Source organism: Centroberyx gerrardi, chromosome 2 (genome assembly GCF_048128805.1).
Source record: "Centroberyx gerrardi isolate f3 chromosome 2, fCenGer3.hap1.cur.20231027, whole genome shotgun sequence".
Taxonomy (NCBI): domain Eukaryota; kingdom Metazoa; phylum Chordata; class Actinopteri; order Beryciformes; family Berycidae; genus Centroberyx; species Centroberyx gerrardi.
The window spans coordinates 34,719,264-34,863,442 of NC_135998.1; the positions used below are offsets into that span (position 1 = coordinate 34,719,264).

A 144,179-nucleotide genomic window follows, 5' to 3' on the forward strand; every position below is an offset into this window, starting at 1 on the left:
CAATTGTGACTTTTTTTTCTTGTAATTGTGATTTTATTTCTCAGAATTCTGACTTTTTTACTCACAATTCTGACTTTATATCTCTCTATTTTCTCTTTCGCAAAAAGTCAGACTTCAGAGATATAAAGCAAAGCTACAGTCTGCTGGTGTTTCTCACACAAGCGGATGGGAAAGAAAGGCGTGTGTGTGTGTGTGTGTGTGTGTGTGTGTGTGTGTGCGCGCAGTTAGTTTACCAGCAGCAGCTATGTGAGATTCCTCAAACATTACAAGACCAGGGATCAGGGGCTTGAAAGAGCTTCTGGCTCAGTGAGTTTTGAAAACCTTCAATGATGAAATTCAGGTGATGATTTTTTTTTTTTTTTTTCCCAAAATGGATAGATAACATTTTGCAGGAGAATGCTTCATATCTTTCCAAGACTTCACTGTTATGCCTCCAGTTACCAAAACTTGCCGTGACCCTTCAACCAAAATCGACTTGACATTTTTAAACTGTGCTTCGGCTCTTCATCTGCTCAGCGATCTATTTCCATGCTGCCGATGTGAACTGCACCGTGTTTGTTTGCTCCGGGTCTTCCAGCAGGTTTCACCCCGTATCGGATCGATGCTCCATGCCAACAGCTACTTTACAGAAGACCTCACACCTAGCAGAAGGTCGGTGTGAGTTTGGAGCTGTAACCTGTGTTTCAGCTGGTGAATTACTCCGAATTTATGTTTTCGGTGCCATTTGTTTGTCTGTTTGTCAGCAGGATTACGGAAAAACTACAGGGCCGATTTTCATGAAACTTCGTGGAAGGGTGTAGCATGGACCAAGGAAGGACCCATTAAATTTTGGAGCGGATCCGGATCCGACTCACGAAATTTGCACATCATAGCAGACTGGACTATTGGCCTTGGCGGAGGTCTGCGCCCTTCTAGTGTTCAAAATTTATTGTTTTAACTTAAAGGAAAAATCGCCCTCAGATCCTCTTATACTGTTATATCTCATCAATCTGTGATGTTCAACACATGCCAGGAGTTATTCTGTGATGAAGTGTTGTCGTTTACGTTTTTTGGTGAGCTCACTTTCCCTCAACCTGCCTCTTCTACTTCTACTGCAGTTAGGGATTTCCTACGTTTCCCAGAATCCCTTTCGACAACCCTTAGAGCTGTGGTTTGCCGTGCCTGGTTGTTCAAATTACAAAACGCTACCGATGGCAGAACTGCAAAGATGCAAGCTGAGGCTGCAATGCATTCTGGTCTCTCTCCTGCTCCTGTGGGTGGAGAAACTGGTCTCTCTCCTCTTCTACGATGGATTTCTCCCTGTATGATTGTTGAACGTCTCTCGGTGCAAAATGGCGGCTCTAGAAAGAAGCCCTCGCTCTTTGATTCTGAGGGACTGACACCAAAACCTGACGTTTACCGCTGATGTTTTACATCCTGAAACATTTTCTCATATCAAACTCCACTGTAGCTGCTGGAAACATCTGGAGGTGACGTCACCTCGTCTACGATTGGCCGGTTATCCACTGGAAGAAGAGAAATACACCAAATAATAACACATTGAGACAGGAATACAAGATACATCCCTAATAGCAGTTTGTTAAAGCTGCAATAAGCAATTTTCTGACCACTAGAGGGCGACAGAAACTGCAACACGTTTGTAAATGAAGCACAGCAAAGCCACTGCACTACGGAGGCCCCCAAGGACAAACCTAGCCAAGCACCGTGCATTAAGGCTAACAGCTAAGCTAACCGTACCTACGGAGAAGTGTCAGCAGTTACCAGACTCGCTTTGACAGATGTTTCTCCTGCTGAAGGTCACATGTCCCACAATGACAAGTGAAGAGGCAGGTAGCAAGTTGACTGCCATAAATCCTCTAATAGTGGCCTGTAGTCAATTAAAAGCCGGGTCGGCCGGGGGCGTGGTCGACACCAACAAATAAAGACCGGCCTCAAATACAGGCCGGGGGAAAAAACAAAGGGAACAAGACTAGCCCTCCTTGCGCCGAAACCTCCAACAGCAATATGATATAACTGTATAGATTCTATTCTTAGCTTCAGTTAGCTTCAGTTAGCTTCAGCTTACATGCAAACAACGGTGGATACCGGTAAACCCCTGGTGCCTGTTATACATGTAACTGTAGTTTGTAGTAACGTACAAGTGCCACAAGACGGCTCGGCCGGCAGAACTCTGGAACATGCCGTCGACGATTACCGTAATTATCGTAATGCATTGCAGTAACAAAAAAACGTCTACCTAACGAACCCCAACAGAAGCAGATCAGAAAACAAGGAGGCTTCGTACTAAAATATGAGCAAATATACTTATCAAACAGAGGGAATTAGAAATAAAGGCCTGTCTCTAATATAAGCCTGCTTCCAATAAAGGCCTGGTACCCTCTGCAGTTGAGGTAAATAAAGGCCCGGGCCAGAAAAGCTGCTGAATGGAGCGGGAGGAGCTTCGTTCAGGAGCGGAATTTGACAACAAGCTTTAGAGAAGAGGAGAAAACAGCAACACAGCTGCTGCTGTGTGGATGTTGGTTTATATCATTATGTCTCAGTGAAATCTCCACATAGCAAACGTTAGCTTCAGGATTGGTTAGAAGGTCTGAAATCACTTATTGCAGGTTTGGCAAAGTTAAAGTGTCTTACGGTGTATTTTTCCTTTAAGTTTCATGGTGCAACAGGCTGCTGGTGTCTCAGTTACCATGGTGAGTGATTTGCATCAGATTCCACCCTGACAGCCAGGATCAGTTGAACCACAGTTACATCTGCTGAGCCTGCTGACAAACTCTCTTCATACAGCCTTTATTTGGTGATTAAAGCATTCAGTTTATCCTTTCTTCTCTATTAAGCCAAGAAACAATCATCTGCTGTGTTGATTTGTTGACTTCAGTAAGAAGCCAGACTCTCTCTCTGTACCAAACTGTTGTCTCTGTGGCCTTGCACAGGCAGCTACTTCTGACTGCAGTGTTACCGTGCTTATTGATTACCTCATATTTTCTGATCGGTGCCTCGTCTATTCCCTGCCTCTGTAGTGTCACATAAATTAGTCAGGAGTCGAGAGCTCCTCATCGAACTGACGAACGTTTTCTGTTCATTCTTGCATCTTGCTCTCCAAGGATCCTGGAAATACTGTTCAAATTCATTGTATTTCTTTCTACTCACCTAGTCTGTGTGTGTTTCTCCTTTCATACAATATACACCCTTTATTTTTTATTTTCATCTGAGTTTCATTTGAGCAGTGAGAGCAGACTGACCTCTGGCTATAAATCCAGAACTGCAGAAGCACATTAAAGGGAAAATCCACCTTCAAATATAAAAAAACAGCTATTGGAGAATGTAGATGTATCTTGTATTTCTGGGTCCATTTTTTTATTGTTTGGTGGGTTTTTCTTTCTTCCTGTGGATAACTGGCCAATCATAGACAGCCTGATGTCACCTCCAGATGTTTCCAGCAGCTACAACGGAGTTTGATATGAGAAAATGTTTCAGGATCTAAAACATCAGCGGTAAACGTCAGGTTTTGGTGTCAGTCCCTCAGAATCATCATGATTTTGCAGTTTTTTACAGTTTTTTTTTTACAGTTGTGTCTCGTTCACGTAACCTTTTTTTGCTGGGAACACAAAAAAATGTGGTGTTAACAAGTCGTATTCATTTAATGTATTTGTGTGAGATCAGGTTGACCCACAAGGTCTGGTGTTTTTATACTGATTGACCTAAAGGAGGCGCTATGATTAAAGGTCAAAGTTTCTAATTTTGAAAGGGTGTAACTGGTACATCATCACAAAAACTTGGAGGGAGAGGAAGCATCTTGTTAACAGTTGGCCCAAGGTGTGCTGTGTTTACTGTTGCCTTGTCAGGGTTTGTAAAACAAACATTTTGGACAAAACTTCCCATCCTGGCCTGGTATTGAATCCCGCCAGAACCTTCTCTCCCTCCTTCCCTCTCTCCCATCCTAACGCCTCAATAGAGAAAATAAAAAATCCTAAAAGGAGTGGACTACCCCGCTCTCCTTTCCAGAGAAACGAAGTCGCCCCTTTGGCTGCAAACGTCTTCAGATCTGGTCGTGATCAAACCTCTTCCAGCGGTGGAGAGATGAGATGGAGCTGTTTTGGTGTGAGGATGCTGGCAGCTGCAGGCTGTGTGTAATCCTCTCTTATAAGGGAACGCTTCTCCTCTGCTTGTTAAGATACAGAATCTGAGTTTTCCACGAGGAGACAAAAATAAATATATAAAAAAATAAATAAAAACTACCAGAGGCTGGTTTTTACAAAGCATCTGAGGCTCCAGTCGTTCAATTAATCTCACATCCGTCCTTGAAGAGTCTCAGTCTTTAACTTGTTTCTTGCTTTTCATCCTCTTCAGTGCAGCTAACTCACAGCATTAGAAAGCTGAATGTGTGTGTGAATGTGTGTGTGTGTGTATGTGTGTGTGTGTGTGTGTGTGTGTGTATATGTAGCGGTATGTACAGCCTACAGTTTAATGTATGTGTTGGACTGTTCCTCTGCGTTAAATGTGAGATCCTGTTGTATCTGTACCATACTGTATGTGTGTGTATGTAGCTGTCCATATTTCCCTGCACAAGAATCACTAAATTCATTGTAGTTGGAATATATATATTGATTTTTTTTTTTTAAATGTATGTACAGGTAATAAAGCAAGAATAACAGAGCATAATAACTGTATGAGGCACAATTAAAAGAAAGAAAAAGGAAATAAATTAAAAGCTGAGCTCACATTATCAGCAGAAGAATCTAAATAAAGACAGACACTAAATCTTTCCTTTAAGGTTTTTAATAAAGTTAGAGCCTACAGCATCAAATTCAGACTTTCTGAGTCTTTAACTATTCGTTACCTAGCAGTTCGCTCCTGATTTGTTCCTTACTCGTTCCTTGGTAGCTACTAAGATTTTGTGCTCCATATTGTAAAGTGTTACCAAAAAATCTTCTTACTCTTATCTTATTAGTATTACACCTTTAATGTGATAATTCTCTCTGCCAGTTGTGCAGCTGACTGTGAAGTGAAATAAAGATTCAAACATACTGGGGAAACTGTGGATCTTTGTTTCATCAGACGTCAGGTTCGAGCTGCAGCAGAGAGCGGGTTGGCCTGAGATCTGAGACTTGATGGGTTCGGGCTGCTGGACTCCTGGATCTCGCTCTCCAAGCTCGCAAGTGTTTATTTCCAAAAGTTGCATTTCATTACAGACTGGTTTTTAAATCTTTAGATCTGCAAAGAGCGCTGGATTATGGATTTGTTTCACGTAGCTCGGATGCTTCTTTCCCTGACACCCTCCTCTGTGTGTGTGTGTGTGTGTGTGTGTGTGTGTGTTTGGGGGTTGGAGGAGAGACAGAGTAGAAAAGAAAAATAGATACTGAGAGTCAGAGAGAAAGAAAGAGAGAGACTCCCACATACAGAGTGTACAGTTGTGTGTGTGTGTGTGTGTGTGTGTGTGTGTGTGTGTGTGTGTGTTTTCGGGGCTGTAAGAATCTGGGACAGATAAAGCCTTGGGGTGTATCAGCAGTCATCAGCCGTCACTGAAGACGAGACGTTCAATCCTCTGATAAGAAGTGTGAGAGTCTATGAAACCTGGCAGCACACAGCCTGCCGCAAAAACCACGGGCCTGGTGATCAGAATTTGGAAAAACAGCATCAGGCAGACGGGGGAAAAATATGAAAAACGAGACATGAGCGCTTACAAAATGATTGGCAGTAAACACAAAATCAACAACTTATGGCACTTGAAGAGATGGTAGTTTAAGTCGTTGGTTGATGAAATAACACTTTTATAGCCCGATCCTCCTTCCTTCAGAGTAAGGCTGGGTTGAAATCGATATCACGATAATCGATTTTTTTCGATATCCGATTGCCTAAATGTTTATAATTTTGAGATTAGAGTAGTTAGTCGCATGAGGTCTTTTACCCAACTCATGTCCAGTGTGAGGGGGGGATGTTTGGCCTTATGTGGGCTGCGTGACTTAGGACCTCTGGCCGGAGTATTATAAATTCTTGGTAATTTATGGTCAGTTCGTTTGGGACTGGTGGGCAGAACTCCTAGGGCATGTAGTGCAGTTGATTTTGTTTCATAATCAACAAGGGGGGAACTGCGGAAGAAAATTCAACATATGTATTAACAGCTGAACTGGGGTCACCTCAGGGAATGTAAGGTTTCATGATGTATGGTCACCTCACTGTAACCCTTGTGCCGTAACTTACTATGCCAGAGGTCTTGTTGTCAGAGTGGCTCCTGGATGTCTCCGAGATGTCATGTCTTGCTTATACTCTACTCTGGTGACCTGTTTTAATGTCAGCACATTCTGTACATCCTTGGAAGATACATAAAGGACTGGTTCAATCTCTTTCTCTTTGAAGAAGTGTATGCAGCCTCCTGCTGTGCGCATCTCTTCCTCTTGCAAGACTCTCCTTTCTATAAATATATATTCAAGAAAGACGAACCTCTGACTCCAGAGCATTTCTTCAACAGATATATATCACGATATAGCTCATGTATGCAAAACCACATGCTAAATAATCAAATTAATGTTCATCCCATTGAATCGAATGCTAATGTTAGGGTGTAAATAACATTCCTACCATACCTCATTTTATCAGAGTTTTTAAATAAAAATGTGCTTGTTATCATCAGTTCAGACAGCAGAATTGTGTGTCATGATATCCCAGAATCACCATATCATCTCTACATGATTCCACTGAAAGACGATAATATTGATTTATCACCCAGACATATTTTAGAGATATTGAGTGATGAGCTTCAGGTCATGATTTTCTTTTTCCATAAAGGATTGTTTGGAAATGAACTCTTCCTGTTGTTTCAGAGGTGGGAACCTTAAGCATCACAGTAATCCGTCAAATATTCTGGATTCATGTATCTTTAAACCGATGCATAAAGATGCAGAAGTTTCCAACACAAGGCAGAAAGCAGGAAAAGGGAAGAACCAATAAATGTTAAAACAACAACACTGGTCAAACTCCTGTAATTCATTAATTTTGAGACATATAATTACAATAAACAGAAGCCTGTCAGCCTCTACCAGCCTCTACTCTGCATCCTCCATTGTTTCTAGTGGATCTGGAGGGAAATCTGCTGGAAAGGAAGAGGGAGAAATAACTTCCAACATGTTGATCCTCTTCGGGGAGGGGGACGGGGGGACAGGAAGCAACGGGCCTGATGGGAAATGTAGTCTTAATGTGGAGAAACACTAGAACTAACAATACTACTGGAGTGAGATAGAGGAGAACAATCCATTCCAACATGGACTCACTGGTTTACAGGAATTAGACCAAGAGAGAAACATTAAAGAAGGGAGAGAAAGGCAGTTTGATTTGATGGGAGGGGCGAGGAGGGGCGGGACTGTTCAAAAATCTGACGGTTTTATTGGTTAGAAATGTATATTTGCTCCTCCTGGTGCAGCATGATGTCACCATGAAAGAGACTCTAATGGGAGTTCATTTCATGGGGACTTTAATTTGACAATGGCATGTTGATGTTTAAAAGCGCTACATGCAGCAGATTTAATAAGGCAGAAACACTAAACAAAAATTATCTCAAGCAATCTGCTGCTTCGGAAGTCTGCAGCGGGGCACCCAGGGGTGCAGCACCGCCACTCATTTACAGCAATCAGTGAATGTTTACATGCAAGTTGAAACTGGATTATAAAACCGCTATGAAAGTAGAGAAACTGCTGTAATGGATAATTGTTTATATATATACAGTATAGGCTATTTAAATGAATGAGCAGGTACAGAAGGTGTTCAGAGTGAACTGTGTGGGGATCAAACCTGTGACCTTTCTGTTACAGGACGGACTCTCTAACCACAGACATCCTGCCTCCTGCATACAAACACCACTCTGATGTTTCTTCTGCTGGAGGTGGAGCACAGTGTTGGCCAAGGTGGCTCAGGTTTAATTTCAAGTTCAAGTTTGGAGTTTAAATGTCAAACGTTTTTCTTGTCTGGCAGCTGTTTGTATAAGGTGAGGTTTAAAATAAAAAGTTAAAGTTAAAAGTTAAAAGTTTCATACCGAAACATCACATAAATGCACAAAAACACAAAACAAATGCGATGTCTAATGTGACCTGATGTACATTGTTCAATGAAAATATTAATGTGATGTAATAAAAATTACGTCAGTTAATAAGAGGTGGATAGGCTTGACCAGACCGCTATGAATCACCATGCAAATTCAAAAAGTGCTAAAGACTGAGATTCATGGAGGCTCCAGGCAATAAAATCCAGAAATCAATGGACCCAGTGCCATTAGAGAGATAAATATAGATAAAAAGGTTTGAATTTATTTGATTAAATTGTTAATTTTAGCAAGCGAACAAGTGGTGTGTTTTTCTAACGAGCGAGTAGCGAACAGCTGTAAAGCTAAATGGACACTTCTCACTCTCGTCTTAAACCACAACCTGTGTGTATCTTAAATGGCAAAGTTGAACTTGAACTTTTATTGAACTTGAATAAGTTTGGTCTAGACCGCAAAAACAGAAAATACTTGTCCTGGATCACAGTGGTGTTAGTCCTTAGTAGTTTTTAGATGGTCTTTAACGTTTTTAGGTCGTTTTTAGATGGTCTTTTGTAGATTTTAGGTCGTTTTTAGATTGTCTTTAACGTTTTTAGGTCGTTTTTAGATGGTCTTTGACAGTTTTTAGGTCGTTTTTAGATGGTCTTTAACGTTTTTAGGTCGTTTATAGATGGTCTTTGACAGTTTTTAGGTCGTTTTTAGATGGTCTTTGGTAGATTTTAGATGGTCTTTAACATTTTTAGGTCATTTTTAGATGGTCTTTGGTAGATTTTAGATGGTCTTTAACATTTTTAGGTCGTTTTTAGATCGTCTTTGACAGTTTTTAGGTCGTTTTTAGATCGTCTTTGACAGTTTTTAGGTCGTTTTTAGATCGTCTTTTTCATGTTTTTTCTTGCTGATGCTGAGTATAATGGACGTGATGTGACTGCATGTATGTTTGGGTCTTTATTACTGTGTGTTAAATTATCTGAGTCTGTCTTTATCATTGTCTGTGCACTATTGTTTTATTACTGACTTGTCTTGTTAGTTTTACAAAGCTACATCTCTGTTGCACCTTGAGCCTGGAGAAACCATATTGTGTCACTGTGTCCAGTCTGTGTATATTTGGATGTATATATGTAGATTTACAGCTGAGATGACAATAAAGCAGAACTTGAACTTGTTTTGTTCCAAACTGAGATACCCACCATTTTAAAAAAAATGACACCCACTCTCCCATATTGACTGCTGGCATGAAAGTGAAGCACATTATGGGTTAGTATTGAAGTTAGGAGTCATTTTAAGACATTTCCTTATATGAAATAGTTAAGTTTTTGAGGCCAGTATCATTTATGCTTTTGAAATATTGCCTAATGGTAGAAACTTGTGCAGCCCCAGTGATTGTCAGTCATGTGCCATCGTGATCCAGGAGTTCACAGGTTTTCACTCCAACCAAACACCGCAGCAGCTGATTTCACGGATTAGCTCCGCCCCTCTGACTGCAGGTGTGTTGATCAGTGAAATCACCTGCTGTCGTGTTTGGCTGGAATGAAAACCTGCAGACTGTCGGGTCACGATGGCACATGGAGACCAGTGACTGATGAAGCCCACGTGCCACTGTTCAAGAAAATGCTTATGAATACCTACTACTGTACTACCACAAATTCCATTACCATGACCACCCCTAAAATAACTAAAAACGAAAATAAATGAACTAAAAAAAAAAAAAAAAATTTAATTTGCCATTGTATAATAGCCTATAAATATTAATACTAATAATAATAATAATGAAAAAATCCCCAAATAGTTTAATAGCTAGTTAACAATAATAATAGCCTAATAATAATAATATTAGTAATAATAATAATATGACTAGCAATTTGTCATTTTTATCATTCTTATTATTAGTAGTATTATTGTTGTTATTATTATTATTATTAGTAGTAGTAGTAGTAGTAGTAGTAGTAGCCTAGTTGTAGTAGGCTATTATGTAGTAGGCTAGTATTTTTTATGTATTATTATCATTATTATTAATAACCTATATTCTTATTTATCCCACCAATCCTGTCCTTCCTCTTCTTATCGCAGTATGGGCAGTGAAGGGTTAACAATGTGCATAAGACGTGTTGAAGGAGGAAAAAACCCTCCGCTCTGACGGGCTCGGTGTAGCACCACTACCGGTCACCGAGCCGCTCGTTATCTTTCATTTTGGGACATGGATTTCAGCTCGAGGGCAGAGAACGGGAGCCCGAACGGCCACGGCGTGTAGGACGAGATAAAAAGGCGCGTGGTGTGCGGTGGTCGCCTCTGTTTTGCTGCTCCTTCTCTCTTGTAGCGCGTGCTGTGGGATCGGTGGCGTCGGCAGGAGCGTCTGTTTGGTGTGTGTGAGTGTGTGTGCGCGCGCGCGCGCGTGTGTGTGTGTATGTGTGGTTGCGCGTGAACCGGCAGAATCGAAGACCAGGCCAGCGCGAGCAAGCCAGCCAGCCAGCCAGCCAGTGAGCGAGCGAAGCCAGGCAGGCAGCAGCCCGAGCTCAGCTAACAACCGTCCGTTACGCTGCGAGATGGTCACGTCCGTACCGGGGATCTTTCTCCTACCGATGCTAATATGTCTTCAGCACTGCACTAACGTACACGGTAAGTCCGGTGTGTGTGTGTGTGAGAGAGAGAGAGAGTGTGAGTGTGAGTGTGAGTGTGTGTGTGTGTGTGTGTGTGTGTGGTGGGGCTGTTTGAAACACTACAATCACCGTTCACGGCGCTCGTTAACGTACGGTGAGGCTAGCATACAGCCCGGCTGTAGCCGTACACCTGTCTGTCTGCGCCTTGAAGGAATGGCCGTGCCTGGCTACACCTTGGGCTAGTCAACCTTGCACTCCCTTCAGCAAACACACGTGTATAATAACGGCGTTTTTTTTTGTTTTGATAGCGCGCTTGGTGTTTCGTTTGTGCTGTAGGTTTATTTAAAAGGAGTGTGTGGCTTTTAAACTGCCGTTTGGTTTAGGTGAACTAGCTTAGTGTTTCCCCAGACTGGGATGAAAGGAAAGGGATGGAGAGGCCCGGTTTGTCGGAGAATACAGTACAGCGCTGCTTTCCGCTGCCCATTCACGGCCAATTAGCCTCCAGCCAATTAATATCACCCTGAAATATACTACTAATATAACCCCGGTGTGGTGGGATATGTTGCGTCTATGCATGCCTCGGTTTTTCTGTTTTTGCATTCACTCGCAGTGTAGGATTCTCCTCTCCTGTCCCCAGCGGGTTGGTAATTTATTTATTTATTCTTGAAGTGGAAGCCGACAGAGGGGAGAGAGAGGGAGAAAGGAGGCTTCAGTGGATTGATATAGAGCAATAAAATTGACACACAGGAGCGTAGCAGCACCGCAGTCCCGGTAGGATGCGGGGAGGAGGGGGGGGGGGGCGAGGGGGGTGACCGGGGCCAATTACCGACCGCAGGTGACGCCGATGTAATTATGAGCGGAGTGGCCGCGGTTATTATTACCAATTGGTGATATTGGTCAACTGTGTGCGGATTGCAGGCAGGCTGCATTAGAAAACAGGAGAGAGAGGTTGACAGAGATGCTAACTGCTTCTCTTGCACAGATTTCAGAGGTTACAGTGTCTTGAATTCCCACCGTGGAAAATGGCCTTTGGAAACAGTGTCAAAACCAGTGCTTGTGCCCCCCCCCCTCCTCCTCCACACACAACACACACACACACACACACACACACACACACACACACACACACACACACACACACACATTGTATGAGCCTATTTGCTCGTGTATTGAACAAGACGTCACGCAGATTAGATGGCAGCAGCAACGCTGGCCTAATTAAAATGGATGTATTTCTCCTCCACGGTTACTGTGATACCATACTAGACCCAGATCCTAAGCTTGGAGAGGAAGGGGGGCGGGGGGTACTCACTGGGTGCGCTCGGTTCGTCGTCTTGAAGTGGGCGGGGTGGTGGATGGAGGGGGGCGGGAGGCTTCAGCGACAAGTGCACGGCGACCGTCTCTGTTACTGGGGCAAATTGTATTACCGTGACCTCCAGTGTGACAATTTATATAAAGCGTAATGGTCTGCTATTTTAGGAAGAGACCATTCACTGCAGCAGGCTGCACGTCTTGCTCCACGCCTTTCAATTCATGCTTATAAATCCCATTCTGAATCCTGTTTGATGGCTATTATGGCAATCAATCAGAATATTTCAAGCCCATGGCTTTACCAAAAATGAGAACTGTATCAAGATAATTACCTATTTTACATCATACAGACCTTTGATCAATACATTTGCATGTATTAAAATGAAAATAAGAAGGGGGGGATTGTTGAATTAAATAAATCCAAAGGGGAAAATGCATAAAGGAAAGAAAAAATACATTGGAATGTATCATAAACTGCAGCTTGGATCCACAGTAATGGAACAATTTAGCATTTTGTTCCCATACAAGCTGTAAAGGAAATGTCAGTAATTGGCTCTAGCTTTTTTTAAGTAGTAAGTTACATCAGCTTGTAATTATGCACCCATTTATTAACTATTAAAGTAAATGAAAGTAAATTTTCAATAGGCTAAACTACAGGAATCATTTTAGGAGTTTCATTCCGAAACGCTGTATATCAGTTTTGAGGAAAGAAAAATCACCACCTGATATTCAGTGTTCAATATTTCAGAAACGCAGATGACACTAAATGTATCTAATAGTAGCCCATACTTTTCTTTTTTCAGTTTGTGATGGTAGGCATAGGAATCAGTTTTTCCAACAAAATAAACTGGCGGAAAAGCTGACTGATATCTTCTTCACCCAAGTAGGCGGGTTGCACTTTTATGTTGGTCCTCAAATGCCTCTCTGTGGTTCGCACCAGCAGCGTCAGTGTGATTGTTTTTGATCAACAGAGGACTAAGCAGTTGCTGGGCGCCCGAGGCTTGCTTACTGTATACGTTCCCCCTCTCTCTCTCTCTCTCTCTCTCTCTCTCCAGCTACCACAGCATTAAATGTACATCGACAGCAAGCGGTAGGCCAGGCCGATGTGATGAGTAGGGAGTTTTACTGCCGACGTGAACTCAAGTTTCCCCCATGTAACAACTCATGATGATGGCTGGTATATAGGTCCTTCCTTTTTTAATCTATATGGACTTTGTGCTTTTGCAACACAGCTGTAGTGAAAGTCTGTTTCGGAAACTAAAAGCTAGTAGCAGTAGACCAGGCCGATGTGACTGGCTGGATGTTTTACTTACTGTCAACTCTGCTTGTGATTAATATAGCCTAGCTGTTTTGCTTATGTAATGATCATGGCCTCTTGACTGTTCATCATTTTTTTTTTTTTATTCGGGCTGGATGGATTTGATCTGGTAAATACAGGATGTAGCAAATAATGAGGTAAAAAAAAGTAGGAAAGAGCTGTATCCAAAAAGACTATTGGATCATGGATTAAAAAAATAAATGGTTATTGGTGTTTTTTGTTTTTGTGATATGGTTTTGATTTATTGACTTTGGAATGAACAGTGTTAGATTTTTTTTTATTTAATTTTTGTAAATGTGAAGGACGCAGAACAACAGACTGCACACCGTCTAAATCAGTGCTTTCAAACTTTTCCCCTGCTGATTTTTCTGGCTGTTCTATGAGCTTTTCTGACAAAACATACCCAAAGTTTATGGTTTGTAATTGGTAGCATATAGAGGCATTTTATTCAGCTTTACATTGCAGGTACCTGGGAAGATTTTGTTTGTTTTTTGCATATAGCCAAAGCCTTCTTTTTAGAAAATCTATCTTATAAATCTACTTGTGGGCCAAGCGAGGGGGACCAGTGTGACCTATGACAACATCTTGTCATTTCTTATAGGATCATAATGATTTTTTTTTTATATATATATTTGCCATTTGAAAAAAAGTGATATCCTAATGGTAATTGATAGCACCAAATTAAAACAAGCTATGGTACGTTTTAAAAGTTGGCAAGAAATGTAAGTCCTTGGTTGACAAAATAAGGCGACAACGATTGTAAAAGGCAGTCAAACTAACTCTTCTTGTTGAAATACCATCTTTAAACTGAATCAAGACCGGACACAGCTGGTTATGATGCTGTGACACGTAGACAGAGACAGAAATCATAATTTAAAAACTGAAGACTCGCCCTGAGCAAAACCTCTAGTTCTTGCTGGCATGAATGAAACTGGTAGCACAAAGTGGGGAATCGTTGGTGTAATGAAGGCGGGAAATTAACTTTTTTTTTCTCCTGGCCACATGTGACTGGTTTATGCCATAATGCACCATCCACTTTCACTATTTTACCAACCAACTAGATGTTTAGAAATAGGACAGTACTCCAAATAGCGGTTGGTTACCTGCCAAAATGGCCACTAGAGTAGACAGACCCAGCAGCTACAGCCAAACTTTGCCAGGATTTGCCTGGTGTTCATTTCAACACGACCTGAAATACACCTGTTTTGTTTGTCTTATGTTGTGTAACAGGTTTTATAGGATGAATCATAATGCTATAGGTCTATACACCATGAAATGTAGATCTCTTACAGTAGATCTCTTACAGTAGCTCATTATAGATCTAGTGTGCCGTGGCACAGTTTGATGACCTAAAATTATAAGACGCAACAAATTTTTAATTGGTCTAAACATTGTCTCTTGGAAGTCTAGATGATTGGTGCAGTCATAACAAGCTGCTGGCCAAGGTCCAAGTCGCATTAACGGTGGGGCGCTGTCTGATCAAAAGCTTGCTAAACTGTATTTCAATTAAATTAATGTAACATTTTTGTTTGGCACTGACTTTATTTATTTATTTATTTTAGACATTTGAGCAAAATCTCAGCGCCGCTGAGCTCATTTCACCGCATGGCAATGAGCCTCGCAAAATCAGTTGAGAACCACTTTATTGGATGAGTTTTTATCTTTTTTTTGTTTTGAAGAAGAGATTTTCTGGTATTTGGGGTTCTACCTTTCCTTGTTTTGTTTTTAGGAAAGATTTCGATCAGGGACAGAGTTTGCTTTCAGTTCACGAACCCAAATATCTATCTGTTTGTCAAGTTTAAAGGAGAAGCTTGTAGTCTGAGGAGGATATTTGGGCTTTTACAGGGCAATCTTATCAGGAGAATAAGGTTACATGCCACTTCCAGTGCGTGCGCACACACACATACACACACACACACAGTGGTGTATACAGTGTGTCCCTTATCAGTTGCTTAGCGCCTGTCACCTCTGCTCTCCTCTGAGATGGGTTTAGCATTAGCCACTTTTCCACATTTGCGTCACGTTGAGCATGCCTGGACTAGGGCCAGATCTAAATGTGACCTGCGTCTTGTACAATATGCCTTGTGGGCAAACGAGTTGTTTAATACCTGATTTCCTCAAGTGTGGGACTTAAAATAGGTCATGGCTTGGCTTCTGGTGGGTCCCCACATGGAGAGTGTCGAAATGCTTTCCTACCTGGTTTGAAAGTCTTAAGAACCCTTTGCTTTACTGTTTTTGTTTTTTCAGATTTCAAGGAAACAAAATGATGCATCATACTTCAGTTGGGGAAAAATGAGGAACAAAGGAGGATATGGCTTGTCGAATGTTGCCCAATGCCCACACTAAATGACAAAACCAGATTTTTGTAGACTCTGACTCTTGCTGATGGTTTTTGTGTAATACTACTCATTTGATTAGTGTTTTTATACGTATACTATTGTGGTAGGCATCGATTCAAGTCCCGCTAAACTCTTAGCTGTAGCGCCTCTTTTGTGTCACAGTTGTGAAACCATTATGTAACTATTTCACACATTCAGGCTTAGCAAACTTGAGCCCCTATCTCAAGAAGGATTTAGTGAATAAACAGACCTTAGTGGCCTTTTTTCCTTCAGAGATTACGTGCTACTTCACTTTTTCCTTCAGTGAATTTGTGATGAGCCTTTTGCCAGATATTTTTCTTCAGTGGTTGTGGTTAAGTGGACTCAGACATCCCGTTATTGTTCACTGAGGTTTTGATTCGTAATGTAATATTCAGAATGTCATTTTTACCACTGTGATTGTAAAAATACTGCACTCATTGGATCTGAAAAGTTAGCTTTGCTTTTCCCTTCCTTAGTTGGAGGCAGACACACGTTGATAATGGACTTGAGAGTACTGTCGGTTTATTTGAACCTAAATTGCATTTGTCAATTCTTTATCAAATAGCCTACTTTGTTTTGGGGACAAATGGAGAGACGTGAATTGTGCAAGAAGGCTAGCCCTCTTTGGCTCTGTAGTCTCCTATCTAGCCCTCTTTGGCTCTGTAGTCTCCTATCTAGCCCTCTTTGGCTCTGTAGTCTCCTATCTAGCCCTCTTTGGCTCTGTAGTCTCCTATCTAGCCCTCTTTGGCTCTGTAGTCCCCTAACTAGCCCTCTTTGGTTCTGTAGTCTCCTATCTAGCCCTCTTTGGCTCTGTAGTCCCCTAACTAGCCCTCTTTGGCCCTGTAGTCCCCTAACTGGCCTTGCAGTGCCCAGGCTATCCCTCTTTGGCCCTGTAGTCTCCTAACTATCCCGCTTTGGCTCTATAGTCCCCTAGCTAGCCCTCTTTGGCCCTGTAGTCCCCTAACTATCCCTCTTTGGCCCTGTAGTCCCCTGTAGTCCCCTAACTGGCCATGTAGTGCCCAGGTTAGCCCTCTTTGGCCCTGCTTTGGGGACCAGCCTAATGGCTAAGCCCTGGCTAGCTCTGCTTATTTGTTTAGTGGAAACCAAGCTCTTGTATTGTTACAGCTATTTCCAAACCCTCACACCTGTGTATTGGAAGGGCTGCAGACCAACATTTTTAGTTGGTGGCACCAATGTTTTGGTCTGGAGGATCCTTCACACAAAGTAATTGGGTTAATATGTTGTCTGTTTAAATATGGTGCCTGTTGAAATTAATGTTGCTGGGCCTGGAGTAACAGTGCTGTATCAGCTGGATAAATGGAGAGAATGTGCTACATGGCAGGCAGAATAAACTAGATTTTGGTTTGCCATTAGTCAGTGCTGGACTTTAAAGCAATGTCAAATTGTGAAGTGAATTCTTTAATTATTTATTTTAACCAAAAGGTCAATCAAAATAAATATAAAAAATGCAGAGACATGGCTGGGTGTTTGATAGCACTGCTGTGACAAAAAGGAAGAATTTCAGTGGCACTACTGGGGGGAAATTAGCTGCAAAATGCGATCAGACAGTTGCTTGATTTGTTGTTCCAGTCTGCCAACTCTCCAGTGCCTCCCATACATATAAACACATTGACCAGTCTGTGGCATATATTGGTGTAATTGTGTGTGTACACACAATCAACAACTTGAGAAACCAGTCACCGTATGTTCCAACTAAAGTTTTGGTTGACATGGCCCATCAGCAGCCAATCACATGCCCCTGTTAGCTGCATCTCTCACCTATTGATGCGACAGTATTGGTGCTATCAACTAGCTCTTATTGGACAGGAGACGGTAGTGTGGCGAACAGCCTGAACGCACAGCATGAGCTTTCTTGCTAAGAAAGATGAGTTTTTTTCCAGTGATGTAGATGCACTTGAAGAAATGGGTTTTCTGTGATCCCTTCATTGTGTGTGTGTGTGTGTGTCGTGATAAGAGGTAGGTATGCTGTGATCTCAACATGCTTTGAATGAGGTGTTTGAAATGGTAATGTGGGTCGGTGTACTTGGTATTCTGCAACAACACCGTTCTATAGCACGTCGGTGGTAATTTGGCTAAAGGTTAGGAAGGTTTGCTCTATCCGAAGATAAAGATAGATTTGACAGCTGTAGCTTGTAGGCGAAGGAAGCGGGTTTTCATTTAAACCAAACCCCACACCAGGTGATTTCAAGTTGAAGTCGTGCTTATCAGCTGCTCTAGTGTTTGGTTGCAGACTCTCGGCCCTCCATGGCACATGGTTTGCTCTCCCTGTACTACATTGTCAGTTGACTTTTTTTATTGGAAGTAGCTTTAAAAATGGATATTAAACAAAGGAATATCCAAGCATCTCTCAGCAAAGTTTGAACGAAGTGTTTGCCAAACACTAGTGACACTCAAATGTCTCTTGACATGCAAAAGCTTTCCATCCCCAAATTTTCCCTTTTTATGAGAGTCATTTCAGACTACCATGGTAAAGTGTGAGGCTGATTTTCATTTTATGACATGGTACTTTTCATAAAGAACTGATAGCGGCGTTGAAGGTTAGCCTATGTCCTTTCTTATACGCTCTTTCCTTGGTTATTGTGTGAGACTTCCCTAGGCTTGTGACCAGAAGGTTGAAGGTTTGAGTCCCTGGACCAACTGGGAAAATTTGACTAGGGAAAGTTAATGGGTAAGGCGGCAGCCACACTGATCCGTTGTGTCTGTCCGTCTCTGTTAATTTCAATTTATTTTCAATGATGGCTGCCTGTTGTTGGGACACGACTGATGATGCTCCGTCTGTCAGATTTCCATCCATTTTGACGGACAGGAAGTTCAACCCAGTTGAACCCAGCTACTGTCGAGGCACCCTTGAGCAAGGCACTCACTCACCCAGTTGTTCCAGTGGCATTTCTCTGTGGCTGATGGACTGTGATTGTACTGGGCAGCTCCCAGGTGTGACTGAAGCAGGGCAACGCTGAAAAAGGGCATGCAAGCTCAGCAAAATCCTACCCTGGATAAATAAAGCTTTAAAAAAAGGGCTGCATATATCGTGAGCAAGACATTTGAGATATGTAGGTGCTAATTTGGCTAATAGAGAAGCTGTACACAGGAAGTGGTGGGTGAACTGAAATGATAACAAAAGCTGCAAGTGCCAGCTAAAGCTCCATCCTTACTTAAATACCACAAGGTAATAACGTTACCTACCATTAAAGTTTTTTTTGGGGGGGGTTGCTTCCCCTGATCATGCATTCTTCTCACCTTTTTCACCCCTCACCAGTTTGCATCCCTGGTATTATCCTGTAGTATTCCCATGATGTCACATGCATTTCCTACCAACATGGTGCTTTACCATGTACACAGCTCATTGGCTTTGGCTGTCGTTTGATTATAATCACCTATTAATTTATTACAATCACCAGTTATTTTCCTACCAAGATGGCCATGTGGTGATGTAACATAATACTTTGAATTGGATGTCTCACATTTTGACAAACCCCTCTCAAGAGTTGAGCAGAGGAAACAGCATGTGACCTTTATGGAAAACTTGTTGACCTCTCGGCGGAGTAGCGGTGCAGCTGGGACTCGTCCGACCCGTCCGGGACATCTATCACTGTCCGCTCCGTTTGCCCACCTGGACTGGCACACAGTCCAGACTGGAGCCGGCGTCAAGGTCACCCAGCGTTATTTTAAGACCTCTATAGTCATTACCTCCAGCACAACCGCCTCACATCGCACTGCAAAAAAAACAAAGAATAAAACAAATCTGCCAGTGATTTGGGAATAATTGAACTTGTTTCCAGTGCAGTTTCACTTGTTTCAGGAGTTTGTTGAAATATGGCAGATCACACCACTTGTTTCAGTATAATGTCATTTGCTTCAGTGACATTAGAAATGAGTGAAGTTGTCATTATTAGCAGTTTTTCCATTTTTTGTTTATAAAAAAAAGAAAGAAAACACATTTAAAGCCTCAATACTAGATTACATGACGTCTTAAACTGACATTTTTTGCAGTGTGTAGATCAGTGGCTTCCCTCAGGGGAACCACATTTTCCATTTTTTTTTTTTTTCATCATGACCCAAATACTCTCATGGTGTATTGTGCTGGCTTATCTAACAAAATTTACACTTTTCTTCTGGAACCTAGTATTGAGTCTTAAAAATATATTTTTTCTCAAATGAAGAGACAATCTGCCAATGGGTTTGAGGAAAGATTTACTTGTTTCAGGAATGTTCTTTAACTCCCCAAAGTGATTTTGGTTCAATGTTTATTGTCCTATTTAGTGTCCTTCAGATGATGGTTGAACAGCTGTTGTGTTACCCAATAGACATTTTTAGGACAGTGAGGTTTAGCTCTCCACTGAAATATTGATGTCACTTCAGTTGCAATGCAAACACAGAATGTAAGCTTGGACATCTTCTGTGTGTGTGTGTGTGTGTGTGTGTGTGTCTTAAGTGCTGAAATGGAAAGTCAGCCTAGTCAGTTTCAGTGTGTTTGTCCTCCTTACGCTTTTCTCTTTCTGTCTTCTCTCCACTGAATTGAAGAAGTTTTAGTTGCGGTGTACCGATATGTTTTTTTTTTTTTTTTAAAACGAGTGCGAGTAATTTATTTTGACTAGTCTGGGATGGGAACAAACTCAGCACACTTTAATGTTTGTTTTCCATCTACCCTTTCTGTTTAATATGCAGGGAAATAATTAGGTTTGTGTTGTGTTTGACAAGTCACACAAAGGCTACCAGTAGTTACATGCCGAGAAAAAAGGCCGTGCAAAAGTCATTTGATGTATTTATCTAACAGAGCCAGTTAACATTTTAGATGGCGTATGCTGATTATACATTATACATACATTATGTAGTTAAATGCAGGAAAAGTCCTGATTTGCAGTGTCATGAAATTGGAGGGTTATTGGTTTTGACGTCAAACTCATATCAACTTGCTCCTTGGCTAACAAAGGCGACTACATGTTGGTTACAGAGAAGAAAAGAAGAAAGCCAAAGTATTGGTTTGCAGTCAATAATTTGAAGCATTTATCTTGCTTACTAACAAACAAGTTCATGTTTTAGACAGGGCCTGCTGATATTATAGTGTAGTGCTGAAGCAATTAGTCAATCGGTCAAAAATTAATTGGATATCATTTTGATAATCCATTAATTGTTTGTCATTTATTAAGTAAAAATACCAAACATTTGCTGGTTACAGCTTCACAAAAGCTAAGATTTGCAGTTTTTCTCAATTTCATATCATTATAAAATGATTATAAACTTTTTTTGGTTGCTGGTCAGATCAAGTAAGAAACGGGTAACTTGATGGGCATTTGTCATTATTTTTGACAATTTATAAACTGAATGATTGGTCGGTTAATCAAAAAAATAGTTGATAGATTAATCGATAATGTAAATAATCATTAGTTGCAGCCAGCCCTATTATATTGTTAATGTTTGCTAAAGTTATTACAATGTAATGGGTTAGGTGAAGCTCCCAAAAGTGCTGCTTCTGTTGAGCAGATGCCACTGTTGGACACTGTTTGGCATTGCTTTTCAATTGAAATAAACAAATTTTTGTTTTTTTTGGATGGCATTTTTTTTTTAGTCAAGGTGCTGGTATTCTTCTCTCAAGGCAGCCCGCTTTGACACTATAGCACTGTGGGGAAAACCCTGCTAAGACTAAACAACAAGCAAACACATGTAAACAAAACGGTAAATGATGATCATGCAAACGTATGGGAGCGTAATCACTTTAATTTCTCATCTTCCACTATCTCTCTGTCTTCCTGTCCAGGTACCAAGACAGAATGTGAGGCCAACCAGTTCCAGTGCGGTAACGGTCGCTGCATCCCGTCCGTCTGGCGGTGCGACGGAGATGAGGACTGCTCCGACGGCAGCGACGAGAACTCCTGCGGTACGAGACACGACACACACTCTCAGCAGACTCAACACTCCATATATACAGAGGCTTTTCGGTTGCTTCACACATTTACTAGCAACCACGTCCAATGTAGAAATGGCTGTACACAAAGAAAGTCTAAATCTCTTAACAAGCAGCTAGAAACAGAGAGCAGCTGAGTCAGCTTGTTGTGGTGTGGCTGTAGATCCATTCAGTAACGTTCTCAGTAAAAGTGAATAGTGTGATAAGGTGGATTTGGTTACTGTGACACAGTAAACTGTCTTGTCTTTAGCCCTAGTCTCTACTCCAAAACACTCTGAGTTGTAGCTTGAGAAGAGTCAGCTCAGTTAACCTGAACAAACTGTTAGCTAGCTAACTAGCCAGCAAACGCACTGATGTTAATGTGAACATGCTAACGCTAGCCGCTACTAGATACGTTAGCTAGTGTGCTAATCAGATGTGTTAACAACAAGACAGTGATGGTTAGCTGACCAGATACTATGGTTAGCTAGCTAACAAGCTGACATTATCTAAACACTAAATCAATCAGATGGATCAGTGATGAAATGATCAGTTCAGTCAGAAACAGACAGAAATTAACCGTCTGTTCAATTCTGTTGAGACGGACAAGTTGAACATTTAGAAACACAATCAGCTGTTTACAGCTACAGTTGCCCAAGAGCTGAAGACCTCCAATATGGCCGCCAGAGTGGGTTTTGCATCACCTGAAAGCCATTTATATAGTATGCATAGCTTTCTCTTTCTCTCTCACACACACACACTCACAGAAACATTGAGAATAATGCTGTATGTCAGTATATGCATACACCAATACACACACACACACACACACACACACACACACACACATAATGAAATTATACAATAGTCCGCTACACTCATGTACATTACATGCCTACAGCCTTTCTCATACATAAGAGTACACCCCATACACACCACAGTGTCTCTCTCACTCTTTCTCACCCTCACTCTCCTCCCACACACACACACAGATGTCACGCTACAGTTAGAGCAACTCTTGGCTAGCTTGGCCCCAACGGGAGCCTTCCCAGCATCCCTTGGGGCAGGATGACCTGGTGATGGGGAGGTTGCAGATAGAGCAGAGCTAAATATGGCTGTGATAGAGGTGTGTGTGTGTGTGTGTGTCTTGTCCAATACAATTTAGATCTTCTTTCTCCATTTTCTTTCTTCCTCATCCCCCCTTGTCTATCTGGGTCATGTGAGACTGGGAGGGAGGGAAGGAGCGAGAGAGATAGAGAGAACTGGAGGGAGGGATGAGAAAAGCAGAGGAAACTGATAATATGAGGGAGGGAAAAGGAGAGTTTGAAGGGAATAGGCGGAGAGGGAGAAGGCAGGCAAGGAAGGGAGGAGGACAGAAGAGGAAAAGTGGGTAGTTAAAGTAATAATCTGCGACATTGTCATATAAATAAATGTCAGTTTTTCTACACTATCTGATAACACAGTGATTCAACCTATATCCAGTTCATAAAGCTTCTCCACTGTCTGCTCTAAACAGTCGGTGTGTGGTAGCTCTTTCCTGGGAAAAATCCTCTGCCGCACAGGAAGTGATGCGTTGTACGTTTCCGGTTTGTTTGGAATCAACAGAAGAAGAAGAAGAACAGGGTAGTTAGCATGAGCAGCGATAGCCGCCATGGCTGAACAGACAAAGAGAAGAGAAACTCAAACTGCATCAACAGAAAATCCAAGGAAAAAGACGCCAAATATGCAAAAGCATTCATATGCAGGTTGAATCACTGTTGTTGTTAAATCAATCAGCAATAGAGAAGCAAAACAGATATTTTAGGCTATTTATATGAAAATTACATGGAATATTGCCTCAGTATGCACTAATGTAGAGGCAAGGGAGAAGAACAGTGGGAGGGAAGAAACAAAGCGTTTGCTAATGGTGACAATGAAATGTTGACGGGCTAAAACGGATTACCTGGCCATTTCATTACTAGGTAATCTCTCGCAATCGATTCTCTCTCTCTCTCTCCCTCTCTCCCCATCTCTCTCTGTCTCTCTCTCTGTCTCTCTCTCTCCATCTCTCTCTGTCTCTCTCTCTCTCTCCCTCTCTCCCCATCTCTCTCAGTCTCTCTCTCTCTCCCCATCTCTCTCTGTCTCTCTCTGTCTCTCTCTCTCTCCCCATCTCTCTCTGTCTCTCCCTCTCTCCCCATCTCTCTCTGTATCTCTCTCTGTCTCTCTCTCTCCATCTCTCTCTGTCTCTCTCTCTCTCCCTCTCTCCCCATCTCTCTCTGTCTCTCTCTCCCCATCTCTCTCAGTCTCTCTCTCTCTCTCCATCTCTCTCTGTCTCTCTCTCTCTTTCCCTCTCTCCCCATCTCTCTCTCTCTCTCTCTCCCCGTCTCGCTCTGTCTCTCTCTCTGTCTCTCTCTCTCTCTCCCCATCTCTCTCTGTCTCTCTCTCTCCATCGCTCTCTGTCTCTCTCTCTCCCCCTCTCTCCCCATCTCTCTCTCTCTCTCTCTCTCCCTCTCTCCCCATCTCTCTCTGTCTCTCTCTTTCTCCCCATCTCTCTCTGTCTCTCTCTCTCCATCTCTCTCTGTCTCTCTCTCTCTTTCCCTCTCTCCCCATCTCTCTCTGTCTCTCTCTCCCCGTCTCGCTCTGTCTCTCTCTCTGTCTCTCTCTCCCCATCTCTCTCTCTCCATCTCTCTCTCCCTCTCCAACTCACATGTTGTTGCTGCATCTCTGTCTGCCTGTGTCTCTTATCCAGTCAGTAGGAGAGCAGCAGAGTCATTTTCATTTTCAGCAAGACAGGAAAAAAACACGTGAAAGATAAGAATCCAAAATTAATTCGCATCTAAATGATAAAGGATTCTGAGAGGCTGGTAACGAGTCCCGCAGCATCGGCTCCTGCCGCTGTTGTCACAGTTTGAATTGGAGTTGGCTGTTTCTCTTTCCGCGTGGCATTTGGCATTCTGGTCAGAGAGAGACTGAGGAATGGCAGAGAGGAGATACTTAAACCCTGAGTGGACATGGGGAGACTGAGAATAGAGATGCGTGTGTGAGTGTGAGAGAGAGGGAGAGAGCAAACAAGTTAGTGTGTGAGTCCCCATGCATCAACTTTGATCAAAACAGTGTGTCGAGTTATGCAGTGTTGAAAATCCCTCGCCGCTTTCTTTTTTCGCAGACAGATCATCAGAAGTTGCTCATCCGGTGCTCATGTCCCTGTTGAACCAATTATTTCAACTAAACCAACTCTGTCTCCGTCTCTTTTCTTTCTTTCTTTCTGTTTTTCTGTTAACACTTTCTCTTCTTACTTCCCGCCACACTCCCCTCTCCCTCTTCTTTCCCTCTCTTCACATTTGTGTCTTTTTCTCTTTTAGCCTTATTCACACACAGCACTGTCATCACCTGGGGACGTCCGGTGGTTTGTAATAATTGGAGATCATCAGTGATTTTTATTCCTGTGAGAATCTGCCATGTCTAAAGTAAAAATTCTACAATCTTAATATACAATTCGATATGCGGCATGGGGTTCACAATTCGATACAATCACGATAGGATGTGATAAATAAAAGTTCAGTGACAACAAAATCTGACTTTGGCTAGCTAGAATGCAAACAACAATTTAAAAATGTCATTACAAAGTGTAAATAATATAATTAGGATGGAGAGCATGTGAAATCGTTATGGTCAAGCCGTGTCATTTGTTATTGCCTCAGTAGAATAAAATGGAGCTAATATTGTGACTCATGTTCCTGCCCCACAATACGTATTATCACATGTTTGTCATGTTTACGATATATTGTATTTCGATATATCGTCCCATCAGTATAAATAACCTACGGGTAAAGACGGAGGTCACCTGATGGTACTAATCCGGTGCGAACCAAACTGTAGATAAATTCAGGCATAATTTGTTATTGAAAGATGGTTTCTTTTTCTTCTTCTAGATGCATAATTTCTATCCTCGTCCTGTATTGAAAAATAGAGGCGGTAGGGAAATCAGAGGAAGGTTATGAATGCATTTTCAGCACAAACTTCCAAGTTTTGCTTTGCTAAATCAGAAAGTGACGAATTGTAAAACCTTGACCTTGCACAGCTGTATTCAGGGTACCGGTGATTTTTGTTAATTTATTATCCCGTGCAAATTTGTTTCATGAAGGCTCGGGTTGGGTTAATTCATTTCATGAGGTTCCCACTAGGGCTGAAAGACAAGAAATCAGAAGTCCTGTAGGAGTAGGGCTTTTCTCTCCCTCTCTCCGTTCCTTCCTGTTATTTTTATATGTATATTTCTCCTGTTTTTTTTGGGTTTTTTTTTATGCGAGATGCCTCATTAAAGAGCGTCAGAAGCCTCCCTCTCCCTCTGTATAACGGTCCGTCTCTCTCCCTCTCCCCCTCCAGTTCAGAAGACTTGTGCGGAGGTGGACTTTGTGTGTCGTAACGACCAGTGCATCCCAAAGAGATGGCACTGTGACGGGGAGCCAGACTGCGAGGACGGGTCCGATGAGAGCATGGAAATCTGCCGTGAGTACATCGTCTTCTCTGCTACTAAGAAAACTACAATGAAGCTGTGTGAACCAGAAAATGGCTGGGAATGAAGAATAAATTCAGCTACTCTTGGAGGCCGAAGGATTTTATAAAAGACGTCTCTACTGCTACAGAGAAACTCAACCCACTTCAACAGAGCCTTGAGGAAGGCTGGGGGTTTTCTGTACCAGTAGTAAAGACTTCTTTTTTTTCAGAACATGCATCGGCCTCCAAGAGAAGCTGAATTTGTTATTCCTCTAGAGAACAACAATAATAAATACATCAGAGTGCTGTTGCTGTGAAGAAAACTTCAAGATCTGAAAATAATTGAACAGATCTGAAGCCTTTTAGTGTGCAGTAAAATATTATGAATAATAATTCCTGCTCTAACCGCCACCTGAGAAAACACCACAGTGCATAGGTCATCTACTACTTAAATTATGCATAAAGCTTTTTCAGCAAACGGGTTCATTGCCAAGTGCTTAACAGAGAAACGAAGGACAGAAATGCAGATTAACAAGGCAGAACATAACAGATTTTAAGATAGGAGGCCAGAGCTTGTGCTTGTGTCCCTTCGAAGTCTGGTACTCGTTAAACAAATTGGTCACAAGGTGCTTCACATGACCTTGTGCAAACAGCAGGTGAATGTAGTCCTGTACAGTCTTAACTGCGTAGGTGACTGCAGAGAATAGCACCGTTTATCAGGGAGGGTAAACCCACCTAAAAACTTTACCCACCTCTTTTGGCTCGCATGAATCCTTGTGTCAAAAATCTATAGAATAGATTATAGTGAGTAGTCCCAAATCAATATTGACGTTATGAGAATATGGTCATTTTTTTAAAGACACAAAAGAAAAAGTTAATATTTTTCTGAAAATATAATTGTTTTGTTGGAGAAATGTTCTGGAGTCAGAGGTTCGTCTTACTTGAATATATATTTATTAAAAGGAGTCTCATGAGAGGAAGAGACGCGCACAGCAGGAGGCTACGTACACTTCTTCGAAGAGAAAGAGATTGAACCAGTCCTTTATGTATCTTCCAAGGATGTACAGAATGTGCTGACATTAAAACAGGTCACCAGAGTAGAGTATAAGCAAGACATGTTATGTCTTAAGTTAGATCTTCCATAGACATCCAGGAGCCACTCTGACAACAAGACCTCTGGCATAGTAAGTTATGGCACAAGGGTTACAGTGAGGTGACCATACATCATGAAACCTTACATTCCCTGAGGTGACCCCAGTTCAGCTGTTAATACATATGTTGAATTTTCTTCCACAGTTTTGTTTGTATTGGTGGTGGTTTGCGTTATGGTGGCCACCAGCTGGAGGTCATAGTTCACACACCTTTTTATTCCCACGGTGCAGCCGAGGGCGTCAGGAGCCATATCCAGGTCATCATCAGGGCGTTGTGTTTCCCATTGGGGCTGAATTATATTGACAAAAAATTTTATTGCGATTATTTGACGGAATATTGCAATTGAGATTTAATCTGTGATTCATGTCCATACAAGGCAAAAAACATTACATACACTACCAGTCAAAAGTCTGGGCACACCTGACTGAATGTTTGTGTGTGAATGTTTTTCATTCTCTTAAAGCCATTTTGATCTAAAGGCTTCTGCTTAAATGCTTGAAATGTGTTTCTTAGACAAATATAAATAGTGAAGTTGATCCTAATTAATTTCTTTCCAAAGCCTTTGCCTTTCCATCAAGGCAAAGAATCTAAAATATAAGATAGTTTTGATTTGTTTAACACTTTTTTGGTCACTGCTTAATTCCATTTGTGTTATTTCATAGTTTTGACGTCTTTACTATTATTCTAAAATGTGGAAAATGCCAAAAAATAAATAAATGCATGTGTCCAAACTTTTGACTGGTAGTGTATACAAGAATAAAAAAACAGGTAAATATGAGAAACACTGCTGACTTGCTCCTTGGTTACCGCAAGAGACAGCTTGGTAACCAAAAGCAGCGTTTCATAGAAAGCATCAGCACAGTTGGAACGTGTCATTGACCAATCAGGCTGCAGGGTTTGGAGACAGCAGTTATACAGCAGGAACTTTAATCGGCGTCACAGACCGCTCTAACTATTGAGTCAGGCACTTAAAAGCAGCGAGGGAGTTTTCTGCGAGCTGACCTGTCAAGTGAATAAGTTGTTTAAAAGGAACCAAGGAGCGCTGCAGTGCTTTTAAATGGTGAAACTGTGATGCAGGGTCTCACCAAGGTGCTCATTGCAATCGAAGAGATGAATCATGAAGGGAGTGTATTTATCCTGACCTCGCTTTTTAATGAGAATCTCTTGTCTATCCCGCCTTCACTGTGCCGTCTTCAAGACAAATAGTCTTTGGCATCATCCTCAGGTATGGAGATAAACATCAGAGTGAAGATAAAAGCAATTCATCGCAGACTTTTTTTAAGTTTGATGTTCGCTGCGCTCAAGTCAATAGAAGAAAGATAGAAAGCCTCTTTACTCCATGGTAAATCAGTAATATAAAGCTGATCTTAGGGAGCGTTGTAAGTCCAAGGCAGTAAATTGATCTTAGCACCAGGATGCTCAGAAACCCGAAGCCCTCACAGGTAGAAGACAACAAAGAAATGTCCCAGAGAGTTCTCTCACCTCCTAAATGGTTTTTTTTGTTTTTCTCATGTTGCCCTCGTCTCAACAGGTGACTTCCTGGTTGGGATGAAAAAGGAATTGACCCAATTTTTTAGCTTGACATGAAAGCAGAAAAAGATATTAAGTTGTGGGTACACTGTGCATCACACGCTGTCTGTCAGATCCCATTTCCAGTCCTCAAAACGTTCTGGTTTTCCTCAGGTCCTGAAGCTTTACTGTGTGCCAGTGCAGCAGATGAATATGAAGAGCTTCCTTCCAAAATGACATGACAACCATTTGGAACAAAAAAATGCTTTCTATTTGATGATGGCACAACGTTTAAGCAAATTATTATGGCAGTTTTTCTACTGGATTGGGAATAACTTAAGTCCTTGGTTGACAGTTTGGTTAGTTCACAATCTGGAGCCTGTTTGTTATAGAAATATTGATAAACTTGTAACTCTTCATTTCCAGAAATGGTGGAATAGAACATTTACCAAAATACAGGGTTTAATAACCAATCTATTCTAGGGTTTCTTTGGCCGTTCAGCGTAAATGCAGCAGATTACTTCCCAGGTAGGACAAAATAGGATCGAAAAGAATAAAAAGGAACAGAAAAATGACACGACCAAATCTTAAGCCAGACAGTGAATAAAAAGACAACACTATAGAGTTATAAACACTTCATCACACACTGTTTTTGAAGTGATATTTGCCAGGGCAGTAGAGGGTTTTGTGTGTGTGTGTGTGTGTGTGTGTGTGTGTGTGAGTGAAAGTGTTTGGCTGTGGCTCTGCTTCTCAGTTTTTTATGGAGCAGTCCCCTTCTCTCTGCTGCACCGTGTCAACACAGCAGATTACCTGTAGACCTGCAAACAATACAAAAACAAATTCTTTACCACCGGCAGGAAAGAAAATCGCATTGCATTTTAAAGTTGGGGGGCAAATCCCTCATGCGCTGTTGGATGGGAGCGTGTGGCGCTGTCTGCCAAGATGACAGAGTGGTGTTGAAATCACTCCCCGAACTAAACTGGAGTTATCCAAAGCTGCTGGCTGTGTGATGGCTGCCAAAGCCTTCCCAAGTCCCTGCAATGTTAGGTAGACAAATAAAATACCTTCACCTGCTGTAGTCCGTCAGGTGAATAAAAGCTGGTGTTTGATAAGCCTAGACAATAGCATGGAAAAACTAAACGGCACTCAGTAGAGCGCAGACCTCTGCCAACACTATGCTGTTGGATTTCCACCAAAAGTTTTCTTCCATGCCACATTACAAACTTGTTTCATATTTTCATGCCTGGAGCTGAAATGGGACATGAGATCTGCCCGTTCACACTCTTTTAATCATTTTATCTGATTATCTCAACATCACATGACCAATCAGCGCTCTATCTGTTCAGTTTCCATTAGTGCTGCCCTTCTACCACTGGACCAAGGTTTGGACAGGTCTAAACAGGAATTGAGCTCTCCAGTGCCTCCATATTGTTTGATTGGTCAAATAATGGAGGTTTTGCCCCTATACTTCTGTCTGCTGATTGGCCACAAAGTCTGATGGTGTTACGTGAATCTGTTTGTACGTTACATGCCTTTTTGTGAGAAGCCACGCCCCCTGCCACACCCCCCCTCTGGCCAATTGGTGTGATGACAAGTTAATCAGTTCCTTAATCCATGACTAGTCTTTCCACAAAGTTTTGTGCAAATCCGTTGATGACTTTTTGAGAAATCAAATGGACAGTGGGGTGAAAACAAAACCCCCGTTGGCAGAGGTAAAAATGACTCTAGTTGGGAGAAATTTTTAGCAATTGTGGTTCACAGTATAGTTTGAAAACCATATTGTTCCAGCTTTTACATCTTGACGGCATTTTTACACTCACATTTTAGGCTTTTAGCTGATGTTCTTATCCAGTGAGTACAACAGTAGAAAAACTTCAGTTCCAAGATTTGTCCCCAGATACCAAACATTACAAGCAGCTAGTAGTAAAAAAGGTCAAGGGTCAGGGTCTTTAGAGCTGTGATTAAAATCTCTGTAACATGAATGCTCCTGTAAGAGAGAAGTGCTGGGAAAAGAAAGAGAGAGAGAGATGGAAGGGATATACAGGACTGTGTGTGCGTACATTTATATTTTAAAGCAAATTAGAGCAAGTAGAAGAAGATGTGGGAGATGAAATGATCACAGGACATCACAGATTCCAGACTTTGCTCTCTGGTTTGGCTTTGCGAGGGAGTTGTTTGCTGTTCTCAGTACAGTTTAAAAGTCTTTGCGGTACACGCTGTCTGGTCGGCTTGGCGGAGCCTTTCCTAAAATCCTACATGCATCTCTGTAATCGGTCTTAACGCCTATATTTATTTGTATACTGCCTTTCAAAGCCACTGTTTCCCGGCTGCAGGGTTTTAGATTTTTAATGCAACAGCTGTGCCAATGGAGCGAATGGCAAGGGACCAAGACTGTGTCCAATATAGCAGGTTCACTCAAACACACACACACTCAAACACTCTCTCTCTCTTTCTCTCACACACCGTTCTCTTGATCACGTTACCCAGACTCTGACCAGAACAGAAGGCTTAGAAATCTGTCCTCCTTTAACACTCACACACTCACACACACACACATACACAAGGAATTTCAGTAATTCAGTATTAGTTTCTTGCACGCTGAGAACTTGAACCGAATGTCTGAAAACGGCTTTGAAACCTTCCTGCGCTGCGGGCCGACCCGACGTTCGGCCCCGCTGTGACATTTGATCTTTCCCTCTTTAGATCTTCCTTGACAACTTGCTGACATTAGGGAGTGTTTGTGCATACTACATAGTACCGTGTGTGTGTGTGTGTGTGTGTGTGTGTGTGTTTCCAGTCATACTTTGAATTGTGTAGGTCAACTGAGGGTTTTGGCTAGAGCTGCACAATTTAGCGGAAAAAAAATCAAAACTTACTTGACTACTAAACATTATGATCTGCTGCTGAGCCCAGTTTCTGGCCTATAAATTAAATTGCACTTTGAATACAATGAATGTTTTTTACAACGGCGAATATTAACATCTCTAGTTTTTTATTAAAAATGTTTATTGTTTGCTGAAAAGTCAGCAGTACAGAAAAATTTTATTTGTCAATATCATGCAGCCCTAGTCATGAGACAGTATACCAGTTTGCGCTTCATATTGTCTGTAGTGTGAAAAATGGTATTTATCAATATCATGCAGCCCTAGTCATGAGACAGTGTTCCAGTTTGTGCTTCATATAGTCTGTAGTGTGTGTGTGTGTGTGTGTGTGTGTGTTATGTGTTGGGGGGTGTGTCGGGTGTATACAGCCTATCTGTCACATTGTGTGGTGAAGTAGGATGGGATGTTCCAGCCATGGTTTTAATGGTGTACATGCAAGTCAGCCAGTGACATTAGGGCAGTGGTCTAGTCCAAAGCATAGTGTGTGTGTGTGTGTGTGTGTGTGTGTGTGTGTGTGTTTAAGAGCTTGTGTTAAGTTCCTGTCATAGCTGCAGTGGAGTACGTGCAGGTCAGCCTAGCTGCTGTAGTCTTTATATCACTGTTCTGTTTGACCAGCTGCTACACATGACTTGGCAGCAGGGAATGGAATCTAAAGAGTGTGTGTGTGTGTGTGTGTGTGTGTGTGTGTGTGTGTGTGTGTCCTTCTGTCTGCGGGTGGGTACATGCACATACTGTATTTCCTGACTGCTTGTTTTCGTGAAGGACTGCTCCTATGTTTGCGTCAGTTTTGTGCGTCAGAAAGTGTCGAATTAAGGAAGGAGACTGCAGTCTTCAGTTTCTCTTCACTTAGTCATTGATAACTCACAGGGAGTTTTCAAGGTTAAAGCCGTCCAAATTTTGGTTAAGCAGGCTGAGCAGTTTTAGTTTATCATGTCTTTGCTGTCCAGTAAAAATCTTATCTTCAAAATGTCAACTTTTCAGGGACAAAGAAAAACAGCCTTGTTTTTTCAGCTTGACCACCATGTATTTTTATTTTTTAGTTTATCCAATGGGGTTTTGAAAGGGTTTCATAAGACCAAGGGGGGGTATGATTTTCTCAAGAAGCATGTAATCATTTTAGCTGAAGTCAAAATAGGAAAATCACCAAGATTGGAGTTGCAGAACAATGTGTATATGATCATATTTTATGATGATTTTCACATGGAGAGAGCTACATGGCAAACTCCAATCAAGAATCTGGCAGTTGTAATGTGGCCTGGCTTATCGGTACACACCTGGTAGTACATGATTTAATAGCTTTACGCATCTTCAGGAGCCGTTTTCAATTCGGCATTCATCCGGTCTACCACGCAACTGTTATTTCAATAAAATCTCAGTTTTTATAAGTGGTTCTCTGCTCTTTACCGCCCTCCACAGTGGAAGAAGATTGTTTGAATAACGTACAAACGAATTCAAAAAGTTGCAATTGTTATTGAAATAAGTGCTGCTTGGTGGATTATGTGTATGCCGAATTAAAGAGTATTCACAAAAGATCTTGAGTCATTTTTATGGCATATGCATCTTTTCCCGATAAGCCAGGTACAAAACTGTCACATTTTTTTTTTTTGAATGGAGTTTAATGTGATGTTCTCTTTCATATGGAGAGAACGTCACAAGTGTATCGGGATGAGCTGAGAGAGGGAGAGAGAGAGCTTAGAGAAAGTTGAAAGGAGAGTTTCACGCTCCCAGTTTACATTTATTCACATTGGAAAACTTGAAAAGAACCGCTATACTGTTATGTAAGCACATGATTTTCCATATCCCAGCTGTTTATGTTCCAGCAAATGGGTTTATGCTATTGCTTGCAATACACAAAACCCGCTCTGCTGAAACACACGCTCCCTTGGTCGTAATCTGGGTGAAATGGTGTGAAAATAGTCCCATGGGTCGACAGTACCGGACAAAATTTGTGTCCCCTATCCCCACACCTCGCTTGTGGTGTGTCCTCATTTTGTCCTCAGTGTGTCGTTGTTGTTGTTTAGCCTCTGCACAAAGAAACTGTCGTGGGGGAAATGTGCTTAATAAATGATAAATAGACTAACGTAGAGCCTGACACTTGTGGTTTTAGATAATAAGATCACAAACGAGCCTGATCTCCATTCATTATGAGCCAAATAGGTATGTCACTTTCACTTAACTTTAATTCTTTGTAATCCCCCTCTTTTTTTTAAAACGTTTCACCGTTTTGAAAAGCCAGCGAAAGGAAAACAATCCACAAAAATGAAAATGCTTTTGTTCTTCCCTTGTGTAAAGAGAGAGCTGAAGACGCTGCCAGGGGAAACACACTTTATAGGAGGGAATAAAGAAAAAAAAAAAAAGCTTGGCACAACACCTGGCTAGCCACAGATCTCTCCTACACTGACTCATATTTCTTAAGAGCTTCCTTAAGAGTTTCCTAACTTCCTTAAGAGCTGAGAGGCTGTAAAAACAAACCCCAGCCTTTTTACTGCTGTTGCTGTCTGACTCTTATCTGATTGCTAGGTAGCGATGGCTAAGGTTTGTTAACACTGCTGTCACTAATGTCAACAGTATGTACTGTATGTGGTGATTTTATATGACCTCATGTGAAATGAACATTACTTGTTAACTACTATAAACTAGTAGTCTCACATTGAAGTGCCACAGTGGACAGTAAGGGTGTTGTGGTCGGGTGGAGGATGGGCGGATGAGTTTGAGTAGGAGGTTTTGGGGGTTTTTTTTCTATCGTGAGTGGAGTATTCATTTTTTTAGCTAAAGCTTTTCTTAATTTACCATGACCAAAGCCTTTCCCTAACCTTAACCAAGTTGTTTTATTTGCCTAAACTTAACCGTTAGCCAACCTTTAGCTGAAAATATCATGTCCAATCCTTATTGTCACAGAGTTCAATTCATGTTGGAGGAACCTCATTTTCACGTAATTTGTGTCTGTAGCATGTAAATCTGTTTCAGAGTTTGTGTTCATTTCATGATTTATTTATTTATTTATTTTTATGAGATCATGTTGTTGTGTTACACAGTCAAGTCACGGACACGATGATGCATGAGAGAGTGGGCTTATTGGAGCGAGGTGATGATTTGTGCGGCGCCGGGGGAGAAGTCGCCCCATCGCTCCTCCTGATGTCCTGTGTGTTTTGAAAGGCGAAGCCATCGGGGCCCCTTTTCATTTCATGTCTAAGTAACGGGGGATTCTGCCGTCGATCAATAAGCCTCTCTGGATGGAGCCTGGTAAACTGTTGTCACTGATCTCTGGGACATACACTGTACTCTAATAGCATGGCTGCCATGGAAGTATCACTGAGCCAATCTATACCATACAGAATAGAGATGGAGGAGAGGGAGGGAGGGGGGGGGGGGGGGAGGGAGAAAGGAAAAAGAGGAAGGAGAGGGAGAGATGGGCTGAAGGAGGACAATACGACAATCAATTTCCCCGATTAATATTCAAATTTCAATCAAATTTGACTAGGACTTGATTGAAATGACTCACATTCGACTGAAATTTGAATATTAATGATCAAATTTACATATTATTGACACATGAAAACAGGATAATGCGTTCTAAATGGATACAGATTCTACCTGCAGTTGATTCACAGTGTGCGTTTTCTCAGTTTATTCAGTTTCTTGCAAGATTTGCGTTTGGAGGAGCAGGACTCTGCTGGTCAGGCTGGGTGTTTTCTGCCATGATGCTGCAAGCGAGCGTGTGTGTGTGTGTGTGTGTGTGTGTGTGTGTGTGTGTGTGTGTGTGTGTGTGTGTGTGTGTGTGTGTGTGTGTGTGTGTGTGTGTGTGTGCCGAAAAACAAATTATCAGGCCGGTAGAAGACATCGAGAGAATGAGAGTCTGTGGAGCCGAAGCATGGGGAGACAGGGATGCGTTCAGTTCAGCTGGCTGTGGGAAATAAAAAAAAAGAGGAAGAAAAGGGCAGTTTTTGATGTGCAGGTTGGGGTTCGAATATGTTTGACTGAACTTTAAATATTGAAATTCGTTGTGACAGCCTTAGAGGACGAGGAACAGCAAAAGGGAGAAGGTTGAGCGATGTTATGTCAAACCCTTTCTGCCTTTTTCTCCTCAGCTCTGCTTTCTTTACTTAGTACTTCTGACATCCATGACTATTCTAGTGACACACATTATATATTTACATACATAATATATTTGTTGCATCTGTTGTGGCTCTTGACTGTTTCAGTCCTCAGTGTTGGTCGTGTGTGATGTTGGTAATCTAGGAATTTAAGCTCGCTCTACTGTTGCACTCACTGTCAGATAAATGCCTTTAATTCAGTGTTTACTGCACACCAACAGACTGGATGTGGAGATGGGAGGAGAGGGAAAGAAATGGAGGGAGGAAGAAAGGAGGGAGAGGTGGGATGGAAGGAGGGAATGAGTGGAAAAGGGAGGAGATGGGGAAAAGAGAGGGGTGGGAAAGGGAGTAAGGGTAGAAAGGAAAACGGATAGAGAGAGAAGTGGCTAAAATGGAGAGAAACATGAAAAAGAGGAAGGGGGAGAGAAAGAAAGGAGGACAAAGCATGAGGTGGAGTGAAAGTGAATCTCTAAAGACGCTGAAATGAAGAGGGATGGAAGGAGGGAGGATGGAAGATGGAGGAGGGAGCGAGGATGGAACAGGGAGGATGAAAGAGGAAAGAAAGATGGGAGGATAGAAGATGGGAGGGAGGATGGAAGAGGGTAGAAGAAGGTGGGAGGGAAGATGGAGGGAGGACAGAAGAGGAGGAGGGAGGGACAATGGAAGGAGGAAGAAGGATGGAGGGAGGAGGGGAGGAGGGAGGACAGAGGAGGGAGGACGGAAGAGGGGAGGAGTGGAGGGAGGACGGAAGAGGGGAGGAGTGGAGGGAGGATGGAAGAGGAGAAGGATGGAGGGAGGACAGAAGAGGGGAGGAGGGAGGGAGAATGGAAGAGGGGAGAAGGATGGAGGGAGGATGGAAGAGGGGAGGAGGGAGGGAGGGAGGATGGAAGAGGGGAGAAGGATGGAGGGAGGATGGAAACGGGGAGGAGGGAGGATGGAAGAGGGGAGGAGGGAGGGAGGATGGAAGAGGGGAGAAGGATGGAGGGAGGACAGAAGAGGGGAGGAGGGAGGGAGGATGGAAGAGGGGAGAAGGATGGAGGGAGGACAGAAGAGGGGAGGAGGGAGGGAGGATGGAAGAGGGGAGAAGGATGGAGGGAGGACAGAAGAGGGGAGGAGGCAGGGAGGATAGAGGGGAGAAGGATGGAGGGAGGACAGAAGAGGGGAGGAGGGAGGGAGGATGGAAGAGGGAAGAAGGAGGGAGGACAGAAGAGGGGAGAAGGATGGAGGGAGGATAGAGGGGAGAAGGATGGAGGGAGGACAGAAGAGGGGAGGAGGGAGGGAGGACGGAAGAGGGAAGAAGGAGGGAGGACAGAAGAGGGAAGAAGGAGGGAGGATGGAAGAGGGGAGAAGGAGGGAGGATGGAAGAGGGAAGAAGGAGGGAGGATAGAAGAGGGAAGAAGGAAGCCTGCATAAAGGAGAGTAATGAGAGGGGAGGAGCCCACACTTCAGATGTGTTTGGACCTGCCTGGCTCACCGGGCTGCAGCCTGAAACGAGCCCATCGATCCTCTAATGCACCGCATCAGTTTAATCTGGGAGGTTTTCTACTGAGCGCTCGGCTCAATAGATCTGCCCTCCATTAGCCGCTCCTGTAAGATCTTTAATCGGTGTCTGATTGAGTGCCCTTTACTCGATCCTGCAAACTGACGGTTTGGACTGTAGGTAATATTTCTTGTGCGTAAAGACTGGGAAGCTGTCATAATTTTTCAGGACTTTTTAAGATTGTTTAAAGAAAAGTGGTTTTGTTAATAAAAGCAGATGTCAGTGTGCAGGATTTACTGAGTTTGAGTCTGATGAAAAGTTTTGATTCATGGACCAAAGATCACCTGCAGCTCTGAAACACCTTGTTGAGATGCAACTCTCTCTTAATCAATTAATTGCAGCATCTGTGATTTGGAAATTGCAGAAGTTGATATTGCGATTTAGATTTTTTTTTTCTTGTTTCGATTAATTGTTCAGCTCTACAGCTTATCACAGGTTTTTACTTTTTTTGTTAAAATCAACATGCAGATGAACTGTGCGTCATGTAGTCACATGATCAAAAAAAAAAACGGACACTCAAGATTCACTTTGTTTTCTTGAAGGAGAATACAGGTGTCATTTAGAGTTGTAGCCCATATTTAATACTGTCTACATCTCAGTTTAGATTTCCCTAATCATTTTGTAATGACTCATTTACTCATTTCTCATCATGTTTAAAGTACAAACTCGACAGTGTCAAACCTAGCTTTAAATTAACTGTCATCCCAGTTCGCAAAGACGCCCTAAATAAAAGACACGGATGTGACAAAGTTTGTTGTTCCTCCTGTGGTGTCAGCTGACTGACGGGAGGCAGAGCGGAGCGTCACGCAGCGCTGAGATGAAAACACTCGACTCCAGAACAGAAAAATGAGGAGGAAACAGAAAGTTTGACAAAATCAAATTAAGGCGTCATGTTTACCGTGATGGATTCTCTCTCTCTCGCTCTGTGGAAGTTGTTTTTCATACTGGAGAAGAACGAATGGCAGCAAATGGTTTCTTCTGAAGGGAGGAAAACGAGTCCTGAGAAGTTAGAGCACAAACTAAAAAAAAAACATCCTTTTAAATCGGTGGTGTTCATAATCTTTTGTGTGCTGAGAAAGTTTTGTGGCTCTAGCACACTTGAAACCCATTTGAAATCCATTTTACACTTTGAAAGTTGTGTGGCGGTAAATCTGAAAATAAAGCCTTGTGTGTTTATTAATTAATTTATTAGCTCATTAAAGATGTCGTTACCCAAAGCACAGGCAGCAGGTTCGTTTTCCTGGGATCCAGATAAAACATAAATTACAAAACTAGCCAAATGGTTAAACAACAAAAATAAATTGATGTAGAAAGGCAAAATGGCAGTTAAACAATAAGGAACACAATGATGACTGACTGTGTGTGTGTGTGTGTGTGTGTGTGTGTGTGTGTGTCCATACAGACATGAGGACGTGTCGTGTAAATGAGTTCAGCTGCGGAGCCGGCTCCACCCAGTGTATCCCCGTCTTCTGGAAATGTGACGGAGAGAGGGACTGTGACAACGGAGAGGACGAGCTCAATTGTGGTATGTGGAAACACACACACACACACACACACACATCAACTACGGTAAGTAGATGTATACATACACATGAATCCCTTCATTCACAAACGAAGGTAGAAGTCCTTCAACCAAAAGGTGGATTCGAACCCCCGTGAGCGTGCCTCCAGCCTGCCAAAGTGTCCTTGAGCAAGACACTGAATCCCTACCAGCTGCAGGGGGCTGCTCTGTAGCTGACCTTTGACCTCTGACCTTTGAGGAGGAGGAAACGCCTTCAGGAATCAAAGTATCACAAAATACACTACCAGTCAAAAGTTTGGACCCACCTGACTGAATGTTCTGTGTTTTTCATTCTCTTAAAGCCATTTTGATCTAAAGGCTTCTGCTTAAATGCTTGAAATTAGTTCCTAAGACAAATATAAATAGTGAAGTTGATCCTATGTATGAATTTCTTTCCAAAGCCTTTGCCTTTCCATCAAGGCAAAGGGCAGCTACTTTAAAGAATCTAAAATATAAGATAGTTTTGATTTTTTTGGTCACTGCATAATTCCATTTGTGTTATTTCATAGATTTGATGTCTTTACTATTATTCTAAAATGTGGAAAATAGTAAAAATAAAGAAAAATGCGTGTGTCCAAACTTTTGACTGGTAGTGTAATTGAATATAGAAATGAATAATTGAAATTTGCAAAGAGAATAAAATTTCTTTGCAGGTTTTACAGACATTACAGGTTTTTTGTGTAGCTGTGGTCAGGGAGGAGCCTCCATGTTAGAGGTGGACGACACCGACTGGCCGATATTTAATAAAAGGCCAATATCGGCAAACCTGCATCATTCTGACCCAACTGATCAGTGAAATCAGCGGCTGTACTGATCGGTTTTAATGGAAACCTGCAGAGCTTTGGGCGCTGGGCCGAGGTTTTCCTTCCAGCCGAGCGCTGCAGCGGCCGATTTCACTGATTTAGTTCCCTCCTGTCTGGGTGAAGATGCTAATCAGAGAAACCAGCTGCAGTGTGTGTGGAGTGGAGGAGACGTCTTCTGCTAATTGTCTTGCTCCCCTGGCACTAAGGCCCAGTCCACACTAATCCGGATACATTTGAAAACGCATCTTTATTCCTCTGTTTTAGCCCGGTTTTGTGCTGTTGTGTGGACGGGGAAAACGGGGCTTTTTCGAAAAACACGGATGTCATGTGATCCATCCAGGCTGTATCGGCTTTTTCAACGCCTCAAGGAATGCTGGTTGTGGCAGGAGAGCCGCCCCAAACTTAGAGAAGAACAACCCTACCGTGACACTTTTTCACTTTTTTTCGGAAACTTAACGGACTTTGTTCTTAACGATCGCTCTGTAAACGACAACCTTTTAAAAATGCTGGCGGAAATGGCGAAAAAGCAGCTGGCCCAAGTGTCCTGCGCATGCCCATGGAAGAAATGATGCGTTTTTGGCGGTTCACTGTGGACAGGAGACTTTTTTTGAAAATACTAGTGTAGGCCGAAAACTTTAGACGGGAGAACGCCGCTTTTTAATTCATCTGGATTAGTGTGGACTAGATCTAAATCTGACGTCCTGTTGTCCTTGTCCTGTGTGTGCCAGTTAGAGCTGCAACGATTAATCAATTAGTTGTCAACTATTAAGTTAATCGCCAACTATTTTGATAATCGATTAATCGGTTTGAGTAATTTTTTAAGAAAAATAAGTCAAAATTCTCTGATTCCATGTTCTGGTTTCTTTACTCCTCTATGACAGTAAACTGAATATCTTTGGGTTGTGGACAAAACAAGACATTTGAGGACGTCATCTTGGGCTTTGGGAAACACTGATCGACATTTTTCACCATATTCTGACATTTTATAGACCAAACAACTAATCGATTAATCGAGAAAATAATCGACAGATTAATCGACAATGAAAATAATCGTTAGTTGCAGCCCTAGTGCCAGTACGCCCCGACCCTCAACCCTCCATGTGACATTTTAGTGCTGGGGGGGTCACAAGATAGTCGCGAGATGATTTGTGGGATAGGAAAAAAAAACTTCTTTCTGTCATACAAATTCATGATCATGTCTATTTTTTCTGTTTTTTCTCTAATTCATGCTTTTTTTCTTGTGAAATGCTGAATAGTTTTCAGCCTCTCTGCCTTCTCTGATATCAAATGAAACGACCTGAAAAGGGAAAATCATTCTCTGGTTGGACTGTGTTTGACGGGGTTAGTAGGGGTCACAAACCCAAAAGGTTGAGAACCACTAGTGCAGCGTACTGCAAATGTTCAAGCAATTATCTTAAGCTTTTTTTGCCTGTTAGTATGAGCTGTGTATCGGCCCACACATCAAATCCTTTATCCAATCACTCTGTCTGATCTGTTCTCTCACCTTCCACTCTTTCATTCAGTTATATTTGTTTCTAGGAACCATTTTTATTATTATTGTTTTTTTCTCCTGACATCCCATCAACATCGGTGTTGTGATTTATAAGGTGAAGTGGTGCTGGGAGGTGTCACTCACGACCTTGGTCTCAGTGACCTTGGGCAGACATCTTTTCATTTCAATCTAGCACCAAGGCTGCGTTCACACTGCAGCTGAATGTGACCGGATTCTGAATTTTGTTTTTGTTTTTTCCCCTTATCTTATTTGTTTTCTTATTTCATTTTCTAATCGGTGTGAACAGCAAAAAGCGGGGTGGAGTCACATTTATTTTTTTTTCCAATTCTGAATTTGGATATGTGTTGCACCCTAGAACAGATATGAACAGTGATCCAAAAAAAATAAGAAGAGCAGTAATTCAGAATTGAGCATGAAGGCCTGTGGTGTGAACGAAGCCTAAATGTCACAATCCTCATGAATATGTAGAGTTTCGTTCCAAGATGAGGTATCTACCATTTGGAAAGTGACACCAACTCTTAAAAAATATTTTTTTTATTTTTTTAAAGATGATTTTTGGGCATTTTTGCCTTTATTTGACAGTTCAAAGTAGAGAGAGACAGGAAAGACTGGGAGAGAGAGAGAGGGGGATGACATGTGACGGTCCTGGGTCGGATTCAAACACAGAATTAGTAACTAAAAAATGAAAGGCGGATACCTTAATGTTTTGGAAATATACTCTTCATACTGTCAGAATGTCTTGCATGTCTTGTCAAATTTGAAAAAAGCAAAATGAAATAGAAAATAACAACGTAGCACAATTTGAAGCCATATGCTATGGAATAATGAGTAGCAGTAGCTACTGGGCTCTCATAGTAATAATTGCTTAGGAGGTTGCTGTTGTGCAGAGGTTTGCTGTTTAAGGGATGAGAATAATGGAAGAAATAAAGAGCTATAATTAGGTGGATATCATAAAAGAGGTGATAATCCTGAATTTCCCCAAGGGGATCAATAAAGTGCTATCTTATCTTATAGATATTGTGTTAACTTATATGCGAAAGAGGCTGTGTGGAAAGGTACTGTATGGGACGGCTGGGGTGTTAAAATGAATAGGTGGTATGAGCTGTGTAGGCTAATCAAGTATGTTGATTTGTATGTTGAGTTGTATGTTCTAGTTCTAGTATGTTTTAGTAATGTTGGTGTTTTGCTTGTATGTTCTGTTGGCAGGCGAGTAAATATCAACTTCTCTCTTTAGTTATTTTGTTTGTCTTTGTCGTTTTTAATTTATGTTTGGTTGTTTGTGATAAATGTATAAGATGTTGTGGTTTGTGTCTATATTGAAAACTAAAAAGCAAAATGAGATGAGACTCTTCATACAGTCAGATGATAATGAAAAGCCTGATCTTGTGGAGCAACTTGTGTGACCTTGTGAATGTGAATCATAAATCCTGCTTTTTTACATTCTGAGCCGTTGACTCTCACCCCCTCTCTCTCTCTCTCTCTCTCTCTCTCTCTCTCTCTCTCCCCCCCTCTCCTCCCGCCCGTCAAGGCAACATCACCTGCGCGCCAAACGAGTTCACGTGCGCCAGCGGCCGTTGCATCTCTCGTAACTTTGTGTGCAACGGCGAGGACGACTGCGGCGACGGGTCGGACGAGCAGGAGTGCGCTCCCTCCTCCTGCGGCCCCAGCGAGTTCCAGTGCGGAAACTCTTCCTGCATCCCGGCAAGCTGGGTGTGTGACGACGATGTTGACTGCCAGGTAACACGCTGACACACACCCACACACACACCATCACAGTCACAGAACAAATATTTATTAGTAAAACCTGTAAAACCTTCGTCAGGGTTTCGTCAGACGGCCGTGAGCCAAAACACGTTGGTTTTATTAATAAAACACACAGAAGCAGAAGTGACAACATGAAGTCGGGGTGTGTGTGTGTGTGTGTGTGTGTGTGTGTGTGTGCGAGCAACAATAGAGGCGAAAGGAACAATGACACAACTTCATAGCCAAGCTGCCAGTTCAGCCTGATTCGTTAATTAAAATAGAATAGTCAACCTCAGCCACTAAATAATTTGGGGAGACAATGAGAAAATAGGATGATTGTTGCCATGTATTGGTATCATGCGTTAAAATATTGTGTGACGCAACATTTGGTAACTTGATGCAATAGGCAAGTGAAAATGTGCAGTCAAGTCCAAAAGAAACAAAAAAATGTCTGAGGTGTGTAAAATCAAAAACTCAGTATAGAAGATCAAAAGGAATTTGCACGCTATAAAGGTAAAAAACCAAAAACAGGCCAGCTGATGTGAAAAAGTAGAGTGTTACTTTTGCACCGGAGCTCCCCTGACCACACACACACACACACACACACACACACCAGTCCTGCAGGTTCCAACTACTGCAACAACTGGCGGTTATTGCCCTACCTCACACACACACACACACTTTCACACTCTTAATTCACTCACACACAGCAGAACAAGTTCCACTGAGTCAGCGTTTCCTTCATACCTGTTAATTGGTGGTGTGGTCATGGCGGCTGCCTTGTAACAGACGTTGCCCCGCCCAACACCCGCTTTAAACAGTTTAAACTATGTGTTCTTTAGAAATCTCTCTCTCTCTCTCTCTCTCTCTCTCTCTCTCTCTCTCTCTCTCTCTCTCTCTCTCTCTCTCTCTCTCTGTGTGTCTGTCTCTTTCTCTCTCTCTCTGTCTTTCTCTCTGTCTCTCTCTCTCTCTCTCTCTGTGTGTGTCTGTCTTTCTCTCTGTCTCTCTCTGTCTCTCTCTCTCTTTCTCTCTCTCTCTCTGTGTGTCTGTCTCTCTCTCTCTCTCTCTCTCTCTCTCTCTCTCTCTCTCTCTCTCTCTCTCTCTCTCTCTGTACTGACAGTCAACTTTATGAATTATCGCCCTGCCCTGTACAGACAGATTATCACACTCTATTAATCCTCTCCCATACACAGTAATGACTTTCTGAGATGATGAAAGCATGAGAAATTCTTCATGCTGTTCCTCTTGATCCCATTCTCTCCGATTTGTATAGTTTTTATTCTGATTAAAGTGGTAATCTGCGAGATTTGTCTCTTTTGTTGCTCTGCCTCACTGTGGTGTTTCTGCACTGCACTTCCCACAGATCACCTGTCAATCAAACAGTGTGGGCGGAGCTTGGATTTTCTGTTGATGCAGTTTGAGCAGTTTGTCATTATCTCATGAGTTTAAAATCATAAACAGCAACAGGTTGGAGAGCAATGAAATGAAACGCATGAAAAACCCGTCTCTCTCCTCCCCACGCAGGACCAATCAGATGAGTCTCCGTCTCGGTGCGGCCGTCCTCCCACGCCGCCGGCCAAGTGCTCGTCCAGCGAGATGCAGTGCCGGTCGGGAGAGTGTATTCACAAGAAGTGGAGGTGCGACGGAGACCCGGACTGCAAGGATGGCAGCGACGAAGCCAACTGTCGTACGTACATTACCTCTGTCCCATGCAATCCATACCTTTTTTATAAAGGGCTACATGTAGCATTTCAACATCGATAAATCATGACCACATTAATCTTGAGACATTAGTTCAGCCTCTATCAGCCTCTACTCTCATCCTCCATTGTTTTTCCACCTGGTGGATCTGGAGGGAAATCTGCTGGATCGCTTTACGGCACAAAACAGGAAGAGGTTCTTCTTCTGTTCTTCCAGAGCAAACGGAGCTAAAGCTGAAAGAGTTTCTGGCAGCAGATGGTGGAAGGAGGGAAAGGAAGATGGAGAAATCACTTCCAACATGTTGATCGTCTTGTTGATTTATATCGCCCTTTATCACAAGCAAGTCTCAAAGGGCTTTACATACCATCATATACATGTCATATACCATACTATACATCATATACTACGTCCTATACATACATCATATAAAGATCATACTAAACAGAAACACACTCACGCCTATGGGCAATTTAGAGTCTTCACTTCACCTGACCTGCATGTGTTTTGGACATTGGAAGCAACGGCGCTTATGGGAAATGTGGTCTTGATTTAACACTATCGTTAACAATGCCACTGGTATACCAATGTATCATAAATAATTTGACAATGATATGTTGATGTTTGAAACTGCTACACATGACACCTTTTAGTACCCTCCACAGTGAGTCCATATGTCAGACTGGGTGTTTTTAGCTAGCAGCGCTAAGCGGATGCCTTGAGGAAGCTCTGGTCAGGTTCAGAAAAGTAAAGCTTGACCCAGCGAGCGTTGCAGACCTGCTGAGCTCTCAGCATCTGAGCGGTGCGTCCTTCCCTTTTTAAATGTCAGGAAGCAGAAGCCAGCGCTGTATGGGAGGATGAGGACCGGCTGAAGCCCGGCTGCTGACACAAACTGTGTCCGGTGTCACACTTCTGTCGTTTACCATGATGGGTTAATTTTAACATTGCTTATGTGGACAGATTTAAGGGTACTTTCATGATGTTCAGTGAAGAAAAACGGCTGTCTGAAACTCACTAGAGCTAATTGAGATCTGCCGAGAGTCACCGGTTATTAGAGCCCTGCATTCTGGCCAATTTTCACATCACTAGCTCGGGCTCGGGTTTCTTTTTTTAAATTTATTTATTTATTTTTTTTATTTGGAGGACATATAGCGCTTTGTTTTTACATTATTTTGATTTTACACCAATTCTTTTTACACAATTTTGAGATGAGGTACATTTTGACATGATCTAGAGATGAGGTACATTTTAACATGATCTATAGATACACATATACATCTGCACATGCACAATTACACATAATCCCATATACATATATATCTATATGCACATATACATACACATATTGCAAAAAAATAAATAAAATAAATACATCACCACACATATCCAACTATCTACATACATAGCATAATGGTCCTCTTAATCACCAGCCCAACTCCCAGTCAAATGTATTTAGGGCCTGTTTCTGTTTTGGGGGGGCTTGGGACTTGAAATCAATAGGCATACCAATCAAAGAAACTACTAATTTAAGAAAATAACTAAAATTTGATTATAAAACAAAGTTAACATAGAAAAACTTTTTAGCCTATCAAATACAGACTTCCTGGTGCAAAACAACACGCCCTCCTGTCGCTTCCAAGCAAGCACCGGCCTCATGGACTAACGTTACTGTTCTGTTCTCGAGAAAATGGACTCTATCCGCCCTGCGCTCTGCCCGTTCTGTTGCGCGTATCTATTATTTTACCTATGGGTAAGTCAACACAGTTATCCGGTTTTGCTTATTGTTCTATAAACAACTCACAGGAACATTAATATACCATAGAAGAGTACTTATGTCCCTTTTTTATGAGTGTAGATGTACTGTTGCCAAATAGAAGCTTCTCAGCGGCTCTCCGTGGATAACTTCATCTCCAACATATATTTAAGCGACATTGATTCATGTATCCTCTATTTTCTTAACTGACATGGTGATAAATGACTACAATAAGCAAACTATTATTTATATACATTTATATGGCTAAAATACGGAACAGACGGACGCGTAGTAGTCCGTCAGAAGTCATGCGTATCTCCAGAGTTGTGGCTCCGATCCTGTTAAAAAAGCTTAACCTTTTTCCGATAAACGTCTGAACTGACACATTTAATACTGGTAATGCTTTGGAAGTGTTTTGTATGGTGTTGATTTAATAAGCTATTCGAAATTGATCAAACACATTAGGTTTTTATGGGTCGGACTGTGTGTGTGTGTGTGTGTGTGTGTGCCACCAAGGTCATGAGCTCCAGCTGCTCCTTGAAGTGGACACTTTTAAGACCATTTTTTTAACTTAATTAGGAAAAGAACAATTTTAGAGGTTGAATTGAAGGGTTACATTGTGAAAGTATAGATATATATCACTTTTGGGTAAAAGTTGTTTTTATTAGTTAGTATTTCAAAAACCCAGATGATTCTGCCCTGAAACACCAAACTATTCTATAAGCAAAAGTCTTGACTAGTGAAGAAAGTCTAGACCCACAGCTGCAACTAAAGATTATTTTCATTATCAATTTATTTTTCAATTAATTATTTAGTCTATAAAATGTCAAAAATAATGATAAATGCCCATCACAAGTTCCCAGAGCCCAAAGTGATTCTTCAAATGTCTTCCTCAGTCTGACCGGCAGCCAAAAAACCCCAAAGTATTGATTTTATAATGATATGAAACAGAGAAACACAGCAAATCTTTGCATTGGTGAAGCTGCAACCAGCAAATGTTTGGTATGTTTACTTGATAAATTACTAAAACGATTAATCGATTATCAAAAGTGTAATAGATAAGTTTTCTGTCGATCGAGTAATCGATGAGCCTCAGTTTAACTTCAGAGTGATTTTAGATGCTGCCTCTCATTTCTGAATGAAACTCCCTAATTGGTTATAGTTTAAGTTGATTCTTGTCGTGTGAGGGCTACAGCTAAAATAAATTCTCTCTCTGTCTCATACGCGCTCCCTAGTTGATATTTTCCATGCGCTGCTGTCCTACCTGACGGCTCTTGGGTGTCAGGAGTATCATCAGGAGTCTTGACCTCCTTCCTGTCGGGTGTACTGTTGTTAATCTGGGAACTGAAGCTTATTCTGCTGTTCAGCCTATTGCACTTCACTCTGGATCATAGAGTGAGCTAAGTGCCTGTAAAGATAAAATGAGGCTAGTCTAATTAGTGGCTAGGGAATGAATGTAAGCCAATGGAATTTCCTCATATGTGTAACACTGTGTGTGTGTGTGTGTGTGTGTGTGTGTGTGTCCTCACCAGCTGTGCGTACCTGTGGACCGGATCATTTCAAGTGTGACGATGGAAACTGTATCCCTGGCAGCAGGCAGTGCAACGGCCTCAGAGACTGCACCGACGGCTCGGACGAAGTCAACTGCAGAAACAGTAAGCGGTTTGTTTGTGTGTGTGTGTGTGTGTGTGCATGGTTTGTACGTGTGTATCTGTGCGTTGTTCTACAAATGACAGTTGCTTTAAATTCACCTCAGGGCATGCTCACAAACAAAAGCGTAATGTTTATCTTTTGTGTGTGAGATGGTGCGCCGTCTGTGTATTTTTGAGTGTTATTACAAAAAAACACATGTTTTTACATTCCACCTCAGGATGTCCTGAGGTACAGAAGTGTTTTCCCTTGTGTGTGTGTGAGTGATATGTGTGTGTGTGTGTGTTTTGACGTGAGTGTAGATGATGTGTTCATGTAGTTGGTCTCCAAGTATATTCCTGAGTGCATTTACAAATAAAATGTCTTCACAATCCACCTCAGGGTGTCCTGAGGTACAAAAACCTAGTGTTCATTTATCGTGTGTGTGTGTGTGTGGATGATGTGTGTTTAGATGATGCATGCATGTAGATGGTCTCCAAGTTTATTCCTGAGTGTTACAAACAAATGCTTTCACAGTCCACCTCAGGGAGTACAGAAGCGTTGTGTTATTTACTGTGTGTGTGTGTGTGTGCGTACGCCTTGAAGATATCTGTAAGAAGATATCCGCCCCATTATCTTGTTTCCTTGAGTGCAATTGTTTTTGCTCCAGTAACAGAGAAAACATTTGGCTGTGAAAACCGACTTCAAAGAAATGACGAGTTTGGGCTGTGATGCAGTTTCTCACATCGCCTCTGTTGGGCAGAAACCTCAGAACTAGAATTCGGGGGTGTAGCGGCTCTCGTTCAGTATTTCAAAATGTGCAACTACTGAGGTGAAGTCAATGCAAATAGCAACGAGTCTGACACAAATAAATCTCCAGAGACCAGTAACTCCATTTAGAACATTTAGTCAAAAACAAACAGTTACAGACTAACAAGGTTCATCAGTTGGCAATAATTCTTCTTGGTCAGAAAACTGTGTTGGTCCAAGGACTTTCTCCAATTGAGTCTAATGACAGTGACATCAAGGGTAAATGTAAAGGAGCATTTCAACTACTTGGAATGTATTATACATAAGAAACTATAGGAAAATGTAATGTTCTATAATAATCAACACATATGACTATAGCACAAATTAACTATTCAATAACACTAGTATTTCAATTAACACTATTTTCATTATTTCAAATATACAAATCACAAAATATATCTCAAAATATATTTTCCTTTAGACTGGCTCTTACTGGGGGGGTTTTCATGTTTTAACTTTAATTGAAGGATTACATGCTCCTTGATGGCTTTAGACAATTCTACTGGGTTTATGAAACCTTTTCAAAACCAATTAGATAAGGTCAGAAATGCATGTTGTCAAGCTAAAAACAAGGCTGCTTTCTTAGTTCCTGAAAAGTTGACATTTTGAAGATACGAGGTTTTCACTCGACAACGGCGATATGCACACTTTCTCTCTCTTGCGCTCACACGCACAACCACATACATTGTTAATTCCTCTCTCTAGCTTAAGTTCTTGTGGAGTAGAGTAGAAGTTGGTGTGTTAGTGGGGAATCTGTCAACATTAAACTCACTCAGACACACAAGCTGACATACAAATACTACACACACACACACACACACACACACTCTGAATGAGTCATTTTTTCCCTCTACAGTGGATCTTTGTATCGTCCTTGCTATGTTCACGAATCATTGGGTAATCTATGAACATGAAAATGTGAAGGATATGATCATTTCTGTCTCCACTGCCTAATGTAATGAGAACAGCCTGATAGATTAAAGTGTTGCAGTGGAGAGAGTACTGAGAAACACACTCTCACACACACACACTCGCAATTAAACTCACTCACACACTCAGCTGCACACAAAAACACAATATTCTTTATATTTTTCTTTGTTTAGATGAGACTTTAATGACAGAGCGGAGAAAAACATTTAGATAAGAATCAGGCAAACAGTGAGTACTGAAGATAATATAAGCAAAGTAATTACAACAAAAATAAGAACTAAACATTGAAAAACAAAACAGCAAATAAAGGGATAAAATACATCTTCATTAACAGATTTACAGGTTCAAACGGCTATGCAAATGTGCATCGTTCCCATTATTAGAGGGCAAACAGGAGAACAAATATACAAAAATGTGTCCCGACATTGTAAATATATCCAGTGTAATGCAATTCACATTATCAGATTTACAGATGGAGGTAGCATGTGTGCAGAAATGCGTGCACATGTGCAGCGGCAGCTGTCAGCGTCTAAAACTCCTGACTGTCTCCCTGCAGTGACTCAGTGTAACGGGCCGGACAAGTTCAAGTGTCGCAGCGGGGAGTGCATTGAGATGAGCAAGGTGTGCAACAAGGCCAGAGACTGTCCCGACTGGAGCGACGAGCCCATCAAGGAATGCAGTGAGTACAACAACCACCTTTTTAAAATCGATTTCTGCTTGTCCAGCGAAAGATTTCACTGGGTAGAATAGACAACTGATTGGTTTTTTTTGATTGATTTTATTTATGTGTCATACACCTCATGGTGCCCAGCCCATATGAGCTTGCAAAACACAAAAAAGACATCATGTTCAACAACCAAAAAGAACCAGAAACAAATGACAGTCAAAACATACAAATAGAAGTCATACATGTTGCTATAAACAGAACAGTTCATACTGCTAATCAACTTTAACATTGCGATAAACATAAACACTTTGCCTTCAAACATACAGCTTATCACTTCTCAATTTACACTCTTTCCAAATGAAATTCGCTACACTAAATCCTTCCTCTCTGAATAACTATTTCATCTTTACCTCATCTCCCAACCAGAACAACTCAGGCTTCTTGTTTTTCTCAAATAAAGACAGTCTTAGTTTATCGCACAATGTGCAGTAAAACAAAAAGTGAAATTCATCTTCAACAACACCCAGTTCACATACACTACATAATCACTCTGCCAACTTCTGCTTTGAGTTTAAAGCTGCACTAGGCATCTTTTCGCATGCTGGCGGCTCGAAACGGCAGCGAGAGGCAACTGTTTGAAATTTAAGAACTTCATTACCCAGAATTCCTGCACAGTGAGGTCAGCGAACGTCACACAGCAGCTCATGTTCACCAAGCGGCCGGTCTGTGATGCTTTATACCAAAGAAACCAAAGAGACGAGAGAGGAGAAGATCTAACGCTGGTGAGTCCAGCTTTCTCTGGACGGAGCGCTGCTCACTGCTGTTTAGGAGACAGTTTGTACTTTGCTCTTAGGTTTCCATTTGTCACTTAACCCGACACTTGACCCGACAACAGAACTTAATTTGGGCAAATTTGGGGGATGGGACGCTCTTCTCTGTTGCACACTGATTTGGACTGATAAGATGTGTATTTTCACATTAATCTTGCCTAGTGCAGCTTTAATGTGCTGCAGTACAGTGTGAGAAAAGGAATGGTGAATCTAAATAATTCTCTTTCATGTTTTGAAGAACTTCACCAAAAATGTTTGTGCTTTTATTAAAGTAGAATATTAGAGTAGAATATTAAAGGACACAGTGAGTAGAATACTAAACTTCTGAGTATGAATTGTATTGCAGCACCAACAGAAAAGGACTTGCATATCTAATTGAGTACCGAGCTTCTGCCTTTTGAGTGTGAAGTTTACTGCTGTACAGTCAGAGGAGATCTAAATGATCCTGTTTCATGTGTTGGTGCACTAACTGCTTCTTTGTAATGAGGGGAGGAAAGTTGTTTGCTTTTTTTATTGCGTTTATAATTCTACTCGCTGCAGAATCTTTTATAAACACCTGCCTCAAGTTTGAAGTGTGCAATACAGATAGAGAAATGGTTTCTCTTTCTAAAGGAACCAATTAATCCTAAAAGAACTTCCCCGCTATGTTGTGAAACATAAACCGTTTGTGCTTTTTTCTATTAAAGGACACAGTGAGGAGAATACCAAATTTCTGCTTTGAGTTTAAACCGCTGCACAGTTGGAGAAAATAAATGGCATATCTATCTAACCATATTTCTTGTATTGGAGAAGTCACTGCTACCTATGAGCTGTCCTCCGAGTACGAATTCGAACTTACACACAGTACACACACAATGTAATTATAGACTAAATTGCAATTAAATTTAATTAACAGAATAAACTTCTCCAGTCTCCAGCTGGTTTATCCCGCCATCCATCCATTATTTATTTTTAACACCACTGTTATTTCTTTTTGAAGTTTGCCGATGTCTCAATAAATTGGACAAGACACAAGAGTCTTTACCTGGCCGCCTGAATGTTTTTTTGTTTTTTTTTGTTTGTTTTTCTCAGCTTGGTGGATCGGTTTCAGGTCGACCCGCGCATCACTGCTCTGTACTTAATGTTGTTTTGCCGCAGCACTGCACACTTTGAGGATAATAACGGATTTAGTTGATGTTTGAGCCTAAAACTGATTAACTATCCGCCAACCTTAGGGAATCCCGTTTTATTGATTGAATTGCTCTTCAAATGCATTTGCCCTTGCCTATCAAAGAGACGTCCATCAAGCGGTTATCTGCTGCTGTGAGTTGGAACGCTGCTACTGCTATCGATTTACAAAATTCAGTCAAGAGAAGCAGGCCTTGAATACAGAAAGGTCTGGATTTCATTTTAACGGGGGCTCACGTTGTTTTCTGCTGCATTTGTCCCAGCAGTAACTCTGCTGTGATCGCTCCATCAGCCGGGTCAGGTTTGATCCTCGGGGTTCGGATGAACAACATGTTGTCCTCCATAGAAATCCTTTCATTTACTGATCCGTGCATTATTGACTGAGGTAAACATGAAAAACTGTCAATAGTCATTATCATAAACGGTACTAAATCGGTACAGGTACTGAAGATGTCTCTGTACTGAAGAGTTCTGCCAAGGCCATCTGATCGATCAATCTGATTGATCAGAGGCTTTCCAACGCTGATAATTCTCATACCCAAAGCATTATGCCAAGCTGTGCTTTATGAAAAATGTAACCAGGTTATTCCTTTCTAACTAGTGTTGTAACCAGGGGGCTAGTCGGACATCTTTCTCCTTATTTATTTATTTTTTTTATTTTATTTTTTTGCTATCTGTATGCAGGATATATAGACCTTGCACAGTACAGGAGTTGTTAAATGATGTTTTAAAGTCTTATTACTCACCAAGACATTCTTAAAGCTACAATCTGCAACTTTTTTCCTTGTGTGAGGGAAGTATATTATTAGCCCCGCCCTCCTCCCCCTCAGTTGGTCAAGTTCCCGCCCCAACACCTGTCACTCATCCTGATGATGTCATCTAGCCTGAGGTAACTGGCAGCGTAAAGCCTCCACAGTTTGAAGAAGCAGACAGAGAACGCAAACGCTGATGTTCACCTATCACCTAGCAACCACCTAGTAACACACTAGTAACTGTTAGTAATCACCTAGCAACCACCTAGTAACACACTAGTAACCATTAGTAATCACCTAGCAACCACCTAGTAACATTTTAACAACCCCTAGTAATATCCTAGCGACCACCTAGTAATCACCTAGCAACTGTAGACATAAAACATGATTTTCATTTCATTGTATTTGCAAGTGTCAGCTTTCATTCCATTTAATTGAGTACTAGAAAGTTATAAAGTTCTAAACATTTAAACTCTTTCTAATGAATTTAACCTTTCAAACTGAAGGTGCCGCATAACTGTGACATCCTGAGTTTGAATCTGGACTGGGACCCCCCCCCCCCCCCCCCCCCCCCCTTCTTTCCTGTCCATCTCTACTGCTGGCTAAAGGCAAAAACGGGCCAAAAAATTGCATGTTGTAGCTTTTAACTGTGATCATGGGTGTGATGGTGATGGTGCGTGGAGCTTGCACCGTAAACATGATCCTCTTGGGTATTGTTGCTTTAATGAAGGCCTCCTTCCTCCCCCGTGTCTCAGATCTGAACGAATGCCTGCTGAACAACGGCGGCTGCTCGCACATCTGCAGGGACATGGTGATCGGCTTCGAGTGTGACTGCACACCCGGACTGCAGCTCATAGACCACAAGACCTGCGGAGGTAGGTCACATTTATAGTCGGTGTCCTACTGCCATTTAATATGTGTTCACACTGCGAGCAACTTGGTTGATGGGTTGCTCTATTCTGACTGATTGTGGGCGGGGCCAGAGGCTTCGATTGCATCTATGTAGCGGTCTACAGCTACAAATTTTGATCAAGCAAATCGGGTATCTTTTCACTCTTTTGGGTTTTTAACGTTGCATCGTTTTGAATTGACATTAACCAGCTAGCAAGTGCTTATTAGGCTAAAATAGAAAAGAAAATAAACACTTAACAATCAACATTAATTTAGCGCTTACCATCGAACCCAATGATGGATGTAAATGTTCTCAGAGTATCATTTTTTAGACATTTTTTATTCCTGTAGTCTTGTCTAATAAAAGTTGTAGAAATCTGGGGAACTCTTATTAATGGCTGGAATCAACTTCTTGCCCATTTTGCATTTGCCAGGCCGATCTGCTGTTTATGAAACTAAAACAGTCAGTAGGGAAGCAAGGAAGCACAGGAATCTGATTGGCTGCTGACGGCTGATGATTATGAAAAGAGGCTCAGGTTTCATTGTATGTAACAGGCGACTCCTCTCCTTTTTTTTTTAATGATCAGATTTATTGCAGTGTTTTTATCCTTTTGCATAAACAGTCCGGGTCAGACTTGGTACTTGTAGTGTGAAGAAAGCAGTAGATATTTAATGTAGGGCTGGTATGTATTTTTTATTATGCACTTCTGGCCTGAAGAGGGAATTCAGTGTGTAATGTGATTGGTCACGTTCTAATCTTTTCCTCAAAGCTGAAATCCTCTTGGTTATGGTTAGGGAGGCGCTGATCCGACAGTGTATCGGTATGAAGCCAATCATGGCCTCAAACACTGGATTGGATATTGGAAAATATGTATCACCCAGTCTGGAATGACCCCTATTGGCTGTATTTAGGTATTTGGGATACATAGAATGAAAATCTGAGGCTTTACGTTAAGTTTTATTGCTGACTACAGGAAACTCTTCAGCTACAGCCTGCTCCCACTTGAATTAAATGTTGAATCTACTGATGTTTTCAACAGTTTAATGGTGGATTTACATCTGGGAGTAGACAAACTCACGTCAGCTTACAGTATATTTCTCAAGTAATGGCAATTATGGAAATGTAAAGCGTAAACACACTGTTTTCATCCAGTCTCTGCCTAGTACACAGCTGCGAGAAAGTGTGGCGGTAATAATTATTTTATGATCGCAAAGCATTTGAGGCTGCCGCAGGTGGAACACCTGCTTTCGCATCACTGATGGAGCTGCGGCCAGAAGGGCAACGCGGTTGAAAGTTTCAGCCCAGATGCAGAGCAAAGCTTGTAATATTAATATTTACAGCTCAAGGACATGATTTAGTGCTGAATAACTCTTTGTTGTTCCGTGTTAAACTTGTTATCAAGACGTGTTTTTGCCAATTTTTGTATCTTTAACTAAGCTGTTTGAAAACACTTGATTAACTCTGGAAGTGTTTGACTCGATTAATCACATATGACTGATGCCACCTGTCTCTCTTCATTCTTCATTGCAGCTTGATCTTCATTCTCTTTATTCTCTTTTTATGCATTTTAATGTATTCTCTCTTCTTTTACACCTTTATCTCTTTTTATTTGCCTTTTTATTTATCTTATCCTGTATTATCTAATGTCTAATATACCTTGTGTAAAGCACTTTGAATTGCCTCTGTGTACGAAATGTGCTGTATGAATAAACTTTGCCTTCATCTCTCTCTGCACAGACATCAATGAGTGTCTGAACCCCGGCATCTGCAGTCAGATCTGCATCAACCTGAAGGGAGGCTACAAGTGTGAATGTCACAACGGCTACCAGATGGATCCCACCACTGCAGTCTGCAAGGCTGTTGGTGAGTGAACAGCTGCTCCAGCACCAAATTATTACTTTTATTTTCCCCTTTCTAGCTATTTCACGTGATTTGATTATTGGAATAAGCATAGAGGCTTCAAACGTTAATTGTTGCCCGAGAAAAAACACAAATTAAAAATATAATTGACTTGTGTAGTAGGTTTCTTTAATCGTCTTGTTGACCTCCAGGGTTTAACTGCAGTAAAATACACTACACCACTCTATTGTCGGGCTATTTGACTCCTTGATTATTGGAATAAGCGTAGAGGCTTCAAAACAACTTTTTATCACAAAAATTAAAACATAATATGCGTAATATTCTTCCTCCCGATCCCCCAGGCAGGGAACCACTGCAGTAAAATTCACTAAACCACACTGTTGTCACTTTTAGAGTTTGCAAGGATGTGGCTGAACTGGACTTGTATACTTTTCCTGCATTTTACCAGACTGTGTCAGGTGCAGGATCAATCAACAAACAGTAGAAAGAGGTGCAGTCTGCACACTGAAACACACCCTCCACCACCATGAAGACAGCAGTAGCCTAAAGCATTTAACCAGAGGGTCGCTGGTTCGAATCCCAAGACCAGCTGGGGAAATGTGGACGGGGGGGAAAGTCAATGAATAATCCTCAAAAACTTCAGTTGAGGTGCTCTTGAGTAAGATACTCCATGCTGGGAGAACTGCTGGGTAAATGAAAGTTAAATCTGCCTTCAAACATCTTGGTAGTCTTGTCCAGTGGTTCTCAATGTGGGGTCCGGTGACCACCAGGGGTCCTTTAGGGGGTTCCAGAGGGTCCCCAGCAAACTGATGAATTATTAAACTTCACCATTATTTAATTTACAAGAAGTTAACACAATTAGAGAATGTAGAAGAATGACTGTTTTGGTTCATAGTTTCTCTGTTTTCTCTCTACCTACAATACAGACAGTCATGGGATTCTGGACTAAATCAATTCTAATCAGATGGTGCTTTTTAAATGAAAAAGCTTTTTTACCGGTTTCTTTAGAAACTAAAGGAAGATTCTAGTAACTGTTTTAAATAACATGGATAATTAAAATAAACATTTAAATATGAATAAGAGCAAAAGATGAAAGTGTCTTCTGCATTGTGGAGAAAGTCAGTTAAGTTCCTTGTACATGTCACAGTGATGGGCTTGGAAAGGAAATCTTCATACAAATCTACAAAGGCTGTTTATTGAAATGATTTTGGACCGTTGACCTGCAGCTTCCTTGGCTGTGCGTTCTCAGCCTTTTAACTATTTTAATAAATGTTAAACGGGTACCAGAGGAGTCTGCTGTTATAGAAATAACCCTCAGAAAGGCTGCTGTCTGTGCTGCAGCTGGGGGATGTGAGTGCCGTCCTCTGGTCTGGTGATCACATGTTGTTCCAGAGTAGATGCAGTAAAAAAAGGCTTTATTGTTTCGGGCGATGACAATGCCCATCACTGTCCCCTCAGCCTGTCCTCCCTTCTTCCAATTCATTTGTTAAAGGATCCTCTTAAATTCAACCATTATCTAAACTCGTGTGGGATGTGCCACCCATGTCGATTAATTTCACCTATTCATAAATAAAATGGCATTGAAAACTAAGGGCCAGGCGCTCAGGGGGCGAAAATGCAATTTAAGAAAAGAAGGGAGCTGCTGATGATGCAAAAATACATTTATTTGGATTCATGGACACACCAGAAAACAACACATTAGTGCTTTTTGAAATAAAAACTTGCTGTGTAATAAATGTATGTTGGCATTATCAGTGTCTCCCTTCTCCTTGTTTGATTACCTATTCAAATTCTTCATCCGCTAGAACAAATTGTGGATACTCGTCTTCACACTGTGAGTAACTCAGTTGATGTGTCGCTCTATTGTGGGCGGGGCCAGAGGCTCCGATTGCTTGTTTGTTTTATTATTAGCACATATTAAAATCAACAGTGTAAATAAATACACAGTAAAGCAGGAATTGTGCAGGAGAGGTTGAAGAAACCAAGATGGGCTTGTGAGAGTAAAGAGACAATATTAAAAACATCATAATACATTTAAACTATCTAAAATACAATTCAATACAGACTATATGAAAAAGTGAATAGTAGGACTAGTAATGATAACAACAGTAAATAGGGAAAAGTGCATAGGGTATTTAAAGAAGATATTGCATGATTAGATGAGCTTTCATCTTACTTTTAAACTAATATTCAGATGAACTATGTTTTTTATGCGGTTTGGCAGACTATTCCATAGAAAATTGACCCTGGTTCATTCTGAAGAAAGCAGAGTGGAGATTGTCAGATGATCTAGTAGCATGGCTGTGTATATGATATGAATGCACAGTAAATGAGTAAGAGTTCACAGCCAGAGGGAAGATGGGAACACAAGTGGGTGCAAGGACAACACAACATGTTGCAGCACAAAAGCACATCAGCACCATCAGCACCAGCGCCGCCTTTCTGTTCCCATTCAACAGGAAGTGTAGCACCCATCTCTGCTGCTGAGAGAGGTGGAGAAAATCTGAGAGTTGTGGAACGGCTTTACTTGGGCTGCATAAAATATTTACATGTTAAGAGGCATATGCATGTACTCCCTGATGAGCTGTGCACAATGTGTGTACGCACCTTTAACGTAAATATTGTATATAACTCGGTTAAAGCTGTTCTGCATTGCAGTTGCTTCTTCCTTCTCCTTTCATTTGAAGAAAACTGTGTAGCCAGAGCAGAAGACCGACTTTCAAAATCAGGTTTTATGTTTTTACCTGCGCCAAGGAGGCTGTTTTTGTTCGTTTGTCTTTCTGTCAGCAGGATATGTAAAAAACGTAAGAACGAATTTCTATGAAAGTTCGTGGGCAGATCGGCGTTGGGCCAAGGAACAATTGATTAGATTTTGGTTGGGATCTGGCATTTCTGCCACTATGATTAGCATTTGTTAGCCTTTACTATGAAACTAACAGAGATAGCGTTGATTCTAATTCTAAGTGGATGTTTGCAGGGTCAAGAAATCAATTTAACTAAAAATTTAAGTGACAGGAATTATGTTTTTTGGTGGAACAGCAAGTTTTTGCAAGGAAAGGTCTTTGGCTGACATTAAGTACTGTTTTTTGTATTATCACAGGATAAACACATGAAGGTTGACAGAGGGATCACAAAACGTATCTTCCCCCTTTAAAATCCAATGCACAGTTTACATTTTTATCAGCTTTTCTATTCTACTTCAGTTAACATCTTACATTGATTTTAATTTACATCTTGAATTTAGCTTATGCTCGTATCCGTTAGAGAGACTTGCAATGAGTGCAACAGTAGAATAAGCTTAAATTCCTACTTCAAATCACCAATAGTGAGGAGATCAACAATAGACGTAACAAGTATTCCTGTGTCCCTATAAGGATCATGATTTAAAAAGAGAGAAAAAAACACTTTTGGAGAAGGAAAAACAAGCTAAGGAGAAAAGGTAGAAATTATTTTTTTCCCTTCCAGAACGGAAGAGAGTAAGAATTGAGCATTAAGGCTTTGTCCACACTCATCGTCCAAAAACGCATAATTTCTTCCACTTGGGCTGACCGTTTTTACCCCATTCCTTGAGGCGTTGAAACAGCCGATACAGCCTGCATGGATCACATGACAATGATACGCCTGAGATCACATGACAATTGCACATCAGCGCTTGCCCCCGTCCACACTACAACACGAAACTGGTGTTTTTCAAAGGTATCCACTTGGGAGAGCGTTTTCAGAAAGATTGTGGTGGTCGAAAACGGCGGCTTAGTGTGGATGGAAGGCCAAAACAGAGAAACAAAGATGTGTTTTCAAATTAGTGTGGACTAGAGCAAGATATGGGAGAGGGCGACCTGAGGATCTTGTTGGAGAGATGAGTTGTCAGATTGGCCTCCAGTTTCTCTGTCTTGATTGAACAAAGCCTCCTCCCCTCCCTCCCTCCACCAGGTAAGGAGCCCTGCCTGATCTTCACTAACCGCCGTGACATCCGCCGCCTGGGTCTGGAGAGGAAGGAGTACACCCAGATCGTGGAGCAGCAGAGGAACACCGTGGCTCTGGACGCCGACTTCAACCAGCAGATGATCTTCTGGGCCGACCTGGGGCAGAAGGCCATCTACAGGTGGGGTTACACACACACACACACACACACACACACACACACACAGGAACGTATACACATCCACACACATAAGCACTGAACCACACCGTTATAGTTTGCTCAAACTCCGTACGATATAGTAGACTATTATTTATTTCATAAGATATTTAATGCTGTTGCAAAGTATTGTCTCTAGAAAAAGTTCCTTTATTTTACATGAGATAAAAAGTTAAAGGATTTAGAGGTTAGAGGATTTTTCCCAGGAAAGAGCTACCAGACACCGGCTGTTTAGAACAGACAATGGAGAAGATTTATGAACTGGATATAGGCTGAATCTCTGTTGTGTTATATCTATTAGTTCTAGAGAGCAGCAATTATTTATATGAAATGTTGTGCATAATTACTTGAACACTGTTCTCTCTCCTCCTCTCGTCCCTCGCAGCACGGTGCTGGACAAGCGGGGCGACGTCGGCAGCCACACCAAAGTGATCGACAACGTCCAGACGCCCGTGGGCGTCGCCGTGGACTGGATCTACAAGAACCTCTACTGGTCCGACCTCGGCACCAAAACCATCGCCGTGGCAAACTTCAACGGCACCAAGCAGAAGGTCCTGTTCAGCAGTGGCCTCAAGGAGCCGGCGTCCATCGCTGTGGATCCGCTGTCTGGGTGAGTGGAAGTGAAGCGTGTGTGTTTTCCTGTTTTGTATTTGTAGTCACGTGAAAACCTTGTATCTCCAAAATGTAAACGAGCTTTGATTTGACCTTAATGGGCGATGCAGACCAAATTAATATCACGATGATCATAATAAATGATTTGGATATTGATATAAAACTATATATGCTAACATACAAAATCACATGTTTAATTATCATCATTGCATTGAACTGCATGGTAATGTGTAAAATCAAACTCTTCAAATAAGATTCCCTAATTTATTTTAGATCCCATTTTATGATTATAATAACTCAATATCATTATTTCATCACGATATGATTCTGTTGAAAGATGATTAACGATAATATTGAGTTATTGCCCAGCCCTAACTCCACGCATTTTTGTTTTTTCTCAAATGGGGTTTGAAAGGGTTTCATACGCCAGAGGGCCGCAGAGTTTGTCTCAACCAATAGAGAAACATGGGAGTTAAAATGGTTTTACATGACAGAAGTGACTTGTGTTGATTAATTGGATAAAACTGAACATTGCTTGATTCCCCAGTAAAGAGCAGTCAAGGGAGTTTTTAAATTTTTTTTAAAATCTTTTTTCCATCCATAAAGTGTCGTGTTTTGATGTGCTGTCAGAAGTGTTTTATTTGAAGAGGTCTTACAGTGTGTGTGTGTGTGTGTGTGTGTTGGTTCTTCTTCTCCTGTAGGTTCCTTTACTGGTCGGACTGGGGCGAGCCGGCAAAGATTGAGAAGTCTGGTATGAACGGAGTTGACAGACAGGTTCTGGTGGAGACGGACATCCAGTGGCCCAATGGAATCACCCTGGGTAGGAACACACACACACACACACACACACACACACATCCCCACATGCACACACACACACTCTCACACTTATTGAGGACCTTCATTGACTACATTTATTCCCTATCCCCTAACCTTAACCCTCACCTAAGCTGTGCCGATATGAAAATTTCATAGTACAATTATCTATCTCGATATATGGTATAAGGTTATCTCGATAATTATTAAAAAGACCAAAACTGTAATATATATATAATACTGTAATATACTTCAATTACTTAAAAACTAATTTATCCTATTAATCAAAGATAACAAGATATTGGCTTTTTTCTTAAAACAAAATTATAAAATGCTGGTTTAGTTTGTAGAAACTGTAAGGATAGTTTTATTAAACCACACAAATAAAAATCCAAATAAATGATCTAAAATTAAGTCACTCAGTCAGCAACATCAATATAACAGTTTATTAGAGGGGAAAGAAAAACATCAGTGATGACAGATGAGAGCGGCGGTTATAGCGGTGGTCACGATAATAAAAATTTGTGGCGGTGTCATAACTGTTATTGTTTTTGACTGCGATATACAGTATAGTTATATGAATTCCCCTACAAATGTCCTTTGATGATTTTATAACGCACTCTGGATGGAGTACAAGTGTACACACACATGCACACACACACACACACACTTTGGCACCAATTATTCATCATCTATGTCCACATCAATACGGGAAATAAAAGTGACACAATTACAGTCACACTACAGGTGGTTAATTTGCAGTCGGCATGTACAAAACAAGCAGGACTCGGGACAAACAGATCCTCCTCCAGAGAGACCGGGTGCCAATTACAGCTGCTGCTGTGGAGCGTCTGCCAGCTGCATGGACAGATGGACGGATGGACGGATGGATGGATGGATGGATGGATGGACAGATGGATGGATGGATGGATGAGCTTGCAGCCTGTAATAACTGATACTTAAGAGCAGCTGCCTTGCTTCACTGCAGATCCATCATGTTAAAGGAAAAATCCACCCTGAAACACTTAAACACTGTTTAAAAAAAAACAGCTATTGGTGATGGAGCTTGTATTTTGAAGCCAATTTTGTTTGGTGGTTTCCTGACCGACCACTTTGCACAACGTTCAACAATCAATGACTGGAAATAAAAGCCTTTTATTTTCTGAGGGAAAGCAAATGAAACCAAAGTGCAAACCATAAACAGGGTGACCAGAGGTTTCTGCAAGTTAAATTTAAAACTTTTAAGACCTTTTTTTTTAATGACAGAAAAAATTTAAGACAATCTCATTCCCAAATAAGCCTGAAGAGTAAAATAAAAAAAAATAGGGCAAAGAGAAAGAGTTTATAAGACGTCTGAAACCACGTTTGACTCAAACACGTTTAACCCCATTTCCAATAGACGAAAATTTCTACCTGGCACTCAAAATTTTTACGTGCCGTTTCTGAAACCCTCATCAAAACCCAACCAGTCGCGCCATTCCCCTTTTCTGAAACTTCTGACCAATATGGCGGCTATCATCGCCTGTGTTTTCAGTTTACTGGACACCAGTAACACCAGTAACCAGAGATATCAGTTTATCCATAAGATCTTAATAAACCGCCACAGATAGCGGTGTCATATTCTCTTTTTTTCCACCACACAAACGCGACCACAACATCTAGTTCACCCCAAGACCGCCGAACTGGGAGGAACAACTGCAGTGTGGAGGAAACATGATGGATAGAAAATGTGAGAATGTCTCTCAACACTTAACCTCCGTCTCTTTCAAATGAACACTGGCTTCGTCCACACTGCAACTAAATACGGTTTGACTCCACAATGGAGCTTAATCCTGTTAAATTCACACAGATCGGTTATTAAAGGCCTACTTCACTGCTGTGAATATGATGATTTATTAAAACTAGGTCACCCATGTAGTAGAAATGTGCAATTATTTTTTAAATTGGAGCCCTATGACCAGAGAAAACTGAGAAAACAGCTGTAGATTCCCCATATCGCTCTTAAGGGGGAATCCTACAACAACCAGAATGCATTGCTTCGCGCGTCACTGACTCTGACGGTGTGTTCACGGCCACGCTTCCTCTTCCAGACTCTGTTGTGTCTGATTCAACAGCGCGATATTCGGCCTCGTATCATGAAACTAGTTTTCTTCCAAATATATACTGATATTTTAAAGTATTTAGTAGTATGATATTTTAGTGTCTGCTTTTCCCTATCGCTAGCGTAGCATGGGACGGGAGTGTTTTGGGAGACCCACATTTTAGCGTCCTTGAAGGCACCACTACAGAAAATGCGGAAACGTAGTTTGTAGTCTAAGGCCGATCTCCAAAGACTTTTGCTGGCAAATGAGCGTCGAGCTCTGGGTGCAGGCAACATGGAGGGAAGTTAAACATTGTTCATTTGCATATACTACCCATATTGTAATGATACAATGCTGGTTGAAAATCGGCGAAGTTGCCCTTTAAGGAGAAAACCACATTGTACAACCGAACTCACTACCTGAAAATTCAGGTATTGATACTGAATTTGAAAGCGGATTCGGTTAGTCCGAGTAGTGCGAACCAGAACCGGACTGGACAAACGTGACGTAAGGCGCAACACTCATTACGTAACATTATCATCGCTATTTTGAAAGAGACGGAGGTAAGTGTTGTGAGACGTTCTCACATTTTCTATCCAGTCTGTTTCCTCAACATTGTGGTTGTTCCTGTTCTGCCATCTTTGGCCCAAATGTTGCGGTTAAAAGTATCAAGTTCCTACGGTGGAAAAAGAGAATATGACTCCGCTGTCAGTGGCGGTTTATTAAGATGTTATGGTTAAATTGACGCCTCTGGTTTCTGGTGTTTCTGGTGTCCAGTAAACTGAAAATACAGGTGATGGTAGCCGCCATATTGGTCTGAAGTAAACGTTACTATGGTTACAGACATTATTTACAAGCAGTGGAGTGACTCCTGTTACCCGTACAGACAGTCTGGTCATTTTACTCCGGTGGTGAAGCTATCAATTTGTCCTGGATGATGAAATGTTGTATTGATTTATTTTTCTCTCCTCTTTTATCTCCGCTCTCCTTACCTTCTCTCTTCTTCTTCCTCCGTTTCACCCTCCCATTCTCTCTTCAACTCCCCGGGTCTCATTTCCTCTGTCCAACTCCTTTTTATTTAATGTTCTTCTTCTCCTCCTCCTCCCCATTTCACTCCTTCCCTTCCCTTTCCTTTCTCACCTCTTGTGTTATTACTCTCTCCTCCTCCTTTTTTCCTCCTTTTCTTTCTCTGCTTTTGCTCGGTCTTCTTCCCACTCCCTTCTTTCCTCTGTTCCTCCTCCATCTTTATTCTTCTGTCCTCACTTCCTCTTCTTTCCTTTCTCACCTCTTGTGTCATTGCTCTCTTCTTCTTTCTCTTTTTTCCCTCCTTTCTTTCTCTGCTTTTGCTTTCCACTCTCTTCTTTCTTCCATTCTTTCTCCCTTCATCTTTCTTCCTCTTTCTCCTTTCCTTTCTCATCTCTTGTGTCATTACTCTCTTCTCCTTTCCCCTTTTCCATTCCTTTCTTCTGTTTTCATTTCTTCTCACTCTTTCTTCCATTCATCTTTCTTCCTTTCCTTTCTCACCCCATTCTCATCCCTTCCTCTTCTTCTCACCCTCTTTTTTTTCTTTCCACTCTTCCTCTTCCATTCTTTCTCCCTGTATCTTTCTCCCTCTTCTTTCCTTTCCCACCTCTTGTGTCATTACTCTCTTCTCCTTTCCCCTTTTCCATTCCTTTCTTCTCTGTTTTCACTTCTTTCCACCTCTTTCTTCCATTCATCTTTCTCACCCCATTCTCATCCCTCTCTCTTCTCCTCCTCCTCCTCCTCCTCCTCCTCTCCTATTTTCTCCATCTCCCTCTCAGATCTGATAAAGGGCAGGTTGTACTGGGTTGACTCTAAGCTGCACATGCTCTGTAGCGTCGACCTGAACGGAGACAACAGGAGGAAAGTGTTGCAGTCTCCGGACTACCTGGCTCACCCCTTCGCTCTCACTGTGTTTGAGGTACAGATACCATATACTCTCTCTGTCACACACACACACACACACACACACACACATGCATTTTCTTTCTTGACACTCAGCAGGTAAGTTAACTGGTGCGGCCCATTTATCAGTTTAATTTTCTAATTCGAATATGAGAAAAATGTTGCCCCTTGGAGAAATGCAAAAGATGATGGGCCCGGCGAGGGACGGATCACACTGACCAATATCCAAAAAACAATAGAAACAATAGAAACGGTGGAACATTTCTGGTGAAACGTCTTCAACTCTTCATGTTATGTCCAGTGGATTTTGTTTCTATTGTGTTTTTTGGATGACTGAAATGAATCTATACAGACCCAAAGCAACAAGTACAGCTCTCGATTTGGTCTCCCCCATGTCAGTCAGCCCGTGAATTTGAAATGAAAAATACACGTCTGAGACCAATTTTTCTTTTTCCTTTTTTGTTTTTTTTTAATGAGAAAAATTAGAAGTCTGGAAAAAAGGGTCTAAAGTCACTGAATTTTGCATTTATATCTGTGGGGCAAAATTTGACATTTTAGAAAATTGCACTCCAATTGTATGTTTTTGTATTTTTCATTTTGAATTAAACTAGCATGCAAACCATGATAAGCTGGGATAATTGACTCTGCCGGGATTTGAACTCTGGTCTATGCTGTGACAAACCTAGCGTACGCTTTACCAACCGAGCTAAACTGAAAGTGATGTGAATTTTTGGCAACAAACCGTCCAACTGACAGAAATTTCAATCTTACAAGCATTACAGACCCTTCATTTTCACTGTCTGATAACCACATTATCTTTCTCACTCTCTCTCTCTCACTCACACACACACACACACTTCAGTCTAGCTGTGTTCAAGGCACTTTGTGTATCTGAAAACTATGTACATGCACAGTCCCTACATGAAGCACTAACTCTGCCGTATGCTGTTCAAACTGCACTCTGTACGGTGTAGATGGAACCTGATGGTATATGGCAGGTGAGAAATGTTGAGATATTACATTTTGTAATCTTTCTAAAGCCCAGAAACCCGACATGTGGCTGTCGCATAATATTTCTCTCACTCACGCCCACTCATACAACTGCCGACTCGCTCTCTCTTTCACTCAGCCAGACGACGGGTTTGAAAATATTCACTCTCAAGTTTGCCACCTTGAACTTTATTATGTCTGAACACTGTCAAGTACTATCCAACCATACAATATACTAATAAACTATGCTCTGTACTGTGTAGTTAAAGTAATAATCCATGACATTTTGATCCAACCTATATCCAGTTAAAGCTTTTCCATTGTTTTTAATTTCCAGTTTGTTTGGAATCAACAGAAGAAGAAGAACTGGGTAGTCAGCATGAGCAGTGATAGCCACCATGGCTGAACAGATAGAGAAAAGAGAAACTCAAACTGCATCAACAGAAAATCCAAGCTCCGCCCACACTGTTTGATTGACAGGTGATCTGTGGGAAGAGCAGAGCAGAAACACCACAGTGAGGCTGAGGGACAAAGATGGAGACTAAATTAACACAAACAAGGATCTTGCAAATTACTATCATGCGTGTCCAACATTGTCATTGTTGAATTTGTGTTGTCAAATATTCGCATTTCATAGAAAGCATTTTCAGTTTTATACCCAGAAGAAGAAAACAGTTACTCGGTGGAAAAAGTTGCCTGTTAAATCATTTTAAAATCAGTGTACAGGCGGCAGGTTTGCATAGCAGTTAAAGAAACTAACCATAATCCGAACATCATGGGTTAGAGCCAATGTTTTCATCCATATGTTTTCTAATGAATTGTCCCTGAGCAAGATGCTAAAAAGCCCCACCTGCTCACTTATTGTTGGTCGCTGTGGGTTTAGAGCATCAGCTAAATGCCTAAGATGTAAACTCATATTGACGGTACAGAGTAGTGCAGTTGAGTCTACAAACACACATCCTGTCACTCACAGTTTGACTCACTCACTTTACTCTTTCTCCAGAACTCAATCACTCCCTCTCGGTCTCAGACTCCAGTCATTTGCAATCTCTCTCTCTCTCACTCTAAACACTAATTCACAGCGCTGTCTCTCACTCCCAGTCTCTCTCTGGCTAAGTTTACACGCTCTGAGATTTGCGTTACTAACCCTGGTTTTAGGTCGACACATGTAAACATCATAATTCACCATCATCATTTCTTGCCCTGATGAAGACCTTATGGTCCAAACACGTTGGCTCCAAGTCATGACAACAGCTTTTTAAATTTCAAGCGTTTTGTGTATACGGCTCAAGAGTTTACTTTCTTCTCACTGGAGGTTTTCAATCTTAGAGCGAGTATCTCAGTTTTCTATTAATCATAATTCACTTTTTGTGAATGTCCGACAAACTTTGAACTACCGTAGATGCTACTATCAGCCCAGCGGTTCTTCAGCAACATATTTTTACTGTCATACGTCTTTATCAAGACTCAGACCGTTGCAACAAAAGCCAAACTCCAATCCTCTTGAGTGTGTGTTGGATTCTCTGTCGGAGCAAAAATGTCGGAGGAAGTAGACGGACGCTAAGCATGGATTGGTGGATCGCTATGTCGTTATTTCGCAATACTGACATAGTCAAGTCAAGGCTTTATTGTCCCATCAGAGGAAATTTGGTTGCAGTCAGGACCAGACAACAACACAACCAACACATTAGAAAAACAATAAAAACACAATAAAGAAAGAACAAACAGTAAGAGACGATGAAAAGTAAGACAGACAGCGGGGCAAAAGCTAAACCTGAGATCACTAAAAATGCAAATAATAACCCGACAAAGTGAAATACACTCTATTATTTATCTTTCATGGTGACCTCATGCTGCACTAGGAGGCGTAAATAAAAACTCCAACCAATAAAACCATCACAAATCTTTTTTTAACAGTCCCGCCCCTCCCCCCCCCCATCAAATCAAACTGCCCTTCTCTCCCTAACTGATCTCCCATTGGTTTACACTTTTGATTGATCCCTCACTGTGTTATGTCCCGCCCCAGCATCCTGTTTCAACAGGAAATACATCAAATCAAGGAAGTAAAGATGCTGTTTCACATGGTCTTCAAGCTCGTACTCTGATTATGAGAAACCTGGTTAAAGGATCAATCCACTTATTTTCAACCTGGGCCTTATTTTCCTAATATTTTTGCCGTTGTGACGATTGATTGTGTTGGAAAATGTCATCATTTACTTCACTGTAGACATTCATACCTCCAGATTTCCAGGAGTGCTGCGGTCCCACACACACACACACACACACACACACACAGGAAACACACAGTCACACAACAGTTGGAATGCAAAAAGTGATTAAAACATGTCCTTTCAAAATAACACTCACACTGCAACATGTCTTTTAAATGGCTGATTGAACAATTATCACAACATTTCAGTTGTGTACATTTGACTTCAACAGCAACATGGTGGCAAGCAGTACTTAGTAGTACTATTACTGTACTATCATCATTTCTTTCCCCTGTATTAGAAGTAATCTGTGGCTCAGTTGGGGTTTGATGGCAGCTGCACTTTTTCATACTTTTTTTTTTTTCTGGCTGGCCGTTCTATTTGTAGACAGGAATATTCTGTTCACTGGTTTATTCATGACAACATGGAGACTCAATCTCGGGCATGAAAGGTTAATGTAAACAGCTTAACCTGAATAAAACCCTAACTGGAGAAGTCTAGGTTACTCGTTGCGTGTGGTCGTCGACACCGACTCATTCGCTTCGACGCTGCTACACTCTCACACTCTTGTACAGTGTGGCAGACACAGCTGCATGAATTTTACATTCACCTTTTTTGAAGAATTTCATTCTAGAAATAGAGCCAAGATTTTGGGGGAAAAATGACACGTACATGTACAGAAGGAGAGGAAAAAAGAAAAGATCATGGACGAAAGGAAAAGATTGATGACATGAAAGTAAAGCACATCATGGCTTGCTCTTCTAAATCATCTGAAGACCTTTGCACCCAAAATGGATGTTTTTCTCTAACAGTATCATCTGTGTTTTTGAAATACTGACTGATTTTCAGGTAGCAAAAGTTTCCCAAACTGCATGTTCAGATGTAGTACAAGTCTTTCTTGTTACTGCATGTTTGCTGCACTATTGCTGCACTTGTACCTCATACCCTTGAGGAATTGTTTGGAAAAAATCATGTTTTATTCTCTTTTCGGCTATAAAAAGTTGCAAGGAATGGTGTGGTAACTAGTTGGTGGAAAGATGTCAGAGTTTTGTATAACGATACTGATTCAGTTTTACTGTCTGACATTAAAGAAAGAATTGTGTGCAATATTAAGGCAGGATAGATGCAGTACAAATACATGGAGGACTTCTACAATGACTACCAGTATATACAGTACTAATGCAGTGTAAATACATGGAGTACTTCTACAATGACTACCACTGTATAGCATTTTGAAATAAAGCACTTTAATTTTGACTTCTGCTGTTTTTATTGCTCCCTTTTCCAGGACCGAGTCTTCTGGACGGATGGAGAAAACGAGGCGATCTACGGCGCGAACAAGTTCACCGGCTCGGACGTGGTGACGCTGGCGAGCAACCTGAACGACCCGCAGGACATCATCGTGTACCACGAGCTCATCCAGCTGTCCGGTAAGAAGGTGGCAAGTGATGGAGGGAGGGGAACGGGGAGAGAGGCACGAGGGATGGAGGAACATTAAGGCCTATTGAGCTGGAAAATCTCCCTATTTATCAGACTCCTGCAGGCTCAGTGAAATCACGGCCATCTCCCCAAGGTTGAAGTACCGGTCTATTATGTGAGTCTGTGAATAAAGACTAGAGTGAAACTGAAGTCAGTGAATAAAGACTAGAGTGAAACTGAAGTCTGTGAATAAAGACTAGAGTGAAACTGAAAAGAGGCTTTTGTTGATATTGGGGACTTTGTGCCTCTGCAGCTGTGAGAAGTTAATGGAGTGATAATTGTAATTATTTATGTGATTAAGGCAGGTAACCGGTTAGTGTCTGGGTTTTTTTTCCACTCCATAAATGAAAAATGTGTGCTGTGTTCAGACAGGCAGCTCAAAAAAAATTTTTTTTTTTTGCATATCTCATACAAATCTGACATTTTTTCTAAAGTCTGAACAGCAAGAAAAGCCAGTGGATTGTAGGTGGTTTGAAAAGTGATTCAAATCACATTTCTGAAAATTCAAGTTGGTCTGACAGCTCAGAGCAGATTTCAAATGGCTTATTTTTTTTTTCCTGTCATTCCCCACGCAACACGCATTTGACATCAAGAGCAGAGAACAGCAAACATGGAGGAGAGCCAGCGAGGAAAATAGCAGTGTCTGGACAAATTTAAGAGGCTTCCTGCCTCCTCAACAACATGGCAGAAACCAGCCTGCTGGTATCTGAAGTTGTGTCAAGACGAAACCGCTTTCTGCACTGCAACTAGAAAATGCTGCCTTAAAAACAGTCAGAATACGTAACGGCACCGCAGCAGAGTCACAGTTATTAATTTGCCTCAAGTTTGTATAATCTATAACTGACTCCAGCCAAAAACATTGAAGTTTAGGGCTTTCATGTGCCGTCACTGAGGCACCAGGAAGGCTTAGCAGTCAGAGAAACTGTCCTGTAATGAAAAGTTTGCAGGCTCGATCCTCACAAGTGTCATGTCAATCCTACACATAAGAAAATAGGCAGCGCAGCTTTTTTTAACTATGCTCCAAAATTATGGAACACTATACCTAAAGCCATAAGAGATTCGAGCTCAGTGAACCTTTTTAAACAACAGCTAAAAACCTATTTATTTAACTTGGCTTTTAATTAAGTCATTCCATTTTCTACTTTTTATTATTTCTTACATATTATATTGTTCTTACCAGTTTCTGTTTTTACTGTCCCTTTTACCATCTACTGATTTATTTATTGCTAATCCTTTCCATTTGCCCTTGTTTTCATTTGTCTCTTCAATTTGTCTGCCATATTTCTTTTAATACTAAGCATTTCAGTTTTTTTATTGTAAAGCACTGCATCATTTGTATGAAAGATGCTCTATAAATAAAGTTTATTATTATTTATTATGTCAAAGTGTCTCTTTGCAAGATACTGAACCTCTACCTGCTCATCCTTGGCTTTGTTGAGCGATCTGCATGAGTTGCTCTGATAAAAGCCTCAGCTAAATGATTTGTTGTTGCCAGATGAATCTAAACTAAAAAAGAAAAAAAAAAAAAAAAAGGGCATTTGTGTATTCTGCACCCTCGGCATGAAATACATTGCAGAATGACTTGAAACTCAATGAATTTATCTCATTACATGCTTTTAAATCCAAAATGAAAGAATTAGAGGCAGATTCCTTAAGATGTCAATGTTTTTAATTTACCTGGTTAGTTTTAATTTTGTCTACTTTTGTGTTTTCTGGCTGTAATTATGTGTTTTTATTTATGCTGTTGCCTGTCTTGGCCAGGTCTCCCTTGAAAAAGAGATTCTTAATCTCAATGAGACTTTCCTGGTTAAATAAAGGTTAAATAAAAATTAAAAAAAAACTGTTGCCTCCCCCTGTCCAGGTCCCAACTGGTGCAGTGAGAAAGGTGAAAACGGCGGCTGCAGCTACATGTGTCTTCCTGCCCCTCAGATCAACAAACACTCCCCCAAGTACACCTGTGTGTGTCCGGAGGGACAGGAGCTCGCTGCCGACGGCCTGCGCTGCCGACCTGGTGAGTGACAGAACCACAGAAGAAGAGCTTCCTTTTGTTCTGGTTTTGTGTTTGGGTTGTTTAGGTTCACACTGTCCAGATAAAAGTGAACCAGGGCTTGTAAACAAAAGTCACATGACTCACAAGTAGAATGTTTATTGGACAGTTTTGGTGACCTGTCATCCTGCAGGTTAGAGATTTAAAAGAAATATGACTCCAGTTCCTGTAACTTTGTCTCAGCATGATGGACTTGTCTGTCTCTTCTTCTGTGGTGTTCCTACCAGTTAAGAACACATGAAGAAATATCTGAATATGAGCATCAGTCCAGACTTCAATTTGTTCTGCTAGGCTGCATCCGTCTCCTTCTACCCATAATCCCTTGTTGTTTCGGGGTGGTTTCCTGTTGTCGGTTGGATTAACGAACCGCACCTCAGTTCTCTAGTTAGAGGACTGAGACTCTCGGTGACGTTATCTCGTGACACCAGAGTTCAAAGGTCATCATTCTCACCTGGACAAATAAACTGAACTAAAGGAGGAAACACTGAAGAGTTTGAGTAAAACCTGCCTGGTGTGAATGAGCGCTAACACACCACAGGGAAGTAGTATCTAGCAGAGAAATGGTTCCATATTTGACTGCTGTTACCTTGTCAGCCGGTTTAGTTGGACTGGGATCCAGCTGAAGACGTGTTTGACTGTTTGACGGCGTTGTCATGTTTTCAGCTGTTTGACTCTGACTGCTGCAGTCTGCTGTCAAAACCCAGACTGACGCTCTGTCTGCTCAAATCCTCCTGCTTTAACTATTACAGTTGAACTTCATGAACTTCTATATTGAATTCAGTCTTTTTCAGTGGTGTCAAAGTAGTTGATACCTTGTTGTAGTTGAGTACATTTCGGTTATCGTGATAAAACTAGTTAGACAGCAGACTAGGCATTACCTTACATATATATTCAGCATTCAATCACTATGCACGTTGATGCAGCGTGGCAGGCAGTAAGGGTGAAGGTGTCAGTGGATGGTTTGTGTCCCGCAGTGCGTTGGAGATAGTTTTACTTTGTAGGATGGAAAGCCTTCAATAATTGGTGATTATTGGGGAGCATGGACATAAAAGTGGCGTAGTGCGTGAAGTCAGTAGCAGTCCCAAAAGCTTTGGGACCATTTGACGATTTTCCACATCCATTCTATAATTCCTACAAAAGCATAGATTTATGGCTTATAGATGGAAACCTCTTGATCACATCATCTTGTTATTTGAGAAACAAATGCTTGACTATTAAAGTCCATGTGCAACTCTCCTTCCCTCCGCCTCGCATCACTCAACTGCTTCTCCATGTGGCGATAATGTAGTTAAAGTTCTTTCTGAAAACACAAAAGAGGATTGCGAGAGTTTGGTGAAAATTTGCAGCCGAGGTGTGATTCATGCCCGAAGTTAACTTTTTAAGATAAGATGAAACTTTAATTATCCCCGTGGAGGAATTGGGTAACAGGATTCATGCACAGGTCTGCAACTGTGTGGAAAAATCCAGATCTTGATTAACTTTGGAAATTGCACCAAAAAGTTAGGAAGCATATGGAAAAATATTGTTTTACTGTCCAGATTATACATGCGACTACATATTTTCTGTAGTTTTAACTCCTGTCATCGCACATATTCTAACATTTGTAGATATGAAGAATAATCTTCATCCATAGAGTGATATGCCAGAGTTAGAAGACTATCAGTGTAAATCATACTGAACACCAAAATCCTCAAAGCAAAGAATTAAAGGTCCCATATGGTGTAAAGCAGGACTCCCCTTGCCTCTGTGATGATAAAGGAGTTGGATGGTCTATCTAAACATGGTGAAAGTATCAAAACGCACGGTCGCCAACTAAATCCACACAATCCATATTAGAAAAGCGAGCCTCTAAACGAGCCGTTTGGACTTCCGTAACTTCCTCATTATCATTTTTGTAAGAAATAATAGACTAACAAAGTGTTTTTTTTCAAAGCGGTCGAGCGGTTGTCATTGTTTATTACCGGAGAGTTTTCCCTACCTGTAGCCGCCGGGCCACGGCGTCTCACGTTTCACTCTTGAAACGGTTAGCCAATCGGAACAGAGGGGTCGTTAATATTAATGAGCCTTAAACACACGGCGACAGAAACAGCCTGTTCTTGGTAAGGCTCAGAGAGATGCTGGAAAATGAACGTGGAGAAATGGATTGAGAGTGTTTTTGGTTCATGACACCACACACACAGCTTTGAATGGACCTCAAGACACAAAATAAAACTCTGGAAAGTGGAGAATATGAACCTTTTTAAGTTATGGAAGAAGTATGGAATTAAATTGAAATTCTAGGAACAACTTTACTTCCATTTGTTAGCGTCTCAACCAGACTGACTGAGCTGAATTTGCTCTCGTTGCCCACAGGGCCGGGGTGATGGCATCATGGGGGAAAAAGTGTGTAATTGCATGTTTAGTAGAGCACAAACACACCATGGTGAAATGGGCAGGGAGTGCTCAAACCACCAAACTCAGGGTGTCGTCGCTGCTCGGTCTGCTAACACTTAAATCAAATACAGTACACACAACTGCGTTTGTCTGAAGCCGATGTTTTGCATTCCTCTCTCCTTGCTCTTGAGTCGTCTTTGCTGCTTGTCTTGATTGTGTCTGTTTTTAAAGAATTCATTAAGAAAAAAAAAGAAAAAAACTAAAGGAAGCCGGATTTCTCACTGGGACCCCCCAAAAACACAGAATCAATTGTATGACGCAGAATTAATTCAGTCTAATTCTATGGGTTAAACTGGCTTTGATGCTGAAAAAAGTTTCATTATTCCCTCATTTTCACTCTGCTTCTCAGCCGCTCAGGCATATTTCCTTGGTGTGTGTGTGTGTGTACCCTCTGTGTGTGTGTCTGTGCTTTTATCTGTATCCACGCCAGCCACAAAACCGCCTGTCTGTTTGTGTTAGTAGTTTGACAGTTGAATAGTAGCTGAGTCAGTCTGTGTATGATCCTGTTTTCAGGCTCTCTTGCCAACGCCACAGCTCCGTCCTGCGCTACATCTCAACTGCACCGCTCTCTGTGTTTGGAAGTGTCTTTGTCGTCTCGTCTCGACAGCTGAATCGTGGCCGTCCCGAGGATGATCCTTCTTCCAGCCTTTCTTGGCGTCGGTTCAACGCTTTGCTCAGTCCTGCTCTGAGTCGTCTGCCTCAGTCAGCTCTCTGTACTCATGAGTGTGATGTGTCTGCGTTCAGCCAGGACATCTGAATCTTACCTCCCCTGTATGGGACTGCAACCTACGTTTAGTACATTCAATTGGAAAACACTACAGTTTACATTCGATAATGTTTGTGATTTGCTGTTAACTTAAACCTGCAATAAGTGATTTCAGACCTTCTAACCAATCCTGAAGCTAATGTGTGCTATGTGGATATTTCATAGAGACATAATGATATAAACCAACATCCAACACGTTTTCTCCTCATTTCTAAAGCTTGTTGTCAAATTCCGCTCCTGAACGAAGCTCCTCCCGCTCCATTCAGCAGCTTTTCATTTTTTTAAAACTAGCTTGTCTCCTCCCTCGCTGTTTTAAAAGCGGCGCTCTCTCCTCCCATTCCTGAAAGAACTTCTCGTAGTGGCGGAATCGATGAAGCGAGCGAGTAAAATTGTCAAACTAGTAAACTTGTTAAACTAGTAAACTTGTTAAACTAGTAAACTTGCTACCTGCCTCTTCACTTGTCATTGTGGGACATGTGACCTTCAACGGGAGAAAGATCTGTCAAAGTGAGACTGGTAACCAGCGCCACTTCTCTGTAGGTACGGTTAGCTTAGCTGTTAGCCTTTATGCACGGTGCTTTGCTAGCTTTGTCCTTAGTAGGCCTCCGTAGTGCAGTGGAGGGAGGGGAGGGAGGGTTAGTGGCTTTGCTGTGAGCTTGGACAGAACTGAAAAACAACCAGTGTAGTTAAACCGGATCGCTTTAGATCACTTTCTATATACTGACCAACTTCTGATTTTGTGGCGGCAATTTAATGATTTTTCATAAAATTTTATCACACTGAAATGTTAAAGGAAAAGGTTGCATTCTCTTGATTATACATTATTCGAACATTTGATGAAAGATTCAATAGATTATTCTAGTGCTGAAATGATTAGTTGATTAATCGATTCGTCGATCGACAGAAAATTAATCGATTATAATTTTGATAATCGACTAATGGTTTTAGTCATTTATCAAGTAAAAATACCAAACATTTGCTGGTTACAGCATCACAAATTCAAAGATTTGCTGTTTTTCTCAGTTTCATATCATTACGAGATGAATACTTTGAGGTTTTTTTGGCTGCTGGTCAGACTAAGTGAGACATTTGAAGAATCACTTTGGACTCTGGGAACTTGCAATGGGCATTTTGCTGTTGTTTTTGACATTTTATACACTAAACGATAATGAAAGTAATTGTTACTTTCAGCGCTAGATTATTCAGAAATGAAAGTAACTGATATTTCCAGCCCTTCCTCAGTAAGAAACCGTTTTCACCTTTCACTGCCCTCTCCTTCGTCTCCGCAGCTTTACTCTGCTGGTAGCTAAGTGGAGCTTTTTGTCTCGAACCATTCAGCTCCTCTCCGCTCTGCCACAGTCTTCCCTTTTCATGCTGCGGCAGTGTCAGACCGTAACCCGACAGCTGAATTGTCTTTCCCCACATATTCTCCCTAATTGGACTCAGCTGTAGAAGCAGACTGCGCTGTAAATGAAGCACTGGAACATCTCCCTGACAACTCTCTGCACCGCTGTCCTCTCACCCTCTTCAATGAAAGTTTGCCGTTCTGCTTCTTTAAGTGTTGTTTTAGTCTGCTCTATATGCAAGAGAGAGCTGTGAGTCTGTTTCCAGCCTTTCTTGATGTTTTTATACGCTGTCCTCCTTTGCAATATCTTTTCTCTGCTGTGCCGCTCTCTCTGTTTTGTTCAGCTATTCCTCTCATGTCTGTTTCTCTGTATCCCGTCCTGTATCGGTGCAACAGCTGAATTTGTGTGTCTGTTTAACAACTGAATTCAGGCATTTTCATTACATCCATGTGTCCAGTTTGGGATAACGCATATTTGTTACCTTTCGACGTATTACGAATAACTTGAATCTTCTCATAGCTGATATTTTGGGCCGATATTCAATCTTCAAATTTGACCATTTTCATGCCAAAAACAAAATGTGCAAGTATTCAGTTTCCCCCCCCCCAAAATGTAATTCTTGTCAGGATGGAAAAGCCTCTGAAACATTTAGAGCATCATGGGACGCGAAAACTCTCCGTTGAAACCGTCCAGAGAAAGCTGGACTCGTCTCGTCTGGTTTCTTTGGTATAAAGCATCACAGACCGGCTGCTTGGTGAACATGAGCTGCTGTGTGACGTTCACTGACCTCACACTGCAGGATTTCAGGGTTTTTAGGTCCACAAATTTCAAACCGTTGCCTCTCGCTGCCGTTTGGAGCCGCCAACGTGTGAAGTTGCCTATTGCAGCTCTAAAATAAATACTACTCAAAAAAAAAAAAATCCTCACTGTCAAATGTGACCTCATTTTTATTTGTCCCAAACAAAACTCATGGATGTGTCGTAAATCTGTTGAGAGTGCATCTTTCTTCTTCTCTTCTACAGTCTGCTCTCCATGTAGTTGTCCTTCTGGGAAATTGTCTTTTCTCCTGTTGGCTGCTCACAGTTGAGTCTGAATCTTTTATGATCCTGTATTTTTTATTATTTTAACTTTCTGTGCTGCATCTCTTCTATAACAACTTGGTTGTATTTTTCTCAGCCAAGGACTTTGTGGTGTGTGTGAGACTGTGAGTGTGTCTGTTTTTTGGTAATTCGTGACGATGTCTGACCCATGTAATGCAAATTCTTCTCTTTTCTGTTTTACACTCTAGTCCTGCATGAAGGCCCTGATAAGCAGGTAGCGTTTTGCGTAAATTAGAATGGCAAAATCAGTGTGGATACTGTGAATAATCAAAGCAAATACTGCGTGAAAACTGGAGTGATGTATGAGGAACAACTGGAAGGCACTTAGAGAAATCTTCAGTGCTGACGGAGGTTTGCGCTCTTTAACTTGTTGCACCCAAAGACATCATTCCTTTCACTTAAATTTTAAGTTAAATTGATTTCTTGACCCGGCAACCACACCCTTGGAATCAAATCTGTGTCTCCATTAGTCCAATTAGTCTAATCTAAATCTAATTCCAGATCCGGATCACCACCAAAATCTGATCAGCTGTTCCTTGGCCCAAGGCCGATCCGTCCACCAAATTTCACGGAGATTCATACGTTTTTTTTAGGTATCCTGGTGACAGACAAACAAACTAACAAACTAACGGGTGAAAACACAGGTTAAAAAAAACGGGGGAGTGCTGTTCCTAATAATTGCTGGCAAAGTTTCCCATCTGCCGTGCATCAAAGTGTATCAAGGTTTTGATATTTCTCTGCTCCATTTTATTGTAGACTGCTGCTCCATCCACTTCAGGTCATACTACATCAGCTACATGTTAAGGAAAGGTAGATGGGCAATTTGCCAGAAACTGCGCAAAAGTTTTCCATCCCTAGAATATTTTTTCATCATTACTTCTGCCAGCAGAGTTGGACGGGGGTTTTGTTTCCGCCCTGTTCCCTCTGTCTTTGTGTGTCTGTTAGCAGGATTTCTCATGAAGTCATCAACGGATTTGCGCAAAACGTTGTGGAAAGATTGGTCATGGATCAGGGAAGAACTGATTAATTTGTCACACCAATTGACCAAAAAGGGGCGTGGCTTCTCACAAAAAGGCATATAACTTCAGAACAGATTCACATAACACCATCAGACTTTGTGGCCAATCAACAGACAGAAGAAGAAGAGGCATTTGGACCAATCAAACAACAAGCATTTCCTGTTTAGACAGAACCAACCTGCTAATTTTTTCCAAAACTTGAAAAGAATGGCAGCACTAATGGAAACCGAACAGATATGGAGCTGATTGGTCATGTGGTGTTGAAGGTTGTTTTAAAGGTGCGTAGATTGTGAACAGGCAGATCTCAGGTCCAGGTGTTGGCGGAGGAATGCGCTCTACTGAGTGCCATCTAGTTTAACTCTACTCTCCATCGTACTTTTCGGCCCTCGCAGCAGTAGATACACACATACGAGAGGCACACTGTGTACCGGTAAAGGACTGCCAGCTCTGCAGAGTTTTACAGCTAACACACTCTACAAAAATGTAATAGTCTTCACTGTTTATGTCTCACGGCCTTCAGGCTGTCTCTGCTGCCTGACTCACCTCACTAGTTGTTTTGAGGAATCTGGGGATGTCACCGGGCTTTTACAGCCACCGTGATGACTGAATGTGCCACCCAGAATGCCAAGCTCTCTGTGTGTGTGTGTGTGTGTGTGTGAGTGTGTGAGTGTCCTTTCTTGAGTGGCTTCTGTGTGTTTGTGTGCCTGCTTTATGTGGCTTGTGAGTGTCTTTATCTCTGTGCTGTATGTGTGTGTGTGTGTGTGTGTGTGTGTGTGTGTGTGTGTGTGTGAGTGCCTGTGTGCAAACTTGGGGTGTGTGTGAGCGTGTGAATCCATGCAAGCCTGTGTGTTTATCCAAGGTTGGGTGTTTTGTGTGTGTATGTGTGTGTGTGCTTTGAAAGAGAGAGACAGAAACAGAGAGAGAGAGAGAGATACAGAGACAGAAACGGAGAGAGAGGGACACAGAGAGAGAGAGAGACAGAAACGGAGAGATGGAGACGAGGAGAAAGAGAGACAGTAACCAAGAGAGAGAGAGATGGAGAGAGAGAGAGAGAGAGACGGAAACAGAGAGAGACCGAAACAGAGAGGGAGACAGAGAGAGAGGGAGAGGAAGAGAGACAGAAACGGAGAGAGAGGGAGACAGAGAGAGAGACAGAAACAGAGAGAGAGGGAGACAGAGGGAGAGAGAGAGAGAGAGAGAGACAGAAACGAAGAGAGAGAGAGACCGAAACAGAGAGGTTGTGTGTGTTTATTTCTCAGACTTTGGTTGTCTTGTGTGTGTGTTTGTGCTTGGTGGCTTGTGAGTGTGTCATTATCTTTGTGTGTGTGTGTGTGTGTGTTTCTACAGCTGTGTATTTACATGCTTTCTGTGTGTGTCTGGTTCTATTGAGCAGCGAGGCGTTGCGGGGGGGCTGAAAGAGGGACGCCTGTCACTTTCTGAATGCCTCCCCACCTTCCTCCGCCCCGGCGCTCCCCGACTAAACCCCCTCGCTAACAGATATTATCCCATTTTACAGCCGTCACAACCGGACCGAGCGGGAACCGTAGCGCATTGTGCGGCCGCGGCTTTTACCAGCGCGGGAGAAAGGCTCATCGCGGGCTAATCTTGTTAGTGAGAGAGGGAGTAATAAACGACGCTCTCACGCTGAGGTTACTTCACTCTGAACCCAAAACTACCACCGAGGGTTTCATTCTGCTGCCTGTAACAGGCGGCTGGGGAGGGTTTTGCTTTGCAGGCTAAAATAAAAGATGTTTTTGGGGGATTTTCTTTTTCCCTTTCGTCGGGACTCCACTTAGTTGCATGATTTATGTTTTGTGAGACGTCGTTCATCTTGTGCCTGACCGGTCTATAAAACACAGACTACTTTAAATCAAGAGTTTTACACATAGACAGTGTTTTCTCCCAGAAATGTTCTTGGCTGGTTAAAAGTACTACTACTGATAGTGATACTTCTACTACTGCTACTGCTATTAATACTACTACTGCTGTTACCACTGCTATTGCTGCTGCTATTACTAGTACTGCTTGTAGTATTACTATTAGGCGTTTCTCAGAGACGCTCTGCCTGCCTCTTGCAGGACTTCCCAGAGGTTTGTGGTGCTGGCACCAAAGACACTTTGATGAACATGAAGCTGAGTGTTGAATAAATATATCCGAAGTATTAGGAAATAGCTATTTTATATTAACAAAAGCATTGGAGGCATTTTTTCCTTACTACTTCATTGAAAAATAACAGACAAAATCAAATAGTACTTTGAAAATTTAGAAAAGGTAAGGTGTCCCCAAGCTTTTGACAGGCTGTGTATATTATTGATTGTTTTAACTTGGTCTTTGCAGTCACTGGGCCAACTCAAGTTGAATATCACACTCTTGATCTGAATTTTACACTGTTATAATGTCTGTTTTACTGACCGTAAATGTATCACCTTTGTAGTATTACTACTACTGCTATTGCTGCCACTACTACGGTTGCTACAACTATTAATACTACTATTACTTCTACTATGATGCTGCTACTAAATTATACTGATACAACTGCTGTTGCTACTACTGTCTCTTCTGCTGCTAATACTACTAGTAGTTAGTAGTACCACTACTAACAGTACTACTGCAACTACTCCTGCTACTAGTGCTACTACTACTCCTACTACTAACAGTACTACTGCTACTACTCCTGCTACTAGTGCTACTACTGTTACTACTACTCCTACTACTACTAACAGTACTACTGCTACTACTACTGCTACTAACAGTACTACTGCTACTACTACTGCTGGTATTACTCTTACTACTAACAGTACAACTACTACTCCTACTACTAACAGTACTACTGCTACTACTCCTACTACTACTGGTACTCCTACTACTCCTACTATTCCTACTACTACTTCTTCTACTACTAAGAGTACTCCTGCTAGTGCCGCTGCTACTCCTGATACTGACAGTACAATAGAATAAAAATAGAAGTTTTATTGGACAGTGTGGCAGCTGCTTTAGACAGGGTGACCCACACAGCCAATTGAAAAGAGACTTTATTGATGAATACCATTAGGCGACTCGCTGTGTCGAACCAGAGGTCATCATTCATCTGTCGGCTCCTCTGTCTGCACAGTCTGCTGTACAGAGACAAAGACCGCTTTTATCTTTCACACCAAACTGTCGGCCTTTTCTCACTTAATGTTAGAATACCATCCAAAATAAGCAATTACATAACTCAGCACGGAGATAGAGATGTAGATGCTGCATTATATTATTGGTTTGTGTCTCAGCTTAACAGATTAATTCACGCCAACGCTATTTTGGGACAACACAACGTAGAGTTATTGGTGTCAGTGTGCTGCTGTAAAATGTCTGTGTAGATTCATTTCAGTCATCAAGGTAGTAAGATGTCCAAAAAAAATAGAAACACATCCACTGGACTTAAAATGAAGAGTTGAAGACATTTCACCACTCATCCGAAGAAGAAGAACTGAAGAAGCCTCTCGGATGAGCGGTGAAACGCCTTCAACTCTTCATTTTAAAACCCAGTGGATTTGTTTCTATTTTCTTTTTTGGACGCTGCGAGATAATGTTTTTTAAAGTAGCGCAAATGTGTTGAATTAAACACAGATGTAAACACAAGCAGGGTCTGAAATTGCCTCCTGTCAAGCGCCAAATGCCGGTAAAATTAGTCTGGATGGATAAATCAATCATCAGTCACACGCCTCACTGGCCGGTAACAGCATTTGAATGCCTTGGTTATATCCTGTTTTTGGTCTTTACCTGCTCTTGGCAGGTAATGTTTTTTTTTTAAGTTTACCAGCTCTTGGCAGCTGAGCCAGAAAGTTAATTTCAGACCAGACATGTACTGGAGCTGCAGAAGTCACTTTGCCTTTGAGGAAGTCCAAATACAAACGACTGTAGGTGTGTCGGCAAAAATAGGTGAGAGAGTGAAACGGTGAAAAGCTCGCACACTGCTTGCAGATTATTGCGACATCACGCTTTAATAAAAAGGTGCAAAGTGCAGATGTTTCTGTCTCAATTGAACTCGGTGAACTTACATCGAACTTCGAAATCGAAACATCGAAATTGAACTTGTTTTGTGTTGCATTAACAGCTGAAACTGGTCCTAAAACACAGCATAGCAGTCTGTATGAGTGGAGGTGTTGAGAAATGGATTTGAGATTTGGATTGTTGTAGGTTGACTGTGCTGACTGCTTGTTATGTAGTGAGCAGGATGTTCAGTTGCAGCCTCCACAGTGTCCACGCAGCAGACTGCACGCTCTGCTAATTTACAGTTAAACAAGACCAATAGGAGATGATCTTGCTGCCTCTGCATAGCTGGTCGAGGATCTATTGATCGGACTTAAAGGGATTTATCGCTGGCTGGCCGCCCTATAGTGGTCCTATAGATGCTGATAGGAACATCCTGCTAAATAACAACTTCCTTGTAGTGTTGTAGGTTTGAATCTGGCTCAGGACTTTTACGCTTGATTGTTTTCTGTCTTAAGTAAAATACCATAAACATGGTAAGAAGTCAAGACGCCCGTGCACAGCCACTTATAATCAGGTGCTGGTTGGAATACAAAACAGTCCATGTAAAGAAATTATCCAACCGCACGCTGTTAGACTTTGTTGACAATATACTCGCATCTTTATTTTTCTAACAGCATTTACAAAAATAGGCTTATAAAAAGGAGCGACCTCTGACAAACCGCCTACAATTTCAGAATGGCATAAGGTGATATTTGACCTTTTACCTATGGAATATTTAACATACTGGTCTAGAGGTAAAATTGACATCTTTTATCAAATATGGACTCCTTTCCTCGACTATATAGGGCCTAGAATATCGGATTTATTTAGACACTGTTAGACTTTGTTGACAATATACTCACAACTTTATTTTTCTTATAGCATTTACAAAAATAGGCTTACACTGCAAAAACTGACAAGCTGTCCAGTGATTTCATCTTGTCTCCAGACCTATCAGCTTATTTCATGACATTTTCAGTCAAATTCTCTCGCTGCACTGGCAGATAATCTGCTGGTTTCAATAAATTTCACTTGATTCATGCCAATATGACTTCTTTCAAGAAATCATCATAAAACAGTGAAGAAAATCTGGAAACAAGAAACTTTCTTTCCAAGACAGTTTCACTTTTCCCAAGAAAATGTCCTGAAACAAGTTACATTCTCCTGGGGAAAAAAGTCTAATTTGTTGAAACCGGTAAAATTATCTAACAGTGCAGAGAGATGATTTCACACAAAAAAAAAATCCTAAAATAAGCTCGATAAGTCTGGAGAGAAGAGAAAATAACTTTACAAGTCTGTCAGTTTTTGCAGTGAATAGAAGGAGCGAACAATGCGTTTTGCTTGTTGCTTCCTCAGGTTCGCTCCTTTTTATTTATTTTTTTTAAACATCTCTTTATTATCAATTATACATTCAATACATAACAAACATATATACACACTTTTTTCTTTTTTTCCCCTCCCACAGCACAGACTCTTGACAGGTTACTATAACAGTATACTATAACAGCCACAGTCCACAAATAGGGTAGGAATTCAGCACTAAAATACTAACACTCTACCTCCTTTCACTAATAATAAAATAATAAAATAAAAAATTAATTAATTAAAAATAGAAACTCAGACAAGATTTCCATACAAAATTCAAGCAACATTCCTTGGTCTAGGTAGTACCCTCCAAAATATATCCGATATTCTAGGTCCTATATAGTCGAGGAAAGGAGTCCATATTTGATAAAAGATGTCAATTTTACCTCTAGACCAGTATGTTAAATATTCCATAGGTAAAAGGTCAAATATCACCTTATGCCATTCTGAAATTGTAGGCGGTTTGTCAGAGATCGCTCCTTTTTATAAGCCTATTTTTGTAAATGCTGTAAGAAAAATAAAGATGTGAGTATATTGTCAACAAAGTCTAACAGTGTGCGGTTGGATAATTTCTTTATATGGACTATCATAAACACAGATACAGTGCTGTTGTCTCACTGTAGATGAGCTGCTGTAACCGACTCTGTTGCTTTGGCTTTTTGTTTTCAAATGTTAAAGAAAATGGATCCCTCTTTCATCTATCGAGTCTTTATTTACTCGTTTAGTCTCTTGAGATCTAGTCTAATTTCAAAGAAAGACCTACTTGCATGTGTGCCGTTAAAATAGGGCAACTTCTGTAGCTTTATTTTATGTATTTTTTTGCTTTGTGTTTTTGTTTTGTTTTTTGTCTCTGTTGTCAAAAGCATGACTCTCGCTCTTTCACGACAGAGCCGTCTACCACTCCCTCAAAGGATGATGGGAAATCTCTAATACAGCGGCCTCCAGGTAAAACCGTCAGCCGCCGCTCCTCTGTCTGTCTGGATGGGGACTAGCTTGCCGGCATGCTGGGCTTTCTGGGAAATTACAGAGCGCCGTGGATCCAGGAAGTGCTTCCTGTTGCTTTTAATTTACAGATTTGAATTTTTTTATTATTTATTTTTTTTTCTAAATTCTGATTTTTTTTTCTTTCTTTGTTGCTTTCTTTCTTTCTTTATTTGTCTGTCTGTCTTTCTTTTTGTCTTTGTTTCTTTGTCTTTATTTGTCTTTTTGTCTTTCTTTGTCTTTATTTCTTTCTGTCTTTTTTGTCTATCTTTCTTTCTTTCTCTCTTTATTTCTCTGTGCTTTCTTTCTCTTTATCTTTCTTTCTGTCTGTCTCTTTCTTTCTGTCTTGTCTTTCTTCCTGTCTTCCTGTCTTTCTTTATTTGTCTTTCTGTCCTGTCTTTCTGTCTTTCTTTCTGTCTTTCTTTGTCTTCCTGTCTTTCTTTCTTTGTCTTTCTGTCCTGTCTTTCTGTCTTTCTTTCTTTGTCTTTCTTTCTTTCTTCCTGTCTTTCTTTCTTTGTCTTCCTGTCCTGTCTTTCTTTCTGTCTTTCTTTGTCTTTCTTTCTTTCTTTCTTCCTGTCTTTCTTTCTTTGTCTTCCTGTCTTTCTTTCTTTGTCTTCCTGTCCTGTCTTTCTTTCTGTCTTTCTTTCTTTCTTTCTGTCTTTCTGTCTTTCTTTCTTTTTTCTTTCTTTCTTCCTGTCTTTCTTTCTTTGTCTTTCTTTCTTTGTCTTTCTGTCTTTCTTTCTTTCTTTCTTTCTTTCTTTCTTTGTCTTTCTTCCTTTTCTTCCTTCCCCCTTCCTTCCTTCCTTCCTTCCCTCCCTCCTTCCTTCCTGGGTCCACTGGACATTTTAATAAAACTTGATTTATTTTTGCTGAAGTGAAAGTGTGGAACCACTTGGATCTTCGATCTTTTTGTTAATCTCCATGCTGAGAATAAATGATGACATCACTTCCTGTAGCCATGGTGGGTTAACTGTCTCTAACCAACCAGCTGGTCTTCTGTCTGACCAGCATGCTTCCAGTTTCTGTGATGGGGCTTCTGTCTGTGTGACTGCTAATCTGTCCAACATGCTTCTTGCTGGATTCTTGATGCATTCCTGATGATTAATTTAAAACAGTTTATGCTTAATTTTGTCATATTTAGCCAATTTGCCCCAGGAATCACAGGTGTAATTTCATCCTAGACCTAAAAGACTGAAGGTTTAGTAGATTTCCAGAGAAAATCTTGATGTTGTTTGATTTATTTTGCCAGTGAAGTTCACTTTTTTGATGCTGGCTAATTGTCTGCCAAGTCAAAGTGTATCAATCAAGAATTAGAAATCATACGGTCAGCTGTATTTCCCCGAGGCTGGTTTGGTTTTGGTGATCAGGTTGCTTGCATGCGGTTTTGGTTGTGAAGTAGTTTCTATGCTTGGACAGCCTGTGCCTGTTAAAAACCTTGCTGCACTAATTTGTCATTCAGATTTATCTAACCTAGTTGTATCTCTACTTGCATTCTGATTTGTGTTTCTTTGTTTTGTTTGTTATTGAGGTGAGATGTTTTTAAAAGCCTGCACAAATTTAGAGTTTGTTTTCCTTGCTGCTTTCTGTTTTTATCATTTGATTTAATCAGTGTGTTTTTTTTTAATCACTTTTTAATCCCTTTGCAAATAAACTAAAAGTGAACTGTGTGCTGTGCAGCTCTGAACAAATTGGTTTGGTTTTCATATTCACATTCAAACACGTAGTTTTCCTCCATCAGGGCTTTGCAGTCAGTACAGTTTGGGTCTCTCTTACGCTCGTTATGGATCCTGCTGTGCTGCAGGTTCGAGTCTGTTGTTATCATGCTTGTTTTGTTGTTTTATTTATAATACTGGGTATAGTTGAGGTAGTTTACGCTTGTTAAAACTCCTGCTGTGCCGGTACTTGGTGTGTTAGAGATGTCGGTCTGAACAGAGAGTGCAGGCTATGATTCGTCACTTGATTTTACCGTTCAGGTTTATTGATCTGGTTTAGTTTAGGCAGCTGGTACTGGTGTGACTGTCTGTGGTGACGGTACTGTGTGCTGTGACTGAAGGAGGCTTTAGCTGCTTTGCTAACATGCTGTACATGGATTTGGCCAAACCTGTCGGCCTTTTAAACATTACACACACTCGAGGTTTAACATGCGACTGTCAAGCCGGCGGTGCGATGAAGTGTTTGCTCGGTGACTTTGTCTTGATCCTGCGCTGAGCGGCTGTTTACATGAGTCGCACGAAGAAACCAGGAGCGCAAACCAAGCTGCGTAACGAGCGTGAAGTCAGAAGAGAAGCTGCTGTTTGTAACGTCTCTCTCGTTTTCATGGATTTTGCTTCATGATTTTATTTGTTTCTGAGCCACAGCGTTGCCAAATACTGTCCTGTCACCTCTCCCTGCTGCTGTTGGAGGCGGAAGTTTTAGGCTCCATCTGCACAGGATGTTTTATTTGTTCTGTTCCTGTGGTATTTACTTTATTTATTTATATAGTTTATTTGATCAGGACAAGTTAACATAGAGCCACTTCAACTGGTTTCAAACAAGTTGATGCAGCTGATGTTCTGCAGACAGAGATTAGAGCTATTTCTAGTTTCCAACTCCTGTCCCTAGTTAGGCTTTTCTTAAGAAGAAAATATCAAGGTTGCATACAATTATAGAGCATTATTTAAAGAAGGAAAAAAAAAACTAATAATAATCAAGTCGTTTTTGATGAGATAATTAAATCTTGCTGATAAACGCAGGATTTCAATATTAAACTACAATGCAGTATTAAGTTTTGCACTCTGCATGGCACTGGGGCAGCACCTGCTGGTGGAAACAAGCAAGTGTCCCAAAACAACATCACACACACACACACACACTCAGAATATGTGCAAGTGCCAGTCACAGTTGAGTTATTGGAGAATAAAGCGGTGATCATCGTACAGCAGGGAAAACGACTTCCATCCTTCAGACGTCTTTGGGAAGCGGAGTTGTGCTGCAGCAGCAGGGGAGAAGGCTCACCGACTCACTTTCTACTTTTACCATATTATTTTCAAATACTGTGATCTGAGCTGTCTGGGGAAATACACTGCTGCTTTTTTTTTTTTTCCAGTACCCCAGTTATGAGGCACACATGCCTAGATTGTTTGAGAAATAGGACTTGCAGACAGAAAGTGTGCTTTTCTGGTTTTTTTTCTCTGCTGACAGCAACTCAGACAGGGGTTAGTTCAGGATCTGCAAACGTAGGAAAAGCATTTTACAGCTTCAGAATACATGAAAACCTCAAGATTTAAGCTGCCAGGTCCAGTCTGGTCAAGAGCTGTAATAGAGGATTTGAGAGAGTGCTTTTTTTTTTTAACTGGGCTGAAGTTTTGTCTAGTTTTGTTTTTAGGATCGGAGTTTTCTGGTATTTTCTTTCTGTTTGGCCTTTACTGAACTCAGAGCTCAAACTCTTATTCCCAATCACAGAAAGGCTTAACTGGTGTGCAGTTTGAATTGATTTTACGATTCTAATAATTTTTTTTTTACCGTTGACATTATTGGAGTTTAGTGAGCTCCTTGTCCTTGGGGTTTTCATTATGTGGCTGAGAGGATTGGCAAGGCGACCGGCGTCACCAAGTCAGCTGGCAGCCGCAGACCGACTGGCAGGAGAAACCCCGCTTAACAAAACCCTGTGATTTGTCTCTTTGTCCTGAACTCTCTCTCCCTCCTTTCACTCTCGCTGTTTGCCAGTCAGGTCACTCGCTCCGGCGCCGGACACCACTGACACCACTGACACCACTGACACCGGTGTCACTATCGGCCACCAAGGCTCACAGGCCGGGTCTCTGACTAATAATAATTCATAAAATTAGAAAATAATCACCTTTATTTATATCACCTTTATTGGTAACACTTTACAATAAGGGTACATTAATAATTAAATAATTAACATAATAACATAATTAACAGTTAACTAATGTGTCTGGTAATCATTTACTAATGGTGTTCATGTTAACTAAGGTATTCATTTATACATTATTTAATAGTCATCTTTGTAAACTATTAAATAATGTATAAATTAATACCTTAGTTAACATGAACACCATTAGTAAATTACACATTAGTTAACCCTTATTAAGCATTAACTAACCCTTAACTTAGTGTACTCTTATTGTAAAGTGTTACCCCTTTATTTATATAGCACTAATCAAAACTTGGTCACAAATCGCTCTACAAACAAAAAACATGCAAAAAGCAATAAAAAAACAAGTAAGGAATACAAAAGCAAGGCGAGAGTCATGAAAGGAAAGTCAAAACGATGATTAAAGGTCCATTACGTAAAACCAAAGTGTATAAAAGAGGTTTTGGCTCCTCAGGCGGGTCGGTCCAGAGTCTGGGAGTCTTGATGCTGAAGTGTTGTCGTCGTGTTGAAGATCACATTTTATCTTCAGAGAGTTTCAGTTCTTAAATGAGATGAAATTCACAGCTTCAGTAACACAGCAGGTGTCCTTACAGAATGATTGACAGCACAGAATGACAACAGATTACTGCACATGTTGACGGATATTCAGTAACTTCAGTTCTTGGTTCAATAAATAACCAGATTAGGGTTTGAGTGATATTTTTGGACAGTATATTACACAGTATTAAAAAAAAAAAAAGCCACTCTAGCTGCTGTTTATATAACATCCTGTGAAAACCTGAGACAGGAGAACTGACCTAACTACTAATACTTTCTACTCTGCTTTGTGTGTGATTGAATAATTGCAATTTTCTATTGTTCAGTTATTTTTTTGTTGTTATTGCTACTTTTTCTTGAGTATCACTGTTGAGATGCTGTAGTATTTAATGCCAATAAAGCTCATGGTGGGGAACACTGACTGGCCGATATCTGAGTTTTGAAGGCCTGTTATCGGTCTGATGTATCCGTCTAACTCTTGACTACAGATGTGTTTAAAATGTCATTATTTTTAACGGTGTGTTTCAGATTTCTGTTGCTGACTCGTGGTTTTTGTTTGGTCTTCCAGAAGCGAATGTGAGCACGTCCATCCAGGTGAACTCTACAGCCAGAGGGTCGGCTGCTGCCTGGGCCATACTGCCTGTCTGTGAGTATATCACACACACACACACACACACACACACACACACACACACACACACACACACACACACACACTTCTGTCTTTATATACTTGTGAGGACCGTCCATTGACTACATTTATTCCCCCTCAACTGTAACACTGAAACTCTTAATATGCAACTTTTAGCCTTGTATCAACCAAGTGTATTGTTAGCCCCGCCCTCCTCCCCCCTCAGTCGGTCAAGTTCCCGCCCCCCGACACCTGTCACTCATCCTGATGATTTAACATTGATTTCACCACAGTCTAATTTCTGACCGGTGTCATATTTTACCCAAACTCCACCAAATCCAGACCTTGAAAGTTGTTGAAAAGTCCTTGAATTTTAATGCTGAACATTTAAGTCTTATCCTTGAAGTGAGGATGAGCTGACACATTATTCTGAAGGTCTAAAACTAAATAAAATAATATAATAAATAAATAATAATAACTAAAATGGTTCTCACAAGGATAGAAGTATAAGAGCACAAGCAATCTTTGTGTCTCTCTCTTTCTCTCTCTCTCACAGCCTCATTCACGTTCTCACTCATTAACACACTCATACATACTGCACATTGATATAAACACATGCTCTGACTCTGTGTGTGTGTGTGTGTGTGTGTGTGTGTGTGTGTGTGTGTGTTCCTCCGTCCCCCCAGTGCTGTTGGCGATGGCGGCGGCGGGCGGCTACCTGATGTGGAGGAACTGGCAGCTGAAGAACCAGAAGAGCATGAACTTTGACAACCCGGTGTACCTGAAGACCACAGAAGAAGACCTGAACATCGACATCACCCGGCACAGCTCCAGCGTGGGACACACCTATCCTGCGGTGAGTCGACAAGTAAACAACCACACACACACACACTCGGGACGACTGTAAACAAGTAAACAACCACACACACACACACTCGGGACGACTGCAGGTTTTCCAGCTCAGTTTCTTATTGAATTTATACTGTAGAGTCTGTTTCTTTCCATTTCTTCTTGTTTCTATCAAGCAGCTCCGTTATGAGCAAAGCTTCCTGTTCTTCTGCAAAAACTGACAAGCTGTCCAGTGATTTTATCTTATCTCCAGACCTATCAGCTTATTTCATGACATTTTTAGTCAAATTCTCTCACTGCACTGGCAGATAATCTTGCTGTTTTCAGTAAATTTCACTTGATTCATGACAATATGACTTCTTCTTTCAAGAAATCATCGTAAAACAATGAAGAAAATCTGGAAACAAGAAACTTTCTCCAAGACAATTTCACTTTTACCAAGAAAATGTCCTGAAACAAGTTACATTCTCCTGGGGGAAAAAAAGTGAAATTAGTTGAAAGCGGTAAAATTATCTGCCAGTGCAGTGAGATGATTTCACTAAAAAAAAAATATTAAAATAAGATTGATAAGTCTGGAGACAAGAGAAAACAACTTAACAAGTCTGTCAGTTTTTGCAGTGTTCTTCTGCCTCTCCTCCATGTTGATGTTCAAAACAAACCAACACACACAAATCTATCCGTCAATAATCTGTTTCCTGATGGATCAAACTGATTTAACCCCCGGCACCACTTCCTCCGACCGAAGTCCGGCTTCCTGATCCGTAAACTCAGCCTGACCCTGTGACCTGCAGTAATCCTCGCTGCGTTGTTGCCCGTCCGCTGAGCGCGTCTCTCTACACACAGATTAAACAGATTAACCTAAGTGCAAAAGTTTAAAAAAAAAAAAAGCCCCGAGATGGACACGACCCTGCAGTCGTCACGGCAACGGACCGCCTCACCGTACGCCTGGCGAGGCGTCAGGTGGCGGCACCTAGAGCGAAGACGTGTCCATCTCGCTCCGTTCACCTCCTTCCATCTATCAACTCTAGATTTTTTCCCTGTTCTGAGTGCAGAGTGAGACGCAGAGTGAGACGCAGAGTGAGACGCAGAGTGAGACGCAGAGTGAGACGCAGAGTGAGACGCAGGTTCACAGATCCAAATGACAGAGAGAGGCAACAGTTTGAAAAAAAATCTGAACTTCACTACCCAGAATTCCTGCCGGTCTGTGATGAAACGAAAAATGACTTTTTACCTTGTAATATACACCTATTTAACTAATATGTGCAACAACAAAAAAAAAAAATTTGTATTTCCTTGTATTTTTATTTCAAAATCCCATTGCATTTACTTCCTGGAAAACAGTGTCCCTTTAACGGTGACCTCATCATGTACCAAATTTCTGAACAGTCCCGCCCCTCCGCCCCTCCCATCAAATCAAACTGCCTTTCTCTCCCTGACTCATATTCCATTGGTTTAGACTTTTGAATGATCCCTCCTCTCCCCATTATGTCCCGCCCCAACATCCTGTTTCAACAGGAAATACATCACATTAAGGAAGCAAGATGCTCTCAACATCCTGTTTCAACAGGAAATACATCACATTAAGGAAGCAAGATGCTCTCAACATCCTGTTTCACTGTGACGTTCCTCTAAAACTTTATTCACCTCACTTTGGCACAAATAACTCTGCTACAAATCAAATACTAATGGATCTCTCTCTCTCTCTCTCTCTCTCTCTCTCTCTCTCTCTCTCTCTCTCTCTCTCTCTCTCTCTCTCTGTCCCTCTCTCTCTCTCTCTCTGTCTCTCTCTCTCTGTCTCTCTCTCTCTCTCTCTCTCTGTCTCTCTCTCTCTCTCTGTGTCTCTCTTTCTCTCTCTCCCTCTCTTTCTCTCTCTATCTCCCTCTCTCTGTCTATCTCTCTCTCTTTCTTTCTCTCTCTATCTCTCTATCTCCCTCTCTCTCTCTTTCTCTCTCCCTCTCTCTCTCTCTCTCTCTCTCTCTCTCTCTCTCAGATATCGGTGGTGAGCACAGACGACGATTTATCATGATCGTCTCTTCTTTTGTTTTTTTTACGGCGACCCCCAGCGTTGCATGGCGCCTCCTCGTTTCCATGCCGATGGTCGTCCGTAGCAGCAAGCCCTTACAGTACGACCACATGCCTTCTGAAGTGCATTATGTTATTATCTACGGTGAGGGTGAAGGGAGGAAATGTTATGTTATTTATTATGTGAATATTACAACGAAATTATTGTGTCAAAACTATTTTCACACAGTGCGTCCAAAGTGTTAAGGGACGTTTGGAGGGTTTTTTTTTGGGAGGTTGTGGCCTCGAGCAGCCGTCCGCCATTCTAGCCCCGCCCTCCACGAAGCGTCGAACGCCGTCTTTACACAACCGACGGATAAAAGCGAGGGAACGCGGGGATCCAGACGGACAGGAAAGCGATCGATTTTGCTCAATTTCATCACCTCTTGCGCGCCGTTTTTGTCAAACAGTATTTCTCACGCCAAAAACATCATCGCGGGGGATTTTAACCCTCGTTTTAACCGGATCAACGTTGTTTTTCGAAACCGGATCGGCCGTCGAAACTGTGTAAAGACGGCTCGAGACTCCTTTTTGACCATATTCCAGGGCGGGGCGGGGGGGGGGGAAGGGGGTCAAAGGTCGTTTCCCCCCCCCCCCCCCCGGCCCGAACTTTCTCTCTCTCTCTCGTCTCTTTCGTCCCCGACGGACACTCGATCTGTGAATATTTATGTAAGATCACGTTTTTGGGCGGTGACGTCTTAATTAAAAGATGTAAGTTTTATTTTCTTTTTCTTTTTAAATTTTGGTTATTTTTATTGTTTTTCCTGCGAACGTTACCTCCTGAAGCGCATTCTTACGAAGCTGTTTTGTTTTTTTGTTTTCTGTTTCTCACTCCATGTTGATTATGCATTATTATTGTTATTATTATAGAAGCTCTGTAAGGATCACCATGGTTACAACATTTGTAAACATTGTATATATTTACCCATCAACCCTCAGAGACACGACCGCCAATCAGGACTCTCTCGATGCACTTTGATCAAATGTTCCTTCTGTAAATAAGATTGTATACATTTGACTTGAAATCAATTTTTTGCTATGGCTGGGCATAGTACCAGGGTTAGAGTTAAGATGTATTTAACAGGAAAAAAAAAAAAAAAAAACATGAAATAAACACAACTGAATTTGTTAAACTATTTTGTATGTTTGTGTGCTGTTGCTGTGAACTTTTTCTAGCCTTGTACAGTGAGGGGGAAAACTATTAAAAACAAAAAGAAAAGCTCTGTATCTGTGAAGAAACTGATTTGCAAATCACTTCAAAATAAAACCTGACCCACAAAGTTGTTCAAAACATGGCTGCCTGTCTCTTCTCTGTGTGTGTGTGTGTGTGTGTGTGTGTGTTTTGCTGTTCTTGTGAGAACCAGTTTGAGTTTTTAAGAGTTTTGTTTTTTTCTTCAATAGACAATTTTGAGTTTAGAATTGGGTTTAGGTCAGAGTATGGCTTAAAGGCAAAAATCCATCCTAAACACTTTAACACTTAAAAGTTTAATTAATGACCTCATTATCATAACTGCTTATGTTTAATAGATCATGGTGATTATGGCCGGACATCAAGCCGCTCAGGTGCCTTTTTTGTTTATCTTTGTTTCAGTATGTCTGCCTTGTTCAGATGGTGTAGAGTGTAGAGGAGAGAGAGCAGCACACGCGTGTCAAAGGTCATGGGAAGGATTCAAACCCGCAATGTTGCAAACCTCAATCTACTGAACCAGCTCGCCGTAAAAAGAAAAGGTGCATTTTTCAAGTATTGGAACTAGGCCACGACAAAGAAGTTAATTTCTGAAAAGCTTGAGGGGGGGAAAGGGGGAATGAGACGGCACAAAGGTCGCAGGGCGGGAATCAAACCCGTGACGTTTCTAACACACGTCCCTCTGAGTCTCTGCAGAGAATCTGATCCGACTCGTCTCTCCGGTCCGGAGCGGAAAACGCCGGAGGGAAGAGCGAGCGAGGCACGCTTCTCAAGTTATGGAACTGGGTCGCGACGGCGGGAAAGCTGCAAGTCTTTCTATTTGGAACGTGTCCGTCCGTCCGTTATCCCCCTTCAACCACAACAAGGATTAATCTGCAGCTAGTTGACCTCTGAGTCTCTCTCACACACACACACACACACACACACACACACACACACACAGCTTGGATTAACCCTTGTGTTTTATCAACGCCACGGTCCCACTTTAAAATCCTTTAGCAGAGGAGGGGACTCGAGTCACAGTTTTAATTGCTTGAGACTTGACTTGATGCATGAAGAGAAGACTTGAGACTTGACTTGACTTGGGTTCTGGTGACTTGGGACTTGACTCTGACTTGTACTTTGATGACTTGAAAAGGTTTCTAAAGTCTTGACTTGAGATCTTGTGTTTGTGTAAATGACTTAGATTGAAAGTGATGAGATTTGTTCCAGCGGACGACTGAATTTAAATTCTGTTTTCTGAATTTGTATGGAATGATTGAATTTATTGAAGTTGAAACTGATTATAGAAATCAAACTCATGATGCTCTTACCAAGTTTTTATCCTATTAAAACCATATTGCATTGAAAAGTCCTAGATATTTAGTTTTCTTTAAGATATTAAATTGATACTGGACTCTTGATTTGTTCTGACTTGGCTGTTCTACATTTAGACTTGAGACTTGACATTAATGACTTGGACTTGACTTGGTAATCTACATTTAGACTTGGGACTCGAGCAAAGTTGACTTAGTCACACCTCTGCCCTTTTAAAACTCTTTATTAGCAGCCATAAAACATCAGATTCCCTCATGCTGTTGCACTTTTAACAAACTTCATTCCTCATCGCACTTCTTTTCATAATTTACAATCTCTAGCTCGCGTTTAACTGAAATGATTCTGCTCGTTTTTTAAGAAAACCACAACTAATGTAATATTGTGAATATAGTGAAGACTAGAGGAAATTGTGTTGATTTATTATTACAACCTGTGATGTGTCAAAGTTTAGCCAGGGACTAATTTTGAAACTCTGTCATTTGATGTTTGGCTCCACATTCATTTTCTATGGCCGCCCAGATTTGACCAGACTCAACACAGATCTTCAGTTTGAATAAAACACCTTTAACTAAAAGTTGTGAACATGATTTGTGCTCTGACATCTTGTGTGGAGGAAGTCATGAAGCCTTATGGCAATCTGATAAAAGAAACCATATTAACAACAGCAGAAAGTGGTAAATGGGGTCAGATTTGGCCGTAACACAACAGGAGGGATAAGTAAGGAAAGGTGGTGAGAGTTTAAAATGATATGAAGGAAAGGTCTGGAGGCCGAGTAGCAGCAGACACAAAACGACTGACATCTTTTAAGAGTAAACACAAGAAAGATGGAAAATCAGTCTAATAATAAAGTGCAGAATCAAAGTAAAGTCAGATTCCTCTTCTGTTGCTGACGGAGACACAAAATCTGTTCTGTAATGGATGTGATTTAAAATGGAGTACTTAAGCAAAAATGTACTTAAAAGTAAAATTACTGACTTTGAAAAATACTCAAAAAGGTACAATTAAAAAGCTACTCAATTACAGTAAAGTGAGTAAATGTAATTAGTTACTTCCACTCTCTTTGATATTTCTTATACTTGTTTTATATTTCTTATACTTGTTTTATGCTTTTTATATTTAGGATTGTTCTTTACTACTTTCAGTTTATTTTATACTTGTACTTGTTTTATGCTTTTTATATCTAGGACTTTATTCTTTATTATTTTTAATTTATTTTATTATTATCTTATTCTTTGATATACTTGTTTTAGATTTCTTATACTTGTTTTATGCTTTTTATATCTTAGGATTGTTGTCTTAATGCCTGTGTTATTGATTTTTATTGTTTCTCTTGTAAAGCACTTTGAGCTGCATTTTATGATATGAAAGGTGCTATATAAATAAAGTTTATTATTATTATTATTATTATAATGTTGGAAAAAGGGCGACAAGAGGAAGCGCATCTGCTGAACATTTCAGATCTATGTTGTCTACTTCTGTAACTGTGATGGACAATTTACAGATTTATAAAATTTCTGTTCACCAAAGAAAGAGTGTGACAGTGCAAGCCAGAAATATACATTTAAAACAGAAATATAGATGTACTGTATCTATAGACAGAGGGAGAGGAGAGTGGGAGGAGAGAGAGAGAGAGAGAGAGAGATGGAGGGATAGAGGGAGGGAGGGAGGGAGGGATGGAAGAGGATAATAGTATTTAAATCTTTAAGCACCCAGATCATCTGTCAGCAGCATCAGACGCCAGGAGCCGCTTCCCACCTCGCCGCTGTGTGTGTGTGTGTGTGTGTGTGTGTGTGTGTGAGAGTCACTGAATTCCTCTTGTGGTTGTAGTCTGTGTGTGTGTGTGTGTGAGAGTCACTGAATTCCTCTTGTGGTTGTAGTGTGTGTGTGTGAGTCTCTCTCTGTGTGTGTGTGTGTGAGTCTCTCTCTCTCTCTGTGTGTGTGTGTGTGGCATTTGTCTGTTTAGAGCTGAATTTGGGTGCAGCCATTCCTCCGTTTCAGTCATTTGTGGATGAGAGGTACATTTGTGTTTCCGTTTTTTTGCATTCAGCAATCTTAATACATATTTGTGGATTGTAGTATTGATTTATCTTTTTCCATTTATATTTATATTGATTTTATTGCATGTATTTGTGATTATTGATGCAGAAATCCCTCCATAGTTTAGAGCTGAATTGGGTGCAGCCACTTCCACTCCAGTCTCCTTATTTATCTCTTGCTGTTTGAATCTTCTTAGCATGCTTATATGACTAGTTTGTGCCATTTTGCATCCCCTTGTGTGTGTGTGTGTGTGTGTGTGTGTGACCATCTAGTGTGTATCTGTGTGTTTTGTGCACATGTATGAGATGCCAACATGTGTGTGTGTGTGTGACTGATCTGTGAGAGTCAGAGGGCATTAGAGCTCCCAGGATGGTTCTGCATGCTGGTTAACTGGTTTTAGGTTTACACACACACACACACACACACACACACACACACACACACACACACACACACACACACACACACACCCCCGGGGACGACTCACAGAGGCTGAAGCCCCGGAGCTCCATGCAGGTACAGCCGCTCGTTTTATTCATCTGTCATTCATTTGTTTCTTTCTGTTTTTGTTTCAGTCTTTCTTAACGGTTCCTTATCATTCAGTTTTTATTATTTTGTTTTCTAGTGTACAGCGGCTCCTTTTAAGAATAATATTCTTTATGATGTTTAGTTGAATGAATTTGAAGACTGAATCCTCACAGGCAGAACCGTCACAATACCAGACAATACTGGGGAGGTTATTGATTATTAATGAGGGTGTTAATCAGTTGTTTATTGATGGGTGCCGATCAAAACCAGGTCCAGCTGTGATACGTTGATTCGTCCAAAACCGCCTGTAAAGGAAGATTTTTCAAAATGCAATAACTTAAAATTGAACTGCTCAAACAAAATCTAATTTTAACAAAGTCTAAATTAAACACCTTTGATCATGTATAAATCTAGGAAAATTATTTAAATTCATATAATAGAACCTTTGATTTTGTTTTGTCTCTCTTATTTTCAATATTTTCTTATATTCATTCTATTTCATTCCCCCTCTTTGCATTTGTTTTTAAATGTATTTAGCCTTTAATTTTGTTTCGTTGTTCATTTTTGCTTTTTCTTTCTTTCTTTCTTTCTTTCTTTCTTTCTCTCTTTCATTCTCTTTCTCTTTCTTTCTTTCTCTCTTATTTTCAATATTTTCTTATATTCATTCTATTTCATTCTTCCCTCTTTGCATTTGTTTTCAAATCTATTTCCTACTATTTTGATGCTTTTTATTCTGCCTCTTTTTTTTTAAATTCTTGATACTGTTTTCATTTCAAGTTGAGCAGCAACTTTAAAAGCCTTTTGACAAAATGCTGACTCTGTTTTGTTTGTGAAGGATTTGGGGAAAGACGTCTATGATCTTTATGTGGAGGAAGAGGAGGAAGAGGAGGAGGAGGAGGATGAAGAGGAGGAGGAGCGGCTGCTGCTCTCTCCCTCCAAACACTTCACTCTCAACCTCAATGTGGGGGGAAAGGTAAACCTCATGAACATCTACTATAGCACTTATTAGAGTTGGACCGACCTTTTTATTAAATATCAGATATCATCCATTTCTGATATGATGGAGGTTCCTGCCTGACCACAGATACAGAAAAATGAAAACTTTTTTTTTTCTTTGCACATTTTAGATTTTTATTTAATCATTCAATCATGTCTTTGTAATTAATTCTTCATGTAAAGGCAGTAAAGTCTCCCAGAGTTCCTCCAGCAGTGAACAGGTGTGTGGTGTCTCTCTGACACTAACAGAATCTCATCAGTCTGGTTTCAGTGGAGAGTTTTAGTGTCCCATGATGCTCTGAATGCTGCTTCAGAGGCTTTTACAGTCTGATGAGAAGAAAACTCTGGAGGAAACACTGAATACTTAAAAATTTTTTTACATTAAAATAGTCACTGAAAGTTGGTACAAAATATTGACTCTCGGCAACTTCAGTCTAAAAATATCAATATCAGCATTCAAAACTCATATCGGTCAAATCCTGTTGCTTATGTATTAATATAGAATACAATATAATAAAACTGTATGAAGAGGTAACTAATGATGTTACTGAGTCTAAATAATATTAATGGAGACTACTGAGGCTTCAAGACAGATCTGTTTTTTCCTACTAAATACATTTCAAATGATTTCCTAATGACATCTTTTTTAATTTTATAGTTAGTTTGTATGTTGAAGGAAGGGAAACTTCCTTGTGGTCGCACTCTTCACCTATAACAGTATTGTTATTAGGCCACTGTGTGAAACATTTATTTGAGATCTAAGAGAATAAAGTCAGAGAATAAAGTCCCTAATTCTCTTCCCTAACATAATCATCAATGTATATTTATTATTCTCAAAATGGTTCTAATTCTCCTCTCTTCCATGCCATTCATCTCTGCTCTCTCCTCTCCTCTCCTCTCCTCTTCTCCCCCTCCCTGTCCCGTCCCTGTCCCGTCCCGTCCCGTCCCGTCCCGTCCCGTCCCGTCCTCCAGGTGTACCTGCTGCCCTCCAGGTTAGCGGTCAGGTACCCCAGGTCCCGTCTGGGCCGGCTGGCCTCGTGTCCGGACCACAGCGGGAAGCTGGATCTGTGTGACGACTACATCGTCCAGAGCAACCAGTTCTTCTTCGACCGAGACCCCCAAGTCTTCCACAGCATCTTCAACTTCTACAGGTCCAACGTAAACGTGACGTGACATCATGACACGGCCATTTTTATACGAACTGCTTCACTATAGCATGAGTTAGGGCGGGAGATAATTCAATATTATTGTTTATCGTCTTTCCGTCTTCGTCTTTCATATGGTGACGACATGGTGATTTTGGGAAATCATGACACACAATTCTGCTGTCTGAACTGATGAGAACAAGCAAATTTTATTTAAAAAAACATTTTAAGTTTAATTTTAAGTTTCAGTTTTGTTTGACATCACACCTAAAATTACCATTCATTTCAATGGGATGAACATTAATTTGATTATTTAACGTGATTTTGCATACGTGAGATATATATCAATATAAAAATAAATCCTTATGATTATATATTGATATCAACCTTATCACCCAGCTCTAACATATACAAACACTTTTAGAAAGCAGGGAGGCCAGAGGGAGCTGACCTGACCCGGAGGGGTTTGTTGCTCTAGAGAATTGTAACATGATGGTAGTGATGATGTAACATATTACTACATGTTATTGATTGGTACACCATGTAAACAACAAGTATCATTGCCTGTGTGGATTCATTTCAGTCATGCAGGTAGTAAGATGTCCAAAAAATAACTTCTTCTTCTTCAACTCTTCAATTTTAACTCCAGTGGATTTTGTTTTATCTTTTATTTTTGATAACAAGTAGCCTGTTGTATGTTTTTATTTTGACTCATTAACTTTTGTTGTCATGCATAGGCTATTTGTGTCTCCTCTCTGGACGGTAACGCTGTCCCGTCTGTCCTCTCCTGTTAACGCTGTCCGTCTCTGTCCGTCTCTGTCCTCTCCTGTTAATGCTGTCCCATCTCTGTCCTCTCCTGTTAACGCTGTCCCATCTCTGTCCTCTCCTGTTAACGCTGTCCCGTCTCTGTCCGTCTCTGTCCTCTCTGTTAATGCTGTCCCGTCTCTGTCCTCTCCTGTTAACTCTGTCCGTCTCTGTCCTCTCCTGTTAACGCTGTCCCGTCTCTGTCCTCTCCTGTTAACTCTGTCCCGTCTGTCCTCTCCTGTTAACGCTGTCCCGTCTCTGTCCGTCTCTGTCCTCTCTGTTAATGCTGTCCCGTCTCTGTCCTCTCCTGTTAACTCTGTCCGTCTCTGTCCTCTCCTGTTAACGCTGTCTCTGTCCTCTCCTGTTAACGCTGTCCCGTCTCTGTCCTCTCCTGTTAACTCTGTCCCGTCTGTCCTCTCCTGTTAACGCTGTCCCGTCTCTGTCCTCTCCTGTTAACGCTGTCCCGTCTCTGTCCTCTCCTGTTAACGCTGTCCCGTCTCTGTCCTCTCCTGTTAACGCTGTCCCGTCTCTGTCCTCTCCTGTTAACACTGTCCCGTCTGTCCTCTCCGTTAACGTTGTCCCGTCTCTGTCCTCTCCTGTTAACGCTGTCTGTCTCTGTCCTCTCTGTTAACGCTGTCCCGTCTCTGTCCTCTCCTGTTAACGCTGTCCCGTCTCTGTCCTCTCCTGTTAACGCTGTCCCGTCTCTGTCCTCTCCTGTTAACACTGTCCCGTCTGTCCTCTCCGTTAACGTTGTCCCGTCTCTGTCCTCTCCTGTTAACGCTGTCTGTCTCTGTCCTCTCTGTTAACGCTGTCCCGTCTCTGTCCTCTCCTGTTAACTCTGTCCCATCTCTGTCCTCTCTGTTAACGCTGTCCCGTCTCTGTCCTCTCTGTTAACGCTGTCCCATCTCTGTCCTCTCTGTTAACGCTGTCCCGTCTCTGTCCTCTCCTGTTAACGCTGTCCCGTCTCTGTCCTCTCTGCAGGACCGGAGTGTTGTGGATTAGAGACGAGTTGTGTCCCAGGAGCTTCCTGGAGGAGATAAGCTACTGGGGCGTCCGGGTCAGCAGCAGCCACCGCTGCTGCCGCATCTCCTTTGAGGAGAGACAGGACGAGCTGAACGAGCAGCTGAAGATCCAGAGGCAGCTGATAGCAGAGGTGTGTGCCTGCTCTGGAGAAATAATCTCATTTATTATAATGATAATAATAATTTGTCTTTATTTTTACTGTTCTGTGCCCCCTTGTGTCTCCCTCCGTATCCCCCTGTGTCCCCCTGTGTCCCCCCCGTATCCCCCCGTGCCCCCCTGTGTCTCCCTCCGTATCCCCCTGTGTCCCCCCGTGTCCCCCCGTATCCCCCCTGTCTCCCCCCGTGTCCCCCCTGTGTCCCCCTGTGTCCCTCCGTGTCCCCCCGTGTCCCCCTGTGTCCCCCCCGTGTCCCTCCGTGTCCCCCCGTGTCCCTCCGTGTCCCCCCCGTGTCCCCCCGTGTCCCTCTGTGTCCCCCTGTGTCCCCCCGTGTCCCTCTGTGGCCCCCTGTGTCCCCCCGTGTCCCCCCGTGTCCCTCTGTGTCCCTCTGTGTCCCCCCGTGTGTCCCCCTCCCTCCCCCCTGTGTCCCCCCGTGTCCCCCCGTGTCCCTCTGTGTCCCCCTGCATCCCCCCTGTGTCCCCCTGCATCCCCCCGTGTGTCCCCCTGCCTCCCCCCTGCGTCCCCCCGTGTCCCCCCTGTGTCTATGTGAAATCCTGCCAGCCCCCTGGCTGCTAGTAAACCAGCATCTCGGTTAGCTTCTGCTTCAGCTTCCTGTTTTATTGGAGAAAATAAACTCAGAAGACAAACGATTAATAAACAAACCGGTGCAGAGGCTGCAGCTTCCTGTTTATAAGATGCTGTGACAACAACAGCAGGATAATCATCATCATAAATATAATAACTGCACTCCTGAAGTTTCAGAGCGCTGCGTTTCCACAGATGTTTCCTTCACTGAAGTCCCACTCAGTTCATCCTCCTGTGTTTTGTTGTCATTTAGTTTTCTGTTGTCTAATTCATTTGTGGCTTTGTTTGTGATCTTGACTTGTTTTTGTTGTTTTGTTTGTTTGTTTTGTTCTCATTTCAAGGTGAGATGTCTTTACAAGCCTCAGGGTTTATTTTTTTCTCCCTTGCACACTTTTGAAGGTTTCTACTGTTTTTGTGTTTTTATGTCAGTTTTTTACTTTGCTCTTCTATTGTTTAACGCTCTAAACAAATAAACTGAACTAAACTGTTTACACATCAGGATCTGCAATACTAATACAGGAGTAACTTACATTGATTATCAATCAATCAATCAAACTTTACTTTAAGATTGCAATACAAAGTGCTTAAGATAAATTATAGATGCACCACAATAATGAAAATCAGAATAATACTGTATACTAATAATAATAATAATAATAATAGTAATGAAAATAAATAAATAATATAATATATATAAAAATATAATAAATAATAAAAAACATAAAATAAATAAATAAAAGAAAACCGAGACCAATTCAGCACAGTAAAATATCTGGTTCATCCTCTTCTATTCTATTCTATTCTATTCTATTCTATTCTATTCTATTCTTTGCCTTAAACTGAGATCAGTTGGAGGGTCGGAGACACAGAAGGCATCCTGCAGTCTAACCAAGACAAATATAGATTTATCAGTGAATTTCTCATTCTGTCACTCTACTGTGTCTCTACTGTGTCTCTACTGTGTCTCTACTGTGTCTCTGTGTCTCTACTGTGTCTCTACTGTGTCTCTACTGTGTCTCTGTGTCTCTACTGTGTCTCTACTGTGTCTCTACTGTGTCTCTGTGTCTCTACTGTGTCTCTACTGTGTCTCTACTGTGTCTCTACTGTGTGTCTACTGTGTCTCTGTGTCTCTACTGTGTCTCTACTGTGTGTCTACTGTGTGTCTACTGTGTCTCTGTGTCTCTACTGTGTCTCTACTGTGTCTCTACTGCGTCTCTACTGTGTGTCTACTGTGTGTCTACTGTGTCTCTACTGTGTGTCTACTGTGTCTCTACTGTGTGTCTACTGTGTCTCTACTGTGTGTCTACTGTGTCTCTACTGTGTGTCTACTGTGTGTCTACTGTGTCTCTGTGTCTCTACTGTGTCTCTACTGTGTCTCTACTGCGTCTCTACTGTGTGTCTACTGTGTCTCTACTGTGTGTCTACTGTGTCTCTGTGTCTCTACTGTGTCTCTACTGTGTCTCTACTCCCTGCAGGTGCAGACGGAGGAGAGCGAGGAGTTGTTCCGCGGCTTGGCGTTCGGCCGGGTCAGGAGGAACATCTGGAACCTGATGGAGAAACCCTTCTCCTCCGTCACCGCCAAGCTGGTGGCCGTCGCCTCCTCCTTCTTCGTCCTGGTGTCCCTGGTCGCCATGACGCTCAACACCGTGGAGGAGATGCAGTACAAGGTGTGTGTGTGTGAGAGAGAGAGAGAGAGAGAGAGAGAGAGAAGAAGAGTGAGAGATAGAGAGAGAGAGTCTACGTGTGTCTCAGGCTGCTTTCACAACAAGCGTGTTTACAGCATTTCATTTGAACTCTTTCCTGCTTTAGTTCAGTTCATTTGTCCAGGTGAGAACAATGACCTTTGAACTCTGGTGGCACCAAATAACACACGGTTCATTAATCCAACTGACTACAGGAAACCACCCCGAAACGCAAGGGATTATGGGTAGAAGGAGACGGACGCGGTGCCTCATGCTTGGAAAGCCTAGCAGAACAAAATGAAGTCTGGACTGATGCTCATATTCAGCTGTTTTTTCATGTGTTCTTAACTGGTGTGAACACCACAGAAGAAGAAACAGACAAGTCCATCATGCTGAGCTGAAGTTACAAAATCTGACAGTAAAACAGTAAAATGATCAGTCTAACTTTCTGTGAGTTTGTGTCTGAGAAATGAAAGGCATCCTGTTCTCTCCTCTCTCAGACTCTCCTGTCCTTTCCCCTCCTCTTTTCTCTCTCTCTCTCTCTCTCTCTCTCCTTTTTCTCACCAGCTCTCTCCTCCTCCTCCTCTTCCTCCTCCCTTCTCTCCAGCCGGACCTCCTGAAACTTCACGAAATACACTTACGTCTTAAAATGCAAATACAAAATTAAAAATGTTATGTTTGCCAGCAGCTAGTTATCAGTAACTTTGCAAGGAAGTGTTGCTCTCTGAGAAGACAACAGGCCTAAAACTAGATTTCTCCAAACAGTTCCTCTTGGGGGCGGAGCCAAAGTGCAGCAGCAGTTCAGCAGCAGTTCAGCAGCAGAACGTGAGACTCGTGTGTATTTGTTGTTATTTTCCAGCTGAGCGGCCGGTTCTACGGGGAACACGTCGAGACGTTCTGCATCGCCTTCTTCACGGCGGAGTACCTGCTCCGCTTGGCCTCGACCCCCGACCTGAGGCGCTTCGGGCGCAGCATGCTGAACGCCGTCGACCTGATCGCCATCCTGCCGCTCTACCTGCAGATGATCCTGGAGCGCTTCGAGGACGACGACTCGCTCCGACACGCCGGAGACATCGAGACCGTGGCCCGCGTCGGGAAGGTCAAAGTTCATTTATACTGCGCTTTAATAAACGAGACAAGTTTGTACCAAAGTGCCTTACAGAAACTGGTTATAAAAGACAAGAATAAAAATGCAAGAGGAATAAAAGTGCAAGAAGAAGAGGGTGATGATGGGGAACTGCAGGGCTGTCAGAATATGATTTTATTTTTACAGAAAACCCAAATAAGAGTGAGACTGATATATTGATTTGCAGATATTGGCCTTTTATTAAATATTGGATATGGGCCTTTTTGTCTTGTCTTTTGTCTACATGTCTCTATGTGACAAAAAAACACATGAATTTCACATGTGGAAAAATCCCATGTGAAACACATCACATCACATGGGCAATATGTGGGACACAGGAAATGTGTGGTTTTGGAACATTTTCAGTTATCACATGTTAAAACGTGATAACATGATTACATGTTTTTCCAGATGTGTACACATGTGTACACATCTGGAAAAACATGTAATCATATGGGAAATTCATGTGGTTTTTACATATGTGCTTTGTATGTGCTAGTGCTAAGTTAAACTTCACTTTTTTAAAAACTTTTATTGTATTCAAACACAGCAAAACCAACAACATCTCAGTTTATTTTTTTCTTGTAACACCTCCATCGCGGCAAGTTCTGTCATCCTGCTGTCCTAATATTTTCTTTTCTTTGTCCACTTCTCTCATGTGGGAGAACAAGATGAACAGAAACTAGAAACTGGTCAAATTTTCTATCAACTGATCTCTTCCTCCTCCTCCTCCTCCTCCTCCTCCTCCTCCTCCTCCTCCTCCTCCTCCTCCCTCCTCTCTTTCTTCTGTGCTGCAGCTGGGTCAGGTTCTGAGGATCATGCGTCTGATGCGTATCTTCAGGATCCTGAAGCTGGCTCGTCACTCGACGGGCCTGCGGGCCTTCGGCTTCACACTGAGGCAGTGCTACCAACAGGTGAGACCCAACCTGTTGTCGAGAGGGGAGTCTGGAGGCAGCGGTGGAGTTCAGTGCTTCTGTAACACATAAAAACATCATGGAGCACCGGCAAAAACAGGGAGAAAAACAACATGAAGTTTACAAATGCATCATAAACACACAAGGAGAGTAAATCCACTGCCTGCAGCACCTGCACTGCAACAGAATGACGCATTAAAGGTCCAAGAATACATTTCTACGTTTCTACTACATTTCCTATGAGGGCGGAAGTAACAAAAATGATTTACTTGGGGCGGAAGTAACAAAAATTAGGCTACTCCGGTAAATGATAAAAGGGAGGAAGTAACAAAAATTACTCAGGTAAACGATAAATCACTGAGCTATTTAATCTCCTCTGAATTTATCAAGTCAGTTGACAATTTATCGCTGTCTTTTTTGGTTCACATGCAATTTCATCACATTATTTTTCAATTCACATTCATTTTTATCACCTCTAAATTTATCAGTTAATTTTTGTTACTTCCACCCTTCTGAGGCTCGCCTTAAATGTTGAATGATAGAAAGTGGTGATAAATGATGACAATGGCTCTGTTTTTATCAAATCACCACCGTTTTAATCAAATCACTTGCCAGTTTATCACTCAGTTTTTCAATTCACATGCATTTTCATCACATTGATTTTTATCATTTGATTTTTGTTACTTCGACCCCTCATACATTTCTACACACACCTTAAGTGTGATCTCAGCCGCAGATCGAGTCCCAGCAGAGCTTCCTCTCCTGTGTGTTGTAAACACATCTGGTTAACACACTGGTTACCAGACTGTATCTATAGCAGGCAGCATTAGGCCGTGACCTCACAGGCTGGTTTGAACCCGCCTGTGCCTTTTTTCAGTTGTGTTAAATGGTTTATAGAGAGCCTAAGTCCCTCCCCTTCCGCTGTCCCCCATGGGACCTTATTTTGGAAAAAATATGTACGGTAGTCAACGGTAAGAGACAAATAATTGTTTGATCCCATTTGAATTGTGCCATGAATTACACATATGTTTTGTCAATTTAAAAGATAATTTTGCAAGTCAAGAAAGTCGCAGTTTTTTTCTAAAATAAGGTCCCATGGGGGACAACGGAAGGGGAGGGACTTAGGCTCTCCATTTGTATCAGGTGTGTGTCTCCTCCAAACTACGCCCCAACTTAAAGGAGAAGTCCGCCGATTCTAGCAGCAGCTAGCGTTAGCATGTTCACATTAACATCAGTGTGTTTGCCGGCTAGTTAGCTAGCTAACAGTTTGTTCAGGTTAACTGAGCTGACTCTTCTCAAGCTACAACTCAGAGTGTTTTGGAGTAGAGACTAGGGCTAAAGACAAGACAGTTTACTGTGTCACAGTAACCAAATCCACCTTATCACACTATTCACTTTTACTGAGAACGTTACTGAATGGATCTACAGCCACACCACAACAAGCTGACTCAGTCTGTTGATGCCACCAGATTTGGAGAATGTACTCGAATGTACAAAAATAAAAATAAAACCTACATACACACTTCAGACCAGTAAGCCTGAAGCTGTGTTTCTGTGCAGGTCGGCTGTCTGCTGCTGTTCATCGCCATGGGGATCTTCATGTCTTCAGCCATGGTTTACACTGTGGAGCACGACGTCTACAACACTAACTTCACATCCATCCCACACGCATGGTGGTGGGCTGCTGTGAGTCTGCACACACACACACACACACACACACACACACACACACACACAACCCTCTCTGTCTCATTCTCTCTCTTTCTCCTTCTCAGAATGTAAACTAAATGCCTAAAACGTAAATATAAACTAAGACTTGAACACATTATATATGAAGGGTTTCATTCTATAAATCACACTGTATATCCATTTTGGGGGAAAAAATGTGCTACCTGAAATTGATCAGGCAACATATATAAAGAATGAACTATTTTATAAGCAAATGTCTTCAGATGACTTCTAACTTTTATTTGATATTGTTTTTTGGTGTGAAGCATCTTTGTGTACCTTGAAAAACGCTATACAAATAAAATGTATTATTATTATAACATCAATACATTATAATAATATAATGTGGCTACTTTCATGCCAGCAGTCAATATGGGAGAGTGGGTGTCATTTTTTAAAATGGTGGATATTTGGTACCACTAAATATCTCTTATCTATCTATCTATCTATCTATCTATCCAAGTGTCTGTCTATCTATCTATCTATCTATCTATCTATCTATCTATCTATCTATCCAAGTGTCTGTCTATCTATCTATCTATCTATCTATCTATCTATCTATCTATCTATCCATCCATCCATCCACATGTATTTTAATGTAGGATTCTTGGAAGAGTTGCCCGACAAAACAGATCCTAATAAGTCAAATCAAATTCTTCTTCTCCTTCTTCTTCTTCTTCTGCGTCTCTTCCGTCCCTCCAGGTGAGTATTTCCACGGTGGGTTACGGCGACATGTCCCCGGAGACCAACCTGGGCCGCGTCTTCGCCTTCGCCTGCATCTCGTTCGGCATCATCCTGAACGGCATGCCCATCTCCGTCCTCTACAACAAGTTCTCCGACTACTACGCCCAGCTCAAGTCCCACGAGTACACCGCCGTCCTCAAGGCCCGCGGCGAGCTGCGCCTCGCCCGCAGGGTCGCCAGGAGGCTCGCCGCGTGCTGCGAGGAGGTCGCTCACCTGAGGCCGCCCCGCCTCAGGTGACCCGCCCGCCCGTCTGCTGGTTTCTAAAGCTCCAGTCTCACCTGGAAAGTAAATCGTGGCACGTGTGTGTGACAGAGGTGGGGGCACGAGTCACATGACCTGAACTCGAGTCACAGTTTTAATCGCTTGAGACTTGACTTGATGCATGAAGAGAAGACTTGAGACTCGACTTGACTTGGGTTCTGGTGACTTGGGACTCGACTCTGACTTGTACTTTGATGACTTGAAAAGGTTTCTAAAGTCTTGACTTGAGATCTTGTGTTTGTGTAAATGACTCAGATTGAAAGTGATGAGATTTGTTCCAGCAGACGACTGAATTTAAATTCTGTTTTCTGAATTTGTATGGAATGATTGAATTTATTGAAGTTGAAACTGATTATAGAAATCAAACTCATGATGCTCTTACCAAGTTTTTATCCTATTAAAACCATATTGCATTGAAAAGTCCTAGATATTTAGTTTTCTTTAAGATATTAAATTGATACTGGACTCTTGATTTCTTCTGACTTGACTTGCTGTTCTACATTTAGACTTGAGCCTTGACTTGAGACTTGTGCCTCAAGACTTGAGACTGATTTGGGATGGCAATCCTGAGAAAATCATATTTGTGAATCAAAAACACAGAAGCACATCATCATAGACGTCAAACAGCAGGATCAGCCTGCAGCGTTCTGGAGGACGGAGGGTTTATAGTGTTCGGTTCATGTTCACTCAGCAGAGACTGAATGCAGAGGGAATCGACTCTGTGACCTTCTGTGGGACGGTCCCTCTACCCACCAGACCGCTGTACCACTTTGACAGGAACGGAGACTTACTGCAGTGGTAATGGATCCTGTGAGCCTGTGACCTTCTGTGGGACGGTCCCTCTACCCACCAGACCGCTGTACCACTTTGACAGGAACGGAGACTTACTGCAGTGGTAATGGATCCTGTGAGCCTGTGGCCCGTGGGACGGTCCCCTGCCCACACTGTGAGAGGGATGGAGACTGGCAGCAGCAGGTTGGATGGAGAGTTGGAAAATGGACGTCTGTCATGGTGGTTGAACCTGCAGAGTAATTTAGTTCACAAATCTGGAGCATTGTATCTGGGCTATTCAATATGTATTACTATATTATGTGGGGAACCACTGAAACATATAGAGGGCAGACCAAATGGCGGCCATGTTGGAGGTCTGCAGCTCTGGGGCAACAGAGGCTGTGAACAGCTAAATACAACTTGTCCGTCTCTGGGAACTGATCATTTCATCACTGATCCATCTGATTGATTTAGTGTTTAGATAATGTCAGCTTGTTAGCTAGCTAACCATAGTATCTGGTCAGCTAACATCACTGTCTTGTTGTTAACACATCTGATTAGCACACTAGCTAACGTATCTAGTAGCAGCTAGCGTTAGCGTGTTCACATTAACATCAGCGTGTTTGCTGGCTAGTTAGCTAGCTAACAGTTTGTTCAGGTTAACTGAGCTGACTCTTCTCACAGATCTGTTTGGGATCCTAACTCATATTTTAACAGATAATTTGTTAAGATTCAATCAATCAGCCTCCACTGCCAAATATCCGACTGAAAAGTATTGCCACTGGTAAATGTATAATTGACAGGACTGTACATAGATTATGATTCAGTTGTTTATATGGTAACATTTAATTTATCTATTCTTGATCATTGTGATTGAACTCCTAATTACCTTTACTATGATTATTAAATGTCTTATTATCACATTTGAGTGTTGGTCCACTAACTGAAAATATGAGCCTGAAATCGATATTACACTGCAAAAAATCTCCTTAGCAAGTGATTTAATCTGATTTGAGTGAGAGAATCTGATTTTTCTTGAAGTCAAAAATCAGCCAGTTGGGTCAGACGACTTCACCTGTTTTAATACAATTTAGCTTGTTTCAAGAATTTTCTAGAAACATTATCCATGAGCTAACATATGAGTCAGATCACCCCATCTGCAGTATTGTCACTTGTTTTGAGAAAGAATTTGAATGAAAACAGTGAAATGATCCCATCACACTGACGGACTGTTTCTTCACTTGTTTTAGGAAAAATAACAAGAGATAGAGAATGGAGATGTTTTCCAGTTTTGAAAAAAAACCCAAAAACTACTAGAACTCACCAATCAATAGGCTGATTCTAACCTAATTTAACTATTTTGCTCACAAAGGCCTCAAGATGACACATAACCTATAATGTGCTTTATTTTCATGCCAAAAATAATTTAGTCAAGGTAGATGTATGTTTTTTTCAAAAGGTGCGATGACGCTCTCCCCCTCCGACCATTTCAACCCTTTGTTGACTATATTCATCTTTCATATTTTCCCCTGTAGCTCCTTTTGAAACACAGTGAAGCAAAGGTCATGTGTTCATAACAGAGCTGTGGACACTTTACACTGATTTTTCACTCTGTTTAATCCACACATATATATTTATACCAAAGCTGTCTGCACCATCATTATCATTATCATCATCCTTACTTTAAAGGATGATGAATAAGCAACACAGATCCATGCCTCACCCATTAGTCTCTCTCTCTCTCTCTCTCTCTCTCTCTCTCTCTCTCTCTAAACCTCTAAGATGTAATCCAGGATCCACAGGACTGAAATAAATAATAAGTAGAAGACTCAACATCTGGATGATGGATATGGGACCAATTTATCAGCTGACCCCTCCCCCATCTTCCTCTCTCTCTCTCTCTCTCTCTCTCAGTAATAAACCTCTGTCTCTTTATCTGAGTATCATAAAGCCCTATATCTCTTTATTGAACATAACCCCCCCCCTCTCTCTCTCTCTCTCTCTCTCTGTCTGTCTCTACCTCTCTCTCTCTCTCTCTCTCTCTCTCTGGTTGTGATGGAACATGCGGGAGGTAAGATTGAATCTTGCAAAGCCGATTTGTAAATATGGAAGCAGCTTGCTTGGCCTGAGTGTCTCTTCTGCATGTCACACACTAGGTCACTTCTTTGGGTTTTATGGAACATATAGTGCTACCTTGTGTGTGTGTGTGTGTGTGTGTGTGTGTGTGTGTGTGTGTGTGTGTGTGTGTGTGTGTGTGTGTGTGTGTGTGTGTGTGTGTGTGTGTTAGTAATGTAATACTATACTAGCGGCTCCACAATTTGTTAATTTACGACTGTCCAGTTTCTGTTGCTGATGGAGAGACAAACTTTGTACTCTGTAATGAACGTGATTTAAAATGTAGCTAAGTAGGCTACAATTCTTCAGTAAAAACATACTTAAGTAAAATTAAAATTACTGACTTTGAAAAATACTCAAAAAAGTATATGTATATATATATATATATATATATATATATATATATATACGCAGTGGTGGAAGAAGTACTGAGGTCTTTTACTTAAGTAAAAGTAGCAATACAACAATGTAAAGATACTCCATTACAAGTAAAAGTCCTGCATTCAAAATCTTACTTAAGTAAAAGTACATAAGTATTGGCAGCAAAATGTACTTAGAGTATCAAAGTAAACGTACTCATTATGCAAACTGTCCCCATTTAGAGTTATATTTTTCATAAATTATTGGAATATTAATACTGATTTATTGACATGCATGTACATGTAAGCAGCATTTTAAAGTTGTCAACGTGAAGCTAATCTTAACAATTAAGCTATACCTTTGGGTAGTCTAATCTATAACAATGCTATTTTATAGTTATTTTATAAAGATGATCAAATGTTTTAAATATAAAATATTGATCTGAAAGGTAACTAGTAACTATAGCTGTGAAATAAATGTAATGGAGTAAAAAGTACAATATTTCCCTCTAAAATGTAGTGGAGTATAAGTACATAGTAGCATAAAATGGAAATACTCAAGTAAAGTACAAGTACCTCAAAATTGTACTTAAGTACAGTACTTGAGTAAATGTTACTTTCCACCACTGTATATACGTATACACATAAACTTTTCTACACATTTTGTTCAATTCACAAACTTTCCAAGACCTGTAAAGCACCAAATTAATTCCTCAAGACTTGACTGCTCTGTATAGGAATCCTGCTGATTTTGGTTTATGCAGCTATACATTTCCACACTATTCAAAATCTAATCTTGATAATATCCAACTGTCCACTGACTCCCATTTGATAAAAATCACAAACGGTGGATAGTGTTTATCACAGTGCATGTGAGAGTTGAAGGTCTTTCCTACAGTGTCACTGTGAGCAGCGTGTTGTGTTGTTCTGCTGATCCTGAGCAGATATCAGACAGGACAAATTATACATAAAGGGTTTCATTTTCAACAATTAGCAATCCACTTCACATTTCATATGTAAAAGTTACTATCAGTCTTTCATAAATGACAAATCTTAGTGTTTCCATTCAAAAATAAGATCCACGAATTCCACAAACTGAAAACAGTGACACCTACTGACATGAGTCTGCATGCAGGTAAAACTCACTGCTGAATACTGTGAAAGTTATCAGTCGTCCTGAGTACTTTAATAGAAACATTTTAGAGGATGTGATCATCTGTCTTTCAAAACACTCAAAACATTTTTCTCCTAAATGGATATAAACCATTTTACAAAGAAACCCTTTAATTCTTCCTACATCTGGTTAAAAAAAAAACAACAGATGCCATTTTGTAGCCACAATAATCTTTATTTTGTAAATACATTTTTATTCCAGCTGCACAAACGGCAATTTGCACAGCTTATATAATTATGACTCACAAGTTACAAAATCTTACAAAACAATCGGAAACAGAGGGACGTATACGTTGTTTTAATCCCTTAAAAAAACAAACAAAAAACCACCAAACTGACATTTTTCTGGCTTCTGTTTTGTCAGCAGAGGGCTGCGGCCTGCTGAGGATGTGACGGTTTAACCAAATAACCAAATACCTAATATCAGAGAAGAGTACAGGACGGCAAATAACTGTGCTGTTCTTTATATTAGGTCTCCCTACTTCTGTGTTCACAATCACTCATTAAAGATCCTCTGTGTGTGTGTGTGTGTGTGTGTGTGTGTGTGTGTGTGTGTGTGTGTATTTGTTTATAATAAAGTTGGCAAGTATATGTTTGCCTGCAACAAGTAGAAAGCATTTTAGCCTCTTTGCAGTAAATAAATGGCACCCATCTTGTACTTAAAACAAACACTTTTAAAGAATTATTCACAAATACTATTTAAAGTGATAATCCACAACATTTTCATATAAATAAATGTCAATTTTGCTACTTTCTATCACAGATTGGTACAGTGATCCAACCTATATCCAGTTGATGAAGCTTCTCCACTGTCTGGTGGCTCCTTCCGGTTTGTTTGTAATAAACAGAAGAAGAAGAAGAACTGGGTAGTTAGCATGAGCAGAGAGCAGAGAAACTCAAACTGCATCAACAGGGAATCCAAGCTCCGCCCACACTGTTTGATTGACAGGTGATCTGTGGGAAGAGCAGTGCAGAAACACCACAGTGATGAAGCTGAGTCACAAAGATGGAGACTAATTTAAAGAACCTTGTGGATTATCACTTTAAACCTGCTGACAGACAGACCGGCCCGTAATGAACACATCACAGGTTCGATCCCTGCCAGACACTGAACCCCGACCCGCTCACTCATGGTAAGTCGCCCTGGATAAGAGTGTCGGCTGATAAAAAATAAAATGTAAATCTGTGTGTGTGTGTGTGTGTGTGTGTGTGTGTGTGTGGTGGATGAGAGTCTCTACTTGGTCAGTTTCTCCAACAGGATTTCAGCTCCTTTGTTGTTGCTGATGCTGCTGAGTTGAGGTGCGATGGACGTCAGCGCCGCCTTCACCTCCGCCGCCACGGCCTTATCGTCACTGTTCAGGAGGCTGCGCACACACACACACACACACACACACACACACACACACACACACACACACACACACAGAGAGAAACTGGTTAGCTTGTGACCAGATAACCAAATGTTCTCTTTCTTTAACTAAAAAAGTTATTCGTACACAGCAGTTCCTCTTACAAGAAAAAGAAAAAATGCAGCAGTTTTTTGTAAATAAGTTGACCTAAATGCAGCTGAGTTGTTGATTTGGTTGTTGGATCAATATATAAGTACTGTATAACGATATCATCCTATTTTAACCCCCCCTCTGGCGGCCATATTGGAGGTCTTCAGCTCTGTGAACAGCTGATTGTGTTTCTGTCGTCTCAACAGAATTGAACAGACGGTTAATTTCTGTCTGTTTCTGACTGAACTGATCATTTCATCACTGATCCATCTGATTGATTTAGTGTTTAGATAATGTCAGCTTGTTAGCTAGCTAACCATAGTATCTGGTCAGCTAACATCACTGTCTTGTTGTTAACATATCTGATTAGCACACTAGCTAACGTATCTAGTAGCAGCTAGCGTTAGCATGTTCACATTAACATCAGCGTGTTTGCCGGCTAGTTAGCTAGCTAACAGTTTGTTCAGGTTAACTGAGCTGACTCTTCTCAAGCTACAACTCAGAGTGTTTTGGAGTAGAGACTAGGGCTAAAGACAAGACAGTTTACTGTGTCACAGTAACCAAATCCACCTTATCACACTATTCACTTTTACTGAGAACGTTACTGAATGGATCTACAGCCACACCACAACAAGCTGACTCAGCTGCTCTCTGCTTCTAGCTGCTTGCTACAGATTTACACTTTATTAACTAACACACAGTTCTACATGTTCCTCCATCATGGAGCCAACATGGCTGCCAGGAGAATTGTGACGCAGCTACAAAGCATTGATTGTGTGTGTGTGTGTGTGTGTGTGTGCTGACCTGCACAGCACCATCGCCCCTCTGTTGACCTTGACCCAGCTCTGCAGTTTGTCCGTCCCGACTGTGTCCACCAGTATTCTGCCAAACCGCTCTGAGGGCGAACGAGGAGAGAGAGACAGGAGAGAGAGAGAGAGAGGAGGAGAAAGAGAAGGGGCAGAGTGTGTTGTTCCTGTTTTGTTATCTTTTTTTTTTTTAAATCATTTTTCTGTTGAATGTATTTCCCATATTTATCTCCTTTCCTATTCTTTGTTTTTATGGCATTTTGTGAAGCACTCTGCTTTAAGATCGGCGCTGCATTATTATTTTACTGTCACCTGACACCGATCATCACTTCAAACTGATGACACGGTCGTCCTGCACTCTCTAAAGGACTTCTCTGTTTGGCCCAATATTAACCCAACATGTGTTAAGCACTAAAAGTGAGAACTGGTAGCAGCTCTAAGCTCTACAAACCAGTAATCCCTTAAAATACCCTCACATTTACATTAATTCACCCCTTGATTCATACAAAATCCCCTCAAAATGAGTTAAGGGAGTTATTAATGGAGGAGACCCCATCAAAACCTCCTTAAACTCCCCTTAATCTTGACTCCTTACTTTCTAATTTAATGTAAAATTCAGGGAGACAGGAACTTTGCATTAATAACTCATTAATAACCTGTAAACCTGCACACAAGACATGAAAAATCCCTTAATTTCTAGTGTCTCTGTGAACCAACCCATGAATAAATCCCTTACAAACCCATGATACTAACCTTACTTTTTTAAAGCTATGATATTTGTAATGGATAATTAATGTTTGTGTAATGAGGAATGAAGGACATTTCAGGGATAACATTAAGGTGTTTGGTTTCATAGTGAAGGCTGATGGTTAGTAATTTTCATGACACATGACTAAACCTGCCAGGCTGGTTTAGTGGACCGGTAAATAGACAGAAAATTAAAGTAAAAGATTTCAGTGGCAGCAGATCTCTGTTCCTGAGAGACTCTGAGTTTAACTTGTTGTGTTCACACAGTGAGCGAAGTCAGCCGACAGCTGAAGTTCTGCTCTGCTGATTCTTCAAGGTCCCATATTCTACACTTCATATGCTTGTGTGTGTGTGTGAGTGTGTGTTATGTGTGTGTGTGTGTGTGTGTGTGTGTGTGTGTGTGTGTGTGTGTGTGTGTGTGTGTGTACCTTCCTTGCCAGCCTCAGCCAGCATGTAGTCCTGCTCTATGAGCCACTTGAGCACCAGGTGTCCTGCTGGGTGTTCTGCCATGTGCAGCTGCAGAGGAGAAACCAGACACAGTTCAGCTCAGTTCCTAACAGCAGGGCGACTGACAGACCGACAGACCTGTCAGTCCACCGACCTGTCAGTCCACAGACCTGTCAGTCCACAGACCTGTCAGTCCACAGACCTGTCAGTCCACCGCTCTGAAACTCACTTACTGACTTTAGATCTCTGTCTCTGTTGAATGAGAGCGTAAACTGTTTTCTGTGGAACAGTTCTACCTCCTTCCTGCTTTTCTGAATACAGTCAGACCGCACTCAGCTCTTTTCTTCACTACAAATTCCCATAAACAAGAAAACTTGGAACAGGAAACAGGAAAACTTCAGTTCTCATTTCAGGAATTTTCAATTTTGATACTTTGATACTGGTAAATATTTATCTGTCCGATAAGACAAGCAAATTGTGAGTGATGTGACTTTTGTCTACAAGCCCTGGTTCTCTTGTAATTAGTAAGAATTTATACATATTTATATAAATCTCAGAATTCTGAGTTTAAAATTAGACTTTATTCCCAGAATTCTGAGATTAATGTCAGAAATTTTTTTTCACATGCGGCCCTAACCCTCTTCCACATAATTTAGCAGTTTAAACCTACAAATTAAATACAAAAAACAAAACAAAGTAAAATGTTCCACTGTGGTTCAGACCAAAGAAAACAAACTGAGTTGTGATCGAACCCCAAGACAAAATTCAACTGTTCACTAGAGCTGCCCAGGAAAAACATTTCATTTCCATGATGCATAAATATTAATAAAATGAGCAACAAACATATTTTATATTCATGGAAGTCACCGGGTGCAGAAAAAGTCATTTTCCGTCATCGGGTTGGAACTTGTTGGATGTTTTTGGCATAAAAAGTAAAAGAAATGTCAGTTACATTTATTTTTGTGTGTTTCTATTTTTACGCTAGCTGGTGAGTTACGCGGATTAATTTTGCATTAATCAGCGGTGAAATTAGTAAAATAAATTAGTCAAAAATGTCACACACACAGACAATCTCATTATTGATTCTCTCTCTCACACAGTCACACACACACTCGCTCTATCACACACACATTCCCTCTCTCTCACACACACTCACTCTCTCTGTGTCACACTCGCACACACTCTTCTTACACACACTCTGTCAGTCACATACTTTCAAACACACATTCTCACACACTCTCACTCTGTTACACACACACACACACGCTCTCTCACACTCACTCTGACACACTTTCACACACACAAACACTGTCACACTACCACACACACGCTCATATTTTCTCTCTCTCACACTTTCTCACTTAGACACACTACAGTCTGTCACACACACACACACACACACACACACACATACCTGTCCATCAATCCCGCCCGGTACTAGCTCCTGATTGGCCAGCTGAGCCACGGCGGTCATGGCGGGCCGCAGGTCCCCGCAGGCCGACGCCAGGATGTCGCTGACGGTGACGCTGGTCGCCTTGTCCATCACCATGGCGGCGGCGTTGTCACGGAGATACCCTAGCAACGGGGGAGAGACGACTTCCAGCAGCTCCTTTCGCCGAAGAGCTGTATCCTTTTTACTGAAGGGGGTGAAACAGAAATGAATTTTACTGGGTTTTTAAAAAAAAAGTAAAAAAGTTATGGTTGTGATGTCACTCGTTCGCTTATCCCACTACTATAATTGGAGAACGGTTTGTGTGTTTGTGTGTCCCACCATTCCAGGGGAGAGGAGAGGAGAGGAGGAGAGGAGACAAGGAGAGGAGAGGAGACAAGGAGAGGAGAGGAGAGGAGACAAGGAGAGGACAGGAGAGGAGAGTAGAGGAGGAGAGGAGACAAGGAGAGGACAGGAGAGTAGAGGAGAGGAGGAGACAAGGAGAGGACAGGAGAGGAGAGTAGAGGAGAGGAGAGGAGAGGAAGAGAGGAGACAAGGAGAGGACAGGAGAGGAGAGGAGAGGAGAGGAGAGGAGACAAGGAGAGGACAGGAGAGGAGAGTAGAGGAGAGGAGAGGAGAGGAGAGGAGGAGAGGAGACAAGGAGAGGACAGGAGAGGAGAGGAGAGGAGAGGAGGAGAGGAGACAAGGAGAGGACAGGAGAGGAGAGTAGAGGAGAGGAGAGGAGAGGAGAGGAAGAGAGGAGACAAGGAGAGGACAGGAGAGGAGAGTAGAGGAGAGGAGAGGAGACAAGGAGAGGAGAGTAGAGTAGAGGAGAGGAGAGGAGAGGAAGAGAGGAGACAAGGAGAGGACAGGAGAGGAGAGTAGAGGAGAGGAGAGGAAGAGAGGAGACAAGGAGAGGAGAGTAGAGGAGAGGAGAGGAGACAAGGAGAGGACAGGAGAGGAGAGTAGAGGAGAGGAGAGGAGAGGAGGAGAGGAGAGGAGAGGAGGAGACAAGGAGAGGAGGAGAGTTGAGAAGAGGAGAGGAGAGGAGAGGAGACAAGGAGAGGACAGGAGAGTAGAGGAGAGGAGAGGAGGAGAGGAGAGGAGGAGAGGAGACAAGGAGAGAAGAGGAGGAGACAAGGAGAGGAGAGGAGAGGAGAGTAGAGGAGAGGAGAGGAGAGGAGGAGACAAGGAGAGGAGAGGAGACAAGGAGAGGAGAGGAGAGGAGACAAGGAGAGGACAGGAGAGGAGAGTAGAGGAGAGGAGAGGAGAGGAGGAGAGGAGACAAGGAGAGGACAGGAGAGTAGAGGAGAGGAGGAGACAAGGAGAGGACAGGAGAGGAGAGTAGAGTAGAGGAGAGGAGAGGAGAGGAAGAGAGGAGACAAGGAGAGGACAGGAGAGGAGAGGAGAGGAGAGGAGAGGAGGAGAGGAGACAAGGAGAGGACAGGAGAGGAGAGTAGAGGAGAGGAGAGGAGAGGAGAGGAAGAGAGGAGACAAGGAGAGGACAGGAGAGGAGAGTAGAGGAGAGGAGAGGAGAGGAAGAGAGGAGACAAGGAGAGGAGAGGAGACAAGGAGAGGACAGGAGAGGAGAGTAGAGGAGAGGAGAGGAGAGGAGGAGAGGAGAGGAGAGGAGGAGACAAGGAGAGGAGGAGAGTTGAGAAGAGGAGAGGAGGAGAGGAGAGGAGACAAGGAGAGGACAGGAGAGTAGAGGAGAGGAGAGGAGGAGAGGAGAGGAGGAGAGGAGACAAGGAGAGAAGAGGAGGAGACAAGGAGAGGAGAGAAGAGGAGAGTAGAGGAGAGGAGAGGAGAGGAGGAGACAAGGAGAGGAGAGGAGAGGAGAGTAGAGGAGAGGAGAGGAGAGGAGAGGAGAGGAGAGTAGAGGAGAGGAGAGGAGGAGACAAGGAGAGGAGAGGAGAGGAGAGGAGAGGAGAGGAGGAGACAAGGAGAGGAGAGGAGAGGAGACAAGGAGAGGAGAGGAGAGGAGAGGAGGAGGTTATAAATTCTAGTTATTATTATGAGTTATTACCTGTGGGGGTTGCTGTCTCCTTGCTCCAGCACCTTGATGATCTCAGGCAGGAGGTGCGCCGGGTCTCTGGGGCTCAGCAGGTACAACAAAACCTTCTTCCCGTATTTATTACTGATGACCTCATCAAGAGACGACAGGATCTCCTGCACAGACACAGTGAGGCAGGGTGAGAGGAGGAGAAGAAGGATTTTTTTCATAGTCAAAGAGTCATTAAAAAACCCATTCTCTCTCTCCTATATATGAGGGTCCTGTAGCGCTGACCTTTGACCTCATTACTATTCGGCGTTTATAACGTTGGTGATCTGAAGCTTATTCTACAGAAACACTCCGTTGTAGGGCTGCATGATTAATCACAGATATATATTGTATATTGCGATTTTATGTTTCCACGATTAATGATGGCTTAATTCTGCGATATTGAAGTGATATTGAAGATCACTCACTGACCAATCACAGCCTCTGAATGCTCAAAGTGCATCATGTGACCAAAACTACAGTTCAGGTGGAGAAGCAGCAGAGAAACCTGACAGAGAGAATCTGACGTTAAAGAGGAAAACCCTGAAACATGAAGGTGGATCTTCGTCTTATCTGGAGACTTTGGTCTGAAACCAGATGAACAAAAACAAGTCCAGATTTCGGGGAGTTTATCTTCAGGTTGTAGCTGAACGCCAACGTAATGAAGTAGGAATTATTTATTATTTGAATTTTGTAAATAAGGACACAATAAGAGTTAGACAGACTTTCTAGTTGGGCTGCACAAAAACAAAAAACAAAAGACAATCGCAATATGAACTACTTCGATTTCCAAATGAAGCTGCAGAGTGTTGGCTTCTCAGAATGGATCCTAAACATGGTATTCTGCTGCTGAGCCCAATTTCTGGCCTATAAATTAAACTGCACATGTAAAAAAAAAAACCTTTCATTGTATTCAAACAGAGCAAATCTTAATCAACCACATCTCTGATTTTTATTAAAAACTGAGAAAAATCTAAAATGTGGAAAAATCTGTCTGTATACTGTATTGCAATTTATATCGCAATTGCAATATTCAGCAAAATAATCACAATATGATTATTTGTCAATATCGTGCAGCTCTACTTTCTATCTGCTGCTACTTCGCGAAATATTGCACTGAACGTGAAAAAGTGAAAAAACATGTTGAGGTGCAAAAGTGCAATTGAATAATTTTGTTTTCCTGAAATCGAAACAAATAATCATGATTCATAATCGCGATCGCAATATTTAGCGAAATAAACGGGACTGTCCTGCAGTTGTACCCGGTCGTCATGACAACAGATGCCACAACACCAAACTTACTGATAACACAGCCTGCTTGACAAGCTTGGTGTCGTCCACACAGTCAAATATGGCGAGCAGCACCAGGTGGCCGAACTCCCCCTGTGAGGAAACACAACCAGCCAGTCAGTGAGGGAGTCAGTTACACAGCTGGAAAATTAATAAAATCATCAATTAATTCATTCATCAAACAGAATTATGTGGACTTAGAGATTATCCGATCCTCATATCATTAAGAGTCCCGTTCTATTCTTAACAAAAAAAACAGCTGGCTGGTAATATTATTTGGATTTTTCATTATTTTTATTTTTATATAGTTTTCGATTTTTTATTTCAATTTGTTTTTTGTTTTTTTCACTTTTATTTTTATTGTCTTTTACATAGTTATACAATACTTACAATAAAGAACGACTTTGTTTGGGAATTAAAACTCCAATAGTCCGTCTAACACTAACGAATTTATAAACTACCATTCAGTAAAAATAGCCAAAATTCATTCTTTTTTTTACCCTGCACATAAGCAAAAAGACAAAAACTAAAAACATTTCACCTATATTTATTTTAGTTAGTTTTACAAGTAGATAATATAGTTTTAGTACAGTTTTAGTTTTGTCATAAAGTAAATTATATTTTTTCATATTCTGTATTGTAAATTGTGTTTTTTACTTCTACTTTCTTATTTTTCTCCATGTTTATTGTATGCACCTACATACCAAGGCAAATTCCTTGTATTGTGAACTTTACTTGGCAATAAACCTGATTCTGATTCTGAAGTCTCGTTTTTATTTTTATTTCAGTTTACGGCTGTTTTTTAACCTCGTTTCCTGCTCTGCTCACAATCGATGAGCGAGTCGATCGATCAGTCAGGGACTAACTGAAACCATCAATGACTGAATGAATCAATCAGACTGAAGCGGGAACTTACCGTGGCAAACTTCACCATGTACGTCTTCATGGTTTTGATGATGACTTTTCTGTCCTGAAACACGGGAAAAAAACAACAAATATGTTTACTGAGGATAAAAATGTGCACCGTGATGTGCCCATCTGTGTGTGTGTGTGTGTGTGTGTGTGTGTGTGTGTGTGTACCTTGGGTGTCCCGTTCCAGAGACAGTGCATGGCCACCCGCGCTCCGTCGTGCGTGTGCGCCATGTAGACCACCGACTCTCTGATGGACTCGATCATCTCCTGCTCCGTTCACAGCAGCAGCACAAATCAATAGATGAGAAACAAATGTGCACAAGGACACACACATATGTATGAATGCACACACACACACACACATGTAGAAGTGCTCACCGTTTTCTGTTTGTCAGGTGCGAACAGAAAGTAGTCCAGGAAGACTTTGTGGACCAGAGAGTGTTTGATCACCTGTTCTCTGAGAGCAGAAACAACAGCAGCAGCGGTGTTAGGGTTCAGTGTGTTGCAGTGTGTGTGTGTGAGTGTGTGTGAGTGTGTGTGAGTGTGTGAGTGTGTGTGAGTGTGTGTTGTACGGTCAAAACTTGTAGTTTTAGGACACAGAATATTTAGTTATCTTCTGTTGTTTTGCCTCACATTCGTCTTGTACTGTGAAATTCAAATGACACTGCAGAGGAGTCAACATCTAACTCTGTTCTACTGGGTTCTACTGGGTTCTCCTGGGTTCTACTGGATTCTACTGAGTTCTACTGAGTTCTACTGGGTTCTCCTGAGTTCTACTGGGTTCTACTGGGTTCTACTGGGTTCTAATGGGTTCTACTGGGTTCCCACATTCTTCACACACTGGACATCAAATTCAAGCACCTTTCAATGACTTTTAAGGTCTTTTTTTGGGTTAAATTGAAGGACAAAAACTTGGCATGTTCTGGGTAAGACAAGACACTGATCAGAATTAGACTTCAAAGGCCTCATTTTTTTTTTACTCCTAATCTTGTCAAGGCAAGAAATTCTGCTTAAAATCCATTTTTGGAGGGTTTTCCTCAGGATGTAGAAATGTCCTATTCATAACAATATGAAGTGTTGATGTTTGAATGGAGAGCTGAGGCATACTGATGAATTTGTGTTTATATTTCAATAATTAAACAACAACAATTAAGTACTTTAAAGGTCATCCATTCATTTTCCAAACTTTCAAGGCGTAATCTTATGTTTTTTTTTTCTCAAATTCACAAATGTTCAAGGGTTTTCAAGGCCCGAGGTGGGAACTCTGGTACCAGTAATCACGTTATTAATGTTTTCAATTATAAGGTGTGTCGTTTTTATTTATTACCAAGACACCTTCTGTACAAATCACTTCCTCTCATTGTGACATTCTGCACATACTGCTAATATTTTCATACTGGCTTCACCGTTTCATTTTTATTTACTGTACACATACTGATCTTTATATTATATTATGTTTATATATATTTATATTTATATATAGCAAATGTTTATATATTTTGTATCCATATTTAAGTAAGAAATCATGACAATAGGAAATGGTAACATCTGTGAGAAACTAACTTAATTATATCATATGTAAATAATCCAAAATCTTTCCCCATATTTCCCACCATTACATTCTACTTAACGTGCTTAAATTAAATTTGTAACCGCACAATATATTCTATTTTATTACTCTCTTGCTGTGTTTGTTTTTCTTTCTTGTTTTATTGCTTATTTATATTCTATTTCTGTGTTTATATTCTATTTTCTTTTCCCCTGCTGTCTCCTAGTACTTCTCTGCAACTAACTAATTTCCCTACAGGGATCAATAAAGTTTCATCTCATCTGTTCTTGTTTTCTGTGTGTGTGTGTGTATGTGTGTTCACTTGCTTGTCCGTGTGTGTGTGTGTGTGTGTGTGTGTGTGTGTGTGTGTTCTTGTGCACAAGCCTTACTTCTGTGCCATGGGAGTGAGTATCTGCTTCATCTCGTCGATGATGTTGTTCAGTTTTCCTGGGTTCGCCTCCACAACTTTCTCTATGGTGGGACACACCGGAGACTGCAGACAAGAGGTCAGAGGTCAGTGAACAGCAGCAGGTATTACATCAGTAAACCTGCCGTCCTCCACCAATGATGAAGCCCCGTCTGAGCCAATCAGTGTCCCCGTCTGAGCCCCCGTCTGAGCCAATCAGCGACAAACGTCTCCTTGTTTTCAGCTGTAACTGTAGTTCCCCGTTGGGCCGATAATATGAAAGCCGAATGCAACGGTGAGATGCATCATTTCCCCAGGGTTGGTCAAAATCAGATGAGTGGCGAGATGATGATGTAATGATAATGAGTTTTTAGAGCAAATGTCTGCACCTGTTTTACCTGAATTTATCTGCACTTTAAATTGTCTATGTCCTCCGCATGTGTGCATCTGTATGTTTTTATATATGATGACTTGTATGTTTGTATTTTATCTTATTATACATGTATTGCTCTTGGCCTTGTGAAGCACATTGTGTTGCTTTCTGTCTGAAATGTGCTATACAAATAAATTTGACTTTGACTAATTGTAATTTTGAAAATGTGACGACGCAGCGGTGAGATGCATCATTCCCAGAGGTTCAGTCAAAATCCAATCAGTGGGGTCCGAGATATTGTGCGTGACAAACGGCCCGGGGACGATCTATAATCCTTCCCCCTAATTTCAATGTGGAGGACAATCATGTATTTGCGGGTGTATTTTTTGTGGCTTGACAGCATTTGATCGTCATATTTCCAACCTTTACTAAAACATTTTTCGCTCAAAGTTTGCCTTCAGTTTGGTCCACGTCAGCTGGCTTTCTGATATTATCTGACTTGAACATGAAGAACTGCCAAACAGCTGCAGCAGCATCTTTTTCATTTCCCTCAGTTAGTTAACACCTGTGATAATTATCCCTCCAGACTGAACTACTAGAGGCACTGTAATACAAAAAACATCATAAATGGCAAGAATTATGTGGCATTTCAACAGCAAATATAGCACAAATGGTATAATGGTATTGATTATTGTTGCAGTTGTGTGAAAACCTTGTAACTCCAATTTTGGTGATTTCCATGTTTCAACTTTAATTGACGTATTATATGATTCCTCTATGGATTGAGGAAGTTCTACCACTTGTTGGGTTTATGAAACCCTTTCAAAACCAATTGGATAAACCCAAAAATGCAAAAAACAAGGCTGCTTTCCTTACTTCCTTCCAAAATTTTGTTTTTTTGTAGCAAGGTTTCCCCCCCGACAACTGGGATGCTATTGAACCCTAAAGCATGTAAGTGTGCATGAAAACATATATGTGTGTGTGTGTGTGTGTGTGTGTGTGTGTGTGTACCTTGCAGACGATGAATGTATTCCCGTACAGCTCCTCGGTCAGCATGAGCCTCTGGGCCAGCACAGCTTTGTCGTTGTAGGCGTATTCGATCAGAAATGAGGCGGCGGCGTGACGAAGCATCTGACGCACCTGACCTTTGAAGGTTTGCATCACAGCCGCCACCAGCTCCTTGTTACTGTGAAGGAGAACACACATCGGACCAACGTGAGGACACGCGCATAAACATATCATATGTGGCAAAAGCAACATGTGGTTCAGGATTCAATACAACCAGGACATGATGTGATCAATAAAAGTTCAGTGACGACAAAGTCTGACTCTGCAGAATTGTGTTTATTTCTGAGTCACAAATCTTTCTAGCGATGCCATTGGCTGCTAGAATGTAAACAACAATTTAAAAACGTCATTACAAAGTGACAATAATATAATTTGGATGGAGAGCTTGTGAAACTGTGATGGTCAAGCGTCTCATTAGTGATTACTACAGCAGAATAACATGGAGCTGATATCACCATTCATTTTTCTGCCTCATGATACGCATTGACATATTTTTGTATTGCGATATGTTGAATTTCGATATATCACACACACCTATCTCCCCCATCCGCTTGTGTGAGAAACACCAGCAGCTTTGCACTCAGTCCCACAGAGTCTCCCGTTGTGAAAAGTAAAACTTAAATTTCCACAATTCACTCCAAACTCCCCTGTGTTTGTAATAGTGTGTGTAAAAAGTAACTTGGCACTTTTTAGTTACTGGAGATGTGTCAAACTGTTCAGCACTCAGATAGAGAATTAACATGAGTGCAGAGCAAAGACTGGCACTCTGCCCCTGTTCACCACTGGATTCTACTCTGTCACTGCAGGTAAGGACAAGATATATTGCAAATAAGTCGTTGCCGTCGCTGTTCCTCCTTTTCCACACACACCAGAATGTTAGATCCCATACTGTTCAGTGGAAGCAGTGGGTCAGACATTGCCAGACACTCAGAGTTTATCATGTGTAATCAGTCTTGACGGTGGAAACGTGGCCCTGGTGCACTCACCCGTACATCAGGAGCTTCTTCACCACATGTCTGCCGTACTGAGACTTACACAGACCCACCATGTCCTCTGTGGGAAACAACAAACCACAGACTGTTAGTACAGCAGACTTCAAACTAGGGATGGGCATTTCAAGCAAAAATACTATTCGATATTCACTGGGAACTATTCAACTATTCTTTGAAGATCACCCCAGATACATAGAGCTAGCTAGCTAAACGAGAGAAGGACCGGTTCGGGGCTAATCAAGCCATAGCTATTTACTACTAGCAAGCTATATAGGCGGGCGTTAGCATAGAGCTAGCTAGCTAAGCCAGCTACCTAGTCCCATTAGCCCCAATAGAGGCGCCGGTAAAAACAAGGGAAAATATACTTTTTAAGACAAGACGATAGTTGCATAAACTATTCGATTTTTTATAATTTAATGACTATTCGAAAATTAGAAAATAATGACCCATCCCTACTTCAAACACGCCTGTTTTCTGTAACGTATGCCCGAGTCTGGCTGGTCATGTGACAGCGACCCACTGACATGATGTTATTGCCTTTTCGATTTATTCGTTCTATTGATAATACGTACATTTTATTGTTTTGATTTTCTTAGTAATTGAGTGTGCATTTTATTGTATTTGTTTCTACTCAACAGTCTACATGACCACTGCTTTTACCTTGTTGTTCTGTGAAGTCCTTTGAGGCATGCCATGTGATATTGGGCTATAAATAAATAAATAAAACTTGACTTGACTGTTACCGTTTTCCCATACGCAGCGCTACTCATGAGTCACAAATGTTTTATCATTAGATGTTGTGTGACACTACTACTGGGGCTGGGCGATACGGTTACAACCGATATCATGATTTTATTATATTTTTTCATATTCTGTATTGTAAATATCTCTATTTTTGTTTTTTATATTTATGTTCTTGACTTTTTGACTTGCAGTACTTGTTGTGTTTTTTACTTCTACTTTCTTATTTTTCTCCATGTTTATTGTATGCACCTACATACCACGGCAAATTCCTTGTATTGTGAAAACTTCCTTGGCAATAAACCTGATTCTGATTCTGATAATCAATGGATCAGGGACCCGTGGGTGGGACGGGAGCGGAGGAAAACCCGATCCCTCACCTTTGAGTTCCTGGAACACTTCCAGTCTCTGCTCGTTGTTGCCGAACTGGATGAAACACTGCAGCACCCGCACCGTGTCGTGGGCGAACGCCATCTGGAGCGGGAGAGCCAACCGGGTTAGAGGCGTTAAGAGACACTTCATCTGTCAGCACAGACGCCACAACATGAGGTCATGACTCGTCAACTGTCAGTTTTGGTCACTCTGGGGACTTGCAGTTGGTTTTTTTTTGGAAAAAGTCCCATTAAAAAAAATCTTAACTAGGGCTATGGGAATTAATTTAGCCTTTTTGTGAGGAAAAGCCTGAATACTGCTGGTGACACAGACAAAAATGAAGTAGAGAATTCAAACAAACAACAAAACAACAAATCAATAACTGGATAAATCAAAGTAGAAAGCAGAGTGAGACTCACTGGTTTGATCTTGCCTCGGACCAGATCATGAAGGTCCTTCATCAGTTTGCTTTTCTTCTCTTTGTCACAGTCTTTCCTGTTGAACAACATCATCACCGTTAAGTTTGACCCAACTTGACTCACTAGAGGTAAACGCTTGTTTTCTTCTCCTCCTCACAGTCTGTCTGTTATTCTCTGACACACCATCATACTGGCTTTGTGGGTAAAAAGGACTAAATCTACAACAACATCATACCAGACTAGCAGTAAACTAGTAGTAAATGTCTGTTTTCTACTCTTGGTCATAGTATTTCCTAAAGGCCAACAAACAGCCACACTGAATGTGACATGCTGCATATAAAGAGGCAGGAAACTGAATAAAAAAATCCAGCTGCTGCTTTCCCCTTTTGATAATAATAGTAATAATTGTTTTGTTTTTTTACACAGAAGTTATCAGAAACCAGAGTTTACAAAGTGTTTTACAAGAGGGCATAAAAATAAGAATAGTAAAATATGTAGGAAGGAGATGAAAATGGGGCAATGAAACGATACGTGGTTAATAAAATAAAATAAAGACTAAAAAGTGGAGAAAAACAAAAACAGGTCTATGAAAGTGCAGTTGAAGTAACTGAAAAAGATGAAATTAAATTAACAGATTTTTCCTCCCACCCAACTAGATTTTTAGAAGGAAAAGAAGATTAAAAACTTGAAGATTAGGTGACGAACCAAAGCGGCTAGCAGACGTCTCATGGCACTGTAAGTGTGTGTGTGTGAGTGTGTGTGTGTGTGTGTATGAGTGTGTGTGTGTGCACCTCCTGAGGTCTCCCCAGACATGTTTGCATTGGTTGATGATGTCGAACATGTCCTTCTTCTCTGCCTGCTGCCTGCTCTTCTTCAGATCCTTCTTCTTCTGCTGCCTGTTCTTCTGCGACTCGTCCTTCTCGCCCCACTTCATCTTCTTAGCCTCCGAACCTGAACACACACACACACACACACACACACACACACACACACACACACACAACCAGGATCGGTGAGAAACAGTTTGAAACGAAGCCTCAATGATCAGAAGGAAGCATAATACTCAGCTAATGTTGCAGTGCTGTTACCTTATACTAGATTGAGAGAAATTAGAGCTTGAAAAATGAGTTACTGAGCTCGCTAAATTAAACGCTAAAGGAAACGTCAATAATAAATCGTTAATATCCCTCTCCTCCCGACATCACTGAGGTAAACTGACAACCTGTGGGAAACACTGGGATCATTTATTCACCTACACTAATGGAAAAATTCAGCCATGTTCAACAATGCTAAATTTAATCTGCTCAGATCTCTGGCTAAAAAAAGCCTGTTTCACACATAAAGCTTCACACAGAAATCTTCCGGAATATTTCTGTCGGCTCGGAGTCGATATTCTGGAAAAGTTGATCCGGCTATTTCCCCCCTTAATACGCAGTAAAACCCTCAGGAATCCTTCCTTTGATTCCCGGGCCGCGCGCGCAAAAGGCTACAACAGTCTGACGTCATACGCTTTCACACAGAGTGACCGAACCAATCAGAAGAGAGTCTGGGGCGCCGTGTGTTTCATTCTGCGACTCGCTCACAGCTGCGTTTGTTTGGAGCGGGAGAGCTGGAATATTTGGAAACCAGCAAAAGTGAGCCATGTTTTTGTTTGCAAAATCTGAGCCAAGAAGCAGATTCATATGAAACATGGCAGCTCCTCAGCCGCCATTTTTCTACAACAATAACAGCTGACGTCTTCCCTCACACGCATCTGGGACGGTCAGGTCAGGTATGAGCGCTTTCCACACCGAAATGTCACGGATACTAGCTAAAAGTGTGAGCAGGGGAAACACTAGAGCAGGCAGAGAAGTTAACAGTCTTGGGAAAGTCTCTCTCTCTCTCTCTCTCTCTCTGGAAACAACGAGGCGCTGCTGTAACAGTTACCATGGCGATCTTTGAAAGTGGTTAAAGATTTAAGAAACGCTGGCAGACCGGTTCCTACCTTCTCCTTCTTCTTCTCCTCCTCCTCCTTCCTCTTTCAGTTTCCTCTTCTTCGGCCCCTGTCCAGCTTTGGAGAATTTATGCTCTTTCTTGCCGCCGCCTCCGGTCTTCCCCAGTTTGCCCTTCTTCTCTGCGTTGTTGTAGGGCTTGAATGGCTTCTTACCGCCTGGTTTACCGCCTGGTTTACCGCCTGGCTTACCGCCCAGCTTACCGCCCGGTTTACCGCCCGGTTTTCCTCCGAGTTTGGTCCCTATGGAGTCTGGGCAGAGAATGACACTGAGCTGTTAAAGGGAACTCAAGGAGAACATACCAGACGGCACTGGGTTCAATTCACTTTCAGCTCAATCGAGCAAAGAAGTGGCATTTCATCAAAATACTGGAAAAGTTTTGATATAAAAAGGCTGCCACACAAAACTACAGCTGCAGAATTTATCATGTCAAATCCTTGCAATTGCAATTTTAGCCTCCACAATAAATAACAATAGAATTCAGCCATATGGAAACTTTTAACATCTGTTTATTTCTCTTAGATTGAGGAGCTGTGGTTGAAAACAGACAAGATGCTGATTTATTTTATTGTCAAAAGTGCATTGTAAAATAATTTGGTTCCTAAAACCATCGAGACCAATAATCCTGATCAAATTATCTAGCAAAATAATCAGGATTATAATTTTTTCAGCCCTATATCCAACCTATTAGGAAATAGGGCTGGTTGTTCCTGTTCAGAGATTCAGGGTTCCTGCACAATTTTAATTTCAAACTCACAGACTTTTTCTGCACCTTCAATTCTTGATTTAACTTTCAGATTTTACTGTTCAGTTTACGCCGAGTGTTGTGTCGCCCTGCTAACTCTGCCACATCACTCTGTAGATGAAGATTATTCTTCACAGAGACAAATATTACAGTATGTGAGAGTACAGGCATCTAAAACCACATACGATGTGTTGCCGGATTCCCCAAAATTTTGTGCAATATCTAGCAAGACCCGAAAATCGCCAAATCCTTTTTTCCATGCATTTCCAGACCGATGTAGGAACTGTGAAGATTAACTGAGCTGACAGAAATACTACAAGATCTGGATAGTTTTCTCTCTAATGTACCGTCACACACTGTCATGCTACGACACAATGTCACGTGATACTGGCGGCCTCTGGTGTTACACATGGCTTACCTTTTCCTTTGTGTGTGAGCTTCTTCCCACCTTTTGGGGAAAAGGTTTTTCTGGGTTTAGCCTCCATTCTAGAGAGAGAGAGAGAGAGAGAGAGAAAGAGAGAGAGAGAGAGAGAGCAGGCAGAAAAACAGACAACCGGTCAGAAACCAGAGTTCTCTCTCTTTTCATTATTATAATCTCAGATCTATAAGAGATCAACATCTGAGTTGATATTTGTATTGAATGGGAGGATGTGAAAATTTGAAAATTAATTTTTGTTTCTTTTTTGTTTACTCCTCTCTATTGTTAAATGAATGCTTGGCCACATCTCTGTTTCATACTAAAATATCAATAAAAAATTGATCACAAAAAAAAGAAACCAGAGTTCCCACACATTTTACATTTCTAAATCCGTCACTTTCCCAGACCTGATCTTGTGACTGGATCTGAAGATTTTGGTCGATGTTCAGTATAATGTGTTAGACAACAGCGGCCAGGGTTCCTGCACCGTCTCAGTTACAAAATCCCAGACTTTTCCCAGACCTTAATGTGTTGATATGAAGCTTTTGGTTGGTGTTCAGTCTGTCTTGCTCCCACTAACTCTACAGATAATATCAGAGTATGTGAGATGAGGAGAGGAGTGTAAAACCACAAACTGTATCTGCATTTCTACTTTTCCACAACTTTTTTGTGCAATTTGCAGACTTTGAGACCTGGAAATTACCAAATTATTTTACCATACATTTCCAGATCCGTGTATGAACCATAGACTGTAAAAAATGAACCTGCATATCACTCTATAGCAGATTATTCTGCACAACAAAAACCACGAACAGTAAAACTGCAGTGGATGCTGAACAACAGAAAACGCGTATTTCTTTTTCCAGTTTTCCAGACTTTTTTCAAGTTTTCAAGACCTGGAAATTATAAAATTAATTTTCCACACTTTTCCTGACCTGTGTACACCGCTGTGCTATACATAGTACTAAACAGCAATTTAATAATATACTACACCTATACTAAATATAGAATATACATTTACATCGAAACTGAACATTTTAAAACACATTTTCAGACTTGTTGTGTAATTGCCAAACGTTACAAGTTGTGAAAATAATCAAATTAATTTCCCACTCTTTTCTAGACTTTCCAGATGTGTAAAAACCACCAGAAACACCGTTAACCTGGCAGTCTGACAGCCTGCTTACTATTAACAGCTTCTCTGCCAGTTTTAACTAACAAGGCTTAAGATAACAATGCTGTTAACGTTTGTAAAGACACTCTTGAAGAGAATTATCGTTATATACACAACATAAACATAAACAATGCGTGTTAACAAACGTTATTAAGATATTGACTAACACGACGTGGCTCCAGGGTTTAACTCTACTGATAAAACCACCAACAACACACTTATAAACAACATAAATAACTCAACTTACATGTTAGAAATACACACACGTTTCTCCTGCCCCGTCCCATGCGTTCTGTAACCAATGCAAGTTACGGCAGAAGCCAACCAATCGAATTCCAGCTTCGCTGCCGTAAAATTTGGGTCGTTGCGACAGCTCTTTAGCACCCTATTAGCGCTCTCTAGTGGCTAGCAGCAGCTAATCAGAGACTAGCAGGTAGGAAAGGAGGAAAGGAGGAAAGGAGCGGGGAGTAAAATCCCTCATAAAGCTTGTCGGTCGCTTCTTTAAGATTGTGATCGATTACGTAATCCCGTACCGTACAGAAAATAACGTAATCTGGTCGTTTAACGGCCGCAGGAGCTAGCCGAAACCGGTAGGTGCGGTGCAGCGGCCATGTTTGTTTACATGTCGGATTTAAAGGGGCAGACCTGGTTACTGTGGTTACTATGGTTACTGCCTGTGTTCTACTCGTGATAGAATCACTTCACGTGAATTCGGTTTTACACAAACTACTGAAAAATCTTTCTGATATGCAGTTGATTTATTCTCATGGATTGTTTATAGGAGTTAATTCGTACGTCAAAGATAGTAAAAATAAGTATGCTCAAATCTGAACACATAGGCTTATAGATGGATTTGATTGATCCTCAAGCACCATCTACCAATCATATATTTAGCCTTCAAATCTGAAGTCATGTCACCTAGATCAAAATGAGACTGAATCATCTAATAACAGCGATAAAAGACTTTGTAATGTCCGCCGGTTTGAATCGAGATGTGGAAATGTGACGTGATCACCTCTAAATAAACTTATAACCTTTGTTTCAACAGTTAAGTATTTCTGACAGCAGTTTGAGGCAGAGGTTGATTATTTTGTACACATTCTGTATATGCATACTTGCTAACTGTTGCTGGATTGGATTATATGAAGGTGGAGGTGCAGGTGCGCCGTCTAGTGGCTGCAGGCGGCTCGCGCAGCTGCAGCTTGTGCTCGTGCCTGATCTCCAGCGGCCTTTGCAATAAAGTTACTTCCGACGTTGCTTAGCAACGAGTCCCAACGAAAATGGAGGCCAATTTACAAGGTAGCGTACGTTAAATATGTGTCTAAGATAACGTTAAAACGTTTTGATAAGTTTTAGCTAGATACACACGACTGAAACTCTGCTGCTAACGCTGTTTGGTTTTGTCTTCACGCAAACTCCCAGTCAGCTGTTGCCCGTTCAGATGAAGTAGTAAGAAGACGTTAGTTTAGCTAGTTGGAAATGCTATCGACGTTTTCCAGTGGCGTTAATGTTACGTCTGTTGTGATTGTTTTCCCCCCCAATCAAATGTGTTTTACAGAGGAGAACACAGCCGCTCCGGCTGGACAGACTGCCGGCCAGGAGAGCCATGACGGTGGGAAAGGATAATTATTCCTAAACGCTTTATATCCACTTTGGAAGCAAAAATCAACATATATTTTATAACTTTCTATTTCACAACTACAGATGATTACAGTCAGCCAGCAAACAATCATGCAAATTTTCATATTGGTGGATGTTTCATGTGGAATAAAACCTTTTATTGTAACTTAATTCTCTGTTCACACATTTTTTTATACTGCATCCATTAAAGTGTTTTTGAAGAGCAGCCATCAGCCTCCAAGAGTAGCTGAATATTTTCCCTTCCTAGTTATTTCCAGTTCATGCACCTTGGATTAAAGACAAAGTGTAACAGGCAGACCAGACAGAGACCCAAGTACAGACACTTGGAGGCAGAAGTTAGTTTTAATGGTTTACTTTGAATAGAGAGGGAAAAATAGAGAAATCCAAGCCAAAAGGATGAGACAAAAATCAATTCCAAACAGTCCAAAAAGCAGATATGGCAGGCAATACCAAAAGGTCCAAGAAGTATAGGCAGACTAAATAGACAAGGGCTAGACTTAGGCAAAGTAGAACCAGGCAGATATCAAAAAACCAAACTGAAAAAAAAACAAAAACTGGCAAATTAGCGAGACAGCTAGTCAAAAATCACACAAGACAATCCAGCAGAGAAATGAGCTCAAAGTCAGGTATATATGCACTAGATGTAATGAGTAAATCTAGAACAGCTGGTGACTTTTTCTTGTCTAGATATGAAACTTCTGGGGTAAAAAAGGCTGTGGCCATGTGAGTGTTGACTGCCAGCTGAGTGTCTGTCTCCCCTCAGCGTCTCACACTGAGCAGCCAGCGGGACGGCAGCAGGCGGACACATCAGGCTCCACGCTCCCTGCAGACGTGTACTACGAGTACGAGGAGCTGTTCTCCAGACCGTCCGTCACACCGGACTCCGACATCCCAGAGAACCTGCTGCACCTCTCGTATCCTTCTTTGGGAATTCCCGTTTTATGAATAACTTATTATATAACTTACGGTTCCTCTCGTTGGTTTTTTAACCCCGACACGCAACTCAGGTTTTCTGGCTTACTTATACTAGAATTTATAACCTCCTCTTCTCCTCCTCTCCTCTCCTTGTCTCCTCTCCTCTCCTCTCCTCTCCTCCTCTCCTCTCCTCTCCTTGTCTCCTCTCCTCCTCTCCTCTCCTTTCCTCTCTTCCTCTCCTCCTCTTGTCTCCTCTCTTCTCTCCTCTCTCCTCCTCTCCTGTCCTTGTCTCCTCTCCTCCTCTCCTCTCCTCTCCTTGTCTCCTCTCCTCTCTCCTCTCCTCTCCTCTCCTCTCCTCTCCTCTCCTCTCCTCTCCTCTCCTCCATGGTGGGACACACAAACACACAAACCGCTCTCCAATTATAGTAGTGGGATATTGCAGTACAGTGGTAGCAGATTGACGCCCACTGACCTCTGATTCATTAATATTGTGTTGTGAGGGCAGTCTGTGCTTTTTTTTTGCATGTCAGTTGCTTGTGACTTTTCATATTTTTACTAGGGATCAACGATGAAAAAATCCCGCACTCTGCTGCTTGCAGTGCAGCACCTGAAGTAACGTTTCGGTCCAACTGGACTTTCGTCAGACTAATCTGTGGATGTTGTCATCCCAGTTTGTTAAATAGATGAAGCCCCGCCCCTCTCTGTGTCCTCAGCTGAGGCAATAATGTCATCAGGAGGGTAAAGGGTAAATCATATACAGCATCATATGGAATCACATAGCCAAAGTGCAACAAATTACCCCATACACATCGTGTTATATACAGAAATATACACAGTTTTAGATTCCGTTGTAATGGGACATCTGTCATGCTTGACTTTCATAAAAAAATGACCACTTTGCTGATATAGCATGCTTTTCCCTCCTTTATAATATAATATATAATATAACCTATATAATAATAATAGCCTAATCATAATAATACTTTTCTTTGTAAAGCACTTTTCAAAAACAAGAGTTTACAAAGTGCTGAACAGAAAGAAATACAATGAAATACAAATAAACAATTTAAAATAAACAATAATATAAAACAATACAATAAAATACAATAAAACACACAATGAAATACAATAAAACAATACAGTAAAATACAATAAAACACAGGTTTAAAAAGGTGCAAAGGCCATGCTATACAGGTGAGTTTTCCACTTCTTCAGCCATTCTGACTCTGTGTGGTAAACTGTCCATAAAGCTGCACATGCTCAGTCTCTCTTTGATTTGATCGGAGCTTAGTTGGAGGGACAGTTTGAAGACCTTGAGGTACGGTAAGGCTTTGTGAATCTGGGCCTCAGCGTGACGTAGATCCTTAACCCGTCCTGCGTGAAGTCACTCGTTTGGGTACGACTGCGGGCGCCGGGCCAACCTGCAGCTGCTGGATGAGAGGACTCTGACCTTTATAGCGGGCAACCTGCTGGTCCTGCTGGACCTTCCCACCAAGCAGCAGCGCTACCTCCGCTCCTGCAGCGGGGGCGGGATCGGCTCCGTCATGGTAAGGAGGCTCAGAGTGCACACGCATCACACACACACACATCAAAGAGCAAGCGAAGAGGCAGATCAGAATCAGATTTATTTACATTTACACATACGAGGAATTTGATCTGGTGAGGTTGGAGCGAAAGAATTAAAAATAGTAAATAAAATAATAAATTAGAGAACAAATCAGAACACAATGAAACTAAGTACAGAAGGAAATAAACAGTAGTAAGACAGTAATGGCTCATGAAGTTGACTATGTTTAACTATTATAATAAATACGGCTGTTATACATATATACACTTATAAGAACTGTACATAAAGTGCCTGTGGCCTATGGTTTACAGATAAATAAATATAGTATAGACATTGTATAAAGTATATAGTATAAAGTATAAAATATAAGTAAAAATGTGAAGTGTAGTATAAGATATGTTACAAAATGAGATGTTCCAGGTTGTGGAGCTCAGTCAGACTCTGGTCAGCCCAGGTAGGAACAGCAGACAGATGAGCTCAGGGTGACACACACAGAGATGGATGATAGGTTAAATTAAGCAAGCACATGTGTGGGTCTCCCCCAGGGCATTTACACTGGTCCTACCTACAATAGGGATGTGACTGCTGCTTATCACACGATACGATTCGATACGCGATCTGAGGTTCAGGATTCAATACAGCCAGGATACGATGTGATCAATAAAAGTTACAGTGACAACAAAGTCTGACTGTGCAGAATTCAGTTTATTTCTGAGACACAAATCTTTCTAGCGATGCCATTGGCTGCTAGAATGTAAACAACAATTTAAAAACGTCATTACAAAGTGACAATAATATAATTTGGATGGAGAGCTTGTGAAACTGTGATGGTCAAGAGTCTCATTAGTGATTACTACAGCAGAATAACATGGAGCTGATATCACCATTCATGTTCCTGACACAACAGACGGATTGACACAGTTTTGCATTGCAATATATTGAATTTTGATATATCGTCCCATCGCTAACCTACAGTATATATTGTTTCTGACTAAAGCTGACACGGCCTAAGATTAGAACTCATAATGCTGAAGGTAAACATCATTTGTACAGACTGTTGCTCACAGAGTCCCAGGATCTACTGCAGATATAGATAGGAATATGTGATTGACTCATCTATAGCTCTCTGTTTGTCTCTGCTGACACAAAAGGAAAATAAAATGCTTTTGTTATAAGACTCAAGAATAACTGAGACAGTGAATCATCTGAGTTGACTATAAGGCTTCTAACAGAAATACTAATGAATACAAAAGTGTTTCATTTTAAATTCATTCACAAGCCTGTGAGAGACATGTTTAAATTCACGTATCCCACTGACTTATTCAAATATTTTGTCTTCGTATCGTCTTGTTTGGATGTGCATGTGTGTGCGCACGTGTGTCTATTTGTGTGTGTGTGTGTGTGTGTGTGTGTAAAGGCACACCCTAGCAAGAAGTACTTTGCTGTAGCAGAGAAGGGAGACCAGCCCTTCATCGTTGTGTATGAATATCCTTCACTACGGCCGTACCGCATCCTCAGAGGTAAAAGGAGACAAAGCGGCACTGAGTTCTACATTTTTTAAGTCGTAATATTCTTACTTTAGCCTTAATTTATGAGCGTGTTTGAACCTGCGTGTGTCCGCAGGCGGCACGGGGCTGGCGTACAGCTTTGTGGATTTCAACCGCGACGGGAGCCTGCTGGCCAGTGTGGGCAGCGCCCCGGACTACATGCTGACTTTGTGGGACTGGAGGCAGGAGGAGGTCATGCTGAGCTGCAAGGCCATCTCCCAGGAGGTCTACCGAGTCTCTTTCTCCCCAGACAACCCGGGACAGCTCACGACGTCGGGCTCCGGACACATCAAGTAAGCTGCAGCGAGTCTGCACGACACTTGGTGCATTTGGGATTAAACCCTAAACCTAAAGAGCATACTGTGTCTGACATTCAAGGAAAGATCCGCCCTCAAACACTTAAACACTGTGAAAAAAAACATTCATCAGCGGTAAACGCCAGGTTTTGGTGTCAGTCCCTCAGAATCAAAGAGCGAGGGCTTCTTTCTAGAGCCGCCATTTTGCCACCAAGAGACGTTCAACAATCATACAGGGAGAAATCCATCGTAGAAGAGGAGAGAGACCAGTTTCTCCACCCACAGGAGCAGGAGAGAGACCAGAATGCACTGCAGCAGAGAGATATTGAGTCTGAGTAAAGGGTGAAAGTCATTCTGAGAAACATAGGAAATCACTAAGTCAAGTAGAAGTAGGTGAGGCAGGTTGAGGGAAAGTGGGTTCACCAAAAAAGTACAACACTGAACATTTTGATGGAATACAATTTCTTACAAGGTGATAATGTATTTATACGATGTTAACCTTCTCTCCAACAGGTTCTGGAAAATGGCCAGCACATTCACCGGTCTTAAATTGCAAGGGCTTCTGGGACGGTTTGGGAAGACAGCCGCGACTGATATTGAAGGCTTTGTGGAGCTCCCTGATGGAAAGGTCTGTCCGCTGCTTTTATGTGATACAGGATTCTTACACTGCTCTGGAAAGGCTGGAAATGTGTCGAAAAAGAGTTTAGTAATTTCCAGGTGTTGAAAAGTTTGGAAATGGCACAAACACATCTGAAAAGTATGAAAAAATATGGTTGTACTGTGCTGGTATAGTACATATGACTACACATTTTTTGTGGTATTAGACCCCATCATCTCACATATTCTGATATTTGTTGCTGTGAAAAAAAATCTGTTTGTTAAAATTACAGTCTGGAAAAAGTATGGAATTTTGAAATTTAAATGTGTGTAGGAAACCTGTTCACACTGTGAAGTGCAGAATATGTTTTGATTCAGAAAGCCTCCAGTGCACCTCCTACACCTTCCAACCCTCCTGTCCCGTCGTCTCGTCCCGTCAGGTGGTGTCGGGCTCGGAGTGGGGCAACCTGCTGCTGTGGGACGGGGATCTGATCAAGGTGGAGATCTGTCGGAAGGGGGGCAGGACCTGCCACACGGGGAGCGTCCAGCCGTTCGCCCTGGACGAGGGAGAGATGATGACCATCGGCTCTGACGGAGCGATCCGGGTGAGATGAGACTGACAGGACAGGACGTCTGTCCAAAAGGACAAACTGTGCTGTTGTGGAGTGTTGATCTGATACACATGTGGACAGAGCTGACTGAAGCTGGTGGCCAGCAGGGATAATGATCCTGATGCAGCATTTTTGTAAATGGTACATTGTCAACAGATCTGTCTTCAGTTGTCTCCCATGTTATTGATATCTGCCATTTTTTTAAAGATTATTTTTTGGGCATTTTTGCCTTAACCCTCAGAAGTCTAAGCCATTTTTTTACGTTTTGTTATAGTTTTTATTTTGCTCTATTTTGCCACCTTAAAAAAAATTTTGTGTCATTTTTTTCAGCACAAACTCAGCTTTTAGAATATATGATTTGTTTTTCACTTTCAGATACTGTATAGATGGAGCAGATCCAATAACACACAATAAAGAGAAAGTCGCCTATAGAAAGTCACACATTTTGTATTCAGAAATGCAAAGAAAGACCAAATGAAATGTTTTCTGCACATAAAAGTGATGTTCCTGATCTTCAACGATGTCGGAAAAAAGTTTACTGAAGCGAAAAAAACACATTTTTCTTACATTCCTCTCTCGCGTATTCTGTTTTGGTTTGAGTCGAGCCGGCTGAATAAACTTGAGAGGTGAAAGTGGAGAGAGACAGGAAAGACCGGGAAAGAGAGACAAAGGTGCTGGGTCGGATTCAAACCCAGGACATCGCGGTTACATGGCACGCGCCTCATCTGACTGAACCACCATCATGAACCCATATCTGCCCCCCCCCCCCCCCCCCCCCCCCCACAGGGCTGGGACTTCGAGAGCATCGACGCCGCAGACTGCAGCGATGACAGCGGCATGTTCGAGATGGAGCCCATGAATGAGCTGGTGATCGGACGCAACGTCAACCTGTCCTCCATGGTGAAGAGCTCCCTGCCTGACTCCTTCATCTGGTTCGCTCAGGTCAGAGGGCAAAGGTCACACTAACTGACACACACACTAATGCATAGCTCTGATCTCTGAACTGCACCATGCTTGATCTCATCGATGTGTCTGGGCGTACCTCCGTCAAAAATACAAACCTCGTCTCTCCGCTCGGTCGCCTTGCAGGATTCCAACGGAGGCGTTTGGAAGCTGGATCTGTCATTCTCCAACATTGTGAGTTTCCTGCACTTGCACCTTTAATGTTGTATAGACCTCATGTGTACGTTAGATATGCATTATTTATGTGGAGTGTGTGTGATGCGCGAGTACAGTGCTGTATCCATACTTGTACAGTATCAACACCCTGTGGTTTTCCTTTGGAATATTTAAAGATCCAATGCAATGATTTCAGCTCAGACAGGAAAAGTTTGATGTTGATTTCTAACACAGTGAGCATCGTTTTGTTCAGTGTTTGATGTTAGATGGAACAAAGCCTGTAGGACTGAGAGAGGCTGGTTTGGCAAGTAGCTGGCTGGATATTGTCTGACAGACTATAGGATGCTTGATTAAGTGTGCATACTGTCGACCAATTACAGCGTTCATTAAAACCTGGGGGGAAGGTGACATCATTTACACCAGGAAGTAGATTGGAAAATTAAATCTGTTTGATTCTGTTGAAACCAGAGGGAGAGTTTTTCAAATTTCTACAATGCTGACAGAATAATTTGGGTAACTTTACATTAGCAGGCTATTTGTTAAATTATACCATGAAATTGAGAAATGCAGTTCTCATAGTCTGGACCTTTAACAGGTGTGTAGGTGTGTAGCTGTCACTGTCAACATGTCACTAATTTTAATTTTTTCATTTTCAATGTTTATTGGAGTAGGGACAGATACCGTACATAGACATAGAACATTACCAAATATGTCTGGGTGCGCTCTGCGTCTGCTTCTGCTGTATATATACCTGAACTGAACAAAACACATAAAACTTTGTGCATAAAACACAATGGAAAAAACATTTTGTGCCCGTATGTGCACAGCACAGTGGAAAAACCATATACAGTACAGTATGTATCCTGTGTGCAGACCCACAACCCAGAGTGCCTGTTTTCCTTCCATGCCGGGCCGATTCAGGGCATGGACGTATCCAGAATAAGCCATTTGATGGCCACAACTGCTCTGGACCGTGAGTAAAATACATCTGTATGTATACACACACACATGTTTGCACACACACACGCTAACAAAATAATCCCAATGCTCCCCTTCTCCAGGTTCAGTCAAAGTTTTTGACTTTCTGGCAAAAACACAACTGACAACCAGCCGCTTCAAACAGGGTGGAACTGCACTCTGCTGGGCTCCACCTCTGGTATGTCCGTGTAGTTTATATATGAATGTATCACGCTAACAGATAGAGTGTACGGACAGAAATCTGACCTGGCCCTGGCCTGTGTGTGTACAGGTGAACCAGAGTGGAGGTTTGCTGGTGACGGGCTTTGAGGACGGGGTCGTCCGCTTGCTGGAGCTGTACAACCCCCAGAGGCTGCACGCGGGCGCCGGGCTTCGCCGCAAAGGAGACGCTGAGCTGCGCCTCAAACAAGCCTTCAAACCCCACAATGCACCTGTGACCGCTGTTGCGTACGAGCGCAATGGAGAGATCTTAGCTACGGGGGTAAGGGCTTACGGTAAACTCTGAGAAAAACACTGCAGAGCTCCACTGGAAACCTCTGTGAGAGCCTAGTGCAGCTGTTCCACCCATGTTAGAGGGAGCAAGTAAGATAGCACTGCACTTTATTGATCTCCATGGGGAAGTAAGAAAAGCTTTATTTATATAGCACTTTTCAGACAAGAAGTCACAAAGTGCTTCACAGTATAAGAACAAACAATATAAAAGTAAAATAAAAGAGCATGCAAAATTCAGATGATGCAATACTGTGCCAGCTAAAAGGTGTTTCAATGCAGATTAGAGCAGCAATAAAAATCAGTAATAAAATATAAGGAGGCAGACCAAAATACATCTGGTAAAAGGAACACAGAGAGCAATAAAAAATAGGATGACCTGTACATTAAAACAACTGAAAACAAGTACAAGCAAACATGTACCTGCCTCAACAATTAAGGAGTAAAACTAAAAGCCAAATTAAAAAGGGGGAGCCACAGATGAAAGTTGTCTTCAGGACGTTCTGCATTTCTGAAAGTTGTTGTTTCTAACCGCTCGCCACCCTCTTCCTCTCCAGAGCTCAGACTGCACCGTGTTCTTCTTCACTGTCGGGGAGAAATACGAACCCATCGGCTTCGTCGCTGTTCCTGGACCGGTGCAGGGTCTGGAGTGGTCCCCCCACTCCCACGTAAGTCTGATCTCTGCTCACTGCTGCTGTTTGATTTGATACTGCCGATCCACACACACCCCAATATCTCTGTGACGGGACGTTATTCATTAAAGACGCCCCTGAAGTGGCATGGAGAGTGTGATTTGCTTCCGTTCGGTGACGTATTTCCGATTGAAACAGACAGTTAGGGTGGGATCCGTCAGTGGGAGGGGCTTATTTGAATATTAATGAGATATGGAGGAAGTTGTTGTGGAGGAATATTCTCCGCCTCCGTCGCCCGTCTGGGAAAAGACTTTCAGGTGAAAACACTCCTGAACTGAGCTGCATGCTGGTAGAAAATAGGGGGGGGGTGACGGTTATCAATAATTTCATTGGATGAAGTTTTTGTCTCCGCCCCCGAGTGCAGGACGACTCATCAGTGGAAATGTGCTGTTTACATTTTGATATAAAATTTCTAGAAATCAACATTTTCTGTCATTTTTTTTGGCCTGTAGTGGTGAACAGGTGAACACGCAACATCGACAGAAAGGTAAAAAAAATAAGTTATTTTTCATTTCACAAGGTCTTTAATTAGTCAATTTTTTCACATTTTCACTCAGAGCAAAAGTACGCTGCTGGTCCTGTGTCTGAGTGGCCATGTGGTGGAGCTGCCGGC

The 144,179-nt window shown here is 41.6% G+C and overlaps 4 protein-coding genes across 6 annotated transcripts in view; 3 read left to right on the forward strand and 1 right to left on the reverse strand.

Moving 5' to 3' along the window:
• The first annotated feature begins 10,518 nt into the window (after positions 1-10,518).
• vldlr (very low density lipoprotein receptor) lies at positions 10,519-93,024 on the forward strand. Of its 2 annotated transcripts, XM_078288396.1 has the most exons (20): positions 10,519-10,639; positions 21,386-21,505; positions 25,874-25,996; positions 38,564-38,686; positions 42,567-42,775; positions 44,306-44,468; positions 47,765-47,887; positions 50,158-50,280; positions 53,773-53,892; positions 55,647-55,772; positions 59,700-59,871; positions 60,293-60,517; positions 61,221-61,339; positions 65,219-65,358; positions 69,831-69,972; positions 71,883-72,032; positions 85,000-85,056; positions 90,075-90,152; positions 90,824-90,993; positions 92,977-93,024. In XM_078288396.1, the coding sequence occupies exons 1-20, from the start codon at positions 10,567-10,569 to the stop codon at positions 93,010-93,012; spliced, it is 2,592 nt and encodes an 863-aa protein (XP_078144522.1). In that variant the 5' UTR covers positions 10,519-10,566; the 3' UTR covers positions 93,013-93,024. The 2 variants fall into 2 exon arrangements, with proteins under 2 accessions (XP_078144522.1, XP_078144525.1); XM_078288399.1 differs by lacking the exon at positions 85,000-85,056.
• A 5,028-nt stretch (positions 93,025-98,052) lies between these two features.
• kcnv2a (potassium channel, subfamily V, member 2a) lies at positions 98,053-109,253 on the forward strand (the record flags this gene model as incomplete). The annotated part of the gene is made up of 9 exons (XM_071925806.2): positions 98,053-98,103; positions 98,951-99,088; positions 100,084-100,262; positions 102,042-102,213; positions 104,298-104,489; positions 105,364-105,603; positions 106,428-106,544; positions 108,105-108,230; positions 108,975-109,253. Coding segments are annotated over 9 exons (1,494 nt in total), but the record flags the coding sequence as incomplete, so codon positions are not given.
• A 4,813-nt stretch (positions 109,254-114,066) lies between these two features.
• On the reverse strand, positions 114,067-133,403 carry pum3 (pumilio RNA-binding family member 3). Of its 2 annotated transcripts, none has more exons than XM_071925804.2 (18): positions 133,362-133,403; positions 131,941-132,008; positions 130,771-131,028; positions 129,578-129,737; positions 128,787-128,862; positions 128,376-128,469; positions 127,249-127,315; positions 126,206-126,380; positions 124,805-124,908; positions 123,245-123,323; positions 123,035-123,133; positions 122,871-122,924; positions 121,967-122,047; positions 120,650-120,792; positions 118,609-118,831; positions 117,176-117,263; positions 115,999-116,089; positions 114,067-115,059 (listed from the first exon to the last, which is right to left on the reverse strand). In XM_071925804.2, exons 2-18 carry the CDS (start codon positions 132,005-132,007, stop codon positions 114,930-114,932), a joined length of 1,989 nt encoding a protein of 662 aa, XP_071781905.2. In that variant the 5' UTR covers position 132,008; positions 133,362-133,403; the 3' UTR covers positions 114,067-114,929. The 2 variants fall into 2 exon arrangements, with proteins under 2 accessions (XP_071781905.2, XP_071781906.2); XM_071925805.2 differs by lacking the exon at positions 133,362-133,403 and adding an exon at positions 132,463-132,513.
• A 991-nt stretch (positions 133,404-134,394) lies between these two features.
• The window catches only part of cfap44 (cilia and flagella associated protein 44), a 27,686-nt gene continuing 17,901 nt past the window's right edge, over positions 134,395-144,179 (forward strand). Inside the window, exons 1-15 of the mRNA XM_071925803.2 lie at positions 134,395-134,413; positions 134,673-134,726; positions 135,519-135,669; positions 137,055-137,217; positions 138,655-138,757; positions 138,861-139,077; positions 139,594-139,708; positions 140,118-140,282; positions 141,075-141,230; positions 141,378-141,425; positions 142,281-142,380; positions 142,469-142,563; positions 142,657-142,866; positions 143,432-143,542; positions 144,124-144,179. The exon at positions 144,124-144,179 is cut by the window's right edge and continues 97 nt beyond it. Of these exons, the coding sequence (XP_071781904.2) occupies positions 134,395-134,413; positions 134,673-134,726; positions 135,519-135,669; positions 137,055-137,217; positions 138,655-138,757; positions 138,861-139,077; positions 139,594-139,708; positions 140,118-140,282; positions 141,075-141,230; positions 141,378-141,425; positions 142,281-142,380; positions 142,469-142,563; positions 142,657-142,866; positions 143,432-143,542; positions 144,124-144,179 (1,763 nt within the window). The remainder of the gene's footprint in view (positions 134,414-134,672; positions 134,727-135,518; positions 135,670-137,054; positions 137,218-138,654; positions 138,758-138,860; positions 139,078-139,593; positions 139,709-140,117; positions 140,283-141,074; positions 141,231-141,377; positions 141,426-142,280; positions 142,381-142,468; positions 142,564-142,656; positions 142,867-143,431; positions 143,543-144,123) is intronic.

What these genes read in the sequence shown, in the direction of transcription:
- vldlr (XM_078288396.1), top strand. Translation starts at nt 10,567, where the DNA reads ATGGTCACGTCCGTACCGGGGATCTTTCTCCTACCGATGCTAATATGT. An exon ending in GCCCAATGGAATCACCCTGG is followed by an intron (nt 61,340 to 65,218) that starts GTAGGAACACAC and finishes TCTCCCTCTCAG; the next exon opens with ATCTGATAAAGGGCAGGTTG. An exon ending in TCGCTCTCACTGTGTTTGAG is followed by an intron (nt 65,359 to 69,830) that starts GTACAGATACCA and finishes TCCCTTTTCCAG; the next exon opens with GACCGAGTCTTCTGGACGGA.
- pum3 (XM_071925804.2), bottom strand. Translation starts at nt 132,007, where the DNA reads ATGGAGGCTAAACCCAGAAAAACCTTTTCCCCAAAAGGTGGGAAGAAG. An exon ending in AAGAAGCTCCTGATGTACGG is followed by an intron (nt 126,381 to 127,248) that starts GTGAGTGCACCA and finishes TCTCCTTCACAG; the next exon opens with TAACAAGGAGCTGGTGGCGG. An exon ending in GGAGACAGCAACCCCCACAG is followed by an intron (nt 118,832 to 120,649) that starts GTAATAACTCAT and finishes CACCCCCTTCAG; the next exon opens with TAAAAAGGATACAGCTCTTC.